The 110909-nt window shown below is 46.6% G+C and overlaps 11 protein-coding genes across 20 annotated transcripts; 2 read left to right on the plus strand and 9 right to left on the minus strand.

Moving 5' to 3' along the window:
- The first annotated feature begins 45727 nt into the window (after positions 1-45727).
- On the plus strand, positions 45728-49659 carry LOC112873982 (probable 2-oxoglutarate-dependent dioxygenase At5g05600). Its single transcript, XM_025937104.1, has 3 exons — positions 45728-46361; positions 46477-46816; positions 49143-49659. Exons 1-3 carry the CDS (start codon positions 45859-45861, stop codon positions 49446-49448), a joined length of 1149 nt encoding a protein of 382 aa, XP_025792889.1. The 5' UTR covers positions 45728-45858; the 3' UTR covers positions 49449-49659.
- Positions 49660-52252: 2593 nt separating this feature from the next.
- LOC112873984 (rhodanese-like domain-containing protein 10) lies at positions 52253-53451 on the minus strand. The gene is made up of 2 exons (XM_025937106.1): positions 52790-53451; positions 52253-52693 (listed from the first exon to the last, which is right to left on the minus strand). Exons 1-2 carry the CDS (start codon positions 53236-53238, stop codon positions 52501-52503), a joined length of 642 nt encoding a protein of 213 aa, XP_025792891.1. The 5' UTR covers positions 53239-53451; the 3' UTR covers positions 52253-52500.
- A 19-nt stretch (positions 53452-53470) lies between these two features.
- On the minus strand, positions 53471-57639 carry LOC112873980 (phosphoinositide phospholipase C 4-like). The gene is given in 10 exon segments (XM_025937103.1): positions 53471-53877; positions 54008-54094; positions 54167-54319; positions 54670-54787; positions 54914-55143; positions 55237-55488; positions 55560-55695; positions 55830-56026; positions 56638-56990; positions 56993-57639. Coding segments are annotated over 10 exon segments (1884 nt in total). The 5' UTR covers positions 57060-57639; the 3' UTR covers positions 53471-53586.
- A 225-nt stretch (positions 57640-57864) lies between these two features.
- On the minus strand, positions 57865-61974 carry LOC112873983 (protein YIPF5 homolog). Its single transcript, XM_025937105.1, has 2 exons — positions 61010-61974; positions 57865-58212 (listed from the first exon to the last, which is right to left on the minus strand). Exon 1 carries the CDS (start codon positions 61801-61803, stop codon positions 61030-61032), a length of 774 nt encoding a protein of 257 aa, XP_025792890.1. The 5' UTR covers positions 61804-61974; the 3' UTR covers positions 57865-58212; positions 61010-61029.
- A 5136-nt stretch (positions 61975-67110) lies between these two features.
- LOC112876232 (serine/threonine protein kinase OSK3) lies at positions 67111-72441 on the minus strand. 3 transcript variants are annotated; one of them, XM_025940295.1, is made up of 12 exons: positions 71543-72161; positions 71259-71445; positions 70850-71040; positions 70518-70702; positions 69867-70049; positions 69642-69773; positions 69366-69551; positions 68846-68935; positions 68691-68774; positions 68434-68574; positions 68136-68360; positions 67111-67609 (listed from the first exon to the last, which is right to left on the minus strand). In XM_025940295.1, the coding sequence occupies exons 3-12, from the start codon at positions 71031-71033 to the stop codon at positions 67496-67498; spliced, it is 1524 nt and encodes a 507-aa protein (XP_025796080.1). In that variant the 5' UTR covers positions 71034-71040; positions 71259-71445; positions 71543-72161; the 3' UTR covers positions 67111-67495. The 3 variants fall into 3 exon arrangements, with proteins under 3 accessions (XP_025796080.1, XP_025796079.1, XP_025796078.1); XM_025940294.1 differs by lacking the exons at positions 71259-71445; positions 71543-72161 and adding an exon at positions 72208-72441; XM_025940293.1 differs by lacking the exons at positions 71259-71445; positions 71543-72161 and adding an exon at positions 72213-72440.
- Positions 72442-78981: 6540 nt separating this feature from the next.
- On the minus strand, positions 78982-82298 carry LOC112876832. Its single transcript, XM_025941014.1, has 6 exons — positions 82174-82298; positions 81943-82090; positions 81219-81846; positions 80195-80993; positions 80070-80119; positions 78982-79468 (listed from the first exon to the last, which is right to left on the minus strand). Exons 1-6 carry the CDS (start codon positions 82199-82201, stop codon positions 79460-79462), a joined length of 1662 nt encoding a protein of 553 aa, XP_025796799.1. The 5' UTR covers positions 82202-82298; the 3' UTR covers positions 78982-79459.
- A 299-nt stretch (positions 82299-82597) lies between these two features.
- Positions 82598-86667, minus strand: LOC112874021 (transmembrane protein 209). The gene is made up of 7 exons (XM_025937162.1): positions 86286-86667; positions 86125-86180; positions 84968-85815; positions 84668-84866; positions 84317-84496; positions 83791-84167; positions 82598-83049 (listed from the first exon to the last, which is right to left on the minus strand). The coding sequence occupies exons 1-7, from the start codon at positions 86456-86458 to the stop codon at positions 82909-82911; spliced, it is 1974 nt and encodes a 657-aa protein (XP_025792947.1). The 5' UTR covers positions 86459-86667; the 3' UTR covers positions 82598-82908.
- Positions 86668-87513: 846 nt separating this feature from the next.
- LOC112874023 (lipid phosphate phosphatase gamma) lies at positions 87514-90641 on the plus strand. The gene is made up of 3 exons (XM_025937167.1): positions 87514-88272; positions 89551-89761; positions 90288-90641. Exons 1-2 carry the CDS (start codon positions 87796-87798, stop codon positions 89755-89757), a joined length of 684 nt encoding a protein of 227 aa, XP_025792952.1. The 5' UTR covers positions 87514-87795; the 3' UTR covers positions 89758-89761; positions 90288-90641.
- A 151-nt stretch (positions 90642-90792) lies between these two features.
- On the minus strand, positions 90793-96207 carry LOC112874022 (RNA pseudouridine synthase 5). Of its 5 annotated transcripts, none has more exons than XR_003224866.1 (15): positions 96011-96207; positions 95868-95937; positions 95740-95767; positions 95455-95528; positions 95213-95303; positions 94496-94670; positions 93687-93774; positions 93509-93590; positions 93298-93373; positions 93069-93136; positions 92804-92902; positions 92590-92674; positions 92400-92493; positions 91702-91789; positions 90793-91106 (listed from the first exon to the last, which is right to left on the minus strand). XR_003224866.1 is itself a non-coding variant. In XM_025937163.1 (15 exons), exons 1-14 carry the CDS (start codon positions 96138-96140, stop codon positions 91706-91708), a joined length of 1215 nt encoding a protein of 404 aa, XP_025792948.1. In that variant the 5' UTR covers positions 96141-96202; the 3' UTR covers positions 90793-91106; positions 91702-91705. The 5 variants fall into 5 exon arrangements, 4 of the variants coding, with proteins under 4 accessions (XP_025792948.1, XP_025792949.1, XP_025792950.1 ...); XM_025937163.1 differs by having other exon boundaries at positions 92833-92902; positions 96011-96202; XM_025937164.1 differs by lacking the exon at positions 90793-91106 and adding an exon at positions 91124-91400 and having other exon boundaries at positions 92833-92902; positions 96011-96202.
- Positions 96208-96608: 401 nt separating this feature from the next.
- Positions 96609-98774, minus strand: LOC112874025. Of its 4 annotated transcripts, none has more exons than XM_025937170.1 (5): positions 98422-98774; positions 97709-97762; positions 97328-97509; positions 97109-97238; positions 96609-97016 (listed from the first exon to the last, which is right to left on the minus strand). In XM_025937170.1, the coding sequence occupies exons 3-5, from the start codon at positions 97495-97497 to the stop codon at positions 96948-96950; spliced, it is 369 nt and encodes a 122-aa protein (XP_025792955.1). In that variant the 5' UTR covers positions 97498-97509; positions 97709-97762; positions 98422-98774; the 3' UTR covers positions 96609-96947. The 4 variants fall into 4 exon arrangements, with proteins under 4 accessions (XP_025792955.1, XP_025792956.1, XP_025792954.1 ...); XM_025937171.1 differs by having other exon boundaries at positions 97328-97505; positions 98422-98773; XM_025937169.1 differs by lacking the exon at positions 97709-97762 and having other exon boundaries at positions 97328-97505; positions 98422-98771.
- Positions 98775-99371: 597 nt separating this feature from the next.
- Positions 99372-103979, minus strand: LOC112875814. The gene is made up of 6 exons (XM_025939796.1): positions 103411-103979; positions 102390-102581; positions 102066-102305; positions 101245-101462; positions 100549-100800; positions 99372-100089 (listed from the first exon to the last, which is right to left on the minus strand). The coding sequence occupies exons 1-6, from the start codon at positions 103826-103828 to the stop codon at positions 99811-99813; spliced, it is 1599 nt and encodes a 532-aa protein (XP_025795581.1). The 5' UTR covers positions 103829-103979; the 3' UTR covers positions 99372-99810.
- Positions 103980-110909: the final 6930 nt, after the last annotated feature.

Genomic DNA, 110909 nt, shown 5'->3' on the forward strand with positions numbered 1-110909 from the left:
GCCGCCTCTTGCACTCCTTCCCGAGCAGCGGCCGCCGTTGCTCGAACGGGGCCAACCAGGATTGGAGTCAGCGGAATGGCGGGGTCGTGGCTCTAGTAGCAGGTAAGGATGTACTCCGTCGTCGCCCGGGCAACCACTCGCCCTTCGGTCTCCGAGCGGTCGAGGACGGCGGACTCCATGTGTCGCAGTCGCTTGGTGGCGGAGTCCAACACCGGGAGGACGGCGCCAAGTGAAGGAGGGGCCTCAGCGACCTGGATGGGACTTAGCCCAATTGCATCCAGGGAGGGGTTTGCTTCACCGACCCACCTTACAACCCGATCGATCCCGGCGCTCCGCTCCATCAGGAGCTCCTCCACCTTGGCCTCCCTCTCCTGGAGCGCCATCTCCCTCTTCTGGAGGGTTGTCTCCCGCTCCTTGGCACGCTTCGCCAGATCTTCCCGGACGGCGGCGAGGCTGGCTTTCTCCTGCGCCACGGCCAGCTCCATTTTTTGGAGGTCGTCATGCTGCTCTTCAATCAGCTTCAGCGCAGCCTTGGCATGGTTGACCTTGTCGTGGGCGGCCTTCAACATCTCCTCCATTGCCAGCTCCCTCTCGATCATCACCTTCTCCCGCTGGGCGGCCGCCTTCTCTCGTCGAGCGACCGCCGCCTCCCGGTCGAGGGTCCTGCGCATCTGCTCCTACAAGTCGTCGCGCTCCTGCTCGTGGTGGGCTTGCTCCTCGGCGTAGCGGGAGGTGACTGTCTCGATGTGCTCCCCCAGGCGGCATTCCCAGTCGGAGAGTCAGAGATGCTCTGCGTCCAACTCCTCCCACTCCTACCGGAGGCCCTCCTCGATCTCCTCCATCACCCGTTGGCCCTTTGTCATGAGGCGGGAGAACGGGACCCTTACTGGCTTCGGGAGGAGGCGCCTCCCGTACACCACTTCTGGCGCGTCCTCCTGTGCGGGCTGCGGGTCGGAGCTCGGGACCTCCTCGACCTCCGAGGGAGCTGCCTCCGCCGTCGCCACAACCTCCTCTACAGCCGGCTCTACAGAAGGGGCCTCCGCCATGGCACCTGGAGCCGCCGCCTCAGTTGGCTCTTCGGCCGTCGCAGCAGGTCGAGCTGCCTCCTCCTGGGGTGCGGCTTCGGCCTCCCGGGGTGTGGCCTCGGGATTCGGACCTCCGGGTCTGGACCCTTCCGGCGTTGGCGGGGACGGTGGCCTTGCTGGTGTTGTCGCCGACTTCCCAGCAGGGGAAGAGGAAGCTGGCTGGGGGCCGGCCGGCCGGTGAATCACCAGCAGGCACGGCAGATGTGTCTGGAAAAAGGGCCCTGGCACACACCAACGGGGTTAGGACCCAGAAATTGAATGGAACAAAGAAAAGCATGAGTAAGCTGCTTACTCGAAGTCAGGCCACACCCAATCTCCCTGGGTGATCGGGGGATCCTTCTTTCCCGCGGAAGACTCCCGGTCGTCTGGTGGGGCCCCACCGCCGAGGGCGCTCTCGGTGGCGAGGGTGGGGCTTGCGGCCCTGGCTGTGGTGATGGTGACGGCATCACCTGGTGCTGCGGCGTTGGCTGTGGCGGTGGAGGTTGTTGCTGCGGTGAAGACCACCGCATTTCCTCCGGCCTCCCCTGCGGCTGCGGGAGCTGCGACGGTGGTGGTGGAGCCTGGCTGCTGCTCTGCCCCTCCGGCTCCGCCGTCTTCTAGCGCTTGGGGGCCAGCACCCCCACGAAGGACCCGTCGCCGCGCTGGAGCCTCCATGACCTGGACTCCTCCGCCTGGCTGCTCCGGGTGGTGGCCGCTCCCTGGGCCTTGTCGTCCTTCCGGGTCGGAGTGGAGCCCATGCTGTGCTTGTGGCGGAGCTCCGGCTCCGGCTCCTTTCCTTTACCCTTCCCGGCGGGGTCCAGACCTCCGTGGCAGGACCCGCCGGGACCCTGGTGGGCGCGTTGCTGGCGGTTGGGTGAGGTGCCGGGGATCTAGATCCCACGATTGGGGTCACCTCCCACCTACCGGACCGCCAGGCCGCCCTCGTCAAGGGTCAGCATCGACACCAGGACCGCCGACCACATTGCCTGGTCCTCGCACAGGGCCTTGATTCATCTCGGGAGCACCAGCGACTTCGAGGTGTATGTCTCGCCGGTCATCACCTGGATTGAAGCCTCCAGCTCCGCGCGGGTCAAATCTATGCTGGGCCCACGCACGATCCTGCAGCAGTCGTTCGACCCCGTGTATATGCAGGCCATCCTGGACCGCTGCTGCAGGGGAGCAATGCGACGCCTCAAGAAATCGCCCAGCACCATCATGGACGTCAGGCCGCCCCTCGCCAGAGTTTTGACCCGGTTCAGGACCGGGTCGAGCTCCTCTGGCAGCGACGGCTTGGCCTTCCAGCTGCTGCGATCGCTGAGGGGCCCTTCCGTCGGCAGCTCCAGACGGTCATTGGCATCGGTCGTGGTGATGACCCAGCCGTCACACCAGTCCTCCCACTTGGCCCTGGAGAAGGTGCTGATGTAGGAGCCTGCCGTCCCTTTCCGGAGCTGGAAGTAGTAGGCGCTGATCTCGCGCTTGCTCCTTCCTGACCCGACCAGGGCATAAAAATGCCTGAAGATGGCAATGCAGGGATGGACCCCCACGAACATCTCCATGAAGTGGGCGAAGATGGCCACGAGGAGGACGGAGTGGGGGGTGAGGTGCTGGAGCTGAAGGCCGAACTCCTCCAGGAGCAGGAGGAAGAAGGAAGAGACCGGTGGCACCAGCCTGCACATGGCATACGAGTTGAAGAGGATGAACTCCCCCGCGACCAGGTCGTTGAGGGGAGTCGAGCCTGCTCGGATCTTCCCGGTGAGCTCCGGCGTGGTCCACCCCAGGAGACGGCGCACCGAGTCAAGCTGGCTCTCGCGCTGGAAGCGGTGGGGGTTGCGAAGCAGAGACATGGCGGTGGTTGCTGCTTTGCGGGGACTCAAATTGAAAGGAGGCGGAGGAGGAAGAAATGCCGAGCGCAAAAAGCAGATTGCAAATGTGCGAGTGGAGATGAAGGGGCGCGGCGGCGTCTGGAGAAGGCAAAAGCGTAAAGGTAGCCGATCTCTGCGGCGCCTAGCTTTAAACAAAGCTGCTCACCTCTTCGAACTCCACGGCGACCGAGGAGAATCCGAAGGGTTAGCTACACCAGGCCCCCGTCTCTCACCCTCTATGATCAGTGGGCCCAGGCCTGCCAGTCAAAGGAGCGGCCGCTCGAGGCGGGGGAAAAGGCGGAATCCGAACTGCCAGGGCCGCGGGACGGGCTCGAATAAGACAAGAACTTGAACCATCTGGCGCGCAGAGCACGGGAGGAGGACGGGCCCCTCGGGGATCCTGCTGAGGGGGAAAGGTCTTTCCTGGCCCTTCTCAACGGGCGCAGGCTGTCCGCCCGGCACAACGCTCGGATATGGCCCCACCTGCGGGTTCATTCCTCACCCGAGGTGGGCCGGGGGCCTCTGTCGGTACATACGGACAGGGGTACCTCTTGCTAGGGTGTCCAGCTCTAGCGTGTGCGCCAAGCACGTCGTGGTGGACGCACGATCCGCCTCTACCATCTCCAAACCCTTACAGCGCCGCTGCCGCCTCACAGGTAAGGGCGCGATGGTGTCCGGCTCTGGCGTGTGCGCCAAGCGCATCGTGGTGGACACGCGCCACCACATGGTCGGCCACCATTCCTCGATCATCGCCAAGGAGCTGCTCAATGACCAAAAGGTCATGGTAGTCCGCTGCGAGGAGATCTGCCTCTCCGCGGGCCTCGTTTGTCAGTAAGTCGTCTGACAGAGTGCCCAACCTGATGGGCGCAAGGTTATCCATGACCACGCCCTTTCCCTTTGGGTGACGAGCCGTACGGCCCGGGCCTGACAGCTAGGACCATGGTCCCCAGACCTTCCCCGTGCTCTTATAGGTCCGGCGCCTCCATGTATCCATAAGGACAGGGTGCTCGGGAATGGCCACCAGGGGCCCGGACCCCGCAGGGGGGTCCGGCGCCGCCACGCATGGGAGCCAAACCCCTGTGGGCCTATCCATCCGAACCAGCCTCGGGGGCCCGGACCTCCTTTTCCCCCAGGAAGGGGTCCGGTGCCACCACGTGCCGCCTCAAGCTGCCAAGGAGGCGACTGCGGGGCCAACCCTGCTACGTGCCCGTGGCAGAAGGCCCTCCGTGGGACGCCAGTCCAACTACCGTATTAAATACGAGCGCGGCAAATGAAGGCCGAAGTCCTAAAAGAAGTCAAGAAAGAAGTCGAAAAGATGTTAGAAGCAGGCTTCATCAGGCCATGCAAGTATGCTCAATGGATTTCCAGTGTTGTGCCTGTACAGAAGAAGGATGGCCGGTGGTGAGTCTGTGTGGATTTCAGAGATCTCAACAGAACTACACCAAAGGATGAGTACCCGATGCCGGTTGCGGAGACATTGATTAATGCAGCTGCTGGTCATAAGATGTTAAGTTTCATGGATGGCAACGTTGGTTATAGCCAAATTTTTATGGCTCCAGAGGATATCCATAAGACCGCATTCAGAGTAGCAGGTGTAGTGGATTATTCGAGTATGTGGTCATGACTTTTGGGCTAAAAAATGCTGGTGCTACATAACAATGGGCCATGAATTATATGTTTCATGACTTGATCAGTAAGCTGGTGGAAATCTACATTAATGACGTGGTGGTGAAATTTGCATCGGCTGAGGGGCATTTGGGAGATCTACGATAAGTTTTGGAATGAACCAGGGAGTTCGGGCTTAGAATGAATCCAAAGAAGTGTGCTTTTGGTGTATCGGCCGGTCAGTTCCTGGGTTTTCTGGTTCATGAACGAGGACTTGAGATCAGCCTAAAAAGTTAAAAAGCTGTAAGAACAATGGTGCCACCTACTACAAAGAAGGAATTCCAACAACTCATTGGCAAGATCAATTTTGTCAGGAGATTTATTTCCAATCTGTGAGAAAGAATCGAGCCATTCATGGAGTTGGTAAAGATCAAAGCCAATGACGAGTTCCGCTAGGGGGCAAAGCAACAACAGGCGTTTGAAGATATCAAAGAGTATTTATCCAAACCGCCCGTGTTAGTCCCACCCTAGCAGGGTAAGCCGTTCCATGTTTATCTGTCAGTAGGTGACACTTCCATTGCTTCGGTCATCGTACAAATGCATGATGGCAAGGAGAGAGTTATTTTTTACCTCAGCAGACGGATGTTAGATGCAGAGACCAGGTACCCCGAAATTGAGAAATTATGCCTTTGTCTATTCTTTACCTATACGAAACTCCACCACATCTTGCTTTTCGCCGAAACGATTATCATCTGCAAATCAAATGTTATCAAGCATATGTTGTCGGTCCCGGTGTTGAAAGCCCGACTCGGTAAGTGGATGTTTGCTTTGTTAGAGTTTGATATCCGGTACCAACCTGCGAAGGCAGTCAAAGGGCAGGCGCTGGCCGACATCATTGTAGAAAGGACCAGCTCAGACATAGCAGCACTTTCCATCCGCGCATAGGCAATGTATTTTGATGGGTCGGTCTGTGGAGATGGTTCTGGCATAGGTATCCTGCTCGTTTCGCCTTGGGGGGCAACATATTCCTTTTCAATCAGATTGCCAACACCTTGCACCAATAATCTAGCCGAGTATGAAGTGGTGCACAAAGGTATGGAATTACTTCTTGAGGCCGGAGCAGAAGCAGTAGAAGTTTTCGAGGATTCGAGACTGGTCATCTCTCAGCTCACGGAAGCGTACCGATGTGAGAGTGAGTTGTTGTTTCCCTTGTGGAGACAAAGCCAGGAGCTAATGGCCCGGTTCAGATATATAAATTTTTATTGGATACCAAGAGTACAAATTCGGAGGCCAATGATCTTGCCCAGATGGCTTCAGGCTATAAGGATACAGCGGATGGAGCTGATTTCCCAATAAACCTGCTGGATCAGGGGGATTGGAGAGCCAATATCTTCAATTACTTGAAGGATCCGGCTCGGGGGGCACCCAAGAAGACACGTTACAAAGCCATGAAGTACGTCCTGATAGGGGACGACTTGTTCTACAGGACTCTGGAAGGGCTACTGCTTAAGTGCTTGGGGCCGATTGAATCCAATCTGACTCTTACATGAAGTCCATGAAGGTACGTGTGGTACTCATCAATCAGCTCACAAGATGAAGTGGTTGATTAGACTCTCGGGATATTATTGGCCTGCTATGCTGGAAGATTGCTTCAAGCATTATAAAGGATGCCAGGCCTGTCAAATGTTTGGAAAAATACAAATAGTACCAGCGTCAGCAATGAATCCTATCATCAAACCTTGGCCGTTCAGAGGCTGGGCATGGACATGATCGGTAAGATTAATCCTCCATCGAGTAAAGGCCATCAGTTTATTTTGGTCGTCACAGATTATTTTACCAAGTGGGTAGAGGCTGTTCCTGTTAAGTCAGTAACATCGAGAGACGTCATCAGTTTCATCAAAGAACACGTATTCATAGGTTCGGGATTCCTCAGACCATTACAACAGATGGAGGGTCGGTGTTTATATCTGATGAATTCAAAACGTTTGCTGCCGACATGGGGATTAAATTGATCAGGTCATCTTCGTACTACACTCAAGCAAACGGACAAGCTGAAGTGTCCAATCAAAGTTTGATCAAGCTAATCAAAAGGAAGATCGGTAAATACCCACGGTGTTGGCATGAAGTATTATCAGAGGCGTTATGGGCTTATCGTGTTTCATGCCACGGGGCAACAAGAACCTCACCATATCATTTGGTGTATGGGCAGGAGGCTGTATTACTATGGGAAATTACGGCCGGTTCGAGACGGATAGAGTTTCAGTATCTCAGGCTTTGGTCGCTGGAAAAGATCAAGGAAAACAAGGCCAAGGTAGCCCGCGCATACAATAAGAAGGTTAAACCGAAGGAATTCCAACTTGGAGATTTAGTATGAGAAGTAGTGCTACCATTGGGGACTAAGGATGCGACATATGGTAAATAGTCTCCAAATTGGCATGGGCCTTATAGAGTTGATCAAGTTCTACCAGGGAATGCGTACATGCTTAAAGAATTACATGGAGTCAAATTTTCGGTAGCTATCAATGGCCAACACCTCAAGAAATTTTCCGAGCATGTGGGAAGACGAGTAATGAAGCTGATGTAATGCATCAGGCTATGGACCAACACAATCAGGGTATTGTGAGGAAAACTGATGTGATACATCGGGCTGCAAGTCGACATGATTGGGTACTTTAAGAGCCGGTGCAGTACATCAGGCTGTAAGGTAGAACGAGATGAACAAGTCAGGTCTGTAAAGAAAAACATATGCAGGTCCGCGCACGGAGCTAAAGATTGAATAGCTGATGCTAAGCCGTCGACTTTAGAAGCAATAATCGAAACATGCAAGTCCCGGGCTTCGATAAGAAGCAAGGAAGTCGATTACAGGTGTCCTATCAAGGTTGGCAGAATGGATTCCACAGCGCAACTCAAACCAGGCAAACTACAGAGGTCTCTTGATCTCGAAAGAAAAGGTTCGACTTCTTTGCGGGTTTTCTTGATAATCATGTTTCTCGAATTGATTTGGGCTCGGGGGGAGGCAAGTAACAACAAGAGTACGTCTGTTTCATTAAAAAGCTGATTTCGAGGAAGAGTCAGACAAGTCGCTTTGGCACATAGCCAGATGGCAAAAGAAAAGCTTGGGGTTGAGTCAGACAATTCAAGCAGGTGGACCGATGCTATGCCATCGGACTTTAGAAGATTGGATTTTAAGACATTGGATTACTGAAATAAAAGAGTACATCTACAAGAAATCATTACAAAAGAAGAAGCTGATCTACCGGCTCTGTACATAATGGCTGATGATCCTATGAACTACCACCAGTAAGTCCCTAAGGACTTGCAACGCTTGTATGGGGGAGACGCGCTGGTGTCATTGTCGCTGCTGTCATTGCCGCCACCGTCATTGCTGCTGTTGTTGCCGCCGTCATCCGCTACTATGACCGGCATTGTTGCTGGCGTCCTCCTCGTCTTCTGAAGTTGACGATCCGCCGCGCAAGAACCCTCCTGCTGCCGAGTCATCGTCGGTTGAAATGTTCTTGGTGTCTTCTTCTGAGGAAAGAAGAAGTCACCATCCTAAGAATCATCGTCGCCTTCATCCAGATCCCCATTAAGGAGAATCTGGAGGTCCTCATCGTCGGTCAGGGACTCGTCGTCCTCTGACAAAATGTTGAAATCCCACTCTTCTGCATCCCAATGCAGAGGAGCGAGAGCTTCGTATGAAGCTACCAATCAAATTCCGGCGTCACCTCCGGGAGGTTTCGGAGTCAGAGAGGTAATGGAGATTATGGAAGAAGTAGAAGAGGAAGAGAAATCGGAGGAGGCAGAGGAAAAGGAAGCCATCGCCGGAGGATGCAGAATACGTTGGTGCAGTTAATGCATAGAGGAAGGAGATGAATAAAAGTAAATCCGCTGATGCCAGTTTATAAGGGCGGAGATGGAAGGCGAAGCGGCGCTATGACGATTTCCGAGGGAGAAGTCGAAGAGTCGCGTTCGGTGGTTCTGGAGGTAGCGCGTGCGTACAGGCCTTGGAAGCCGAGGGTCGCGTCCGATGGAGCGGCATGTGCGTGTACAAGCCTTAGAAGCCGAAGAGGCGATGGTTTTGGAATTATCATTGCCAAACCAGGGTGCATGTGTTATCGCCATAATTTGACTGGACCAGAGGATTGGCTGAGAGCAACATGGGCTGAAGGAGATAATCGTGACGGTTTGCGAATCAGCTTCTATGCGAGCGTATTAAGGGCCAGGATGGCCGTGTGTCTAGTAAGGATATTTTAATATAATAAGTTAGAGATTGTATCATAATCAGATAGGGTTAGTTAAAAAGATCAAGTCTCTGGGCTATAAATATGTATCATGAGATTCAATAATCGATAATTCAATATTCACAACGAACTCTCGGCGCATCGCCACCCCTTCCCTAAGGGTTTCTCCAGGTAATCGACATGCTACTCCGATCATGCTCGGCATGATCGGGCAGCGTTGTATCTTTGTGTTTCTCGTGCTGAAGCATTGTTGATGGCGAGTAACACTAGTTAACTTAAATGATTATGATACTCCATCAGTTCTTGATAGTATATCGATGCTCCGCTTGCTGTTCGTAACGTTTGACGTGGCTGTGTATGCAGGGAAATAACTGATAACGACTTCTACACCTCCCTGATCAGGTATAGGTCAGGTAGCACGCCTAGCATTTCACCAAGCCAGGGCGTGTGCCGGACTTCTGGGCCGTTGACCGAGGGACCGGGACCCACCAGCCATCTCGGAAGCCTCCCGGCTCCTCATGTTGCCTGTCGTTGCTCGCCGGTGGGTTTTGACCGACAACAACCCCCAATCGAGAAGTACTCATGATTCATGTGGACGATGGCTGTGAAGGCCTAGATCAGGTCTAGCTAGATGACTACGACGACTTCCTCCTTGATCCACTCGACGAAGACGTGGACGCAACAATGGATAGTGAATCTTCAAACAGCGTCATGGTAGAAGACGCAGATGACATCCAGAAGGAACTTGTAGGCTCAGCAATACGAAGCGTGCCCAACACAGTCACCGCGCGATCGAGACGAACCAGCAAGGGAGCAGCAACCTCCACGACTCCTCCACAGGCGACCTCCGCACCATCATTAACGCTGGCCAGGATGCCCGCAATGTCATCATTGCCAGGCAGCAGGAGCGCGAAGAAGTGCAAGCCTACAGCCCCACCCACTATCAACTCCCTCTCGACTACCTGGAGACTACTCGGATGCACAAGCCAGAAGCTGGGGAACAATCCACCTGTAGAAGGAAGACTCTCAGTTCGAAGAAACAATTCGAGGAAGCAAGCATCCGAAGAGCAAGCATTCTGCGTTTGAATGTCAAACCCTTCGGAGGGCCCTGGTAGCTCAGCCAAGTCTACGAAGAAAGGCGATGGGATGACCCGAATAATGATTTACTCATAAAACAAGTACCCGATTCAAGGATGATTTCTAAGGCTCTTCTAGATGCCCCATTTGTTTAAACCATTGTTTTGGGATTATATCTCGAAACAAGGTGTTCCGTACTCCTAAAAGTACCCCTTTTTACCACTTAGTCAGGGTCGCTATTTATGTTCATCATTCGGGTTAATGCGGCTTCCTCGCTAAACTCAGGGAACCCTTGTCACAGCCGAATCTGTGAGTGCCAAAAGTGGTTTCCTTGTTTGGCAATGACTAGTGGAACCCATTAATTAGTCAAGTAAAGCACCTACGCGATTGTCTATCAAATACTTCTAGTAACCCCAGATTACTAGTTCCGACTAGTTTTCTATGTTACTGAAGGGGTCTTCCTCCCAAAGTTCCAGTAACACTCCATTTACCAGTTTCGACTAGTTATTACGCGTAGTTTACTGAAGGGGTCTTGCTCCCGTACAACTTCACCAACGGTCTCGGTGGAATTCAATTTTTCGACCAACGCAGCCTGAAGCACCCGTACCACCCGCATGGATGTCAAGAGTGCAATCGACGACTTGATCGACAACCCGGAACCCCTTGAACCGAATACGCCTCGGCCCGCGGTCCAGTAGCACAAGTTCTTCTCTTAGTTAGAGTAGGATTTGGATCATCTACTACAAGTCGGAGGAGGGTTTGGATCGTCTACTACAAGTTGGAGGAGGATCTGTTGAAAGGATCGATGGACCAAGAGGGGGGGTGAATTGGGCCTTTTTTCAATTTCTAAAACAAAATAAAAACAACCTTAACCTATGCAAAACTAGAAAGGCACCAATTCACCAACCGGATAGCTAAACAACCTACACAAGCTAGTTAAGATGAAAAAAGATAAAGCCTAGCAAGGTAGAGCTAACTAGTGATCCCTAAATCAAGCACATGAACAAATTGCATGAAAGATAATGCTTGAAATAAGTAAAGTGGACAAGGGACAACCGGATTTTTTCCCGTGGTATCGATGTGTTGGCACACACCCCTAATCCACGTTGTGACACTCACAAAGAGTATTGTCACCTCCCAAGTCACCAAGACGAGGGCGCTCACTAAGAGTCTCCGTTCACCATCCCGGTGTGGTGGAGATCAAGCCACGTACAAATCTCTTCTCCGGGCTTCCACAATCCTTGGCAAGCTCCGCGAGAATCACCTCGATCACCAGATCGCCTAGGTGATGCCAATCACCAAGAGTAACAAGCTAAGCCTTCACTTGAGCAAGAACCAATCACAAAGAATGGATGCACACAAGCTTCTCTCTACTCAAGTCCTTAACCTTGCTTCTTGAATGATTGAATGAACAAGTGTTTGAAACGTTGAAGCTCAAGGTGGCTCTTGACTATAGTATGAGTGTTTGGATGTTGCCTGGTGTCAAGTGTAGTAGAATGACCCATTGGAGGGTATATATAGGCAGCTCACACGAATAGAGCCGTTGGAGAAAAAGCTGCCAGAAAAACTGCGTAGCGCCGGTTAATCCGACGTCCCTCCAATAGTCATCGTCGGTTTAACCGGTGAATGTAAAACTCCCCTTTTGAAAAACTAGCCGTTACTGTTTGGGAAGATTAACCGTCGTTGCATCGGTTTAACCGGTGAGTGTAATCATCCATTGATCAACAGAAATACCAAGTCACTGGACAACTGCACCGACGTCAAATTTCAAATATCGTCGGTTTAACCGGTGAGTCTATTTGTCCAATGATCAACTGAAAACCGAGTCTCTGGACAACTGCACCGACGTCCAATTTCAAATAACGTCGGTTTAACCGGTGTATTGACTTGTCCAAACCAGCTGACCTCGTTTAACCGACGTATAGAAAACTTGAGGCGTCGGTTAATCCGGTGATAAGGATTTTTCTGGTTTTGTCTTTTCTGACTTGAATCTTGAATGAAATCCAAATATTTTTGAGATATAAGTTGAGAACCACTTATTTGAGCTTCTAGAAACCTGAGTGACCATTGTGTGCATCCATTTTCAAATGACCATGTCCATGCTCAAGTTACTAAGCCTAAACCCCTCTTAATAGAGCGATCACTACAAAACTATAAAACCTATACTAACCTAAGTGTCCTTCTCAACCTTATGACACTTAGGACTAGAAAGATCCTTAGTCTTGACATGTTATAGAGTTGAATGCCGAGATCGCCTTTTTGAATAATGAAAGTTAGGGGTCTCTTTTGACATATAACCAAATGAGCAATAATGATTTATAAAGCTGCACAAACTCATTAGTCACAATAATGGTTGTCATTAATCACCGAAACATACCTTAAGGGCCTAGATGCTTACAATCTCCCCCTTTTTGGTGATTGATGACAACATAAACATAGATATCGAGAGAGCGAGAAAGATAAGGCACGAATAAACACAAGCAAACTCGAAAAGAAAGGAACCAAACGAAATCCATAGATATGTCTCAAAAGCTCAGCATGCTCAAATGACAAATGTACATATCCATGAACTAACATCAAATATAATACAATAAGAAACATCAAAAGTCAGATCGAGCTCTCTCTAAAGCTACCCTCCCCCTGACTCCCTCTCCCCCTTTGGCATCAAAGCACAAAAAGGCTACTGATCGGGGTGCCGCGGGACGGCGAGGAAGCGATCCGGGTCATCGTCGTCGTCGTCGTCGTCGTCAGACGGAGGATCCTCAGTGACTGCCGGTAGCTGCTGGTCTGAAGGGCCTGCTGGTGCTGAGCTGACCGGAGGTGTAGCTGTAGTCGAGGCTGTCGTCGAGGCCCTGGTGCTAGCACTGCCTGGGAGAGGGTCCGTGGACGTAGTAGCTGGCTCAGCAGAAGATGTATCAACATCTGAAGTGGTGAGTGCTGAAGCTGCCGGCTGTGAAGACTGCTGGGCTAAGGACACCTCTCCGCCTCCCCCTGAAGGTAATGACTGTGGTACTGCGGGGAGGCCAACTGACTGCACCGCTGTGGGTGACTCCTGGAAAAGTGAGGTCGCAGGCAGAGGAGAGAAGATAGGACGACCCGCAGACCCGAGAAGTGCTGACAGTGAGAACATGATCTCCGGAGTCGCGGAAGAAGCTGGAGCAGTAGTGGCCGGAGCTGGTGTGACTGCAAGTGGAGGTGCTCCGGTGCCCTGAAGGCCTGACTGTCCTGGCTGCTGAGGGGCGAGTCCGGTGTGAGAATATAACTGTGAAATCATCCCGAACATCGCCATCATGCCCTGCTGCATCTGCTGGAACTGAGCGTCCGTCCTCTGAGAGACTCTATCAATAAGGCCGACGAAACGCTCCTCAGTCGCAGCTCGCTCTCGGGCGGCCTCCCTCTGGATCTGTGCAAGCTGGGCCTCATGGGCTCTCCTGGCCTCCTCCTGAGCACGGCGATCCTCCCTCTGCTGTGTGACCAGCTGCTGTAGTAGTGCGGTGAGCTCAGACGGCTGAGACACCTGAGACTCAGAAACTGTAGCAGTAGCAGCTGTCACTGGAGCTGGCTCTCCTGAACCTCCTGCCTCATGATCATGACTAGCTGGGGCTGGTGCAGGGAAGTACTCCTCATCCTCGGAGGAGTCTGACTCTAGGTCTGACCAGTGAATCTCATCATCTCCTCCGGGAAGCTGTGCCTCAGCAGCAAGCAGTGCCTCGTCCTCCTGGGCCACTCGGGCCTGTACCTCCGGTGACAAACGTGCCATGGCAGCTCTATCAGCCTGCCTGCCTCTCCTCCGGTCCGAAGGTGCTGTCGGTCTGTAGACGGGAACCAGGGAACCTCGTCCTGTCTGTATACGGCACTGACTGGTGATCAGCTGGCACTATCATGGAGCAAATGAAACTGATCCAGTGAGCATATGGGAACTGACGCACGACTCCCATCCCATCAGTGATGACATCCTCAATCTCTGCCAGTATGAAATCAACAATATCGAACGGCTCGTGAGTGAGGATGTGCAGTAGAAGCAGCTGCTGCAGACCTGTGAACCCCTCTGGGTAGCCACTCCTCGGGAGCAAAGTCCTCCGGAGTGCCATGTGAACTGCGTAGGCCTCAGGGGTCAGCAAGCTGGGGACTCTGGCGTAGGAAGCAGGGAATGGCTGACGGAAGCACTGAGAGATCGCCTCGTGAGAAGGTGCAATCCCGCCAATCATAGCCCTGCGTGGTGGATCGGCATCACCGTAGACCATCTCGTGCAGAGAGACATCAACAAGATCAACTCCAAGTATCCCTGCGAGTGTCGCTCTGGACAAACCAAACACCTGCCCCCCAAACATGAAGTGAACAGCTCTGCGCTCTGGGGCTATCCAAGCAGTGGCATAGAAAACTCTGACCCAGTCCTCAATGTATCTGTTCCTCTCAATCGAGAGCAACCTGGGCAGACCTCTGAAGTGCACAAAGTGCTCGCGGACATCTGCTCCCCCTGCTGCTGTCCTCAGTGAAACCCAGTCAAGTACTCTGTGCGGAAATATCCTGTGGCCCCGCCTCTGGTAGGTCTCGTAGAAACTGGCCTGTAGAAGTGTCCAGAATCTGCGATCGACCCTGCTGTCTCGCGTCACGGGGAACCACTCCTCCTCCTGTACACTCCATCTGAGCCTCTTGACCTTCGCCGCATTGGCCTTGGTCAAGTTCTGGAGCAGTACGCCTGGCTCCAGACGCACGACAGTGTCCATACGGAACACTGCGCGCTCGGCCGCTAGGGCCTCGGCTCGTCGAGCTGCTGCTGCTGCTGCTGTGGACCTGCGAGGCTCCTGTGGCTGGTGGCCTCCTCGCGTCCTAGGTCCGGTGCGACGCTCGGTCGCAGGAGAAGTCTCCTCTGGGGACGTCTGCCGGGTGCGGCCAGAACGTCGTAGAGCTGGTGACTGCTGTGTGTCCTGCCCCTGAGACTGCTCTGACTCTGAAGCTGAATCGGACTCGGCCGCTGAAGCTGACTGCCCAGACTCAGACTCTGCTGCTGCTGCTGTCACGGCTCTGGTGGCCCTGGCACCTCGGACTCTGCCCATCCCTCTGCCTCTGCCTCTGGCTCTGCCCCTGGCTGGCGTGTCCCTGATCTCGAACGGACGAGCACGGCCAGACGCCTGCTCCTCGGCGGCCTTAGCCACCATCTCGGCCCTCTCGGCCTCCCTGGCTGCGCGAGTCCGCTTGCGCGCGGGCTCCTCGACCACTATCTCCTTCCCCTTCCTCTTGTCACGACCCATCTCGATCACACGACGCGACGCAACAAACTAGGGCAAGCGAATGGAAGCGCGGCGTGAAAGAGTGAATGCGGTGCAAGGCACGTGGGCTGCGGCACGGTGGAGGTGTGAGGCGTGAATCAGGAAATGCAGGTGCGGGCGCGATGACGTGCGGGCACGGCTGGGATAGCGCGAGCGGCGATGACGCGGAAGTGGCGGCGCGGGGGCGCGCGTGAAGGCACGGGCACGGGCGGACAGCGGCGGCGTGGGCACACGCGGGCTGCAGGCAGCGGCGCGGGTGCAGGCGGCGGCGGCGCGAGGGCGGCGGTGTGGCGGCGGCGCAATGCGGGCGGCGCAAGGCGAGGACGACGGCGGTGGTGGTGCGAACCGAGAGCGGCGGTGGACTGCGACGGCAGCGGACGGCGGCGGCGAGTGGTGGCGTAAGGGCGGCGAGAACGAAGGCGTGCGGGTGACAGAAGGCGAGGGGACTGAGGTCGTGGGCGGCGGTGCGGGAGCAAGAAAGACATATGACATGTGGACCCCGCAATTTTTCTTATCGCCGGTTGATCCGACGCTTAGGTTTTGAGCACCGGTTGATTGCGTCGGTGTAGTTTACCAGAAACCCTGTTAAAACCATATCTGTACGCCGGTTGAACCGATGATCTGAAAAGTGAACGCGTCGGTTGAACGATGCAAATAACAGTTGATTTTCAGGTCAGAATTGTGTTCTGTTCATCGGTTGATCCGATGCTGCAAACTTTGTATACGCCGGTTGAACGCCTGAAATGACTGAGCTGTGGCTGTCACTTAGTAACGTCGGTTTAACCGGTGAACCCAAAAAAACCTTCTCTCAGCTCACTTTTCTATGCTAAGTCCAATGAACTTATAAGATTCAACCAAACTCAAGTTAATGGACTTGCATAGGCGACTTTACCCCTCAAAATAGGATAGCTTAATAACTTAAATAGTTTTTCTTTTCAAAATCAAGGGTAAGTCGCAAGAGAGACAAAGTGTCAATTTAAAATGTATGAGCCATGTCATAGGAATATTGAAGGAGGAAAGCTTCAAACTCGCAATGACCTTGCTCACTAGGCAATAACGCACCTAACACTTTACTCTTTTCACTTCTCATGAATTAAGATCTTGCACGTAAAACGAGTCTCATTTTTATCAAGTGATCTCCTTTGTGACCTTTACGCATGCAATGATAATGCAAATTACAAACACATGCGAAAGAAAGGTAAACATGAGATGCACAACTATATGACAAGAAATGCATAACGAGAATTCAAGATCTACTTGTCAAATTTGATCCCATGGAAAGCTTCATCATGATGAGCCTTTCTACAAGCCTAGAGGAAAACAAGTGGACCACCACCTCTAGCTAAACCCTTGCTCATCACTATCTTGCCATGGTTAGACAAGTGTCCTATATGTATGCATTTTTCTATATGACATGGCAACTTACATGACGTTTGCCGCATCTAACACATTTAGCTCATTTCTTAGCCTAACAAATGTACTCTCGTCTAAAGGTTTTGTGAAAATATCCGCCAATTGCTCCTCGGATCTCACACCTTGAAGGGAAATATCCCCCTTGGCTTCGTGATCACGCAAGAAGTGATGGCGAATATCAATGTGCTTTGTGCGAGAGTGTTGAACCGGATTCTTGGCAATTTTTACGGCACTTTCATTGTCACAAAGGAGTGGAATTCTTCCTAGTTTCACACCAAAGTCCAAAAGGGTTTGCTTCATATATAGAATTTGGGCACAACATGCACCGGCAGCTATATATTCCGCTTCCGCGGTGGACAAAGCCACGGAATTTTGCTTCTTACTCGACCAAGAAACTAGAGAACGCCCAAGCAAGTGGCAACCCCCGGAGGTACTCTTGCGATCCACACGGCTTCCGGCAAAATCCGAATCCGAGTATCCCAAGAGATCTAAACTGGCGCCTTTGGGGTACCACAAGCCTATGCTAGGAGTGTGCTTGAGATACCGAAGGATCCTATTCACAGCAGAAAGATGTGATTCCTTAGGGTTAGCTTGAAAACGGGCACACAAGCACACACTAAACATTATATCGGGCCTAGATGCGGTAAGGTAAAGCAAAGATCCTATCATAGAGCGATAGAGGGATTGGTCAACCGGTTTACCGTCCACATCCAAGTCGAGATGCCCATTGGTTGCCATGGGTGTCTTGATTGGCTTACATTCATCCATCTTGAACTTCTTCAAGATATCTTTAGTATATTTTTCTTGATAAATGAATGTCCCTTCCTTCATTTGTTTGACTTGAAAACCAAGGAAGAAGGTCAATTCGCCAATCATGGACATCTCGAATTCCCTAGACATCATGGTAGCAAACTCATGGCTTAGTAAATCATTAGTTGAGCCAAAGATAATATCGTCAACATATATTTGACAAATGAAAAGATCCCCGTTGACGTCTTTTGTGAACAAGGTGGTGTCCACCCTCCCGATCTTGAAGCCTTGCATGATTAGGAAGTCACGAAGCCTCTCATACCAAGCCCTTGGAGCTTGTTTGAGCCCATAGAGTGCCTTGTGCAACCTATAAACATGATTAGGATTCCTCGGATCTTCAAACCCGGGAGGTTGCTCAACATAAACAAGTTCGTTAATAAAGCCATTTAAGAACGCACTTTTCACATCCATTTGATATAACTTGATATTATGATGTGAAGAGTAAGCAAGAAGGATGCGGATAGCTTCAAGTCTTGCGACCGGAGCAAAAGTTTCACCAAAATCCAAACCTTCGACTTGAGAAAACCCTTTTGCCACAAGTCTTGCTTTGTTGCGTACCACCACCCCATGTTCATCTTGCTTGTTTCGAAAGACCCACTTTGTGCCGATGATGTTCTTGTCTTTCGGAGGAGCTTCGAGGACCCATACTTCATTGCGGGTGAAATTGTTCAACTCTTCTTGCATGGCCATCACCCAATCCGAGTCCTCAAGTGCTTCCTCTATGCTAGTGGGTTCAATACAAGAAACAAACGAGTGATGTTCGCAAAATGAAGCATGCTTAGAACGAGTTCTTACTCCTTTGGAAGGACTACCAATGATTTGACCAATTGGATGATCCTTGGAGATGCGACCATGCTTCACTAGCGGTATTTGCGTGGATGCTTGTTGGGGTGGATCATGAGTGACTTGTGCTTGTGGTGGAACATTTTGGTCTTCTTGTTCTTGGACTTGGGGTGTTGGCGTTGACACATTTTCTTGAGGTAGTGGATCAACTTTATCTTGATCTTCATCCACTAGGGGTGCCGTGGAGGTGCTTGGTGTAGATGAGGAAGGTCCTCCCCCTTGATCATTGCCTTCATGCACCTCTTCCGGCTTGATATCCCCAATGGATATCTTCTTCAGGGCTTCTTCAATCTCTTCATCCCCTACATTCTCATAGCCAACAACCTCCTCTTGGGAGCCATTAGATTCATCAAACTCCACATCACATGTTTCTTCAACTAACCCGGAGGTTTGATTGAATACTCTATATGCTTTGGAGTTTGATGCATAACCAAGAAAGAAACCTTCATCACATCTACTTTCAAACTTACCGAGCCTTTTCTTCTTATAAATGAAGCATTTGCAACCAAAGACCCGAAAGTATGATATATTTGGTTTCTTCCCGGTGATGAGCTCATATGGTTTCTTACCGTGTTGATTGCTTCCGCCCAAAACTTCTCGGACGTGCCATAATCATCCAACATTGCTCTTGCTAGGGTGATGAGTGTCTTATTCTTTCTTTCCACCACACCATTTTGTTGGGGCGTGTAGGTGGCGGAAAACTCATGTTTGACTCCTTCTTCATCGCACCATTCTTCAATCTTCATATTTTTGAACTCGGTGCCGTTGTCACTCCGAATCTTCACGATTGGGGAATTATATTCCCTTTGAGCTTTTCTTGCAAATGTCTTGAAGATTTCCGGAGTTTCACCCTTATCGCCTAGAAACATGACCCAAGTGTAACGTGAAAAATCATCAACGATTACTAGGCAATAGAGGTTACCACCAATGCTCTTGTATGAAGTTGGACCAAAGAGATCCATGTGTAGTAGCTCGAGCGGCTTGGAGGTAGACAACATCGTCTTGATAGGATGATGAGTTGCAACTTGCTTCCCGGCTTGACACGCTTTGCATAGCTTGTTCTTGTCAAAAGTGACGTCCTTTATGCCGGTGATCATCCCTCTCTTGTGGGCTTTCTTGAGGTTGCTCATGCCAATATGAGCAATTCTTCTATGCCAAAGCCACCCAAGAGACGACTTGGTGAAGAGGCAAGTCATGGTGCTTGTTTGCTTTGAAGAGAAATCCACCAAATAAATATTGCCATGCCTAAACCCCGTAAATACCAATGACTTGTCTTTTTCATAAGTCACTACAACACCATTCTTGTCAAAGGTACACGTTAGTCCAAGATCACACAATTGTGCAATAGAAATGAGGTTAAAACTAAGTGCTTCTACAAACAAAACATTTGAAATGGATAAATCTTTTGAGATTGCAATTCTACCCAAACCTAAGACTTTCCCCTTTGAGTTATCACCATAGGTGACATGTTCATGATCGCCGGGGTCTTCTAGTGAGGTGAACATGCTATCATTGCCGGTCATATGTTGAGAGCAACCGCTATCAAGTACCCAATGTTTTCCACCGGCTTTGTAGTTCACCTACACACATGAGAATTTATTTTTGAGTTTTCGGAACCCAAACAAGCTTTGGGCCTTGCACATGTGTGACAAGAGCTTTTGGGACCCAAAGTTGCTTGGGGAGCTTCTTCTTCGACTCCTTAGCAATTTTGCCAATGAACTTGGCCTTCACCTTGCCCTTCACTTTACTCAAGAGAAAATGATTATCTTGAAACATTGATGAGTAATTCTTGGGTAATTTAGGAAGAGGACGTGATGGTAAAGTGCACTCCCTAGTGTGGTGCCCGGTGACTTGGCAATGTTGGCAATATGAACCAACTTCCTTGATGAAGCTTGTCTTGATCTCCGGAGAAAGAGTTGTAGCCATGTTTGGCTCCGGAAATGAACCAAGACCTCTCTTACCATAGTCACGGGCATTGTTGAAGAGAATCTCCTTGTGGATATATTCTCCCCTTGAGAGTTTCTCCACACTACTCTTGAGGCTTGCCACTTGATCCATCAATTCCTTTTCCCTAGAAGAGGCAAGCTTGGGCACAACATTAGTGGCATATGCATCAATGAGTAGGTCATCACATGAGGTAGAAGCATTGACCTTTTCAAGAATAACTTTCTCAAGACTTGGGTCAATTACTTCATAAGCAAATTCAAGTTCTTGATACTTGTGAGCCAACTCCCTATGCTCTTGTTTGAGCTTTTTGTGGCTCTCTTCAACTTGCTTAGCAAGTACAAGTGACTCATTATGCTTTTTGAGCAAGTCATTGTACTTACTAAGTAAGTCGGAGTGGGCAAGCTCTAACTTAGCATGAGTGCTCTCAAGAACTTTAACTTTGCCCTTTTCCCTCTTGATGACGGATGTATACTCATTGATGAGGTTAGTAAATTCATTAGGATCAAGCTCTTCATCACTGTCATCTTCACTATCTACCTCACATACCTTGGTGTTACCTTTTGCCATGAGGCACATAGGAGGCGGAGGTAGAGAAGGTTCTTCATTGGTGAGGGCGATGGTGACAATGTCTTCTTCATCACTTGAGTTTTCGCTTGATGAGACATCGGTCACCCACTCTTGTTTCTCCACCAAAAAACTTTTCTTGGTGTGCCCTTTCTTCTTTGGGAAGAGCTTGGTCTTCTTGTCATGGGTCTTCTTCTTCCCAAATCTCTTGTTTTTGTTCTTCCTCTCCTCTTCTTCATCATCGCTTGAATCATGGCGATGCTTACCCTTGTTATCCTTGCTTCTTTTGTCCGGCTTGGGGCAATTTGGACGGATGTGTCCTTTTTCGCCACAATTGTAGCAAATCTTGTTCTTGACATCCATTGGCCGGAACATTCCCTTCTTGGAGTCAAAGTTGAAGCCCTTCTTATTGATCTTCTCATTCAAGCGTGTGAACTTTCTCATCATGAGAGCAAGTTCTCCATCATCTTCAACATCGGATGAGCTCTCATGGTGATCATCTTCTTCATTGCTTGAGCTTGAGTCTTGTTTGACCATCTTGAGCTTGCGGGATTTGTTTGTCTTGGTCTTTAGAGCAATTGACTTGCTTGATGTTGGCTCTTCGGTCATACCAAGAATGCTCATTTCATGAGCGCGAATTTCGCCCACAAGTTCTCCAACTTCCATTGCGGCGAGATCCTCCTTTTGAAGCATAGCATTGATGATGTTATACTTGGGCTTCGGGAGTAGCATGAGGATCTTGCGGTTGATAGATGCACTGTCAATTTTGGATATTTCAAGTGCATTAATGTCCTTGACAATGACATTCAAGCGAGAATACATATCATTGCAATTTTCATGAGCTAGCATTTTGAAGGAATCATACTTAGCTCTAAACAAGTGATATTTTTGTTCACGAACTTTGGTGGAACCTTCATGTATTTCAATGAGCTCCTTCCAAATATCACTTGCTAGGTCCATGCCATTAACTCTAGCAAAGACCTCCTCACTAATAGCTTCGAAAATTGCATTTCTAGCTCTAGCATTCCATTTTAATTGGTCGGGGGTGGGCTCTCCGGTGAATCCGACTTTAGTTGCCAACCACACTTCGGGGGCAATCGCATCAAGGTATGCGGCCATGCGAACTTTCCAATAGGCAAAGTTCTTGCCCTCGAAGTGAGGCGGCGAACCACCCATCTTGGCCATAGCTCAAGGCGGTGAAGCCTAATGATCCAAATGAGCAACGAGGCTCTGATACCAATTGAAAGGATCGATGGACCAAGAGGGGGGGTGAATTGGGCCTTTTTCAATTTCTAAAACAAAATAAAACAACCTTAACCTATGCAAAACTAGAAAGGCACCAATTCACCAACCGGATAGCTAAACAACCTACACAAGCTAGTTAAGATGAAAAAAGATAAAGCCTAGCAAGGTAGAGCTAACTAGTGATCCCTAAATCAAGCACATGAACAAATTGCATGAAAGATAATGCTTGAAATAAGTAAAGTGGACAAGGGACAACCGAATTTTTTCCCGTGGTATCGATGTGTTGGCACACACCCCTAATCCACGTTGTGACACTCACAAAGAGTATTGTCACCTCCCAAGTCACCAAGACGAGGGCGCTCACTAAGAGTCTCCGTTCACCATCCCGGTGTGGTGGAGATCAAGCCACGTACAAATCTCTTCTCCGGGCTTCCACAATCCTTGGCAAGCTCCGCGAGAATCACCTCGATCACCAAGATCGCCTAGGTGATGCCAATCACCAAGAGTAACAAGCTAAGGCCTTCACTTGAGCAAGAACCAATCACAAAGAATGGATGCACACAAGCTTCTCTCTACTCAAGTCCTTAACCTTGCTTCTTGAATGATTGAATGAACAAGTGTTTGAAACGTTGAAGCTCAAGGTGGCTCTTGACTATAGTATGAGTGTTTGGATGTTGCCTGGTGTCAAGTGTAGTAGAATGACCCATTGGAGGGGTATATATAGGCAGCTCACACGAATAGAGCCGTTGGAGAAAAAGCTGCCAGAAAAACTGCGTAGCGCCGGTTAATCCGACGTCCCTCCAATAGTCATCGTCGGTTTAACCGGTGAATGTAAAACTCCCCTTTTGAAAAACTAGCCGTTACTGTTTGGGAAGATTAACCGTCGTTGCATCGGTTTAACCGGTGAGTGTAATCATCCATTGATCAACAGAAATACCAAGTCACTGGACAACTGCACCGACGTCAAATTTCAAATATCGTCGGTTTAACCGGTGAGTCTATTTGTCCAATGATCAACTGAAAACCGAGTCTCTGGACAACTGCACCGACGTCCAATTTCAAATAACGTCGGTTTAACCGGTGTATTGACTTGTCCAGACCAGCTGACCTCGTTTAACCGACGTATAGAAAACTTGAGGCGTCGGTTAATCCGGTGATAAGGATTTTTCTGGTTTTGTCTTTTCTGACTTGAGTCTTGAATGAAATCCAAATATTTTTGAGATATAAGTTGAGAACCACTTATTTGAGCTTCTAGAAACCTGAGTGACCATTGTGTGCATCCATTTTCAAATGACCATGTCCATGCTCAAGTTACTAAGCCTAAACCCCTCTTAATAGTGCGATCACTACAAAACTATAAAACCTATACTAACCTAAGTGTCCTTCTCAACCTTATGACACTTAGGACTAGAAAGATCCTTAGTCTTGACATGTTATAGAGTTGAATGCCGAGATCGCCTTTTTGAATAATGAAAGTTAGGGGCCTCTTTTGACATATAACCAAATGAGCAATAATGATTTATAAAGCTGCACAAACTCATTAGTCACAATAATGGTTGTCATTAATCACCGAAACATACCTTAAGGGCCTAGATGCTTACATCTGTATCATCTACCATAAGTCGGAGAGGATTTGGATTGTCTACTACAAGTCGGAGGAGGGCTAGCCAGCATCAATCGAAGGGCTCTCGTCCCCGCCGACTACTCGGACTTCATCAACGACGCACTACCCTTATTAAACGGCCACCGGGGCCTGATGGCTCCTCCAACTTGGTCGGGCGGGCCCGGGCATTGGAAGGGCACGAGTCCTCCAAGCTACTCGGCTCATTCCACCTTTCTGCGCATCCAATTTAGTCAGGCGGGCCCGGGCATAGGAAGGACACGAGTCCCCCAAGCTACCCGGCTCAGCCCACCTTTCTACGTTTCCAACTTGGTCAGGCGGGCCCGGGCATTGGAAGGGTACGAGCCTTGCAAGCCCCGGCTCAGCCCACCTTTCTGCGCATCCAATTTGGTCAGGTGGGCCCAGGCATTGGAAGGGCACGAGTCCTGCAAGCTACCCTGCTCAGCTCACCTTTCTACGCATCCAATTTGGTCGGGTGGACCGAGCATTGGAAGGACACGATTCCTCCAAGCTACCCGGCTTAGCCCTCCTTTCTGCGCCTCCAACTTGGTCGAGCGGGCTCGGGCATCGGACGGGCACGGAGTCCTCCAAGCTACCCGGCTCCGCCCACCTTTCTGGGCCATCAACCCCGACAACCTGTTGGGCCTAGAACTGTTCCAGGAAGGCAAGACCCTCGATTCTTTGACGATTACTCCGCCCTCACGAGGGCACTCGGCGACCTGCCAACGACTACTTTGACTATACAACTAGTCAGGAGCAAGACTCACACCACCAGTGACTAGTTAGAATTGATTCCGAGTGTCGAGATCATCAACAAACCGGCGCAGCTTTATCAACAAGCGACACGGCTTCATCGGCAATTATCCAAGAATCAAGATTGATAACTATCCATACTCATCTGGTTTCTACGCTTTAGGGCCGGGTGCAACAAGGCGGCTGCCCACGTGAAGACTGAGACCCGATTCAACGAGGTTTTACATAGATCTTTAGGGACCTTATTTAACCATTGTTTTGAGTTTTATCTCATCGCAACCACTCGGTCAGGGGATTAAGGAGTTTACCCAAAATAGGGCTTGTTCGTTCATCCATATTTCAACACCGTACGAATTGTCTTGGCCCGCCCAAGGAGTTCCTTCGGCTAACCGAGACATATTCGCAAGGCAACATACGACTTGTTTTGGCCCGCCCAAGGAGTTCCTTCGGGCTAACTGAGACATCTTCGCATGTCAACATATGGCTTGTCTTGGTCCGCCCAAAAACCGATCAAGATCAAGTGCGGGACCTTGTCGTCACCTCCTCTGGGCCAACCGAGATATTTTTTGCATGGCAACATATGACTTGTCTTGGCCCACCTAAGGAACTGATCACCCCATGTGAAGGACCTCATCATCCATTCCTTCGAGCCAACCGTGACATTTTCGCAAGTCAACATATGAATTCTCAAGGTCCGCCCAAGGAATTGATTGAAACTACCAGCAATATTTATTTTTCCCCTACTAATTGACTTCCAGTCACCTTCACATACTCCTAGTACAACTCTTTTTACTGGTTCATGACTGGTATCCGTGCAAGTTTATTGAAGGGGCCTCGCTCCCATACTTTCAGTACAACTCCGTTTACTGGTTCACGACCGGTATCCGTGCAAGTTTACTGAACGGGCCTCGCTCCCATAGTTCCAATAACGTTCAGATTACTAGTTTCCGACTAGTATTCTATGTTACTGAAAGGGCTTCGCTCCCATAGATCCAGAAATGCTCAGACACTAGTTTTCGACTAGTATTCCATGTTATTAAACGGGCTTCTCTCCCATATTTCCAGTACAACTCCGTTTATTGGTTCACGACCGGTATCCGCGCAAGTTTACTGAAGGGGCCTCACTCCTGTACTTCCAGTAGCTTTGATTACTAGTTTTCGACTATTATTCTATGTTACTGAGGGGGCTTCGCTCCCATACTTCTAATGCAACTCTGTTTACTGGTTCACGACCGGTATCCGTGCAAGTTTACTGAAGGGGCCTCGCTCCCATAGTTCCAGTAACACTCAGATTACTAGTTTTCGACTGATATTCTCTGTTACTGAAGGGGCTTCGCTCCTATACTTTCAGTACAACTCCGTTTATTAGTTCACAACTGGTATCCATGCAAGTTTACTGAAGGGCCTCGCTCCCATAGTTCCAGTAACATTCAGATTACTATTTTTCGATTAGTATTCTATGTTACTGAAGAGATTTTGTTCCCATACTTCCAGTAACGTTCAAACTACTAGTCTCCGACTAGTACTCTATGTTACTGAAGGGGTCTCGCTCCCATACTTTCAGTATTACTCCGTTTACTCATTTTTGACTAGTTATACATGAAGTTTACTGCAAGGGCATTGCTTCCAACACGGTTTTATGTATATCAGTTACAACATATTTTTATGTCTACCTTGCAGGGGACCTGATCTGGACCGTGCTGCTGGGCGAGTTGGATTCAACTCCGATTAGTTGGCTTCATCAACAATCGCCAACGATTACTCCGACTTCGCGAGAAAGCTCGACACTAGGATTCGACTTTGACTAGTTGGGTTCATCAACAACCGTCAGCGACTACTGGACTTCGCGAGGAATGCACGGCGGCACGCTGGCGACTACTTCGACTAGTCGTTTCGCCTACAAGCTAGTCAGAATCAACTCTGCTCGGTGATACGCTGGCGACTACTTCGACTACTCATCTTGCCTACAAAACTAGTTAGAATCAACTCCGACTAGTCGGCTTCATCTATAGTTCAAGATTCAGTGGCAACTTGGCCAATACCTAGGCTTGGGGGCTGACGCCATAGACTACTAGGCATATACTATGCGACTCATCTAGCTCTCTGGCTCGGGGGCTGGATGCGGCGAGGCACTTAGCGTGCTTTCAGCGACAACTCTCATGCTTTAAGGCTGGATGCTACAAAACTACTCGGAAGATCCCGATTCAAGAGGCTTTTGAAGATTTATCTTGGGAAGATAATTGTTAACCATTATTTTTGGAATTTTATTCCGAAGTAAGAGGTTTTTCAGATTATTACCCAGAGGTCTTACCTAGTCATTGACTCAGGCAACAAGATTTGATTTGAGCGGTAATTTCGGATGTTTTTTGAGAAGTTATTTGCTTAACCATTTTTTCAGGGAATTCATCCTGAAAAAAGCGGTTTTCTAATTTACTGAACCAATTTGCCCATCTTAACCATCAAATCTTTACTATCATATATTGCATGCCACGATTCTTTGGATCATTCATTCCAAATGTTGGGGATTTATATTCAAGGCTCGGGGGCTGCGGAGCACGTGTCATCAGCGACTTATTTTTTAAATCTGTTGGAAGATAAGGACAGAAGACTCAAGATTAAATTGACCCTCAGCCTGATTCTATGAGTCAACCTAAGGCTCGGTGCTACTCCATATGGAGTGCGAGTTTAATCGCACCCCAAATAAAAGAATATTTGACAACTACTCGAGGTATGAACATCTCACAGTCTCGATGCAGTCAAGGAAGTACTCGAGGGACACCTTCAAGATGAAGTTCGGGAGAACTCGAAGATGCCTTCAGAAGTATTCGAACGACTGCAGTACTCGACTACGAAGAGCTCGAGGGCTTGTTAGACTCGGGCCCATGGGACTATGCATATAGCGTACATTTTCTAGGATAAGGGATAGGGCATGGCCCACACCCTATATCTATTATAACTACTCGTAGTGTAGTAGGACTACTCATACAGTAGTAAAGCTAGTCAGACACAGTACAAAACTACCCGAAAAGTACTCGGGTAGGACTCCTAAGCTTGTACCCGACTAGGACTTTCATGTAAACCTGTCCCCCAGACTATATAAGGACGAACAGGGACCCCTCCAAACAGGAGATCACCCGATCACCACCTAAGGCAATACAAACCACACAGGACGTAGGACGTAGGGTATTACGCTCTCGGCGGCTCGAACCTATCTAAACCTTGTGTTCCTTGCACGTTCGAGTTCCTGATCTCGGCGATACCTTACCTACAAATTTACTACCTCGGGGATATCTCTCAGTGGGCGTGACGGTAAAACACCGACAGGTGGAGCTGCAGCTGAGCTAACACTACCTCAATGTGTTGGAGATGAGATTCCCAAGTTGGACTATAAATAAGGATATCATCCAAGAAGACCATAACAAATTTTCTTAAAAATGGCTGCAACACCTTATTCATCACACATTGGAAAGTGGCAGGGGCATTAGTGAGGCCAAAGGGCATGACCTTGAATTGAAAATGTCCATGATGAGTTTTAAATGCAGTCTTATACTCATCTTGAGCACACATCCTAATTTGATGGTAGCCTGCTGTCATGTCCAGTTTAGTGAAATATTGGGTGCTAGCCAACTCATCTAGGATCTCTTCAATGACAGGTAGAGGAAACCTGATCTTAATAGTCAGATCATTTAATTTCCTGTAATCTATGCAGAATCTCCAATTGCCATCTTTTTTTTCACTAGGAGGACAGGTGAGGCAAAAGGACTGGTGCTCTGAGTGATTAAGCCAGCAGCCAAAAGTTCCTGGACTTGTCTCTCAATTTCAAATTTGTGGAGTGGTGAGTATCTGTAATGACGAGAGTTGACAACGAGAGTTGACAGTAGTAGTGTTTGGAAGGAGTGGAATAGTATGGTCATACACTCTAGCAGGAGGCAAGGAAGTTGGTTTAGCAAAGACACCAACATATTTCTGCAAAAGAGCTCCTATCTATGGAGAGGTAGACTGAGAAACAGAGTCCAACTGATGAATAACAGCCAAAGCCCAAATATCATTACCCTTGTACCATTTCACAAAACTATCAGCCGTAACTTCCTACAGCTGTAAAGGTGCAGGTGCAATTTAATACTCTTGTCTTTCTCTTGGAATTCCACAAAATAATTTGCCCAATCACAGACCATAGAACTGTGTTTGCTCAACCAGTCATAGCCTAGCATCATAAGCCCCAAGGTCCAGCACTTGTAGATCAGCACACATGGTGTGTCCTTGACACCACCAATGCAAGTTGTGCATTATCTCATGAGTGACCAATATTTCTCCATTTGCCACTTTAACTTGTTTGGCTGTGACTGAATCCCCACCTCCTGCAAAAAAGAGAAGTTGACAAAAGAGTGGGAACTGCCACTATCCAACAAGAGCAGCATCACCTTGCCTCTCACCAAGGCCTGAAGTTTGAGAACATCTCCACTAGATGTACCTGAGACAACATTGAGAGACAATTGCTCAAATTCTTCACTAATATTATCCTTAATATCTAACTGTCTCAACACTTCCTCTGTCACATGATGGTCCAGATCATTGACTACTATAGTATTTACTTGAGCTGACTGACGCTTAACACAGCTAGTAGCATGAGCTTTGTCAAATTTGTCACCACAATACATACAAAGGCCATTTGCCTTTCGAAAATCCCGAAGTTGCCTTTCCTTCCATAAAGTACTGTTGGCAACAGGAGCCTTAGACTCAGGTTTGGATGAGGAAAAATTGGTTCTTATAGAACTTGGGGGTCTGCTCTGCATGTAATGCCTTGCTGTCAAGTAACTGTTGCTGCACTTTAGCCAACAAGATAGCTTTCTTCATCTTTTTTGGTAGTTGAGACTGGACACCAGCACTTTAGCCAACAAGATAGCCTTCTTCATATTTCTTGGTAGTTGAGACTGGACACCAACTCTCAATTCAGCTTTTAGGCCACTAGTAAACTGTTCCACAAAAAAAAATCTCATCCAGCCTAGTGCTATGCGTGGAAACCTGATATTGCAAATCTGCAAAGGCAGAGATATAATCCTCCAGAGCTCCTTCCTGATGCAGGGCAATCAGCTCACTAATAGCATCTCTGTAATCATAGGAGCTAAAATGATTCTCCACTGCGGCAATAAATTCCTCCCATTTGCCCAAACCATTTTTCAGTTTATATACTTGCAACCACTTAGCTGATTGGCCATCCATATTTATAGAGACAGCAGGAGTCCACAAGGATTCAGGGATATTGAAGATGTGGAAATAATCGAGACACTTATCCTTCCAAATCATAGGGTACTCTAGTAAACTTAGGGAATGACATCTTAGGAAGAGTGTGGCGAGTGTGTGTTGAACTATCTCCACCAGCATGAAAATGGCCTGAATTATCATGCTGCGGAGTATGAGGAGGTGGGGAAGGCGCCTCACGAAATCGACCAGGGTGAGGCTCCGGATCGTGTTGTTGCCTGTTCAGATTGATCTGGGCGACTGCTTGACCCGTGATCTCCATCTGCTTGGCTAACGTCTGCCGATCCCTGAGAACATGGTCCATCAACTGAGCACTGAGTGGTCATCTGCTGCTGCACTCGATCGACATCAGCCACTTTGGCGAATAACAGATTGATACTCTCCATCATAGAATCCCAACGAGCATCTCTCCTCTGATCGGAGGACTCCATGACCTGGAGAAGGATCTGCGTCTGCGGGAAAGGCTTCGAGGGCGCCGTGGTGAATCACGCTGGAAACCGAACTAACATGGATGGGAATTACAGGGCGTGATCCCCACGCGATGTGCGACTGGAATCAAGCAATCCCGAACCCAATCCGTTTGTCAGCTCAAGGTCGACGGGGTAATCGGACTCACCAGGATGAAGCCACAAGTGTCGAGGATTGGGCGCCCGTAGTAGCCGATCCGAAGCTCTGTGCGAAATCCAGTCTACCGTCGCTGTATGCCACCGATCTACCACCACCACACGCCACCAAGAAAACCGAAATCCCCAAATCGATGCGTCACCGCGAAGAATAGCAACGCCGCCGACGAGGGAATGTAGATGAGCCGCACCGCCGAGAATAACTAAGTACCACTGTAAACCCGTTGTTGTCGATAAGGAATCGAGGTGTGAGAATACACAACGAGATCAAGAATTCCAATAGAACGAGGACAGATTATCCTCTTCCGTATTGTATCCGTGTTATGGAAAATAAGTTCATATCTTCCCCGCTTATAGGACTCGGCTTATAGCCACACCAAACATGTTGGCCTCGGGCCCACCTTACACGAGTTCAACTCGACACGATACGTAAAGTAAGTAGGAAAACAAAAAGTGGTCGAAGCCGTCTTCAGGCACCAGCCGTGACAGTGGAGGCAGGCCGGCGCAAAGTGCTCCATGTCGAATCGGAAACGAAGTGCATGTCGACCCGTTTTGGGTGGACACGCATCGCGTGATCCGCGAGACGTGCGCGGGCCCTGCGGGTTCTCGTCAGGGGAGGCGAGCCGTCGGTGCCCGGCGCCGACCCACCCTTGGTCTGGGAACGAACACTATCCGAACATGGAAAGGCGATGCTAGAAGCAGCGATCGACAGCAACTGCCTGTATGTAGTTTTTTTTCTCATTTTTTTCAAGCAGTAGAAATTGAAGAATTCAAAAGGGAAAAGCCTACATCTCACACACATCTATCGCTCAATACCTTTCTTGTCAGCCGCGGAAACCTTTGGTCCTCCTGGGCACCGGGACCTTTCCCCTTTCGCTCCGATTTTGAAAAGGCCATGTCTCCTTCCTGGCTGCCTCTTCCGTTGGCTGTCTCTCTCGTATCTCGTCTTCCTGTGTGACCCGTATCCAAGTTACGTCAGGCCAGACTGAGTCAGAAGTCAGAACCAGGCCTACAGTAATCTTCTCATATTCTTCGTGAGCATTGTGGGTTTCGGACTAGAGTGGGGTGTCCAGGGCACCCAGGCCTGCAGCGACGAAGACAAACACAACACAATCACGTACCCCTGCGGCAGCGCGGCGAGCACTTCCCTTTTGCCTGCTCCTTTGTGTCCTCTCTTTTTTAGAGGAACATGCAACAGCACACAGAACCATGGACCGGGCCGGGAGGCGCGGCTGTCGGCTGGCCGGCCTGGCCTGCTAGTGCTAGCTACCCCTCGCAAGGTAACACCGCCGCAGGTGCGCCGCGCCTCGCTTCCCCGATAGGTGGCGGCCGTCTCACGATGCAGCCGCTAGCCAGCCTCCTGTAGGTGGCGCGACACCGACACGGCAGCTGGTTGAGCCTACGAGACGGGGGAGTGGCGAGCCGCGAGCGGAGCGGAGCGGAGGCAGCGGGCCGAGTGGGCGGCGATCAAGTCTCGTATCGTTTGTTTAGTTTCGGGACTGGCCAAAAGCCCAGTTCGTACGTTTCATTTGGGCTTCCCTTAATCTTTGAGCGGGCTAAAAGAAGCCCGTGTACTGTTTGAGCCAACCATTGCAACTAGTCGGAATAGGCCTGTTTCGTTATTTTCTTAGTTATCAACCCATCATCTGGGTCCAAAAGGGCCCAATAACTCTACCTCCAGTAACTTCTTCGATGCTGCAAATGGCCATCTTCTTGGACCAAAAGATTGATTGGACTGACCTATACAGCCACAGGGTCTTTCTAAAAGGTCCGAAAACAACCCCTCAGGGGAAAAAAGAAGAAGAATATCATTAAAGGAAAAAAAGGAGGAAAATTGACTCGTGAGCATTCGGTATGTGCCCATCTACCTCCAGATGCGTTTCCCATGTGCAATCTAAAGTTACAAACCTGCCATTGTCTCGACAGGGGCGAAAAGGAGCACGCAAACGCATGGCGTCCCTGTCCTGCAATTGCGAGCCGGGGGCAAAACGGACCTCGAGACCTCTTCATGTCGGCGGGCGAGCACCGTACGTAGCCGCGCAACGCTGACAGCCTATGCCCTAGGTGTCGTAGCGCCCCCACGACATTCCTAGTCACGCACCGGCACGTTTCGGCGCTGCAGCACGCGCGCGGAACCGGATCGGAGCTACCGCCGACGGATCGAGACGTGGCGTGTGTGACCAATCGAAGGGAAAAAAAAAATCTCGGCCGCCGGGGAAACGTTGTGGTCGCAGCAGGGTCGGCTGCCGCCCCCGCGCGCGCCGCGAGCGGGGCGAGTGGCCCGCGGCCGCGCCAGCGGCGCGCGGGTCGCGTTCGCGTCGCGTCACCGACTGGCGTCGCGGTCCGGGCGGGTCGACATGTTAATCACACGCGCCCGGCGCGCACGTTGCCTACCCGATCGCGCCGTTCCCGGCCTGCGCTGCTCCGTCGTGTGGCTCCGCGCGCTCGAGCCGTCCGCGGGCGTTGCTCTCGCGCGCTGGTCCAGGAAAGAGAGATACTGTACTGCATACTGTGGTGATGCACTGGAGTTGGACGGCAGGCCGCGCGAGTCGCTCCGCGAGGCGCCGTGCGGACAGTGCGCGGGCCGGGCGGGGCGCGCCGCGCGCTGGCCGTGGGCGCGGGCAGAGGGCGTCATGGGGAGGCGCGCGCGGCGCGGCACCACCAGCTAGCCCCGCGCGCGCGATCGAGAGAGCGGCGTAAGGCGTGCGTCAGCGCCAAGCTAGACGCCTAGCTACGAGCAACACTGTAACAGCTAGTAGTAGCTAGCTAGGGCACTCTGGGATGCGTGGACGGTGCGGTGCGTGCTTGCCAGAAGTGGGCTTGCCCCGGCCGCGTGCACGAGAGCTAGGGAAAGGGAATGGAAGGACAGGGAATATCCGTTGCTGTACGTAACGTGCGTCGAGTGTGCGCGCACTGTGGCACGAACGGGGGACACCCGTAGCGTGCATTGGACAGGGGGGCAGATGCACTGGCGGCCGTGGCAAATTCCATCTGTTATTACGTGTTATGAAAAGACATTGTTGCTCACTTTGCTTGCGCACGCAAAAATGTGCTAGTGCTGAAGGCCTGTAATAATATATCTAATACTGTATGGATTGTTTGGTATGGAGCGTCAGGAATTGCTCGCCACCAAATAATCCATACTGCTCGTCAACTTCATGACCTAGTTTTACTTACAAGCTTTATACTCCCTCCGTTTTAAAAAATAGATCCTTTTAATTTTTCTAAATTTATAAGTTTTACTATACATCTCGACATATATTATATCTAGATACATAGCAAATACAATAAATCTAAAAATCCTAAAACGACCTACATTTTGGTAGGGAGGGAGTATATATTGTGCTACACGTCATCTAACTCATTGTCTGAGGTTTTGGGATAAATAGGAAAATAAATCGTTCTCAACTCAACTCCATTATTACCACCTATGATCAGTTATAACCATTAACAAATGCATAAAACTGAACATGCTCATGCAAAATAGAAAGCCAGAATAAAAACCCCAATTCTCAACCATGCCAATCACTCATCACATATATATTATCGAATGATGCCACTGCACAATTAATGGTACATGTCATTATGGTTTCTCAAAGAGGCTTAAGGAGCTATGACTATGCCACTTATTACCTGCTAATCTGCTATGCGTGCCCTACATCAGCAGCGTGGTTTAATGATGAATATAAATGAGAAAGGAAGAAGATGCATGGCTAGCTCATCATCTTTTACCAAGCAAGCAAGGACGACGATTAATCATGGTCACTGTTGTAAAAGGCAAACCGTACGAGCATCGCATCAGAAGGACGATACCATGAATGATTGTGTCCAGCAGTCCAGCTATTTTGCTGGGGCGGCGCTGTCAGTGGTGTCAAGATCGGAGATCATCTGGCTGGAGTCAAAAGAGGCCCAATTGGGCTGCGAGCACAGGCGTTGAGTTGGCCAGATTAGGACGCGCGCGGGAGGAGAGATCACCTAGCTACCTTTGAAATTTTTTCTTTTCGCCCAGCCAAGTCTGAAACATGTGCGTGACAGCAACCCTATCGTTTGATATGTTTGCCAGCCGCGCTAGCTCTCCCAGAGTGCCGTGTGACTTGCGTCCCGATCGATCCTCATCATTGAATCTACCACCTGGCCTGGTGACACACGTTTTCCGTCTACTTTTTATTACTACCAAGTTACGTTCATCTGACATGTCTCTTCGTTCAGCTAGCGGCAGTTGTTGTGTTCAGAACTACTAGCTACTCCGCTTCAAACAAACCATCAAGTAGGTGGCAGCGTGAGCTGGGGCGGCTTTGAATTTTCCGCGAACGAGAAGGTTAAAGCGAAGCTGTGTCGCAAATTCTTCCGTGCAGGATCTCGTCAAGATTACTGCAAATTGTTTAAGCCGTTCGGCATAAAATGTCACCGATATCATGTCAGAAAGAAGCTCAAATTAAAGTTAGCTCCTCTCCGGCCATCCTATAGGTTATTGGTGGCCTGCTTATTGCGCGCCCACTTGCGAGGGGCCAATTGGACGAGCGAGGTAGTACATATTACCCACTTGATCCACATATGCAGTGTTTAAGCTTTTTTGATTTGTTTCAGATAACCTAGACCATATGAGCCCGTGACCTAATAAATAAAGGGCTAAACTAGCTAATAGTTGCCCTATAGATCGTGCAAATTGTATTGTCCCTGTCGTATATTTGCAGTCATTTCAGAACCCCGTGATACCTGAAAAACAGTCCTCCAGTACGTGATGCCCTGGGCGCTAGGCGGATTATTGGGGCATATATACCTGATGATCGGTTAACTGCAAAATGTAATCTTAATTAGTGCATAAATTAAGGATTGTCTTATGGCATGGTTTATGCATACAATTAGTTGGATGATAGTATCAGTACTACACTCTAATAATAACAAGGTTAACCATGATGCATGCATGGGAACCCCTTCAATTATATTAACTTTTGTATGAATCAGGGACAGCGGATGCATGTCAGCAAAAGTGCACGCATATGATAGTATCTGTGATACATGATGTTGTGCGACGGCAACCAGTATTTCTGATCTCCACATATATGCATTCATGGTCTGTATATGTATGAGACATCACGAACCACTAGTGAGATCATGGACTGAATTAAGGAGAAGGGAAAAAAAGGCTTTAGTACGTATGTAGTACGTACTACTACTGTTAACAAAGAGAAAGACCAGAAATCGAGCTGTTGCTTATGGCTTATGACGACGCGTTTGCTAGGAGTTGCATCCATAGCTGCAAACCAAAATCATGTGTCGGCCACATATTTCCAGCGTCTCATCATTCGACCTCGTCATCTACAATTAATGGATTGCTCATGTTTAATGTTCACCGTCGTTATATATAAATAGCGCCACAGATCTATTGACACTACAAATAAAGATGCTATAGATTGACAAGAAATGATGTTCTGTACATTAATTAATGATATGCATATTAGCTATATATATATATATATACACTGAGCTTTTGGGGAAAAAATTGATGCAATATTTGATATGTGGCATGCCAACTTTTTATGTAATCTATTTATCCTTTTCAAACAAAAGGTCATTTATTTCTAATTATCTCATGACCTGAACCTTAATGCCATGATTACTCAAAACACGTGAATTGAGCATCATACACAGCTAGCTAGCAGCAGCCTGGTTGGCATGCGTGGATGGGAGTAGTTCAAGTAATGAGTCATGCCTACTGAATTCTTAACACTGTCAGGGTAGAAAACTGCTAGTCAATTATCAAGGCGTGCAACATAAGAAGATGAGCAGCAGCATACATGCATGTATGCTTAAACGTGATTTAAAAGGCAGCTAGCCTGGGATGAGGACAGCGTTTGTGGGGTCGTTGGTTGTTGCCCAAAGCAGGTCCTTTTAGGTCTAGCTTTTCTTTATTTGTCGCCTCATGTTAACCGTGCTTTCACACGGTAAATCAATATGTTTCTTGTCTCCGTTATTGTTTATTCATCGAGGGAAAAGGAAACGTTTAGGTTTCCAATTTGAAGGATTGTATATTGCTCTGAGTCTGGCCTTTTTCCAGTAGGAGTACCAGTTCAGCCCTCCTAGCTAGCTCTTCAGCGTCTCATATGACTCACATGTATGTACAACTAACACACAGGACATGCACCCCTGTTTGATTTGTCAATCAAATTGATGGAAACTAAATGATGTAACAGGCTGCAATTTAATAAATTAAATTCCTTTTTAAAGAGAGCAGCGCCTGGATCTTCTAGAGAAAGAAACTTGACAATTCATGTGAAGATTTTGTGGAGAGAGGTGCGGAAACTAAAATGTTGCATCGATTATTGCACTATATATATTACGAAATGAAAGAAAGATTGCTCAAACTAGAGCAGGTAGCTAGGGAAAGACATCCGTGATCATGACGACACTTAATTGTAGAATAATATACATACTCTGTAGAAAGTCATATCTTAAGTAAGGTGAACCTTTCAACTTTGTGTCCTCATCAAAGTCTAATTTAAATATCTATCGTCTATTATTAACATAAAGTTGTGTAGTTTGTCTAGTTTTATTTATGACCGTCTTGCGTGTCTCTCGTGGTTTGAGAGCATAGATGTGACATTTCAGGTATTTAGGAGCTAGGCACACTAATTTCTAGTATGAAGTTATGCTTGTTAGTGTGAAGTTTGTATTTGCTTTGATGAATGACTTTAAAACTTAAAATACATGTTAAAAGGTATTTCTGTAATATTGGGAAAAATTAGGGTTCTTTTTGTAAATTGTGTAATGGGAGATAATTTCAAAAATGTATGAAGCGTTGATTTCCAAACGTAAGTTTTTACTCTTTAACCATTGTAAGAAGTGTAAATACTCCAAGGCTTAATTGAAGAGGTAAAATTTATTTTGGATTTATTTGAAATTAAATGATTTGTTGGCTTTTAAAAATAATTTCAAAACCCTAACTCTTTTGAAGTTGGACCCTAAAGCAAAGTGGTAGATCTTTTTAAGCTCTACACTTTTGATTTTGGGCATATTTTCATTAGAGCTATAATTTGGAAGAAAATTTTACTTTACAGTGAACTCCTTGAACTTTTGCAAAATTTACGAACAGATCCTCGTCTTCTTCCTCCTGCTTCCCCTATCTGTTTCTCTGCAGCGCCGCCCGCCGCCCATCGTCGGCATTTCTACCAGCCACCAGCTGCCCCCTCGCCGCTCTTCCTACGCCACCTGGCCCCCAGCTCACCCGCCCACCGCTCGCCCAACCCTGCTGGCTCCTCCTCGCGCGGACACGTCGCGCCGCTGCCCGCCCGAGCCCACGCGCGCCGTCGACCACCAGCAGCTGCTTGCCGCCCGCCCACACGCCTCTTTTTGGCTTTGGAACGCGCCCAATGAACTTCATCCTTCTTTTATTCCCTCGCGCGCACCCGCATTCCTGTTCTCTTCTTCGCTCGACTACTTCGCCGGAGCTTCTCTATCCACTGCCGTCAGCCGCCTCCGCCGCTCTTCCTCTCCAACTTCATGCTCCACCAGCACCGCCGCATCTCATTGCCCCTTCCTGACCCGTTTTTCTTCCTCCTCCCGCGCGCGCACAGCCCAGAATGCCACGCCGGTGATCTCACTCCCCGCCACCGTCTTGTTTCTAGTCGAACCGAAGTTCCACCCCTTCTCCTTTCTTGCCAAGAGCACCATCAGCACTACATCTCCACGCCGAAGCTCCCTGACCAATTCCCCTTTGCTTCAAATCATTGCATATCCATTTGAATGTATTCTTGTTGGATTGCAATTTTATTGTGAAAACCAAATATTAAGATGATAACCATTTGCTTCAAATCATTGCATATCATGTAGATTTGACGACACTCGCCGACGGTACCTACGAGCCAATCCCGGAACCCGACGAGGGTATTTCTGAAACTCAAGTGAACGACGCCGAGGATCTTTCCAAAGCCCCAAACCAAGGTTCGGAAGATACTGACATCACTGACCCCAGCCTCACCAGTGAAGGCAAGCCCCGGTGCATAACCCAGTATTTTAAATTATGCACTTATATTGTTATATATCTATATTGTGCATTAAGTTCTAGGAATTGTTATGAAGCCCTAGTTGCATGAAACCTAGGAATCTATGTAATGTTTTCGAGTACTTATCGAGTAGATACTCTGCTAATAGGACCAGAAGAATTCGAGTGATTTCCTGTCACTCGCGCGATATAGGAGTTGATTGTTTACTTTTCTACAATCACTATAAGGATTACGGACGGGGTTATGTGCAGTATCATGGATTGGAATGGTACCCCATCTGTGTTGATCAATTTGATAAGGCCACAGTGTATGGTAGTGGTGGTCAAGCGTTTGAAAGTACTAGCCACATACAGTAAATATGGTACGCGGTAAGCCTAGTACCTGATTGGCCCGGCAAGTGGACATATCCCCCACCACTCGAATTTTGGTTTATGTTCACACGCACCGACATGTGGGAATACGTTCTGCATAGCAGACGGGAGTACGGTCATACAGTCCCGCTGTAGACATACGTCCTGCACATTGGATGTGCGTATGGTCCTGCAGTCGCTTATGGTGGCGCTGATCCACAACCCGGTATATGAGGGGAATGGTTGCTGTCGGTGTTTTTACCGTCGGCCTACCTAGGGATACCCTAAGGTAGGTGATTATTAGGTGAGGGATCGCCGGATCTGGAACTTGAAAGTGAACACAAGGATACAAGACACAAATTTAGACAGGTTCAGGCCGTTAGAGTAGTGTAATACCTTACGTCCTGTTTTGGGTTGTTGTATATTGCGTCCTATGCTTGGGTGGCGAGTTGCCTGTTAGTTGCTCTCTGTTGGTTCTCTACCTATCTAGGTATCCCTGCACTTCTTTATATATCCTAGGGGATGGGGTTCCTAGTAGGATTATGAGGTAGGAGTCCTAGTAAGATTATAAGGTATAAGTCCTAATAGGATTGCAGTGGAATCCTAGTAGGAATCAGACTTCTTTTTTCCTCATGGGTAGCTTCCTTGCGGTACCCAGGGGATCTATCCCTGACAAGCCCCCGAGCTCTTCATAGCCGAGTACTGCAGGCATTTCGAGTACTTCTGAAGTACTCTTTGGCTTCTTCTAAAACTCAGTCTTGAAGGCCTTCTTCGAGTACTTCCTTGGTTGCATCGAGGCTATGAGGTGCTCATGCCCCGAATAGCTTCAAGTCTTCTTTTGTATGGGGTGCGATGGAAAATCGCACTCCATATGGAGTAGCCCCCAAGTCTTAGATTGAATCGAAGAATCAAGCTAAGGGTCAAATTAGTCTAGAATCTTCTTTTCTTACCCTTCGAGTACATTCGAAAAATAAGTAGTCAATGACACATATCCTGCAGCCCCCGAGTCTTGAATATAAAACCCTTAGGTTCGGAAAAAGGATCCAAGAATCGTGGTATTGGTGTTACTCTGAAATCCCGAGAAAAACTCTTCGCCTTCTGCATAGTGAAATTGAGCCTCCCGCTGGTTTATTTAACTGCGCGGTGATTTAGGGTTTCCTCTACACTCTCACTCTCCATATGAATCATCTTCGAGTAGTTTTGCGGCGTCCAGCCCCCGAGCTTACGAGCCAGGAGAGCCGAAAGAGCCATGTCGAGTAGTGTACATCGCCCAGCCCCCAAGTCTGGGAACTAGTGGAACTGTGATGGCACGCCGTGCTGCCTGGAGAGTTGTTGCCGAAGCTTGATATGAAAAAAGACAATGCATACATTATGTAGCATAATGCGAAGATACCGAGTAGTACTTAGTAATAATGTGAAGACACCAAAATTTATTCGGTGTAAAAATTGCTGTGTCGAGCTCTTTTTTAGGCCATTTAAATCTCCCGAATAGTCCACCCTTTACTTTAACCCGGTCCCAGTTTAGCCTTCTCCCATAGCATGTACGAGTCTCTAAGGTCTCTAGCCTTCGCGCATACAGGACGAGTCGCTTAGGTCATGACTGGAGACTCGAGGTTTCACGGATTAAGGTATTTGCTACTTGAGTAGATTAGCGACCGTTAAGAGGAGACAACAAGCAGAAAGTAGTCGTCATGCGACAAAGAGGATGCGCAGTGCGCAAAAGGTAGTCGACGAAGTGTAGCTCTGGAGGGTTTCAATGCCCATCGAGAGTCGTATACGGATAAGTAGTCGGCGAAGTGTAACTCTGGAGGGTTTCATGCCCATCGAGAGATATACACGGATAAGTAGTCGGCGAAGTGTAGCTCTGGAGGGTTTCAATGCCCGTCGAGAGACGTACACGGATAAGTAGTTGGCGAAGTGTAGCTCTGGAGGGTTTCAATGCCCGTCGAGAGACATACACAGATAGGTAGTCGAACATGGTATAGCCCCCGAGGGTTTCATGCCCGTCGAGAGGCGTACCCAAAAAGGTAGCCGATCTTGTGAAGAACAAGTCGGAAAAGGTATAAGTCATTTAGCTTGATTCGTGGACGAATGTCGACGAAGCTGTGGAGCTCATTGATGGAGCTGCGACGGTTTGTTGATGAAGCTCGACTAGCCGGAGTCGATTCCGACTAGTTTTCAAGTCAAGACGAGTAGTTGATGTAGTCGTTGCTGTGAGGCTTGCCCTTGACTAGTTTCTAGTCGAGACGAGTATTCGAAATAGTCCTCGGCGGGCCTCCGATCATTCTCGCGAAGTCGAAGTGATCGCCGGCTGGCCGCCGAGCCTTCTCACGAAGTCGAAGTAGTCACTGGCGGGCCGCCGAGCCTCCTCGCGAAGTTTTCGAACTCGTCGCTGCTGCGCGCGGACATTGCGGCACAAGCCGAAGTTGAACCGGGTTGTCGAGGTCGGCGGCCGCGGTGCATCGACATTGCAGCGCGAGGTGAAATCGAGCCGAGTAGTCGAGGTTGATGTAGCCGTTCGCCGAAGGATCTGATCTCGAACTCGATGAATCGATCCGCCGATGCATATGTACGAAGTAGCAATCCGCCACCTTGAGTGGATTGATGTTGATAAATAGATCCTTCAAATTCACCCAATGATCGCTACGATCAGCCCCACGGTGGGCGCCAGCTGTCGGTATTTTACCGCCTGCCCATCGAGGGGTATATTTTAGGTAGGGTGACGCCGAGATCAGGAACTCGAAGGTGCAAGCAACACAAGGTTTAGACAAGTTCGGGCCACTAGAGTAGCGTAATACCCTACGTCCTGTTTTGGGGTGTTGTATATTGCGCCCTGCGCTTGGGTGGCGAGTTGCCTGTTGGCTGCTCTCTGTTGGTTCTCTGCCTATCTAGGTATCCCTGCCCTCCTTTATATATCCTAGGGGATGGGGTTCCTAGTAGGATTACAAGGTAGAAGTCCTAGTAAGATTATAAGGTATGAGTCCTAATAGGATTGCAGTGGAATCCTAGTAGGAATCAGACTTCTTTTTCCTCACGGGTAGCTTTCTTGCGGTACCTAGAGGATCTATCCCTGACCAGTTGCCCAGAAAGGAAAGTTTCCGAGCGTGTGAGTTAGGATCCCTTGCAAGATTATGAAATTCGATTCAGGAATCGTCCGTTTCTCGCGGTGATTGAGACTATTTGATACTTCTGCCACATAGAGTAACGAGAGCAATAGTTGATGGAACAATATTGATGTATGCTTTACTACCTTGCTTGTCTAGCATAGATGCTCACTTAGAATGGTTAATTGAACTAGAATCTGAAACCTAAAATATAGAAATAAGGACATACTCTTTGTTGTTTTTCAGCAAAAGAAATCTAGAGCCTTTCAACCTCTCATGGTCTAGTTATGGGCTAAGTATATCCAATTGACGGGTAAGTCTTGCTGAGTATTAGTATACTCAGTCTTGCTAGTAATGTGGTTTTCAGGTATGTCATTTGAGGACTCAGTTGCTAGTTTCCCTTAGCCCTGCACTTTACCGTCTGGCTGGTCCGTGGAATAGGATCCGTCCTCGGCTGGCAATGACCCTTCAAAATGACGCCATGCTTTGGACTAAGTATCATGCCTGCTTTTGCGATGTGTAGTCATGCTGTTATTTTCTTTCCGCTAAAACTTGAAGTTTTCGAGCAATGCATGTATAAATTTATTTTAGTTAGGTTTGCAGTACTTTATCAGAACCCAGTTTGTAATAACTACTTATGTCTATGTTGTAAAAATGTGACGGTGATTGTATTTCTGGACTCGCCTTCGTGCGAGGTACGCTTGATCAATCCGGAATCCGGTGGTTTCATCGGGACGTTACCCGACAGACCATTGGGTTGTTCCGTTTGAAGTGCGTTCAGGTCATGTCGCCTGTATAGCGATGGTCTGCACACTTGAGCCGGAATAATTCAAGCGGTTCTGCCACAATAGAACTCTCATCTACTCAAACCCGGCTTCGAGGATCAGACCCAACTTAATGATCAACACCGGGGAACTTAATGATCAACTACTCTTTCCCATCGCGTGTTATCGTTTTTCTTGATTGCTAGCTAGATCGGTATATTAACTATGAAAAAGTCTAAATTACTCCCCTCAATTATAGCCAAAGTCTAGATAACCTCCTAAACTATCATTTGGTTTATTGTACCCCAAACTATGCCCTTTGGTTCAAACTACCCCATAATACAATTTATCTTTTCCATTTCTCCATGCATAGGTGGAGTTTTAAGTTGAAATTTTACAAGATGATAGTGCATATCATAACACATGTTAGAAAAAATACATCATAATTTTTTATCATTATTTTGATAAGTTAGGATAGTTAATAATAAATTAATCATTAGAGTTCAAAATTGTATGAAAAATAACGAAGAAAAAATTATAACAATTTTTTAATATTCGTTGTGATGTCCACTACTACCCTGCAAAATTTGAAATTAAAATTCAACTTGTGTACGGAGAAAAAAAGATAAATTGTATTATAGGATAAAATGAACTAAATAGCATAGTTTAGGGGTAAATGAATCAAGTTATAGTTTAGAGGGTTATTCAGACTTAGGCTATACTTGAAGAGAGTAAATTGAACTTTTTCCTATTAATAACTAAGGTTCCGTATATTTGCCCTAGAGCTAGCTAGCTAGATTCAAAGGATCCTTATTTATCCCACGTGCATATGTGGCTCAAAGAGATAGAGAAGTCTAACCAAACAGGCTAGCAATGCAACTATACAGGCAAGGAAAGAAACCAACCAATCAGAGAGGAACAAGGAGGCAGCAACCCCACGCACGCACTATTGATGGTGCTGTGCTCCTTTTTTTTTCAATTACAGATAGATGGAGCACACTTACACACAACGTCACTGCCACACACACGAATACCATATTCACACACTCATGAGTGCATACTCTTCGTAATAACCTCACTAAGAGCTGTGCAACCTCGAACACGCCTAAAACCACACTAAGAGCCGATGCTCTGTGCTGCGCCCATTCAATTTGAATTTAACAATGGTTCTTCGTTTGTCTACGTTTGTTCATAACCTCAGGTAATAATATATTCCATAATCTTTGTCCATTAAAGATACCAAAATATAGCTATATGTTGTAATAATGCTTTTACTTTGTACTATCTTGCTATTACTGATTGGAGGATTCTTTTGAAGCCTCCACGTGAAGCCATCTAGGATCCTGAACACGTGAAGCCACCTAGGCTCCTTTCGAAGCGTCCACGTGAATCCACCTAGGATCCTAAGTGGAGGTTCTAAAAAATAGAAAAATCCTAGAAATTCTCATAAAAGACAAAAATATTCAGCAATCAATCTGACAACTCTAATCATAATAGCCATTGGATCTTTTATTTTTTCTAATAAATTACCCACCTCTGTCATTATAAAAATAGGGTAAAGTAAACACCTAAACATGTATCTAAATTACCCACCTCTACCATTAAAAAAATAATCTAACCCCCTAATCTTCATGCAAGTTACCCACATATGCTATTATAAAAATAATATCAAATAATCATCTAAATTTGTATATAATTTATCTAATTATGTTTTCAGAATCTAAGTTATATAATTATAATAAAATTTTAAAGTGCACCAATATAAAATTCTAAATTACTATGTCTATCATTAATATATTATTTATATTATTGTTTATATAAAAATACTACTCATGGTGCGTATCATGTATGGGGAAGATATAAGAATACCAATTTTTATGTTGTTCACATAGCTTAAACAGATGGTTCAATTAAATACATATCAAATACATATGGAGGTGTGATATAAAGTGAAAAATATTGTTACTAACTAAACATATTACAACTAGATAATGATGAGTATATATCTTTAGAGTATTGCACGTTAGAATATTTAGTAGATGAAAGAGAGCATGTGATAGATAATTATAATTATTAGATATAAATTTTATTTTTATATTAATTCTAGTTAGCCCGTGCAGGAGCACGGTACCTCTGATTAATGCTTTGAAAGAAGGGAAAGGTGTATGATTCTAGTATCATGTTATTTGATAGAAGTATGGGTGGTAATTATATATATCAATTTTTAACTTGTATTTCTGGATTAGTGTGCACTGTTTATTATGAGAAAACGTAGAATATATGCAAGCTATAGCTAAATATGCCAGAACTAATTCTTCTATGCTAGCTAGCTATAAACCGCCAGAAATAAAATATTTTAGATACATATGGAAGTTGTAAATAAATTTCAAAGTTTGAGTTCTTAACGAAATGATATGTATATTTCTAACCTAGGATAGGACCTGCCGTCCAAAAAGAAGGCAGAACTTTTCACTCCACGTCACAATTAAGTATGCGTTGTCGTCGTGTTGCAAAAAAGGCGCTGTTGTTCGGCCCAATGTGTGACCTAGAATCATACTCTACTTCTTGCTTTATGTGCATATTGTGCTCTTAAAAGTCGCGAGTGAGAGCGCTATAGCACGCTAGTAACACTCACCCTGTTGCCGTGCTGAAAATAATCTTGCATATGGTGCAAGAGAACGCAAAACATGCATGCTTTCCTTTTTGCTCTCAAATTAACGTCAATGTGAAACTAACTAAAGATTTTCGGCGCTTTTTGTTGGCTGAGCAGATGATGAAATTAAATCAAAAATTAAAGCACCTGACGTATTTTGTAGATGGACATGAATTATACTTCCATTGGTCACTAATTAAATTCATTTGGATACTATCGATGGGGTCACTTCGATTTAAAATATTCTACCTAAAATAAAATTTATATATATATTGAAACTATTTTTCATGATGAATCCAAGAGATCTAGTCTATATGAAATTTTAAATGCTGATGGTCAAAGCTGCCAAAAAGTCCTAATTACATTTATAGTTGTATAATTAGATGAAGTACATAAACACATTGTGACACGCCAAGAATTAAACATGATGGCAGAGGTAGCTCTGTCCACAAGATCCTAGCATATAATTACTATTCTAGCTAATCCTTTTCATGTTGTACCACTATTATTTTTTGAGCACGTGCTTTTATCTTCCCTATGCGCATGTTGCTTTCAAGCCCACTAGCTGCGATTTTATATTCCACACTCCAATGATGATCGCAAAGGCGCTGTCTCTCCCTTATCCTTTATAAAAAGGGGGTAAAATATGGTATTACCATTCATCTCAGGACCATATATGTTCAACTGCAACTACTATATATCATCACATGCCATGCGTGTGTAAGCTACTTCAGTTGCAGGCAGGGGGTCTTTCGAGTCGTCTTAAACCAGCAGCTAGCTAGCTCCGATGACTAGCTGCTTCAACGGCAGCGCCGGCTGGCCGGAGCCCGTGGTGCGCGTGCAGGCCGTGTCGGACACCTGCGGCGACACGATCCCGGAGCGTTACGTCAAACCCCTGTCGGAGCGGCCGTCGCTCTCGCCAGCCGCCGCCGATGCCGCCGGGGACGGCCCGAACATCCCGGTCGTAGACCTGTCAATGCCGGACGCGGACGCGACGTCCGAAGCGGTGGCGGCGGCGTGCCGGGAGTGGGGCTTTTTCCAGGCGGTGAACCACGGCGTGCGCCCGGAGCTGCTGCGCAGCGCGCGCGCGGCGTGGCGCGGTTTCTTCCGGCAGCCCGCGGAGGTGCGCGAGCGCTACGCGAACTCGCCGGCGACGTACGAGGGCTACGGCAGCCGCCTCGGCACCGCCAAGGGCGGCCCCCTCGATTGGGGCGACTACTACTTCCTACACCTCCTGCCGCCGTCCCTCAAGAGCCACGACAAGTGGCCGTCCCTCCCTGCCTCGCTACGGTACGGTACACGCAATATCTATCTAATCTAGCTAGCTCGATCTGTCGAAGCACATCGGCCGATGGTGGCGGCACAAGTTGATGTGGGACACGGGCCATGGTGGTGGCTGTTGCAGGGAGACGACGGAGGAGTACGGCGAGGAGGTGGTGCAGCTGTGCCGGAGGGTGATGCGGCTGCTGTCGACGGGGCTGGGGCTGGAGGCCGGGAGGCTGCAGGCGGCGTTCGGCGGGGAGGGCGGCGAGGGGGCGTGCATGCGCGTCAACTTCTACCCGCGGTGCCCGCAGCCGGAGCTCACGCTCGGCGTGGCGGCGCACTCCGACCCCGGCGGCATGACCATGCTGCTGGTCGATGACCACGTCAGGGGCCTGCAGGTGAGGAGCCCCGGCGACGGCAAGTGGATCACCGTCGACCCCGTCCCCGACGCCTTCATCGTCAACATCGGCGACCAGATCCAGGTACGACGTTCCTACACGTCGATACGCAGGTACCTGCACGTGGTACAAATTCCGACAACTGCTGCTCACGCTGGCATTTTATATATTTCTCTTATATATACTGGTAGTAAAAGAAAAAAAAAGAAGCATATGTGGTTTAGCGACAAAGAATCAAACGGAATACAAAAAGGTTAGAGTCGATAGCAACACAGTGATCTGACTAGAAATTGCGATACGTGCAACCACGTTGCACCTATCCATCCAAGTGCAAGACGGAAAGAAATAAAAACAAAGCACTGTGTGACAAAAACAAGAGAAATATAAATATGCAAGGCGCAAGGCTGTGCCGGGCGTCGACACGTGTCCCTGGACCAGCACCCACTGGATAGAACAAGATACCAAACGAAGGGTCGCCGAATCTGGTTGATCGTGTCAGGACTCAAGGGACTCGCGCCAAAAGGACGAATCTCCATGAGAGATAGGGTAGTCTTTTTATTGCATGAAACCTCTCATGCATATCCCAGTGCAAATATTTCCAAAAAATGTTGGACCAGGATAATTTCTCTTTCAAAGAAAAAAAATTCTTATAGCCGATAGAGGACCCGTGCTTATCTAGCTAGTATAAGTTAGTATCCATGCTCTTACAAAATATTAAAAGTATGGGCCTTATACATGCCCTTTGTACTCCAATCCAATCATCTTAAAAGTATAGTTGTAGCATCCCTTAAGACATTGTGAACTTCGCTGCTCCCTCTATCTAAAGTAAATAAATAAATATATAGAGTTGTATTAAGTCAAATTATTCTAGGTTTGACCAATTTTACAGAGAAAAGTACCAACATCTATCACACCAAAACACCTGACCATCATTTATACATCACTTTTCCAATATAAATGATGATTCATACTTTAATACATTTAAACACCATAGAAAAATCATATTATTACAAAACCAATAAATGTGCCCATACATTTTTCAAATATTCAATCATAGCAATGTGTATTTAAGCATCATCTGATATATTGACTATACATAACCAAAAATGCCACCTCTTTCCACAATAGAGATCATAGTGTAAGAGTTTGTGGTACAAAAGAAGGGCTTTTATCATCCTTGAATGGGTACCACCATTTATGACTTCATTTTTTGTACCCATGTATCGGAAATTGATACCTCATGTACCTCCGTAACATGTACTCCTAAGAGGTATGGAGAGTTTTAGTTTCAAAATGTAAAAAAATATTAACATGTACGATACCAAATAAATACAGTATTCAAAACATATTTCATGGTGGAATAATAGACTAATTTGATGTTATAGATGTTGGTGCTTTTGTTTTTCCTATAAACGTGATCAAAATCAGATAAGTTTAACTTAGGAGAAACTAAACCTTCTACATTTTGAAATGAAGGGATTAACTTTTTACAAACTATCTAAAAGATAAATCTCATTCTTTTTCTTGGAAAAAACATCTTGATGAACCCAAGACAGCAAAGGCAGGGACTTCTCGGTCCTTTAATTTATGAAATTAAACTAACAGGAAACCATCATGATGATCCGCGATACACGTGCCTCATCATGTTCTCGTAATCCTTGATTTACATCGGGCTTATTCTTTTGCTATACTCATAGCTAATGGACCATACTACTGTGTCATGGAGATTCAGCAGTCTCTGTGAACACTGCGCACAGCATGTACACCCATGGTCCATGGATAAAGGTGGGAGTGGGAGTGAGACACCTACTTGGCTACTTTGTCTCCTAGCTTGAGCCAAGTTAGTGTGCACTGGCCAGAGACGTACAGTATCTACTGGATGGATGTGTGGCTGCTTGGATTTGCATCGTCCGATCGAGTGCCGTTGCTATCATTGATCAGGTAGCTGATCGATGAGCGAGGCCCTGAGCCATTCGCTTACAAAAATGCAGGTCCGTGCACGTGGGACTAGCTAGTGGACTACCAGCAGCCACGATTGCTCGACCCATCATCCATCTGAAGATCGAGCTATCTGAATTATTTTGCTTGGCTGACTAGTCTGATAGATGATCGACTCTCTTGTCGCTTATATACGAATCGCAGTTAGCGGCCTAATAATAACTCTGTCGGTGTATTTATGTAATTGAAGTCCTAATCAATATTAATCCATCCATCATATGCGCTAATAATTCTTTAAGTATTATATTAGCTTAATTTAAATATAAGTATATGCAAAGCACCCATGTACATACTCAGATGCTAAGCAATATAGTAGGTAATTAATATTGCTGTTACGTTGCACATATTGTCTGCCAAGCCAGTTGCAGGTGGCACTAATTAAAATATATACGCATGCTGCATATGGCTGCAGGTGCTGAGCAATGCGGCGTACAAGAGCGTGGAGCACCGGGTGTCGGTGAGCGCGGCGGAGGATCGGCTGTCGATGGCCTTCTTCTACAACCCGCGGAGCGACCTGCCCATCGCGCCGATGCCGGAGCTGGTGGCGCCCGGCCGCCCGGCGCTGTACCCGGAGATGACGTTCGACGAGTACCGCGTCTTCATCCGGCAGCGCGGCCTGGCCGGCAAGGCGCAGCTCCAGTCCCTGCAGGCAAAGGCCGCCGCCGCCGCCGCTCCTGCCGACGACCCAGCTGCCGGCGGCTCGCCGTCCTCTAGCTAGCACACAGCTTAAATAATTTGATGTTTCAGCTAGCTGCGCTGTGCTGTGTATACCGTCGTCGTCGGATCGTTCTCGGTGAATAATTTGATGTTTAATTTCTGCGGAGCTGAATTAGTGTCCCATGCAACTGAAATTAAATGTCGTGATGATGAGCGGTAAATTAAATGTACGTACATACATATACATATACATATACAGAGATTGAGCTCTTGATGCCACTTGCTTGGTGTTGAGTTCACTGACAAAAGAAGTGTAAAAACCAGGATCATGATCCAAACTAGTAGTATATGCTAAAGAATAAAGATGATCCATTGTTTAGCTGCACGATTTTGAAGCCGCTTCCACCAATTACCACCGGCAATGACAGAGTGTACGTGCGTACCTGCGAATCGAAATCCACAGCTCTACAGTATCAATGCGACTCCAAATTCGACTCGATCCGCCGACATGTACACGCACATCAAGTGCATGCGTGCACATCAAAGTGTAGTCGTAACTGTGTGCTTTCCAAAGTTGGAAATAAAGGAGACATCATGCTGGTTACAGAGACAGTGCGGCCATTGGTGCCGTGCAGGCTCCATCGTCGTGGGGACTCCGCCGGAATCTTGATCCAACTGCCGGCGTTGATTGAGTGCAAGCATGGTATAATAATCTCCCCGAGAAATTAATGAGTCATTTGAGCTTTCTTTAATTAAGCTGGTGGTAGAGGCCAAATAAATGAGACCGACCGGCAACTAACCTTCCATCCATGTGGCAGTGTATGCGTCGTTTTCGGCGGATGCCTGAGCAGAGTGCGTGTCACGGCTCTTGACGGCGATCTTTTGGTGCAGGCGAAACGCGCGCTTGATGGGCGACAGGCAGCTCCCCGTTCTTTTTCTAAGATCTTGTGTGTTGGCGCGAGCACGGAAAAGTCTCCCAAGGGTCGTCCAACCAAAGCTCTTATTAATTAAAGTGGCGCTTAGCAAACAAAAATGTGCTTTTTCTTGTCATATATGGTTAACCTCACCTGGGAAAAGGTATGAGACAGTGTTTATGGTGGGACAAACTATATAAAGAGCAACAAGCAGCTAGACTGAGATGAATATGTAGTAGCCCCTTTGAAGAAGCAACTGATTGGGAAGCGTTGAACCCTGGTTTGGGACCGTACTTTTGTTAATAAAAGTAGGGAACAGTCACTGTGTAGAGTACAAGAATGGAATGTGTCACTGTGTAGAGTACAAGAATGGAATGTAAGAAGCAGCCAATCTGAAACTTATCTGATACCGTCAGCGAAAGAAGCTAGGCACACAGTACACCAAATTTAAAAGGGCATCAAAATTGCACGAATAAAAAGGATAAAGGAACATTGAATGTTGATGAACCAACAACAGAAAAGAGAAGCAAAATTATGCGACCACCTTATCCCATGCTTTGGAAGAGAAATTTGGATCGGAAAAGGCTAGGCTCCCTACATGTGTGCAAAATAGTCTTGGTCGGTTGCCGCATATTGCAGTTGAGTGGTAAGAATAAGAGTGATCCACATATAGATGGTCCGTGCATATGTCCACGCTTTTGAGTGGGTGCAAAGATGGCACCACCTTTGATTTCGTCAGTCGTATCAACGCATGTTTCAATCTCTGTGGTCCATATCATATATATACATGGTTTACCTTGATCAATTCGTAGTAGGATAGGTTAGAGCCGAGGACACGTACAAGGGGGAACTGTGTTCTCTAGTCACAATTCTAATGCTACACCTTTCTCTAGCGGCGGTACAGCCAAGGAATGGGTATGCCAGATCAACCCACTGCAACATAAGTAACTTCTTATGCCAGAAGAACTCGGGTCCTTACGTATCGCTAGCTGACGTATATATGCATGGATGAACATCAGGACATGGCACATGTCTTGGCCAGAAGGGTTCACATCCTATAAGGTCTACCTTGATCAACTTGTAACGAAATAGTGGAGTTATGTTGAGAATGCCGTGCATTCGCTAATCACTGTTGTTGTGTGGTCTATGAAAGAACACTGATGGGCAAGGTTGCTAGCCTAGTAGGGTTTGCCCACCCCCAAGGGGATTAAAATTCCGTATGTAGCCCGGAACAAACCGAAAAAATAAATTCCCAGTGCATGTGCCCTTATGTGATTCAACGCCGGATCTGCATTAGATTTGTGCATCGCAAGATTTTGCATGAGAATCCCCCCAACCCCCCTCTAGTCTGCATAAATCTAAAAGGATTGGCACCGCGAGAGCATATGCCTTTAAGGGCAAACAAATTTACGGGTATGGAATATGGAAACAAAGGAAAAGGGCCACCTGCCCTGCACATATATGCAGGCAAGCAACAGTAACCTATGCATGTGCTTGAAAACACAAAGCCACACGGCGACAGGATATGACAGGGCACCTGCACAGATGAGCGTAGCGGCACCGTCGAGTCGAGCCCCACTGATCCTTCCAGAATTGAGATCCAGCTACTGTTGCCTGCAGCTGCATTGCCCTTTCCGTGGAAGAAACAAGCACAACTTGCGCGATGCTATGCTGTTCCTCGAATCGAAGCCGCCAAGCTTGTGGTTGTAGGGTGGGGCTGACCGGCCGGCTGGGTCGATCGGCTGCCCAGCAAGCTGGCGTTGCCGTCGGATGGATAAGGTCCTGTGTCAAGCGGAGCCGACGCCACCCCGGTCCCCTCCGTGGCGGGCTGGCGGCGACGGCGTAGCCATTGCCTGCAGCCGCGCCGGAGAGTGTGGATGCAAAGGCTACGGTGGGCCTGCGGCGGTCCTGACCATGTTTTAGGCCATGGGCCTATGCACACATTAGCCCGGTACTGAGGCCGCAATGGCCGGTTGTCTTGGCCCATTAGGAATAAAGGGCAAAGACACATTCTTCGCCGCGACAAACTCCGTAGCTGCAATCTACTAGTATTCCGTATCCTACAAACAGATTCCAAGTACATTGATTGATACTGCTAGCAAAAACCGAAGCAAAGGGGATCGGATCAAAAGACCAAGGGAGATGAGATCATGAGATGCGCGGCGTGCCACTGTGCAGGCTGCTCGTCACTCTCGTGGATCATTTCACGACCCCCAGCAGCAGCAGGATCTGGAGGAAGATGTAGGACACGCCCCCGATGGTGGCGTACTGCAGCTTGCTCTCCCCCTCCACGTCCGGGAAGTCGCCGTCCGCGCACTTGGTGAACCCGCCGGCGAGCCACGCAAGGTTCCTGTACCCGTCGTCGTGCAGCATCCTCACCGCGATCAACGACCTTCAGGCCCACGCAACAAACAGGGTAGCTTTGTTACCACAAGGCACGATCGAGGCCAGCAAATTCGCACGCTTGTTGCACAATGATCTTATTTACCTGAGGCCTTCGCCGCAGGCGACGAGGAGCTTGGCGTCCTTGCCGCCGTCGCCGGCCACGGCGGCGGCGACGTCGTCGACGAAGCGGTCGTTCATCTTAGTGAAGGCCTGGCCCGTCCAGAGCCCTATGTAGCCGAAGTGGACCCACTTCTTGAGCAGCGTCACGGGGCCCATGTCGTCGTCCCCCACGAACAGCGGCACGTGCGCCGAGCCCCGCACGCCGGCGCGGGCGCGCTCCCAGGGCGGCCGCACGTCCAGCAGCCTGAACCCCTCACCGCCCAGCGCCTCCGCCGCGTCCTTGGGCCGCACGGCCTTCACCGCGCCCGACCGCACCAGCGCCTCGGCGCCGCCGGCCCACGACGTCGACTGCGCCCTGACGCGCGAGCGAGGCGGGACAGGGGAGGCGCACTTGATGCCGGCGGATGCCGCCGCAGCAACAATCATCGCCATGGCCACCGGCTGATTGGTCGCTGCCTGTCAGTTCAGGCCTGAGTCCTCACTCCTCACTCGCAGCATACGTGGCCAGGTCACACTTATCCACACGATGTTCTAGGTCCAATCCGCGCCGTTGGCGCTCGGGTCACCACAGCTCCTGGCCGCACGATTCATCCAAACAGATGAGGCGGAGTGGTGACGAGATCTCCGGCGCGTTTGATGTATCCCCCCATCGACAGGCTAAACATGAGGTAGCACAAACATGGATCCTAATTAATAAAGTTAAAAAAAGAATTCGATTCCTAATGCAAAAAAGCATCGGCCAATAGACATGGCAGCATGACCGTTCTGTGCTACGGGGCGCTAGGTGAACTCGAAGCGCATGAGGAGCTTGACGCTCTTGAACTTGTGCCCCTTGTGGTCGAACAGCGAGACAGCGCGGATCCCCGGCCGCAGCTCCTCTACCGGCAGCGCCGTCTGCCCGCCGAAGTCGTCCTCGCTCACATCCTGCTCGTGCACCTCCACGCGGAGCACCGCGATCTCGGGGACAGTCAGCGGGAAGGCGAACTCCTCCTCCCACACGGGGACCCAGTTGTCCTCCACGGCTTTCGTCTTCCTCATCACCGAGTCTAATGGAACTCCGGCGATGCCAACCTGTTGGTGAACCACAACTAGCAGGTTAGCAGTGCGTCCTCAAGTTTTAGGCCGGTGCAACTGTCTTTCGGATGATCAATATTCGTGGCGAGCTTTCAAACGTTGGCATGAGCTCAGGGAGTGGTCAGACCTTTACGTAGAAATCTGGAGGTGAGTATGAGTCGAAGTGTGTCTGCTTGAAGTCCTTGTGCCAACCTTCGCCCATGTATATCTTGACCTGCAAACCAGTACCAGATCAACCCATTTCTTAAACTCAAAGAGAGCGAAAAAGAAGAAACATGCCATCTACCTTCAATGTTGCCTTGACCGGTAAATCTGCCTTGGGATCAAACACCTTTCCATCTGGACATGTTTGCATCAAGAAATCAGGTTTCTTCACATAACCGCAGCCCCCATTGGCTTTGTAAAAACCATACATTAACCAAAGTGCTCTTCCATGTCCCTGGAGAAAAAAACAGAGGTCTTCATTAACATTAGGCAGCGTGTACACTATTTTTTTACTAACACAGCTAATCCACGCATTCTACTTACGTTATAGAACCAAAATAATTAATCAGGGTTCCTTTGAATGATTTGCTAAAAGGAAAGCACACGATAAAGCCAACTGAGCAACCAATACACTTAAGTTCAAAAAAAAAAGCAACCAATACATGACAACGGTGGTAAATTGAAGCTTAATTAAAAACATGACCATGGTGAAAATGTGGCAAAGTGAATCTTGATCGAAATCATGTAATAGGAAAATTGGGAGCTCAATCAGACCGGAATATATTGCTCAGATTACAATCAGACCTGCATATTGAATGCCACCATTTGAGCACCATGCACCCAGCCAAGAAATGGATTATAGTTGGATGAATTGAAGCGGGTTCCCTTTGGGTATATTCTCAGCATATTTCTGTGTGTGAAGCTGCTTGGAACAGACAGAAAGAGCTCTTAAGTAAGAGAAGAGTAAGCAATTAAGGAATGACAACACTATTATCTCGTCTCTTCTCCATCATTTGCTGGACAATTAAAATCTACTTAATCAACAAACCTCACAATGTTGGGACCATTACGTGCTGCCACTTTTGCAAGTTCTTGCTCACTCAAACTGAGGCGCCTAACTTTGTCCGGATCATTCTTTAAGGCATCCACGAGAGCGCCCTTTGGCTTTCCAGCCTTGATAGTAATGAGGTGTTTATACTCTGGTGCCACATGCTTGCATGCTTTCTGTGACTTGTTATCATCCAGACCTCTTTCATGATATAATATATCATCGTCGCTCTGCTAGAGCACCATTAGTAAAATACTGATGGGCAGAAATTTTGTTGACTAAGAAAACAAAAGGTAAACTGTAGCAGAATTTAAGACCCATACCCTGTCGGCTACTTGCATCTCATCCTGAATATCTGGAACTTCTACTCCCCAAGCTGCTTCTTCCCTTTCTCCCTTTTTAAACTGGGGTTCAATTTCTCTGTCCTTCATGGTACCGCCCTTTGCTTCGAGGTACTCCTTTGGGGGTTTTGTTGAGAGCAAGACACGCCCCTTTAAAGCTTCAGGTGAAGGAAATTCTTGAAGATGTTTCGATTCAGGGTAATATAGGATGTCTCCAAACACTTCAAGGACCATCTATACAAAATTTCAGAAGTAGCAACACTAGAATCACCTGCCATATATTAATCATTCAGAGACACAGTTACCTTAGCTACTTTCGCCTGAAGATCAGGTGTAAGGTGGTCTTCTAATGTTATAATAACAGGATAGGGAGATGCAACAAAAGCATATTCTTTGATGGATCTCAAGCATTTGATAAGTGATACCGGGGCAGTCAGCGTCCTATCAAGAGTGACAGCATAAATGAAGTCACAGCACATCTCATGGCAGCTTCAGTTTCATTATAGAAATAATGTTCAACAAGATGGTGTGCAAAAATCTCCATGAAAGGAATGCACAACGTTGCAGATATATACCTTCCATGGAGAACATCAATGTCATCTTTAGAAGAATTTGGCCATATGTCCAATTCAATTACACGAACACCTATTTGCAGTGCCTTGATGATGGGAGTATCACTGCAGTCACTGCTTAGTTGATTACCAGTCAGATATGAGTTGTGTCCAGTGTATATAAAATAGTGCGATAGTGGTGCGTTCATGTCCTGATGGACCTGAAAAGGAAGGTATTTAATGTCAAACAATTCGTAAAGTGCATACCAGATCACTAAAAGTGCAGATCAGTAATGGAGCTTCACGTGCTAGCCACAGAAGATAATGGCCAACAGAACTTTTCTTTGACCGTGAATGGCAGCTAAGGATCCATTTAATCTACAATATAGAGCTCTTATGGATCAATCAAGTCAAAGCAGTGTATCACCATTCAGCTACCAGCTTGCTAAGAATGATGCGTCATGACACAACAATAGAAGCACTAATTCATGGGTAGAAAAGTCACTGCGACACACAACGTCAAGCCTATGAAGGTACCACGCTAAGAAAAAGAAAAACAATCTGATTACCAGTGGCCCAAATGTTGAAATGACAAGCGCGTTATACAAGGAGCATTTCCCATTCGCAAGTCACCTTTGTGATCCACAAAAATGTTGAAGTGGCGGCTAATCCCCCACCTGATTAGCAAACGCAACTAATCTCACCACATTGTGCGATCCGTCCCTGAATGCCTATGCAGCCTCCCAACCGGCAATAGCAGCAATACACGCAGGAGACATTGAATCAGAGCCGCATTTGGGTTGGGGCTCGAGCAGCTTCCGGGTGGGTTTACCTTGGAGTGGCGGAGGGGCGGGTTGAGGTCCTCGGAGAAGAGGAAATGCATGAAGTCGTCGACGGTGAGCGCCGGCCTCCCGAAGCGCGGGGTGCGGCTGCGGTCCTGCAGGACCCGGTCGACGACCTGCTCCGCGACCTCGCCGTCGGCCCCTCCCCAGGCGGCGAGATAGCGGCGGAGGTCGTCGGCGCCCATGTAGGGCGACCCGCCGGCGAAGCGGGAAAAGAGCACGCGCACGTCCTCCGGCGTGGTGGTGTCGCCCAGCGCGAACCGGCGCGTGAAGAAGATGCAGCACTTGTACGTCCCCATCTCCGCCGCGGACGCCCCCGCCTCGTCTACCCCCTCGGCCTCGCTTCCGTCCCCGGCGGAGGTGTGTGGGGTGGGGAGGCGCGCGGAGGAGCTCCTTTGTCTCGTTTGGGCATTTTCGCGCCGCGAGGTTTCAGGGAGGGGGATTCGGAGGGTGGACGGACGTGCGGAGGGGAGGGGCGAGGGCGAGGAACTGCCGGCTGGTTAAGTACTCAGCCCCGCCCGTTGATGCTTCTCTAAATGCGGCGGGTGTGCATATGTGCTGTGCTCCTGAGCCCGAGCAGGTGGCTTTCACGTTCCCTTTTCTTCCGCCATTGCCGCCGTTTGAGCGACGAGATGCCCCAAAGCCCAAAGGGGCACCACGGCTTCGTGGGGAAACGGGGACGCGGCGTGGAGAAGCGATGGAACGCGTGCACTCCCGCGTCAGCGTCAGGGCTCTCGTTTGGTCGGTCGTCGCACTGCACGTCCAGGCGGCGTGCTGTTCGTGTGATCGTGCCGTATGCTGGGCGTTCCAACTTGTCTGCTGCGCGCTCTCCATGCAGCTGCGGCGTCGTTGACTGAGCCTGTGATTACGTATTTGCCAAGCAGCACAACCCTCCGTGATCGCATTTCAAAGTTCACGCTCAAATAATAATGAGATAGCACGAATGCAAAACTGTATCATTGCCTAGTTCGCTCTCAAATAAAAAACCGCGAATAAAATATTTTCACATAATCATGCGATAGCACAAAAGCAAGTAGCATATAGAAGTTATAACTACCCAACAAAACAAACTCAAAGGGTCGACTTGTCCAAAAAAAAAAGATAAAGTCGACATTTCCTAAAGAAGTGAAGCTAACCTTCCTTTGATTTTAGAACCAGTAAATAGCACAACACCTAAGGATTGGACAATTATCTCTTATAAATTGCAACGCTGAAAATTGAACAGTGAAATATAAAGGAAACTACGCATGGTGATCCTAAAATAAACCAGTCGTGGTAAGTAATCACAATGGACAAATTTGCACAGACCACGACAACACCCTTTAGAAAGTCGGATCTCCACCAATACTTCGAAAAAACCTAATTACTTCCTTTCTTTACCAAGATCTACACTGAGCACCCACCATGCCCACTGGAACCAAAGGTTCAAAAGTGACAGATCATTACAGGACAATTCCCCACTGGCCACCATATCATAAGTAGTTCTGCAAGGTCCCAGCAGAAACACTCCAGTGACTGGTTAAAAGGCAGTCCACTCCATCCGCCAAACAAATTCCGAACATAATCTGCACAGGAAGGAGACAAACACAGTTTACAACCCTGTACAATTGTATACTTGAAACTTACAAAGTAATTAGGAAAATAGTAGAGTGATATAAAGTTTTATAACAATTGCAACACAAGTACACAAATAGAAGAGAATTCCTTATTAAAGGATAATTTGACTTGTACAGTGTAACATTTGATGTAAGAGAATAAAGCTTTCAATTATCATAGACAAAATAGAAGACAAATAAGCCACTGAAAACAAATTCTGGAGCTCAAGTAGGTTGAAGTTATGTTGGCTTCACAAATCCATTACAAGGAATGTTTTGTCCGAAAGAACAGCTTATGTTAAAATGAGTTTATCTGACGTATATCATTACCAAAAACCTATCTAATTGCAATTAACAAGCACGTACAACCTATAATGGACGAAGCAAGCACAGATTCCTTTAGTAAAAGCATGAACAGGGAGAAAGGGATCAAAACACATTATATGTATTTAAGGAAACTGAGAAACGATCTGTGTTTTCAGAGAATATCTTGAACAGGTATGGACAAGGTCTGGAGCAGGTTAGCAACGATACTGAGAAGATGGAGAATCCTGTGCCCAGAGACAATGGAGGAGCTGAAAAAAGAGAGAGAAAGAACTCCACAGGAGGTAGACCTCTGCCTGGGCTTTGTTCTAAGGAGCTGGACAATTTTTATTGGGAAGTTAACAGTGTAAACCCAATCAAACACTAAGGCTAAAACAATCAGTAAAGGAAGAACTGTGACATGGAGTGGCGAAGGAGCAGAAGATGGCAGGAACTACTGGGAAAGAAGGTCAGAGAGAGTATCTGCAAGATTGAAACTAGATGAGCCAATTAAATTGGAAGAAAAACATTGCTGCTGAGAGAAGTGCTTCAGAGTCGTGGTGCTTTTTCCAGAGGCAGTAGTCTAATCCTGGTGCTTTTTTCCAGGAAAGACCTGTGTTTGAAGATGCTTATCTAGAGGGAAACCAAGAGCTTGAACTTTGTAAACTTTTGGTCCATTCATAATGAATGAAGCCAGAGCTGCGCCTCTTGAACTCTAGCATATAGTAACCAAATTGTTTAGCAGCATACAGATCCTAAGTATCTTCACCATCGAGATACTGTATTGATAAAATGAAAGGACATCTAAAGAATTATGCTGAAGGCTCTCCATGCTAAAGCCACCTCTAACAACAGAATCAAAAGGGCTTTGACATCTATAGACAATGCCCCAGAGGGCTTTAATAAAAAGAAGCTTTCACGCACTACACCTATTTTTCTAAAGAAGTGAATGGCCCCTAGTTGGCTAGTCTGATCAATTGGCAGGCTCAGCCTCAACATCATGTTCTGATATAGAAAGAAAGAACCTAACTCCTGGAGGGTGAAAGAAGAATCTCAAGTGGATATTAAATCAAGGGATCTGTCCACAACTGATGCTTCACATGCCTTAGAGCCGGAGGTTTTTGCCTTTTTATCAAAAAGGGGAATTAGGTAAAGCAAATTCCTGCCTTGGACGAGCACGGGGTCAAGTAAAACAGGGTCGCGCTGCTTGATGCTCCGATCAAAAACAAATCAGACCATGCCGGGACAACGGAATATGCATTGGAAAGGCCTCTCCCCAGCCGGCCTATAGAACAACAATGTTGTGTCGTGTAGCGGAGCTTAGAACGAGGGGACTTGGAGCCCAAGGAAGGTGACTCGCGCTGACAGCTGACTCCTCTTCAATAGAAAGGAATAGCCAAACCTACCCAGCCAACTCAGCTAAGGATCTTCAATTTGTCATTCAATTTAACACCACTTGGTTCATTTATCAACAATTTGACAATTTCCAGATCTAAATGATACTTGCAGATATACAGCAACTAGAACATTAAAATTATCACCTATATCATGTGAACATTAGCACAAAACACAACTATTGGTTTGGTTCAAATGACCCTTTTTAAGTCATAGAGTTATCACACTATGGGTATGCCTTTGATGCTGCACAGCCTGTAAGACTAGAAAACTGGACCAACACTCCAATAGCATGTGAAGTGTTCTCAACTTCTGCAGGAAATATCTTCAGCCAACCTACAACATTTCCTAGTTCCAGTAGCTACATAAGCTTGCCTCATTAACATTTATCTCTAGATGAATTACATCAGCCATACTGATGGAAAGAATAAACTACCTTGTATATCTATGGGCAACCAAAAAAATGGTCTACAACTACAATTCAGAGCCCCATCTTGTAATTGTAAGGCATGTGTCTGCAGGTCTCTTATCAATTATCAGTCAGATATATAGCTGCATTCGCATTTTGGTCTCACATGCACAATGCCATCAAGGAAATTTCCAAGCACCCACTAATCAATTACAGAAAGTAAGCAGAAGATGCAGATCTTCCAAATATAAAATTAAATATGTTCAACATTATAAGAAGTGAAGGGTGATGCCTATGAGTAATGACAAACTTATGGATACTGCAAAGAGTAGGCAAGGCTGCATTATTCATGGTACCGCATAATCACTTTTCAGTTATAATCATGGCAGAAATGACACCAATACCATGGTGAGAAGATAGAACTAGTTAAGTCAAATGAGATAGACACAGTAAACATCCATCCAGCTCGGCCTTCTATGAGCCTCCAAGTAGACAAAAATCATCAACTAACTCATCTTTACGTAGGAATTTTAGGAATGTAGCTTTAAGAACTCAATTTGTTAAATCAAGATTGTAGGGCTAAATATTTCAATACATTAGTGCTTAGCAACAATGATCAAATTAAATATTAACATGGTCTAGCAAAGTTGTCAAGCATACCTTCCGTATAATAATGGGTATTAGAAGATGACGAGCAGCGAGAAGAGCATGTAGACGAGCCAGCACGCATAGGCGATGAGGCCCCTGTGCTCGTCGCCGCTGGATGCAAGCTCTGCTAGCAGCCTGGTGCAGACCCTGGTGGACCATAGCACGAACGCCATCCCCACTCCAAATATGAGCCCGCCGCCCCGCGGCAGGAAGAGGGAGACCGCGGAGAAGATGACCATGGGCAGCATGCAGTATCCGACGAGGCTGACGCACCTGTAGAGATCGAGGTCCCCGCGGCGGCCGCCCGACAGCATGGAGAAGACGAAGTAGAGGAAGAGGGACGCGACGGTGACCCAGCCGAGCACGATCCCGAAGTGGAACTTCCCCGCAAGGAGCTGGAAGAGTCCAAAGGAGAGGAGGAAGAGGAACGGGCCCGAGAGGTCGGCGTCGGCGTGGAGCGAGGGATCCGCCGTGCGGAGCGGGTGGAGGATGGAGATCGTCTTCCGCCAGATCTGGCGCGTGTTGATGCCGAGCTCCTCGAGGAGAGGCGGCTCGTCCTCGAAGGATGCGCCGGAGCCGCCGATGCCGATGGGACCCGTGTAGAGGGGCGGCGCGGAGGAGGAGGCCGCGGCGGCGGAGACGTCGAACGACATGAAAGGGAGCGGGTTGGCGGCGGACGAGGTGGAGGGGCGCGGCGGCGCGAACGCAGGCGGAGAAGAGGCCCCCACGCCCGGGGCAGGATGGCGGCGGTGCGTCGGGGTGGACGGCGTGAAGACAACCGGCGGCAAGGGGAACTCCTTCGCCATGGCCGCGGCGATCGGGGAGAAAGCGGCGGCGGGCGGCGGTGGCGAGGGTTAGAGATCTGGGAGGTTGCGGGAGATCGAGGAGTTGGGTTTTGGCCTAGGCGAGGAGGGAGGGGATCTGGGGGGAGGAGTCGCCGAATCGGGCCGTCCAACTGCAAGATGCGAATGGTTAGCGCTGTCTTTCCTTCGGCTTTCGGGTTTTCTTTTCCGTGCTTTTTTTTTTGCGCGTTCCGTGATTAAGCAAAGGCCAAACGGGTAAATGCGTAGGTTGCTTTGGGGGATTTCTAGAGGTTTTTAGTCCACTGACTTGTAAGAGGCCACCAACCAGCGTTTAATTTCCACGAAGATATCTGGATCTACCCGTATTCCGAGATAAGTTAAGTTGCGGTAGAAATAGCATATAAAAGGTTAGCGTGCACAGTTTAGAAGATATCAGTATCAATTACATCGCACAACCAAGTCGCTAAGTACCTGGATGGTCCCGACACCTTGGACCGCCGATGCAGATTTCGTGATGAATGTAAAACGTTGAGAATTTTGTCATCTGGACATAGGATCATGCTAGATTTTTTTTACGGCTGCAGAATTACAGGCCTCACCTTAAATAACCTAAATTGGAAAAAGTTGGCCCCTATAGTTTTTTTAAAAAAATTCACTTATCATTGCCACAAAACAGCATTTGTATCGCTGAAATCTTGCGATTCCGACGAAGATGTCTGGATCCACCCGTGTTACGAGACGAGTTGATTGCGGCAGGATTAGCACATAGGAAATTAGCGTGCACAGTTTAGAAGATGTAAGTATCGATTACATCATGCAACTAAGACGCTAAGGTACCTTGATGCCCCCGACACCATGGACTACCGATGCAGATTTCCTCACGAAGGTAAAATCTTGAGAATTTTACATCTGGATATGGGATCGTGCTAGATTTTTCTCACTGCTGCAGAACTACAGGTCTCACTCTAGAGAACCTGAATTGAAAAAAGTAGGCCCTGTGGATTTATACAAAATTCACTTATCATAGGCCGCATAGCACCGTTTGAATCGCTGAAATCTTGCAATTCCGACAAAAATGTCTGGACCCACCTATGTTCCGAGATGAGTTGGTTGCGACAGGAATGCACATAGAAAGTTAGCATGGAAAGTTTAGAATATGTCAGTATACATTATATCGCGCAACCAAGGCGCTAAGGTATCTTGATGGCCCCGACACCGTGGACTGCCGATGCAGATTCTGTGGTGAATGTAAAACCTTGAGAACTTTGCCATCTGGATATGGAATCATGCTAGGTTTTTTTTCACGGCCGCAGAATTACAGCCCTCACCCTAGAGAATTTGAATTGGAAAAAGTGGACCCTTATGGATTTTTATAAAATTTACTTATCATAGCCATAAAACAACGTTTGTATCGCCGAAATCTGACGATTCCGATGAAGATGTCTGGACCCACCCGTGTTCCAAGACGAGTTGGTTGCGACAGGATTGGCACATAGCAAGTTAGCGTGCATAGTTTAGAAGATGTCAGTATGAATTACATCGCGCAACCAAGGCGCTAAGGTACCTTTGTGGCCCCGACATCATGGAGTGCCGATGCAGATTTCGTGACGAATGTAAAACCCTGAGAACTTTGCCATCTAGACATGGGTTCATGCTAGATTTTTTTCACGGTTGCAGGATTACAGGCCTCACCCTAGAGAATCTGAATTGGAAAAAAATGGGCCGTGGATTTTAAAAAATTCACTTATAATAGGCCGCAAAGCAGCATTTGTATCGTTGAAATCTTGCAATTCCGACGAAGATGTCTGGACCCACCCGTGTTCCGATACGAGTTGGTTGTGGTAGGATTAGCACATAGAAAGTTAGCGTGCACAGTTTAGATGATGTCAGTTCACGCAACTAAGGCGCTAAGGTACCTTGGTGGCTCCGACATCGTGGATTGTCGATCCAGATTTTGTGGCGAATGTAAAACCTAAAGAATTTTGTCATCTGGATATGAGATCATGCTAGGATTTTTTTCATGACTACAAAATTAGAGGCCTCACCCTACAGAATCTGAATCAGAAAAGGTGGACCCCTGTGGATTTTTATAAAATTCACTTATCATAGCCACAAAACAGCGTTTGTATCGCTCAAATCTTTCAATTCCGACGAAGATGTCTGGACTCACCCGTGCATCGAGACGAGTTGATTGCGCCAGGATTGGCACATAGTAAGTTAGCGTGCATAGTTTAGAAATATCAATGTCAATTATATCGTGCAACTAATGCGCTAAGGTACCTTGGCGGCCCCGACACCGTGGACTGCCGATGCAGATTTTATGGCAAATGTAAAACCTTGAGAACTTTGCCATGTGGATATGATATCATGCTAGTTTTTTTTCGTAGCTGCACAATTACAGGGTTCACCCTAGAGAACCTGAATTCAAAAAACTAGGCCCGTGTGGATTTAAAAAAATTCACTTTTCATAGGCCACAAAGATGAAATCTTGCAATTCCGACGAAGATGTCTGGACCGACCCATGTTATGAGATGAGTTGGTTGCGGCAGGAATGGTACATATGAAGTTGGCGCGCATAATTTAGAAGATGTCAGTATCAATTACATCACACATCGCGCAACCAAGGCGCTAAGGTATCTTGGTGGTCGCGACACCGTGCACTGCCGATGCAGATTTCATATTTGGCAGATTTCATATCAAATATAGAACCTTGAGAATATTGCCATCTGCACATGAGATCATGCTAGTATTTTTTTCACGGCTGCAGAATTACAGACCTCGTCCTGAAGAACTTGAATGGGAATAATTGGCCCCTGTGGATTTTTACAAAATTCACTTATCATAGGCCGCATAGCAGCGTTTGTATCGCTGAAATCTTACGATTCCGATGAAGATGTCTGGAACCACCCGTACTCCGAGATGAGTTGGTTGCAGCAGGAATGGCACAAAGAAAATTAACATGCACAGTTTAGAAGATGCCAGTATCAATTATACCATGCAACCAAGGCGCTAAGGTACCTTGACGGCCCGACATCGCGGACATGGGATCATGCTAGGTTTTTTTCATGACTGCAGAATTATAGACCTCATCCTAGAGAATTTGAGTTGGAAAAAGTGGGCCCCTGAGGATTTTTATAAAATTTACTTATCATAGGCCACAAAGCATTGTTTGTGTCGCTGAAATCTTGCAATTCCGATGAAGATGTCTGGACCCACCTGTGTTCCGAGACGAGTTGGTTGCGCAAGGAATTGCACATAGAAAGTTAGTGTGCATAGTTTAAAAGGCGTCAGTATCAATTACATCGCGCAACCAAGGCGCTAAGGTATCTTGGTGGCCCCGACACCGTGGACTGCCGATGCAGATTTCCTGACGAATGTAAAACCTTAATAATTTTGTCATCTGGATATGGGATCATGCTAGATTTTTTTCACTACTGCAAAATTACAGGCCTCAGCCTAGAGAATCTGAATTGGAATAGGTAGGCCCTATGGATCTTTTAAAAAATTCACTTATCATATGCCACGAAGCAGCGTTTTTATCACTGAAATCTTTCAATTCTGACGAAGATATCTGGACCCACCCGTGTTCCGAGATGAGTTGGTTGCTACAGGAATGGCACATAGGAAGTTAGCATGCACATTTTAGAAGATGTCAGTATCAATTATATCGCACAACCAAGGCGCAAAGGTACCTTGGTAGCCCCGACACCGTGGACTGCCAATGCAGATTTCGTGGCGAATGTAAAACCTTGAGAACTTTGCCATCTGGATATAGGATCATGCTAGATTTTTTTTCAAGACTGTAGAATTAGAGACCTCGTCCTAGAAAATCTGAATTGGAAAAAGTGGGGCCCTTTTGATTTTTATAAAATTCACTCTTATCATAGGCCATAAAGTAGCGTTTGTATTGCTAAAATCTTGTAATTCCGACAAAAATGTCTTGGCCCACCCGTATTCCGAGACGAGTTGGTTGCGGCAGGATTGGCATATAGGAAGTTAGCGTGCACTCTCCTTTCTACAGGAAGAGGACATAGATAAACTCTCACCGTGTTGTGCTTTAAAGCAGCGAATATACAAAATAAGGAGGATGAGGCAAATGTTTGTGTTATTTCAGTAATATATGAAATGTGACTGTTATTTCCCTTCAAAAAAAATGTGATTGTTATGATGATTATGAACGGTTCAAGATTTTTCGAGAAATTATTTATATCAGTAAAATAAGATCTTCGTGGCATTCTGCAGACAAAGAGGGTCAAGTTTACCAACTTATTCTTTTTCTAATGAGATTGATTCCATTAAACCTAATGAGTAATGAGCCGCTAAAATATTAGCAAGTAAAGCATACAATATACAATCCGGTATATATAGAAAGAAAAATTGAAAAGGTTATTATGAACATCATATATTTAAAAATAATTAGAATGGCGCGTCACAAAAAATATTCAATAGCCATAAGTATTTTAGCGGGTCCAACCCGTGAATTATTTTCAATTATCCTTGTTGGAGGCGTCATATACATAATCAACTCTAATTTTGTATGATGATGGTGTTCATAACATTGCCGCATTTACCAATTCAGAATCTCTAATATCTAGCAGGATCCATGCTGATCTTTTAGTTCAGCGTGAGGCCAGTGAATATGGCAGTGTTTTCATTTGGTGGTCCTAACTTAAATTCAACCAACTGATACGTGTTGGATTTGGTTCATGTTAGGTTCCATTTTTATGTGAGTCGAGGCGAAATTTGTTCATTTGGAGTTGACATTGCGAAACAAGCCGTGAAAGGTTGAAGATTTTGATTTACTTCCTGTTCTTTTTGTTTGTTATTTTTATTTGTTCTAGTTTGCATTAGTGCTTTATGATATCTTGGCTATACATTTCTTAAAACATGGGTCTACTACCTATAACAAACGTAGTCTGATAGATCAACGAAAAAAATTCAAAGAAAAACTAGGTCATCGAAAAAGAATGTCTAAAGCTTAAAATATATCCATTATCTAAAAAAAGTATTTCGATATCACACATAACTGATATTATTGCATCATTGTCAGGAGTATTCACATGTATATTTAGTTACAAAAGTTAAGTCACAGTACTCGTTTGTAAAATATGAAGGTTATGACAAGCTAACTAGTTTAAGTAGATTAATTGGCTTATCATAAACATAAAAAAGACGGAGGGCATAGCATGTGACTGTGGTTAAGGAATTATTAGCAATTGCAAAATTTTCAAGTGCAACTCAGTTTCATATATCTATTTAGCTACAAAAGGAGTCAATAAGCATGATATTTTTGCATATGTGTCCCAGTGGTTGTCATGAAAAAATATTTGCAACTGCAAAATTTTACAGTACATCGCAGGATAGATATGTAGTAAGTTGAAAACAAGCTGGATCTTGCATTTTTCGCAAGTGTTTGCACTGCAGAATTGCCATCTGCGTTGCCACAGCTTGCTTAAACAGAAATGCCCCCCAGACAGTTATACTAAACCTACGTATATCTATAACAAGTTAACAGCCAACCTTTGGGCGAAACACAAGACCGGTCACTCAAACAACACGTTTTGCTGTCCAAAGACAAGAAAAAGGTGCAAAGGTTCCTATTTACATGTTGTTGTTTATTCATCACTACAGTGAAAAACCTCACACCGTAGAGCCCTATGTTTAGTTATTCGCCACTCTGAACATAGACACAGCACTATAGAACCCTAAGCTTGGTAAGGAAGTCCGCACAAAAGTCCAGGAAGAGGAGCTGAGGTCCAGTAACTCTCTGCATATCGAGGAGGTATTTTTCATCCCTCGTCTTGTAAAGCTGACGAAGAAGAAAACAATGTCAGCGAATGCATCGCCAAAGAGCATATATAATACGAGAGAAAAAAATGTGGCATTTGAAGTGCATTAGTAGACTACGACTCAAAGAAAGTATTGAGAAAAAAAAAATGAAAGTCTGCGTGGTCAAAATGACACCAGATAGTACTTGTTAGAAATAGCAGAAGCATGTGCCGAACATTTACATGCTGGAAACACAACAATATGTATTATGAATTCCCTTTTTAGAAAAAATAAGAAAGAGATAAGGTGGCTTGACTAAAAAAATGATTCAAAACACATGATTGAACAATTCGACAATAATGGGTTAAAATCCACACAATTTATTACATGGTGAAAAAAGTCCAGTTAGTGTAACAAGCTACTACATACCTGGATTTCAAATTACTTGTTGCTAAAAAAATGATTCAAAACACATGATTGAACAATTCGACAATAATGGGTTAAAAATCCACACAATTTATTACATGGTGAAAAAAGTCCAGTTAGTGTAACAAGCTACTACATACCTGGATTTCAAATTTGATCACAGCAGGTAGCTTTCCATTTGCATCATCATTATGCATGATGATAGAGTCAAAGCTGTTGCTGGCATCTAACATATCATGGGCTTCAGAAAACCCAGGACACCATCTGCATTTCATGTTGTAGTGTCCATTCTTCTTCCAGCTCACATTTAATTCTTGAAGTGCTTTCAGGACCTCGATCATTATTTCACGAGGGTGGGCCCGAGACTGTTGGTTAAATGAGACATTAATACAAGTGCTAGGTGGTACAAGGCAAAGCAAAATGAACAGTATGCAAGACCTGAAGTCCGAGCGCCCATTTTCTTTCAACAGGATAATGTGTCCGCAAACCGCTGCTATGTGGATCACTGCTTCCTGGAACATAATTCCTTGTACCAGAACTAGCTGATTCGGATGACGCCAGCTGATTTAAATTCCTATCCTGGAGAAGCAACCATTCAGGTATTCAGAAATTCAACAGTGCTAAAATCATCAATAAATCAAATAACTTCCCCACTGCTTATCTTGTTTAAAGGCCCGAATGTAAAGTGTACTGACCATTGAATCTTGATAATCTGCCCCGAGATAGCCACTGGTTGCTCTAAACCGATTGTCCAATAGTAAATAATACGCAACAGTAGCCTGGAATATTTGCCAAATATCAGTAGCCAAGTCACTAAAAGGAACACAAGGCTCATATTGCATGTCCATACCTCATTTTGAAGTCGGCTGCACAGTGATTCACACACATCGTCCTTGTTAAATCCCATTTTAACAACATCTCGAAGTGTATCCTCATCAATCTTCCGGAAATGGCCATTGTAGGAAATGTTATAACATTGTCAGAGAAGAATGAGAGGGCTGGTCATTGTAAAATCAATCTAACAGAAATACCTTAATACCCCTCAAAATGTGACACTGCAAAAAAAATTAGTGCACCACTTATGCATTCTATCAGATATACCTGTTGGTGGCTTGGTGCTACAATACAAACTAGCAGTATGGAATAATACGAGATATAATTTTTTTAATATTGATTTCTACAATATTATATTCACAAGATAGTACAGAAATATGCTTATAAAAGTATTTTACATGTAAAAATATATAATTAATGATTCTAATATGAACAGTCTAAATACTTTTTCTTACATATTAGTGGACAAAAATAGAAAAAGTTGAAAACAATCATACAATAGCGGCATAACCACTCAAATACAAGAGAGGATATACCATTTTGGCTTGTTGTGCCGTGTCTGGTGGAGGCACTGCCAAGTAACGAGGAAGACGATTCTGGAACCATTGATGCTCTCGAATTTCACGAATTGTGATTCTCTTCATAGGCTCGACAACAAGCATTCTTGGGATTAAATCCCTGGCCAAAGCAGATAAATGACTCGGAAGAGTGTAGATACCTCCCTGAAACACAAAACCAGGGGGAGGGCGATCAAATCCCTCCCAAAAAAAAATGTTGCATGGTAGAAGTAGTCCACGCAAGTTCTTTCTCACCTTGATCTTTTTGAACAGGTTGGGAATATTCTCATCATCAAATGGAAGAGTTCCACAAAGAAGTGCATAAAGGATCACTCCACAACTCCATACATCAACCTCAGGTCCAGCATATAATCTACCAGATATTACCTGCAAAGGAACACCCACATGTATCAAGAAACATGGTGTGTAAGAAAAAGCAGGAAAATAGATCAACAAATCTCTGTAACAGGCATAAAATACCTCTGGAGCAGCATAATTTGGACTCCCACAGCTAGTCTTCAAAAAATGACCATCATGCATTACATTGCTTAAGCCAAAGTCCGCAAGTTTTACATTATACTTCGAATCAAGTAACAGGTTTTCTGGCTTTAGGTCACGATGGACAACCATGTTTCTGTGGCAGTATTCAACACCAGATATGATCTGTTCATTGCACATGAAAAAAAAAAACTAATAAGACACCTTGAATATACAAAAAAAAATCAGAACATTTTAACTAGCATATCCTCCCATGGAAAGATGTAATGTTTCAATCATGATTCAAAATTCTGAGACTAAGATAATCAAGACTTCATAAAGAGGCTTTAACTGATTGAATAGATTGCATCGCTAAAGACAAAGCAATTACCTCATCAGGCTTGCAAGTCAGCATGGTTACATGTCAGAAGCTAAAAACAAGGCAACGCAAAACTAATCCAAATAGGCAAATACTTAATGTGACCCACATTAAACACAGCAGAAAAATAATGAGGAACATGGATGGAATGTCCATAAGTATTAAATTTTCACTGATGCAAAACAACAAGGGAGAAACCTTTTATTGATAAATACTTATTGTGACAAAAAAAAACATGTCACTACAAGCAAATAAATGAGCAAAAGAACAAATACCTGCTGGAAGATTCGCCGAGCTTCATCTTCCTGTAATCTGCCTTTCTCAACAATGTAATCAAACAGCTCACCATACTTACAATATTCCATCACAACATATATATCCATAGGTGTGTAAATGACCTCATAAAGCCGGATGATATGGGGGTGAATGAACAACTTCAATATCTTGATTTCTCTCTTTGCTGGAAACAGGAAACAGGGGGGCGATCTTAATAGAAGCAAATCAACTCCGAGTCTTAATTTCAAAGCACTATCAAAAGTTAAACTTGCTCCTTGTCAAAATATATCAAGCGAAATAATGTCCAATCCAACTGTATAAGGCAGCATACCTTTCTCTTCCATTTCCATATTTCTCATTTGGCGGCAGTTAATGATCTTTATAGCAACTCTATGTCCTGTAAGCTTATGCTCTGCAATCTTCACTTTTCCAAATGTACCAATACCTAATGTTCTTCCCAGGGTGTAGTTTCTTAATGCATCAGAATGCCCACCCCCTCTAGTGCTTCCATCCATTTTCACTCTGCCATTAATGAAAGAAGAGATATTATGTTTGTTATATATCAATTATGGCAACTATAAGTTGCATTGAATACAATTGCTTGCATGGTTGAAATACAAATCACACTCGGTGCAGTCCATGTTTCTAATGGTCCCCACAACATAAACTATTTTACTTCCTTAGGAACATAAAACTATGTAAACGCTATAAAGCATTACATTTAAGGGTAAAACAAATACCATCATGCAGCCGCACCATCCTATCATGTATCATCCCCTTAACCAAACCCTAACCATAAGCTATCTCCAAAGTATTTGAAGGCCTTTGGCCTCCCCAAAGTGCTGTAAGCCATCTTCCCCGTAATGGAATCCCAGATTACTGCACAGCCTTTACAGTGTCTGCACACTGGATCTTGTCCATAGATTACTACAAATAAATGAGCAACCAATGGAACTTATAGTGGTTTAATTGCTTAAAGAACACCCTAAACGTCACAACTAATGAATGAGCACAGGAATCATACCTAGTTCACCTCATAGAAAAATTGATGGCTGAATGGCAGCACCTAATTGGCATGGCTAACTAGTGTCAAGATACTGAGCATAGAATCCGCACACAGAACACAGGCCAGTAACCAATCAGCTACCACACGCAACACAGGCAGCCCGTGCAACGGTCCCATACTCCCATCCATACAAAAAAAATAGACGGCACATAAATCGGAATCTCTTGCCCAGCGAGATCTTTCAGCTCAGAAGCTGAACCAAGGAAAGTGAGATCGACTGATAGATCAACCGATAGACAAGCTACCCAAGCAATCGGTCGAGGTTGACCTCGTAGCAAGCGGCGAGAGATTAGCCCGGAAGGATCTGAGGCAACGAAACTGGAGTAGACGACGTCCTTTGGGGAAGCCAGAGGCGTTGCTTCCAAGGAGACCGCCGCCGCCTCGCTCAAACACCCCGTCAAATCGCCAAAGCCACGAGCGCCGCTCAATTCCCCCCACCTCATCTACTCTTCCGAGACCGCGAGACCTCCCCGCCCTCCCCAAGGAAATGCGACAGCAAGCCCCCCTTGATCCGCAGCTCAAAACCACCCAGTGGTCACCCAGTCCCCGAACCCGAAGAAGAATCGAAGCAGGAGAGCTTGCAGACACCAGCAGGAATTCCACGAGCACAGCAGCGCGGCTACCTTACCTTGCCGGCCTCGCCGGTGGCCGACGGGGGTCAACCTTCCTGCGCGCGGGGGAGTGCGGGAGGAGAGAGACGGGGAGCACCCACGAGCGGAGAGCGGAGAGCGGGGAGAGGTTTTGGGGGTTGGGGGTCTGTGCCGGCCCTCGGTTCGGTCCGATTCCGGGGGGCGGAGGCTGTAACCCGGCGTTTAGCTTAGTTTAATCGCCCGCCTCCTCGGCCGGGTTAGGGCGAGGCGACATCCGTGTGGAGGGGGGCGGCGTTACCGGGGGGGCCGTCGATGTCGCCGTCGCGCTGACGTGGCGGCCCGCTCGCTCGGTCGCGCCCCCGTTGGGCTGCTTGTGTCTTCCTTCCCCCCGTCTCGTCTCCTTCTGGCTGCCCTCGAATATATACTAGTATTTTTTCTCTCGTGCGCGTGCGTCCGTTTGGTGGCGGATGGCGTGGGACGACGGACGGACGGACGGCTGGGGTGCTGGGCGCGATTTGCCGGAGGCGCTTTTGGCCGCCGGTGGGGTGGGGGGAGCTGACACGGCGCTGATGCGGCGCGGCGTCGGAGGGGGATGGTTGTTTCCGACGAGGACGACGGCGTGTTGGATGGGTTGCGCCTGCGCCGTTCGCGTGCTGGTGCCTGGTGGCCGCCTCCGACCTCCGGTTGTTTGTTTGCTAACCCGAATATTATTATTAGTAACAAGCGTTGCCTTGCGCGGGCGCGCTTGCCCTGCTAGCTGCCTGCGCAAGCGGTTGGGCGGTTGGCCGTTTGGCCCTCGCGGCCGCCGGAGGAGACGTGGGGGTTATCAAACTATTTTTTTCGCCCGCGTCAGTGACGTGCCATTGGCTAGACTATTAGATGGGCTCATTCTGTGGCCGCGTCAAGTCGCTGACAGGCTTAAATAATCGGGAGAAGCGATGCGAGTGTTCCAAGCTGGGAGACGACTGCTCTGGAAGGGATTAGATACATGGAGCATTGTTTGACTCTGAAGTAGTGCTAGACTACTAGTATATGGCTGTAGGCTGCTCCATTCTTGTAGTTCATTGGTAGTAGTATTTACGAAACAATTCTGTTGCAAGTGGGGATGTGGCACGAGTTTTGTAGGTGCAAGTACAACCGAGGGTGGTATTTTTCTTTTCTGAAGTTCAACCTCAGCGAGTTTTTTATTTCTTTCTTCGCTCGACACGGCAGAAGCTCCTTTCATTGGAAAAAAAAACTCCACAAAAAGCTAGCTGGTAGTAATTCTGTTTAGCAAAAGGGAAAAAACAGCGGTAACATCTGTAACCCTGGTAGCGAATTTGACGCGCCAATCAGAACCGCTGGACGGTTAGACAAAAGAGCAGTGAACGAGACGTCTGGCCGTTAGTCAAAAGCTGATGATTTGGTTGGCGACGGAAGAAACGCAACGCATCGAGCTGGATGCCTCCCGGCCGGTCCGTCGCTGTCAGTCGTTTTCGCCCGCGATCCGCCATCTACCTGCTCCGCGTGCCGCCCGGCTCCTCCGATCCGCCGTCGTGCCGGCGACGCCTTCGAGGCCATGCACCCGCACACGTGCCTGATAAGCTAGCTAGCTCCCTTTGTCTTCACATGGCGACATTCCCCGTACGAGATGCGGCGCTGCCACGAGCCCACGCTCTCCCTCGTGTTCTTCGTGTGCAAGAGGGGGCTCGCCTGCGCTCGTCTCGGCCCCGGCCGGGCTCCTCCTGTGCTAGGCTGGCGTACGGCCGGCCGTGACGCGACGTGGCCGGATGCGCCCGTAACTTCGGCCGCACGTCCACGGCTGCCGGGCTCTCCCGCTCGCGCGTGCGCGCCAGGAAACGAGCGGATTGGGCAGGCGCCCGGACGCGAGCCGGCACCCGAGCACGCGCCGCGCCGCGACACGCTGGCCCGGCGCCCGCGCGCGGGTGTGTCGCGGAGCGTGCCAGGCGCGCACTGCACGCCCGACCCCGGCGCACGGCCACGCGTGGGCGCGTTGCATGCGCGCGCGGGGCGGGCGGGGGCTGCAGTCTATTTGGTCCTTCGTGCTCGCCGTCCCGCAGTTTAAACCACCTACGGACCTACCTTGGACCGCAGTCTCTTCAGAGTCTTCTGCTGAAGATTCTTCTGTGGCTCCATATAGAACTTCTGTACAGCTCGGTGCATTTTCTTTCGTTGTCGAGCATGCATGACAAGACGAAGGGTGTCTTTGGTTTAGCTGTGAGCCGTGAAAAAGCTGCTGTGAACTGTCTGCTGTATAATTGTGAGCTGATAGCTGTGAGAAAAAGCTGGAAGTCGTTTGGTTCACGCTGCTTTGAGAAAGCTGCTGTAATACCTGATATACTATATTTATACTTAAAATAATCGCAGTACATAGATTGTTCAAGTCAGTGACTAATTTGAAGTTCAAATAAAATAACTAAAACATGAGACATACCTCTATGCTACTTATTGACTAACCAAACCATTAGCTATCATCTCACAGATACTGTTCATGGTTACCTCGTTATGTCCCTCTACCTCATCACCTTGTTGTGCTGCTGCTGCTGCTGTTGTTGCATGTGCCGCTCGAGGCATGTACTCCTCATTTGCATCACATCTATCAAACTCTTTATCGCTTAAATGGCTATCACGAATGAAATTGTGCAATGCAATACAAGCTATGATAATTTTTGCTTGTTTTCGAGTTGAGAAATGTGGCATAGCTTTTAATATACGTCATTTTTGCTTTAGAACTCCAAATGATCGCTCAATTACATTACGAAGGGACGAGTGCAAGTAGTTGAATATCTCGTACTTTCCTTGCGGTGGACGATCATGACGATGATGAAATTCCGGTAGATGGTATGTGCTCCCCTTGAAAGGAGCAAGATATCCAATTTTGTTGGGATAGCCAGAGTCCACAAGATAATACTTATCTGTAAAAAAATATAATTAGTATTAATATAGAAAGTGTTATCTATAGAAGAAAATTTTCTCATATTTGTACCTTTTGGTGGGACAGGAAAGGAACTAAAATTTGACAATACATGATTAAGGATTCTTGTGTCATGTACTGAACCCGGCCATCCCGCAATCGCAAATGTGAATCTCATATTAAAGTCATATATTGCAAGTATGTTCTGTGATGTATATCCATATCGACATATGTGGTTAACCACCTCATCATTAGGAACTACGACCTGGACATCTATAGCACCACTAGCACCTTTGAAATGAGACCAAAAACGATCTTCTCTAAGCTTTTCATGTTCAGTGCTAAATGTTGGATCCTTAGGTTTGATATTTTCTTTTCCCAACTTACACAAACATTTGAGAACCTCATTAAACTTCATATGTACGGTCTATGTTGATTGTACAAACTTGTTCTCAGCTTGTGAAAATGATTGGGGACCTCCAACAATCCATAGAAACATTGCCAATGACTCTATTAATGTAACATTATGTGTGGATTTCAGATCATATGAAGAGACCAATAAATCATGAAGTGCCATAAAAACATCAGGGCTCATCCGAAATATCTTATAAAAATATCTTGGACGATTGAAGCACCTCATAACCTATTGATATCCAGTTTCTGGAGCATTTTTATCTCTGTATTCACCTTTGTGCAAATATTGCTCATGGTACAGACTGCCCAAATTTCCAAGAACTGCAGCATGATGTGATAGTTCAGATAGTTGAGATACAGATGGTAGAGACTGCTGCTCTTTTTTTTGCTAAGTCTTCCATGCTTACATCCATCTAAACAGAAGACATATATTGTTACATATGATATTGATGGTTTAAAGAAAATAGTGGTTTAAAGCAAATAGTGGTACAGAACCTGATGGTTCAAATCAACTAATGGTTCAAAGCAAAGAATAGCTCACAACATAATTATTAAAAGAAAATAATAGTTCAGATGCCTTCATGCAGCCTTCTTCATCTCCTTCTCGTGCTCTCTCTCAATAAAATCATATCTGCCTTCATTCGTTTCAAGTAAGAAAAGGATTTGCCTAAATTCCGGCTTCATGATCAACAACGCAGTTGTGTGCATCATAGAAGTTTTTTCTTGCACACCATACTCCTTGACCAACTTCATAACATCTGCAATAGTAGAGACAAGGCTGGATGGAGGAGCTGATGATGCTTCAACACTTGAGCTGATCTTGTTAGCTACACCATCAATTTTCAGGCACGTGTTCTTATACATTCTAAAAAATAGACTTTTCTCCTCCTTGTCTTCAGCTGCTCCGCATGTTTGTTTGCGCTTCTTTCCGGCTGCTTTTGGTTTCTTCAAAGCAGACAGCTTGATTGCAGAACTATCATCATTTTTTTGTGCAACCTCTAACACATCGTCACTTGAGGAATCACCAGAGGAAATATCTCCTGGACAGAACGCGGTAGCTCCAGTGACATGCACCTTATCAAACAAGAAATGCAAATCATCAAGGTATTTTGGACCACGTTTTCGAAATCTCACACGATTGCACTTCACACCTCTCTCACTGTTGTTGCATCTCTTAAAAAATGCAAGGTTCAGTCAAATATATTATGAGTGCATTTTGTATTATACTGAAATAACATCTTATCTTACCTAAAGGTGTTCATTCCACCGTATGTCCGAGCAATCAACCGTTTGATTTGCCTCATTCCATCCAAGACCAGTGGCAGCATTCTTCAATTCCATGAACTGTGTGTAATCTTTTTTTTAAAATTGTCCAATTTGTTCTTCAATTGTGTCTTTACTAATTTCACTCCACACCTTGCTAAAAACTTTTCCTCCACATTCTTCCAACCATTTCTAGTGAAACAACCTCTAGGCCTATTCCCAGCTAAAATCTCCTCCTTATAGATATCAATCAAGTGCTTCACATTTGCATTGTCCCAAACTGCCTTCTCAGCCATACTTTAGTAAAGATAAACAATAGTTGCATTAGAAGGTACAAATATTATTTTTCTAGCTTCATCGGTACACTATATAACTCTATCCAAACCTATATGTATAATTACATAGTTATCATTATATGTATAATTACATGGTTATCATTTTATAGTCTATGTAATCTAAGAAGAATTTGTGATCACATGTAAACAAGCAAAGGAATCAATAACTGGGCCACCAGTCACTACCAATAGCATACAGTAAAGAACTTCCATATGGGAGGTCCCATTATCTGACCTTGACAAATATACAAAACTCAAGCATTTGTAATGTTAAGGCTGTTGTAAATTGCAAGCATATACCCGATATACAATGAAGAATAGGGGAGTGCATTACAAGTTTCAAGATAACACACTTCAGCATTACATTATTTGGAGACAGAAAAATAGAGTTCATCATCCAGGCATTAGCAGACAAACAGATGACATGGACAATTTTCGGAAAATTTAAGAACAAACACTGGGAATCATATATTGGCGCATGCTACGCTACTATATATTTTATGAAAAAAAGATCACGTCTTTGTTTCTATCACATAAATAGAAAATTTCATGCACCATTTAAATATCAGAACCTGAGAATTTTCAGTATTGAAACTATCTATTTAAGATACAAAACTTAGTTTTATAAGTCTTTAACCCAACATCACTAGACGATGACGAGCATTTGTGTTGCTTCTGTGCTTGTTCTGCTTTTAGGATGTTTCCATATTCTGGAACCTTGTCCAAATTATCAGAGAATAACATATTGTACCTCAATCTCATTAGTATTGTGGTCTTACTAGTGGTCAAATCAATGGAAGCATATCATTTCTGATCGGCGAGGCAAAGAGAAAAAGAAACAGGAATTGACGGAGAGGGAAGATAAAGAAGACATGAACCTTGCTAAATCCGTCGAGGATCTAGTCGTCGACGGCGGAGGATGAGAGGAGACCGCCGGGGGGAGGGGCCGCGTCGGGGGGAGGGGCTGCGCCGGGGGAGGGCCGCGCGGGGGGGAGGGGCGGCTCCGGGGGGCGTGGCCGCGCCGGGGGGAGGGGCGGGGCCGCGGGGCGTGGCCGCGCCGGGGGGAGGGGCGGAGCCGGGGGGGGGGGGCGCCGCCGTGGGGAGGGCGGCACCGGGGGGGAGTGGCGGCGCCGGGGGGAGCTTCTGGTCGTGCGTGAGGTGGAGAAGGGGAAAAGAAAAGAAACGAATCGGTACTTTCATAACGAGTGGCAGTGGGTAATTTTTGTGACTTTTCTGATCGCCCTAACGCAGCAAAAGCAGCTGCCCGGCTGCTGTGCGATTTGCAACGGTGGAAGCAGCCTGCGGTGGGAAAAGCAGCTACACTTTCGACGTGTTTGGTTTTGATTCTAATTTTTCATAGCAGAAGCAGCCTACGGAAGCAGAACCAAACACAGCCGAAAGCATACCTGCTACTGCTAATGTTATGCCGAGCAACAATATTTTCATGGGTGTTAATTTGCACGAAGAAGAGAAGCAAGCAAGGAGCACATAGTTCAGATTGGGTCCATGGCAGTCGGAGTGACAATCTGAATTATATAATCAGCAATGTTCTTTTATCTGTTGGCGGACTTTTTTAGCAATATTTTGTTAGATCTCTAATGCTTCTCATAGCGTCACGCCATGGCGACCGCAAGTGCTACACTCTCAATGATACTTGTCGGAGCTTTTTTTCTTATTTATAGCTTGGCTAACGAAAATTGATACCTTTTTCCAACACTATTGGATGCCGAATATCTCCGTAATGCCCAGCACATTAATTTCAACGCTAAGAAAACGAGACTGGATGCAGTTGAAGTAATCTCTCCGGAACAGAGATTCGCTCCATGTACCTTCTCCAAGTTTCTTAAGGCGGTTCGATCAAATAGCCACAAGAGTCATTAGTTAGCGCTTAGTGACAAGTGACAACGTTCTATACATTGTAGCACGTTTCAAATGATAATGACGTGCATATTACATCAAAGTCCACACCTGAAGGTTTCAATGGTTCCCACATTGCCGATTCAAAAAAAAATCCCACATTAAAGTTAAACAGAGGGAGACCACAACTGTGCTATGCTAAGCAAGCATACAAACATAACCGGAAGGGGGAAACCCCACAGAGGTCATCTGAGCATGACGACCTTTGTTCACCATGCACATCATGTTCTTGGACTGGTTAAAGAAAACCATACGCGGTGGCAAGCGCACAGATGATCCTATTCCCAGACCGAAGCAAGCAAAGCAAGCTCCAGACTAAAAATGGACTGCATGTACAAGCACACACTGCATGCCTACCACACCAATCACTCTAACAAGTAACTCCGAAGTTTATTAGCAGCCATATTGCTGTTACAGCGAGTGTTGACCCCAGCTCCAGTTGCTATTGCATCTGAAAAGAATGCGACATTAGTTCCAAGTTGACACACTGATAGAGAATGCTATTCACATTATACTAGTATCAGCTGCTCTTTTGATTCCATAATGATTAATTGGTGAGCATCTACCCCAAATTGCACATATTTCTTAAAAAGAACCTATAATTATATTGTCGAGGGATAAATGCATCGCCCATAACATAGAAGAAGTTTGTAAGATCAGTAGATAAGTACAACAGCTACTGACATGCTTGATGTCCTAGCATATTGATGTCAAAATTGTAGGTCAGGTTATAGCTACTTATGCTCATAAAATTGACACTTTATTTTATCACTTTTTTTTTCTTTGAAAGATACATTTCCATCCTTACAAAAAGGTCCTTTTAAAAAAGTTGCATGTATGGGCAGTTGGGCACAGCAGTGTTAAAGCTATATCTAGATCCAGTAATTCTTTTTTTTTTGTGAAAAAAAACAAATTGTACCCTCAAGTATCATAAAAGTTACACACCTCAATTGTGAAACAGACATACCAACACCAGCAGCAATAAAAACTGGTGCCAGGAATCCATCAACAGTAGCTTTTCTATGACCCTAAAAAGAAGCAGCAGAACACACCTCATTACTGGCAGCAGCATCCACAGGTCCTTTGGACTGAAGCTGATCATCTGCAAGGTGCTCTCTCCATCAGAATGTATTTTAATGACAATGTGAAATGAAAAGTTCTGGACATGTTAACTTACGTAAAGCAGGATACTCCGATGCCACGTCTTGAGTCACTTTGCTCTCATGATCACCAGCTTCAGCAATAGCATTGTGCTTCGCATCATAATGGCTACCAGATGGCATCTGCTCTGAAGACAGGTTTGTAGTGAAAGTAGACTTTTTATAAGAAGGGCAACTGGATGTTAGCCTCTTCGACGACAATGGAGACTTCTTGTCAAAAGAGCTACCAGAAGATAAGCGCTTTGAGGATGAACTCCCCATGCTGGGATACAATTTATCTGAAGGGTTATCCAATGAGAGGCGTCCAGAAGCAGAATCCATTGCTGCTATAGATCCTCTCGGACTTAATTTTTCAGTGGAGGATCTGAATGCTGACTGGATTATTTCATTGCTGCAAGGAACTTCAATCTCGGTGTTCTTCAGTAGATCAAAGTTTGCTTCATCTAACTGGCCCACGATCACAGCCTCAGAGTCATCAAACTCAAAACTCTCGTTCAGTTTCCTCTGAAAGCTTGCTAGGCCCATGACATCGTCATCATGCTTGTCAACAATGATAGCACCCACATCAACAAGATCGTCACCAGAGTCACACTCCAGGCACTCATCTACTTTAAGTTTGGCCGTGTCAATGTTGTTGTCTACGGCATTGATTGCTATAGGTGTATCCATCTTCTCACAACCATCAGTATCAAACTTCGGTTGGTTCACTAGCCTGCCATGGGCAGTGAGAAGCTCATCAAATAAAGGGGTCAAAGTGCCAGCACTCTCATGGCGCACAGTGTAACTCCTGAGCTCACTTTGGATCCTGTGAATTGGCTGTCCACAAAAGGCAGCTTATTATTCAAAGGAGCAGTATTGACATCAGGATTAGTACTTAACTATAACATTATCCACAGGTTTCAAGCTTCTATCAACTGGCTATACAAGCACAAACCAACAAAAATAAAACGATACAGTAGAAAAGTGGTAGTATTTAACATGCGTACGCAACCATCTCTTAGAATTGCACCTAGAATTGGAATCACATAGTTTATCTCTTACCTGAGCTTGGCACTCAAAGGCAATGCGAAAGAATGCCGCAGCAACCCAGTGTTTCCCAACAGACTCAGCCAGACGGATCTGGGCTAGCCAGTATGTAGCCGACTCAAGCTGATCAAGCGTGCAACTGCTGCAATTCTGCGCGCTAAAGAAGGGCGTCTCTGCAGCCAAAACCTTTGCTGGCTTCTCTCCGGCTCTCATAGCCACCATTGGCGTATGCCCAGCCGCGTCGTCAGCATAAGCTTTCGCCTTCTCTCCACTCGAAGCCGCCGCCCCCACAGCAGCCTCTTGGAAGCTCACTCGCTGGCTCCTCTTCTTGGTCTTCGCCTTCTCTCCACTCGGGGCGACTTTCTTCAGGGGCTTTGCTGCAAGTCTGGACGTCTTCGTCACCCTGACCGGATTCGGCGGCGAAAGCTTCGAAGGCTTCTGTATTGCTGCAGGCGGCAGCTTAGAAGGCTTCTGCATTGCTGGTGGCGACATCTTACAAGGCTTCGGCAACGGCGGCGGCGATAGCTTAGAAGGCTTCTTCAGCGGCTGCGGCGACACCTTCGAAGCCTTCTGCAGCGGCGGAGGTGGCTTCTCGACCAAGGCATTGCTGCTCCTGGTGGTGCCAAAAGCGCGCCGTAGCGGCCTAGGAAACAAAAACCAACCTAATCTCAGCAGCTAAACAAACTGGAGAGCACACAACAACTAATCTAGAGTCAATAGAGTGGCAACGAATCCTTACCGTGGTTGCGGGGCGGCGTCGGCGTTTCCCGTCGGCGACCTCTTGGCCATCCTCGCCGCGCGCGTCGTGGCAATGGACTTGGGCTTGGGCACCGCCGCCTTCAGCGCCGGGGGCGCGGGCGCGGGCGCGGCAACCGGCCGGCGCTTCCCTGCGCGTCTCGCGAAAGTTATTCACCACCGCATCGAACAGAGAGGTAGGGACTGTGACGCCGGAGAGAGACCTGCAGCTTACCTGGGAAGGGGGTGGGCTGGGGATCCATGGCCCCTGCGACTGCTAGCGTGGTTGGAGCGATCGAGGGAGGAGGGGTTGATGAAACAGCGGCGTCGCGGAGACGTGGGGATGGACTTGCGAAAGTGGGGAGATGGGGAATTGCCGTTGGGGACCTCGGGTCGGTGGATTTGAAATTTTTTGAACCGCCCGCTCCGAGGAGGGGAGGGAACGGGAACGCCGAGTCCACAAGGGGGCGCGTTGTCCGAATCTTTACCTGATTGGGCCGCGTAAAGGTAGATCGGCCCATTTGATTTGCTGATGATAAGATGCCATTTTACAGTTAACCAGCCGATCAAACAACCTGGAAAGGTAGCACCACAACCAAACAATCGATGAAACTGATGAACAAATCAAAGTGATACTGCAGTAAGTAATTGCTCGAGAATGACTACTAAATGGTACCAGTTCACGAGAGATTCAAATTCCAAAACACAGAACCACGGTCCACGGGGTTAAGGGTTAAGCAAATCGGTTTGCCAGAAATTGAAGGTACAACTTGGGCATAACATTCAGATGCCCCTCCACCAGGGCATATCACACCTACTAATACTACGTCAGTTCCAAACACATGCCAGTGTCAATTACAACTTAACACCAGCAAACTAGCTGGTCACAGTTTCTCGTCATCAGACTACAGAACCAGCTTTGCAGGGCTCCTGCTGACAAAGCCAGAATGTGGCCTACCATGCCTCACATTCAGGTTTCCGCATCTGAATCAATAACTGACAGGAGGTTCAAGGCAGACGAACCAATATGGATCCCTCTAACCACACCACCATATCCAATTTTTATTTGGTGGCAAAGAAGTAGAATGGCATCCCACAGAGCTGTTCTTCCCTGAAAGTGAAAATACAGATGTACAGCTTCAGCACGTGTCACGAAAGGTTTAGTGTTAAAGCTTATAATAGTCAATGAGTACAAATATGGCATGAACAAATTCAATTGGGTGATGAGTCAACAGTTCCCAGAGGTAACCTAGTAGCAACAGAAATGAAGAGCTTATCAAGAGAAAAAATATATTTGGTTTAGTTCATGTTTAGCAGTTTAGTTAGCGCAAGCACATACTTGCCAGATGTGTCTCATAAGTCATAAACCGCTCAAGTTTTCATACTCATAAATCATCATGTGCATAGCAAATGACGGGTAAGCCAGAGCCTCTGACAATATGCTATTTATTCTCAACCACTTTCGACTAGGGGTGGTAATGGATCATGGCACTAATGCCCCCTTCACAGTCCAACTCAGCCCTTAATTATTTTTAGCTCAAAATTATATAAAATATGAGCCAGACCCTTAAATTATCTAGTCTAAATTTTTAGGTCCTATACCACCCCTATTTTTTGAGTTCATAACTAAATGAAGTTTAATTCAAATCCTGCCTCAAACATACAAAAGTACTCATTTGCTACCTTTCTTCCGGGTTTGTTTCTCTCATCTACATTAACTTCCTACAGTTTGCATCCTATTAAAAAAAACACCTCCTCAACTTAACAAAAATCCATGCAGAAATACATGACTGAAAGGAGGGAGGATAGTAGCAACCATGATTATAGAATAATAAATTCACTAACAGATCACCTGAAGAGAAAATTGCATCTTCTTGTCCCAGTATAAAGCAAAAACTGGAGGACTCTTCTTGCTCACAGCCAGTATAAGAGCCCCTGGGTGAATAATTGCTGGAACACCTGATATCAGAGCAACATATTTTTCCGGAAACCTCTCTTTTGGTGGAAGAACTCCCAGAAATAAGGGATTTTTGCTAGACTGGGCACCAGAGTAGGAGGTAGGATCAACATGAAGCATCCATTTTGGATGCTCAAGGAAAGCAGCAAACAGGTACAGTACAAGGTGCGAGTCAGTAGGTAGCTCGCTGCTCCACTTTTTCTCTGATTTACCACAGCCATTTCCATGACCCATGTAATCATAGTTCTTCAAACATGTTCCTTCAGCAAGTTCTGCATCGAGATAGAATCATACAAGTTATGTCAGTACTAATTCCAACACCCTAAGTATTCGATCTTATTATTGCAGGTCACGAAATTTAATTCAACTAAAGGCTCTGCACTCAGCTACTTTGAGAAAAAAGTAAATGCGAGACATTCACCTTGAACTCTCTGGACAGTGTAATCAGCACGGACGCTGCTCTGTGGCAGCAAGCCTTTTATCAACTCTCCCTTCATCAGAGTGTTGAGCCTCTGATGCTCTGTAATTGCATCGATACATGCTTGAATAGCTGGAAGAAGGGGGTTCTGTTGTGGCTGTTGTGGACTGCCAAAAGTTTGCGCTGCACAGAGAAAAATAATGACTAACAGGTAAAGAAATTCCATGCTAGACTTAAGAGTAAGTCGACTTCACCCACAGCACAAAGCCATTGTTACACATATCGACAGAAACACATGAACATGCAAAAACCACAGCAGAAAATGTCAAACCAGAAACCACATCAGGAACTCACCAACTGGAGCATCTCGAGAATGTAGGAGTGTGGAGCGCAATTGGTTAAGAATGCCATCTTCATCAACTGTGACAGTCGGTTGCCAATCTTTAGTCCCACCAAGAGGGGATAAGGCGCCTGGTGTAGTTGTGCTTGGCAGATCGCTTCCAACTTGGCTAACAGTAACTGAAGCCCCAACAGTAGTTGTTGTTTGCTTAACCTGCAACAGAGTCAAAAATAAGAAAATAGAAAATGGGAAAGAAGCAATGAAAATGGAGTGGAGATACAGGGCCATGCAAAAGCAGTCCCAAAAATGTGCACCTGAGTATGGCTTGTTTTGATCTTTTGTACAAGTGGATTCATCACAACTGAAGAGAACCACTGCCTGAGACAATCTCGCCATTGCTCAATCTCAGGATACACACCCAAATTCTCAAAGGCCTCCACTGTTTGCTCTAAGGACATTGGAGGTGGAAGTTCACCCTCACCCTTTTTTGGTGGTGTGCTGTACTTCTGATGGGAGCCAGGAGACATTCTCACAGGCCTCAAAGGTGTACTCCTTGCAGCACCAGAAGGGGTGGTTGATGTCGTGAGTGAAACAGGAGTAGCAACACCAAAGCTTGTAATGGTTGCTGGAGGAGTTGCAGTTTTAGTCTCTGAATCCGTGATCTTGTCAATATTTTCATCCAAGCTAGCCAAGAAGTGATCCAACATTGCCTCTGTCTGTATGCCCTTTGCGCTGCCTGAGCTTTTCCTTGACCATGGAGTTGAAGGGGAAGAGACAGACTTCTGCAATGGGGTGGAAGGTGACATTTGCACTGCCGTGGTCAGTCTCTCACCACCAGGGCTCAAATGGCTGGAACCAATCCTCGATTGCCCTAAAAGCCGAGATGGTGTGTAGCTGAACGAAGAGCTCCTGATAGGCACAATCGGCTCCGAGGGTGTTGACGGCTTCGTCTTGGGAGGCCTTTTCGCTTGCTCACCCATGCCAACTCCAGAACCTGCCGTCTTTAACCCAAGAAGCCCCAGTTGGCGTTCAGACAAGACAACCTTTTCATCCTTAGCCAGTGTCTTCTTCCCATTGTATAATATCAGTGCCCTGAAGAACGCCAGCAGTGTGAAAAGCGCAACAAGACCCAGCACTGCCTCCACCATCTTAAAGACAAAAACTGAAAGACCAAAACAGGTTAATGTTTGCAGATGCACTACTAGCACAACAAAAATTCACAGTCCATCATTTATAATTATAAACAACCAGACCCTGTTAAATGAATCTAAACATGTGGATTTCAGATTTCTACAGCCATTAATGCGTAGCAAACTATGGCATTTCTACAATCACCTGCTGTGCAATGAAACCAAAAGACGCATTCTTTGCCGTTGGCATTTTCACAAACACCTCATGTGCCAGCACGGTGCCGCGAGCCATGCTCGGATTTCCCCGACCGCCCAACCCAGTAGGAGATGGGAGAACTTACCAGCAACGGGGACAGAGATACCCGCTCGGCCGGCGAACTTGGCGAGCTGATCCTCCCTGGAACAGCACCGAGACACGAGTACCCAGGCATCGTTATGACATGGGGTTTAGGGTTTAGATGCAGAGTGAGAAGGAGTGGGTATCAGGACTGCTTGGGCTTACCGGGAGGAGAGGGCGAGGAGGGAGGCGGCGGAGGCGACCGGTAAGACCGCGAGGACGATGAGGACCGGGACGGAGGGGCGGGCGCTGCGGGAGTCAAGCGCGCGAGTGAGGGACGGATTCTGGTACACGGAGAACTTGTCCCGCGCCTTGCCGCCGCCGTGCTGGGACCCCATCGCCGCCGCCGCCGCCGTGACCTGCCTGCGTGAGGCGATGCGCAGCGCAGCCAGGCTGAGGCGTGCGGGCAGCGAGCAAGCTATTTGAAATCGGGAAGCAGCGGAGTTCGAACAGGGGTGGCAGGACGGGCAGCGGAGTTCGTGCCTTTTGCTTGGCCCTACTTATTTTAGATTCGAATTCCCGCTAGCATCGGTGATTGCAAATTTGTAAAAGAAGAGGTGGTCGGCAGATAACACTGATCTCAAAATGAGTCAAGAGTATTTCAAACCAGTTAAAATCGTGTGCACTAATGCTAAGGTATGAGCAGAAATCTTGACCGTGCTGATGCTCAATTGAACCACCAACAAATGCAAGCTGGGCAGCAGATAATTACGATTGCCCACTTTTAGTAAACAAACACCTGGTCAGCAGATGAGCATAACCATTTTTTTAGACGAACGGTAAGAGAGACTTCTACCCATAGTTAAAAAGGGTGTAACATTATGAACTCATGTCAATAATACCATGATATTATCATGTGTATTATACCACTGGATATAATCGTTGAAGCTACACTTCAAGGCTCAAGATGATCATAGCATCAAAATGCTTGCCCCACGAATAGTCGTTGAAGCTGCACTTCAGGGGTCTAGATAAATCATAGCATTAAAATGCTTGCCCCTCGAAACGTAGTTCACGCAATTTTAACCTATACATTTGAAAATAAATTCACATCGTTTGGTGCAATCATGTAACCAGCATGGCATACATCAAGGGCAAGGTAAACAATATTAGCCCGACTATTTTTTAGTCAAGTGTACGATGCAATAGTACAAAACAACAAACTGAATTTAAAAGTCTTTATACCGAAACTTATAAATTTCGATGTATGAGTATGACGCAAAAACTACAGGCTTAAGCACAATAATGCAAACTACGGATCTAGTATATCAAATATGGCAAAACTTGGTACTGTAGCAAAGATAGTATGTAGTTTACGGTATAATCGCAAACTACTTACTTAAATTTTGAATTCTCTGTTGATCCCTTGGTCAATATGAACTTCTGAACCATCCGATTCATCCGTTCTGTGCTCGCTCTAGCATTTTCCTTCTTCCCCACGCGGCGTCGTCTCCCTTCGCTTCTGGCACGTCCGTCCCGCTCCACGACGCGTTCCGTCCCCCACCCAGCAACACAACACGCGGCGGGCTCAAATCCTTGCGACCCCCACGCCAATCGGAGCAGGGAGCCGGCGCCGATCGAATCGACCACCGGACCCCAATCCCGAACCCCCGCCGGGAAATCAGGTCCTCCTCCAATCCTTCGCGACGCCGGCCGGGGAGGCGAGAGCGCGACGATGTCGGGGGCCGGGGACTATCAGGAGATGGCGGCGTCGGTGCCGCCGTCGCTGAAGGCCATCACGCTGACGCACGTCCGGTACCGCCCGGGCGACCCGCTGGGCCTCTTCCTCGCGTGGGTCTCCCTCATCCCGGTCTTCATCAGCCTCGGCGGGTTCGTCTCCCACTTCCTCTTCCGCCGGGAGCTCCAGGGTCTCTGCTTCGCCGCGGGGCTCCTCGTCTCGCAGGCCCTCAACGAGCTCATCAAGCACTCCGTCGCGCAGTCCCGCCCGGCGTACTGCGAGCTCCTCGAGGCCTGCGACTCCCACGGGTGGCCGTCCAGCCACTCGCAATACACGTTCTTCTTCGCCACCTACCTCTCGCTGCTCTCGCTCCGCCGGTCGCGCGCGCGCCGGGTGATCGCCGCCGTGCCGTGGCCGCTAGCCTTCCTCACCATGGTGTCCAGGGTGTACCTAGGGTATCACACCGTCGCGCAGGTGAGAGTCCTTTAATTTTGGATCCGATCTGACTATATGTGATTTTCCATCAAATCGTGCATTTCACGCTTAAGGCCGGTGCCACTGATCATTTCGCGGTTCTCCTGTTTCGCTTCTAAAAGCCTGAGAATTGTGCCCTTGCTATGATTCCCCTATGATAAGCGAAGTATTCCAAATGTTTATGTATTTCTATTGAAATTTTGGTTGGCTCTTTAATGCTTGGAAGTAAATATCACATCTTTATATGCATAATTAGTTTCATATGTACTCCATACATCATCGATACTGTGGTTTCCAGTGAAAAGTTTGCTAAGATTTACCATGAGGAAACTTTGCATGTCTGTTTTCTGTGGAAGGTAGGACAGAAGCAACTAAATCAGCAACACAACAATTTCAGGTTTTTTTTTCCGAAGAAACCTCTTCCAAGAGGGCAGGGAGTTCCTGCTATACAATTTCATGTTTTGCAACGGAAGATTGCAAAAGATTGGTTGTTATTTAACATGAGTGAGACCATGGCAGCTTACAACAACAAAGCCTTTTAGTCCAAACCCCGTTGTAGTAGGTTAGAGATGAAACCCAACAAGAGTCACAAAAGACCATGACAATTTCCATAACTATGTTCTTGTCCTAACCTTATTAAAAGGGGGAAACAAAAACAATTTCAACGAAAGCTGCAGAAAAGTTAGCAATTTTTTGAAGTAAAAGTGTAAAACTGAGGTGAAACAATAGTTTCCAACTTTAGTAAATTCGTTGTTTAGTTAGGATCATTAACTGGTACCCTGTCCTTCTGAATACTATCGTGGTATTGTTAAGAGTATCCAACTTTAGTAAATTTGTTGTTTAGTTAGGATCATGAACTGGTACCCTGTCTTTCTGAATACTATCGTGTTATTGTTCATTTTTGTACCTGATGACATGCACTTTTCTGAGAAAGAATTCTTATTTGTACTTCTGTTAAAAGGCTATGTGGCATTTGCTTTTGTGGATGTTTAATAATGCTTTCATTTGTATGAATCTATTTAGCATTGGTCTGTTCAGTAAACCAATTGCGTGTTTTGTCCATTTGTCCGTAGAAGTTTGGCGCATAGTAGAATTGTTAGCTATCATTTAGTGCAATCTGGATCACATGATGCTCCTTTACATTGGTTACATGTGTCCTTTACATTGGTTACCAAAAGCGATTTGATTTGATTATTATTATTATTATTATTTTAGGGAAAATATGACTATATTGCATCTTGAAAACTGAAAGGAGTTTCGATTTGATAAATTCATCAGGTTTTCGCGGGAGCAGTAGTTGGCCTTGTCTTTGGTGCTATCTGGTACTGGTTCATCAACACCATGCTTGTTGATTACTTCCCGATGATTGAGGAGAGCGCGATTGGGAGGTGGCTGTACATCAAGGATACGTCTCATATTCCAGATGTGCTTAAGTTTGAGTATGATAATGCAAGGGCAGCAAGGAAGAAAGTTGCTACTGATTGAGCTTGTAAGTTGCAGTATATCTAATTTCGATTTGCTAGTTAAGCAGATGCTGCTCAGATATGAAGTGCTGAACCTGAAAATTGCAATTATATTTTTTTTCTAATTGATCGAAAAATCACAATTAGTGGTCCAGCAATCTTTCTTTCTCTGGGAATTCTGAATGTTTTATTATTGCCGATATAGTTATGAACATGCTTTCTCCATATTCTTGGCATTGTTGAAATTAACCTTGATACATGAGAAGCTATTGTTGGCCCGTACCAACTCCAAAAGCTACCATTGCATATCAACCTTCACCTCACTTTATCAACATTGATTTTACAATATACAAATTAGACCCTTTTACGAATTGGGAGAGTATCACAGTCTAAACTTGATCTACCTTATAGCATTTTTATGACCTTCACATGATAGTCCCTACTTTCAGTGTTCCGATCAAATTGGCTGATTGGCTCTACCTTTATCCATGTGATAAAATTAATTGTCCCCATCTGCCGAACTGGTCCTCATATTTTCTTATGTCAATGCAGGTTGTGTCCCCAGATTTCATTTTGCTCACAGTGATTATAAGAATGTGTGCGGCATGTTATTTGCTTCAGTTGCTGCACACAGACACATGTAGAAGAAATGTCTATTACAGCTTGGCATTTTGCTTTTCTTGGGCATATGTTAATCACTGCTCAGTCATTTTGTTTCTCGTAATGGCAGTTTGATCATGACTTGACAATTGCTTACATTTAGAAAATGACATGTGAACAATACGTGAATTCATTTCCAGCGTCCAGATAATCTTTCGTTGTGGTTATCTGTATGTGTAAGATAACTGCAATGTGTTGCATTCTATGCTGTTGAAACATGAATACATGTATGATGTATGCCAATTACATGTTGCGTCCTGTGTAGCAATGTTTTAGCATTTTTTTGTACACTGTACCAAGTTTAGTATGATTAACAATCTCGTGTCACAGTACATAGAAGGGGTTAGTAAAATGCTGCTTTTAAGGTCCTGTCTCTCTAGATCCAGAAAACTTGTGGATCCCTTAGAGCTAGGTAAGTGGGTAGTTCCAAGAAATCCAGATCGGGAGCTGGAGGTATGTCATGAGCATTTAGATAAATAATTTTAATTGTAGTTTGTACTAAATATGAATATTTAGACTACCTTAAGTCTACAAACTACATATCCAACCTGGATCTCGGATCTAGAGTTGTGCTGAAAAAGGTCCAAAATTTCATTCACCAGCAAAGTGCACTGTAAATTGGGATATTTTTCCTGCCAAGGTGCTCAATGAAATGGAGGGAATGTAATAGGCTACATTAATGCCATATTACTTCTTTATGAAATATCCATCCTGCAGTGTCAAAAATAAGTCAAAATGTTACCTTAAAGTGATTATCAAGCAAGCAAGCAAACTAACTATTTCTTCTTCAGGGGCGTACATCTCATTAGACACTGAACTCAAACAATCTCCTAGAAGTATACCAGGTTGCCAGCTCTCAAATTCTGATGCCAGCAGATATAACTTCTCAGAAAACCACTAAGAAAAGGTATCACAAACAGGGCCTTGGGCGTTTGGCCTTTTGGGCAGGAATATTACGCATAACGCGAAGGTCGCCTCGTGCTCCCATAAGGTAGTAAACGTACACTGCATTGCGCGATTCATTAATTGTGCTGTGCTTATTTATCCACCCCCCCCCCCCCCTCCATTTCAAACCACCAATGCATACTTTGTGCCCCCAAAAGCATTTGTTTTAGCAACTTGAAATTCGAATAAACTGAATAAATTCAAAAATAGAGCCAAATACTGGACATACAGTACACGAAACACAGCATTTGGATATTCCCATAATAATAGGTGTTCGTTGGATGTGTAGCGCCTGTGAGAACCTGCCGATTGCTTAGTTCAAATAAGATGCATGCAAAGCATTCTCAGAAATGAAGCTCACAGGTTCAACCACTGATTCGCTCGGCGGTGGCACGGCGTTCCTCTCGAGTCTGTAGAATTTGCGGCAGAGGAGCGGTGATTTTTACTATCTGCAAAGTCGGCCATGGTAAGTGCAGAGTAAAAACAACATCAAAAGATACTTTCAATTTCTGTATTCTCTCTCTCTTTTTCAAAAGAAAAAAAAGGAGCTAGAACTATAGTGAAAAATATTATATCCATTGCTTTCTAAAATTCCTTCTTTTTAGGTCTACCCTAAACCCTAAATAGCATCTCCTCTACGACCTCCGACATAATACTGAAAGCAGGAGTAAACCTTACTTTTTGCCTTTTTTTTCTTAGAGAGATACTCCTTTTTTAAACATATGATGTTTAGATAGGCTAATTAAAGTTCTTTTTTAACTAATTAGATTGTCCTAAACATCATATATTTAAAAACCAAGGGAATATTATTCTTCAGCAATAAAAAATTCAGGTTTTTGTCTTTGTGATTGACATCCTATTATCACCTTTCTCAGCCTTCTATTAGTATAACATAACAGCGCAATATTATCTTATTGGCAACAATAGCGCAGACTATGTAATAAATTCATATCCGATCCAAATTTCAACATATCTTCTTGAGGTTGTAATCTACCCTACTGCGCAAGTCAGGTAGATAACACTGCCCAAGATGAGATCATGGTAGATATATTTAATCACCTTATTTGTAGTTGGATGGCAAAGAACCAGCCAATGTGCATGTAGGTGATAGCCACAGTCTCCAGGAACAGGTTGTAAAGGTCTCTCGTAACCTCTGATAAGAGCAAGAAAAGCAAGAAAAGTCAGTGTAACAAAATACAAGAACCATCCAAAGAGGTATCTCAGTGGAAACATGAGATGAAAGAATTACCCATCATATGCAAAAGAACTATCTGTGCCAGTAGATTCTGGCTCAACAAATTTGGGGTGCCCACCAATACCATACAGAGGATCATCTGTTTGCACAAACAGAAAAATATACATGAGATGTAATGACAGCTGAAATATTTTGTGCCTGGATGGGGAGATGAGATTTCATGTACTTTGACAACTGCATTAATCAAATGACTGAAGAAATGGCATACTTTTAAATGGCAGTGAGCAAGGAACTTGCCTACAAGAGGGTGACCAATGTATGCAAGGTGTATCCGTATTTGGTGGGGTCGTCCTGAATGAATTTCAACCTAAATCAATCAAGAAGAAATATCACGGATTAAAATGCTCAAGGCAGCAAAAGAAAACTTGACATTATATGTATTCTCAATTTAAAAGCAGATGATGCTATGCACATTTGTGAGCATGCAAGAGCAGGAGAGAACACGTATTTTGTTTACAGTCCACACATTCTACCTGGACAAGTGTATGATTTTGGTGTGCAAGTCTCTCAAGAACACATACGTTGCTCATTGCTGGCTTTCCTGAAAATTGAGGGTGCAGATAAAATAAATACTAAATCAAACGAGGAGAGTTGATGAACAAGCATTGCTCAATACAAATTACATCATGAACAGTACTGTGATCACTCGATATTTGAGGACCTTCACCAATTCCAAGTTACACAAGTGAAATTGTAATACACCTGAGGAACATGCTGCATAAAGTCCCTCTGCAACTCCAGGATAATGAACTAGCCCTATGGGTTGGGTAACCACAACCTGCATGTGTGATGGAAAAAGATTATAGCGTGCATACTTGTTTGCGAGAGATCATGCATTCAAATTATAGACAAGTACGCAAGATCTAAGAGATCAGAACAGTGTATTAAATAAATAAGGAGAGGGGTATATTACTTCATCATTATCAAGTATGCCAGTCACTAAGGCTCGATAAAATTTTGAAATTTTCCGCTCCTCGCCGAATTCTGATTTATCCCTATAAATTATTTTAGTCACTAGAACTGTATCCATTGCATGATGTGAATACATGCAAAAAAAATCTTTCCAAATAAGGAAGGAGAAATTTTGACACCTTTTGTTTCCAGCATTTATAGCTCCTTCAGCAAAATAAGATGCAAGTCGAACTTTGGCGACCTTTGTCTTGGCACAGAGCAGGAGGCCTAGCAACAGAACGAGCAGGTCATCATCAGCTAGCAAGAACAGACATTATAAATTAAAATCAAAACAACAAGCAAAGAAAATTCCAGGAGATTATACTGAATGCCACCTGTGGTCAAACTATCTTTTTGGCAAGGCACATTTATTTCTGAAAAACAGTTTGTTACCACTGGGACATTTTTGATATGCAGCCCTTCTCTGAGTAATGTATCGACTGTAAGCTCATGTTATAGTGGAAACATGGAAACAAGGATACTAGATCATCTAACCGAGGCTCATGCCTCCAGATTCAGGAAATTGCCCCTAACCTCACTCTTAGGAAGCTTTTGTTCCCCCACCCACCACACATGCAGGCAGACACAGGCAGCTCTTGAACCAGTGTGATTGTGTGACCTGAGCATCTGCATCAGGTCGCATTTGGATTCCCACAGTAAACCATGGCTATTATCACTCCTCTCTCCACCTTGCTCCTGTGAGACATCATAGCTACTTAAAAAGAGGTCTCTGCACCATGTTCATGGCTTCCTAATTCTCCTTCATCGTGCCATGACTTGAACGTCCCATTACTTATTGCTGGTTTGAGCATTAACTTTTCAGTAACTATTGTATCTTTCTCCTAGATTCCTATGTTCATACACAAGTTACAAAAATTTACATCTGCCTCAAGTGAGTGTCAGTAAATCAGAGTTTCTGAGTAGGTGAACTGCAAATAAAGGAACGAACCTGATGTTCCCCTTCCTAAGCGATGAACAGGAACTGGATGTGACTGCACATGTTTTCTCTTGGAGTAGAATGATGTCATCTTCCAGTCTTTCAATTGAAGCTGTGCTAGAACAGTGCGCTGCTGGAAGAGTCCTTTAGGCAGAACTTGCAAGCCAGAAGGCTTATTAAGGGCAACCTGACAAAACATTCTTGGGCTAAGATAATAGTTCTATGTAAATTGGAAGCTAGCTTCATGTATTAGTACTGATTTGCCTGATTTAGCAAACATGCACAATAATAGGAAAAACAAACCTCACACCTTACTGAACCTTGCTGAAATGGATACAATATTTGCAAGTTCAAGCTAGTTGGGTGTTCATAAGTAAAAAATGATGATAACAACAACAGCAAAGTGTTGTAGTCCCATAAGTTGGGGTAAGCTAGAGATGAAACCCAACATGAACCACCAACAAAAATGGAAAACTTATACAAAGACATTAATAACAGTAATATTCGTATTTGCTAAGGGATCTAAAGCCTAATTCATGGTTCATGCACATGGATATCTATAGGTCAATAAAGTTAAAAACTTAAGTCTATATCTTCCGGTCCTCAGATAAACAAACATAGAGCAAACTTAGATGGGACTTGAAAGCTGAACCTTGTCAACCAGCTAGGGGTTTATAATGCGAAAGCTAGGTCAATTTACAGAAAATGCCACCGAGCTTATCTGCATACCATGTCATCATCCTCGTAAAGCACTTCCAGAAAATATGGCGCAAATGGCTCCTGCCAAGGGAGACGATGATATACCAACTTACAACCATCCCTGCAAAACGAAGTTAAATTAGGTACCTGTTATATTATAATGAACTTTTTTTCAACCATATGTATAGAACCAAGGGAAACAATGGAATACAATTAAAGATTGGAAGGCAGAAAACAATTAAAACACTTGATGCAAATAGAAATAAAGCTACCTCAAAATCATATCCGGATCGGTGACAACTTCACCATCAACAGTTATCTGCAAAGAAAATGAAGCCTTCATTCGCTTCCAAGTAAATGTGCCAGAAAAGTCAGAACCTCTTTCATTTTCCAAAATGCATGTTACAGTTTTTTGTTGAAAAATAGAAGGCAACGCATAAGTTTTGATAAATGCATGCCCCCTTCTAAAAATACACGAATCACCACAGCTCAGTGTACAGCACGATACAGACAGCCCAAAATAGAGAAGATGACTAATGTTTCACTAGATGCCCTACCTGCCCGCTACGAATCCTCTTGACCCACCTGCGGAGGGCACCACGACCTCATCATTAATCAAATTAACAAAATAAACCATCAATTGGCCACGGAGATCAGGAATTAAGCGTGGCCGTTAGGCACTTACCCTGGCAATGGCGCGGAGCTCTTGTAGTTAGTGGCGTAGAACTCAATCAAGGTGGTGGCGGCGTCCGCATCTGCTTGCAAGTGTGGTAATCAGAACAAGCACCAAACCACAACCACGGAGAGCGAGAGGGAGGGAGGAGGAACCAGCGCATCGGAACGTGTCGCTGTAGGAGAGGCCTTGGTTGAGCTCCGGCCACGGCGTCCCGAAGGAGTAGAGCGCCTCTGGCGGCGGAGCCCCATCGGCCACCGGCGTTTCTCCCTCGGCGGCGGACATCACGTTGGGGAAGAGGTTTAAGAGTACATTTGCAGATTAGTCCACCATGTTTTTGTCTCCTTTCACAGACCACCTATAGGCTGCAACTGGAGTGGAATGGAAGGGCCTCGTCTTCGTCTCCTCGAGGTCGGCAACAGAAACGGAGTGGGCCACCGACAGAATTCTGTAAGATCAAGAAGTGGGCTGCAAGCCTGCAACTCCAAGGAAACGAAAAGATTACACCATCCTCTCCTCGCCGATCAGTAAATAAAGAAGAAAACTCTCAGCTAGATGATCGACGTCCACACGTGATGACTGCTAATGTAAATCCGAGCAGAGTTCAAACTCCTCGCCGATCAGTAGAGAAGGGGGGGAACTCAACTAGATGATCAACGCGCACATGTGATGACTGCTAATGTAAAAAAACTATAGCAGAGTTCTGTAAAAAACTATAGCAGAGTTCAAACTATCTTCCAAGGAGAAATCTCATACACGAAAAGTGATATTTCACTTGTCAGAATCGTATGTCTGTTCACAACTTATTCACTCATGTCTGTATCAGAGCATCTCAGAAATCTCAGAAGAGTAACAATACAGATAATTCCATCAAGTAGGCTCGCTGTAATTCTCTACAAGACTACAACTGGTGGCTAATGGAGCACAAATATAAAGTTCTGATGATACATGATGCTGAAGCAACCCTCTTCTAATCTCAAACTTTGGTCAGCACCGTGCACTCATACAGAACTTTTGAAACAACAACAAGAAGAAACTATCAAAAAAACTTCCACCCCTGATGCTGGTAAACGATGCTATGCTATACTTCACTTATTTTTCATTGGGTTTTGGGATCGGCTTGTAGTCGTAGCTGTTTATGTCAACCTTTTGCTGCAAAGCCTATAAACACGGAAGCTCATTAGTCAAACCAGTTGTGGCAGATGGCTAACTTCGAAGCAGACATGCATTTTCTACATATGAATGCAGTATACCTTCAGTTCATCCTCTAGAGAGAGCTTCTTGGGCTTATAAGCCCCTTCCACTGGCCCTGTTCGGCTTAAAGCTTTTGTTGTTTCTACAACCTCCCATTCGATATCCTCCTTTTCCTTTGTTACTTCTTTGCTGCAAAATACAAAATAAGCCAGCACCGTCTGACAGTGAACCAAAGGAATCCCCAAAACACAGACTAGTTAGAGGCTCGAATGATTTACCTGCCCTGTATAAGATGCGCCAGCCCAACTGCTCCAAACACTGTCAAGGAAATGAGTGGTAACCCATATCGAACAAATGGATGTTTTCGCCCCCATCTTTTGAACTGTGAGGCTTGTTTGAAAACCTTAGCAGATGGTTCCACCGGATCAACTTTCTGAGTAGTATTCATGATCGGCTCTGACTAGTAAAGAAGGAAGCCAATGAAAGGGAGCCAACAAAAATGATATAGTGGATAGTGCAGAAGGAGGACATCTTGTTGCATGGTAAGCTTCCCTGTTGTAGAGAACTCCACATGCATTCATACTGTCATATACTACAACATAGAAGCTAGCTCATATCACTTAAACAAACAAAAATGCATGCTGAAACTTAGCACTTACAAGCAGCAACAAGCACACCAGCTTATATGCTGAAGTATATTTTATCGTTTAGACCTGAGAAGAACATCATAACAGGATAGGAGGAAAAGAATTTAATGCAGCAAACACAAAACAGGACTTTTCACATTCTCAGTCCAAATTAACAACAATAATTCAATAACTCTGAAATGTAAAGCATCTCAGATTTAGACGCAGAATGAGCCAAGCAAATTTGTACATTGCATTTTCTGCTGGCATGTGTAGTTCCGGAGTCACTTTTAAGCTGGCTACCAGAATGTGCTGACCTATTGAGAATTTGCCTGTCAGTTTGAACCATCCTAATAGCAAGATTTTCAAGGTCCTGGCAAATTGCACAACTAGGATCATTTCTCACCTCACAATGAATATAACAATTTGATCTCTAAGGCACAAAAGATCATACTGGCAGAAGTCAGCATCATAATTCTCAGCCAGTTCTATAATTCGGGTTCTTCTACTACTGATAGCACTACAGTACAGAAACAGAATGGTTAATTTGCTTATATAATTGGCGAAGGAGCAGGAGAAAACAATCTGCTTGCTAGTTGTCACTTGCTACCAAATTTAAGCATAAAAACCAAGTAAAACGACCTGCTTGCTAGTAGCTTATTGAAACAAAATTTGACACAAACTCGCAAAGCCACGATCCATAAACAAATAAACAATGGGGCCATCGGGTGGGGGATTGGAATAACCTGCTGGCTCTGGCTGGCTCAGCAGCCTGCCCCGTGCGCACTGCGTAGGAGCGGCAGTCCCTGGCCCTGGCCGGCGCCCGCGCCACCGTGCCGCTGCCCCCCTCTCCTCGATTTGGCCGCGCCCGCTTGCGCAGGAGCTGCTCACCGCGCCGCCGCCGCCACCCGCCTGTCGCCCGCCACTCCACCACGTCTGCGATTCACCGGCTCCGGTGCGCCGCCACGGGCCACGGGCTCACGCGACGAGTCGAGATGGGGGGCCACTCACGAGGAGATCCGAGAGAGACCGCCGGGTCTTCTTTTCCTGGGCCGGTTCCCCGGTCTGCGAAGGAGGTGGAGAGGACTAGAGAGCCACTATGGATTGGGCCGAAGAATTAGAGAAGCTGGGAGGTTAAGGGTGAGAAAATATTGAAACGTGTATTAGGTGAGAGAAGAGCCAAGTGAATGATGAACCTGAACGAGTGATTCTCCTTAATTTGGTTCCACGTTAAGGGAGTATTTGGTTTGGAGAGATTTAATCATAAGCCTCTTATACGAAGAGACTTATTATAAGCCTAAAGTGTTGTTTGGTTATTGCGCCCTATAAGTGAGGAAGATGAGGGTGGTAGAAGAAAAGAGGGGATATTTTGGTGGAATTCACAGAAAATAAGCCCTATAAACATCTTTTGGAGGGACTTATGGGCATAGCCTCATCTATAAGCTTTCATGTTTGGATAAAAAGAGATTTATTAGAAGCTTATTGGTGGGGCTTATAATAAGCCCCTCCAAACCAAACACCCCCTAAAAGTGGAACTATTACGTTCAAAATATTGACATTAGATAATGGTGGGATTGTTTCGAGGTAGAAGAACTTAGGATAACTGGATGGCTGCTCCGAATATGGATAGGAAGCCCATCCAGCCGGAAAATACCCCGGCTGCTATAGGCTCCACAGACAGTATATTCTTTTAAGATAATGCAACCGGTGAATATATTACTTTTTTAGATAGTGATATCATAATTGTAGTTCAGGGAACAATATTCAGCCGAGAGCGCAGTTCAACCATTTTGCATACCAGAGTAAGCAAATATGCAAAAAGTGTATAACGGTGTCACATTATGACAGGTTAACCGTATTTTAACACCGACTATACTAAGAGCGCACCAAGCAGGTGCCGTGCGCATTCGGGATGAGCATTTGTACATCGAAGTGAAACCACATAATCGGGCGCCAGCACCTCCCATCCAATGCTTTGCCTGATTCTTGCGCAAGAGGACAAGCTCAGTCCACCTGACGTAGGCCTTGTCCCATGGGCAGCAAAGAAAAGCCCGTCTATCTGTGAGGTATTGTGTCAAGTAGTAGTAGTAGTAAGGTCTTGTATCTATACTGCTGATCCTGAAAACTGATCTTGATCAGGCCAGGCTTGATTTTCCTTGTTCCTCCTCTGTAAGATTGCCCGGTGCTGTTGTTTCTTCGGCAAGCTCTGAAGCCACATCGCTGGGTAGTGGCGCAGGGTCGATAGGGCCCTGGGGGATGCCGAAGAGGGTGGAGAATATCTGCCTGTGGCACTCATCGCAGAAGCAGAAGTATGAGAAGTGGCCTTCATCAAGAAGCTTGTGCACCGTAGCTCCTGGAACCACCCGCCGGACAAATTCAGCCACTGACGGCGAGACCACTCGGTCATCCATTCCCTGTTGAGATATGAAAAGGTTAGTGCTTCAGGAAGATCTAGGCTGCTTCAGTGTGCAAGGAACATAATCTGAGAAGAAGATTTAAAAAGAACTACTCCATTTCCCAGCTATGCCATTTGGTTGTTGCTATTTGCCTATTTCTTCTCAGTGCATACAGAATCAATTCCAGTACTATCTACACTTAGTATAGATTATCAAGCAAAACCAAGACTATTCCAGCTACAATTAACAACTGATGGAACCTTTTTACTTGTGCTATTAAAGCTTTTTTGAAGCCTCTAATGGGTTAACCACAGCATGCATAGTCACATAGACTCCACGTGCTAGGCAGCTACGGAACATCCTCTAAATAGCATCCTTGCTACTAAGCTATGGTTGAAATAGCTGGAGTGGGTTTTCTTTAGTTTCTAATAATTGCTGACATGCCTCCAAATCACTTTCAGCAAACAGAGTACAAACCTGCCAGATATGTATTGGCCCCAGAAATCCAACCCACTCTCGTTCAACTTGATTGAACAGAGACTTGATGAGTTCAAAAAAGCTTCGATCCTCTTTCTTCTGCATTTGAATGTCAGACAAGCTGAAACCCCAGTCAGATACTTGCAACACAGCTTCCTCTACAAATGGCCGTGCATCTCCCTGGCGCACAGACTCCGCAACATTCCTTTCCCAGAATGCATTGAACTCAGGACCTTCCAGTAAAGTTTTGTCCTGATTAACACGCAGAATATTAGTACTTTGCATCAGAAAGGGCCACTGTTCACACTTAACCAAAGGAGTGAACACTAAGATTTCTTAAATAAGCATCAATCAGGCATGGGCGAATCAATTACTAATGTTTCATGCAGCACAACAATGTTGATGTTGCTTTCCTATGTGGAAAGATGCTGCATGTATAGTAGTAAGTGGAAAACAAACACAGATGCTCGAAATTTTCATTTGAGTTAAGAAAAATGTAATTTTGTAACTAAAATCCCGTGCCACTTCTAGTATAATTATCTCAGGTACAAGGTACCACCCATATTGCATCTGACGTACCTATGGCTTGAAATAAATAGGAATGGTAAAGCAAATAATCATATGCCACTCCCATATTGCTCTGCAACAGCATCCCAAGTTTGCACTGGGATGTACATAAAAATGATATTAGCATACCTTCTTCCCCAATGACAGTGACAACCAACTCTCTGGCTGTCCTTGCTTGCCAGAAAGGAAGCTTCGGCGATAGAAGAGGGGCAGTAGTGATGGAAACCTCCGAGCTAAAATGTGCATTAGTTTCCGTTTTGTTGACCATCTATCCCATGTTTTATATCTCTCATCTTTGGTCATCTTGGAGTCATATGGATTTGCCATAGGTGCAAACATTGCTGCACCTGGATTCAGGACAAGAAATCATATATCAGCAGATCAACAGTAATATTTATGTATTCAATAAGCATGTAAGGATTATGTTCTTTGAAAACACAAGCAAACAAAGCTTTTGATTGAAATAGCCATTTCTTTAGATGCCACGGTAGTTATGTCCTGTCCAAATCAAAATTACAGATAAGGAATAGGCATATTGTGCATTAGTGCTTTCATTTAGAAGCATAACGGAAGTACCATTACAAATTTGGATAGTGCTGAATAATCCAATTGAATAGACCACTTGCATTTCATTATCATCAAGGCAAAGATAACAATGAGCATTAAGTATCTGAAAATACTACATATCCTCATAAGTGATGTAGTAACAAAATAAAAAAAATGTAAAGTACGGCTATCATTAGGTTTAAGTCAAGCATTTCCAGAATTAGGTCTGCTCAAGTTCAATAAGTATAAGCAAGGTATGTCACTGCACACCACAAGATGATAAAAAGGGTGCTCTGCCGTGATAGTGTCAAAACACTTGCAACTAAAGGGGCATCCATGTAGAACTAGACAAAACTATAATTTATGAATTCAGAAGAATATAGAAAATCATCTGAGGTAGGTACCAGCAACTCTATCAGGAATGTAACGAAGAGCACTCCAAGCATGCATGCCACCACCAGAATAACCCACAACCCAGAACTTGTCCGGAATATCAAGAGCATCAGCCAGATGGAGCATGTCCAGGGCAGAAGAATTGAGATTTCGGCCTGGGTGTGGATCACTTTCACCAAAACCAGGAAGATCATAGGTCACAAGTCGTGCCCCAAATTCTTCCAGAAGGGATGCACTGATTCCAGGGATTCCTGCATGGGAAGGAACAATGATCAAATTGTACAAAGCCAGAAGTGCCAATACTGTCCAGAAAATGATGTAAAACTCAACCCTACCTGCCAGCCTTGATGAAAGAAAAGAATGAGGAGCAATCAGTGAAAATCTTGCCCTATCAGCTGAGACTCCTTGTTCTTCATAAGCTAGATGGCGTCCATCAGGAAGTTGGATTCTATTCGCGCTTGGGGGGCTGATGATAAGTTTCTTTGGAAGCTCAAACGGAGTTTCATCACCACCCCCAACACCTAAAACTGCATGGAAAACATTTTCATTAATTAAGCAGTTAAAGTGGTGCACTGATAAACTGATACACAAATCAACTGACCACAATGCACTGACAAAATGGTTGTCCAATCTGGTATGAACATTTCAAGTGGCACTGCTGGATAAATGTTGCCATAGCTTTATAACATGACGAAAATAATGAAATTTGCATAAATTCGTGATATTACATGAAAAAATTACAAAGCAACAAGTTACAATTCTCAAGTACGAAGCATTGGCTCACAATGAAACCAAACTAGTCACAAAATGTCAATAAACGATAAGAAATCAGTGACAGAGTCAATCTGACCAAATGGCTGACTCAATAGTAGAACATTGACTGCTTCAGCGGCAAATTTAGCCATCATGCTGATTCAGCGCAGAATACATATCAAACAGTAGTTAACGGTGTGCCTTTTTCTTTCTTATCAACACAATGTTGTCCAAGCAGACCAGGCATGGATCCCACAGTCTGTCAAATTATGGTCGCAAATGCCACATTTTTCAACAATTTCGACACCGGAACATACAGAAAAAAGAAACATGGTCGCCTATGAGAGAGGCTGAATCCGAAGTTCAAGTAGAACACTCAATAAAAACTGAAACACGCATCCATTCAGAATTCTCCAGTCAGTTAGATCCATCCCCTCAAATGAACAAATACGAGACAAAGGACGAAACGCGCATAGTATGATGCGGGACGCCGCAAACCACCGTTGCACGCCCAGTTGGAGGCAGAGAGCCGGACACACGCAAGCACGGGAGGTGCAGACTGCTGATGCAGAGAAGAGCGGTGCACGCGAGATCAGCGGTTACCTAGGAGCGTGACGAATGCGACTGCGGCGACGATGAGCCAACACCTCACGGGGTCGCGCTCCTCGGGGAGGTACTCGTTCATGAAGCTGAGGCGCTTCCCCGTGGCCGCCGCGCGCTTCCTGAGCCGCCGCGCGACCTCGCTGTCCTCGGCGCCGGCGAGGCTCTGCGCGGCGACGTCCCACAGCCCCCGGCCCAGCTCCCGCAGCATCTCGGCCGTCGACTCCGCGAACCCCTTCGCCTGCTGCGCCCACCCCTCCTCCGCCCTCCCCTCTTCCTCCTCGCCGTACCACCCGGCCCCCGCCGCCGCGACATTCGCCGCCGCCGGCGCCTCCCCTCCGGCGCCGTGGAGGCTGACGCCAGTGTCCCCCACGAGGGTGGCCAGGTCCTCGTGCCACGTCATCGTCGACGCCGCCGACATCTCGCCGCCGCGGCGCCGATCGCTTCCGCTCCGCGTGTACGTGCTCCCGTGCAGGAGAGGTTTGGAAATTGGAAAGCGAGGAGGGGGGAGGGGGAGGAGTGGGAGAGGAGACTGGGGAGTTGGAAGCGGAGGCGATGGCGAGCTCGAGACGTTTGGCTGACTTGTGGGCCCCGCTAGGCTGTGTGGGTAGGAGTTTCGGTGGGTCTCGCTCTAGTTTTGGTCGTTCCGGGGTTGCTTTCTTTCTTCTTCCCCACGAGGCACGAGCGTCCAGGGATCTAGGCCGTAGGAAATGTGAAGGGGAGGTACGGCGGCTCGCAACCGCCGTTAATGGACGGTCAGATTGACAGAGATGCTCTCTGCGTACCACTGAATTTGTACCAACGACGCAGTACTGTGTGTGCAGTTGAAGTGATCACAAGGATTCAAAAAGTGGCCCCATTTGTTGCTGCGTTCACTGACGAGAAAACTTAAGGGGGTGCTCTCCGGAAATGTCAGGATCAAGTTGTTCCCAGATTTTTGAACGTTGTCCGGAACAGTATTTTTTTTGCCCCCACGCATTTGCGCTTTCTTGTGTTTACTGTAAAGATAAAAGCAAAAGGGAAAGGGTTGTTTCACGATGGCACTGTTTAGGTTTCTTTCAATGTTGCAGAGTAGCAAATGGTTGTAGATAGATGAAGGCAGACAACAGTTTCTAGTGTTTGGTATCGCTTGAAGATATCATAAAGCTATAAAACGACATTAAGTAGCGTGGTCTCTTTTCTTACGATCCCTAGCTTTTCTCTGAATCGTTTTGCTATAGATAAATCGCGTACACGTCTACTAATTTCTTTTTTGTGTGTGTTGCATTTGCGCGGAGCATTTGCTTGCAATTGCAAAGTATGTTTGTGATATTCTCTTCATTTTTAACACTTCACCGACCTTTTTTTTCCATGCGGAGACCCGATTGATTTCGATTAGAACATGATAGAGAAGTGATATCGTATGAAGTTAGTTATCACTACGACATGGTGATGCACTAAAGAATGTTGAAACATGATAGAAAAGTGATCTCATATGACGACGGAAGGATATAATAATGCATTGAGACACCAATTTCTAGTTTTACTTCCTCCATTCTGAAATGTAAGATACTTTGATTTATCCCAAGTTAAATTATTCTAAATTTGACCAAATTTATAGAAAAGAGTAATAATATTTTGAATATCAAATGAGAATAATTAGATCCATTATGAAATATATTTTTATAATTTACTTATTTGATGTGTTAGATGTTAATATTCTTCTCTATAAATTTGATCAAATTTAGACTGCTTTGATTTATAATAAAATAAAATACCTTATATTTTAGTATGGAGGGAGTATAACCCAGTACTAGCAGGTAAAGATATGCACATTGAGAATTTGATGGCAAGCTTTTAACATAATTTAATTACGCCATTTTTAATACGATAGTTTTTTTACAAGTGAAAACGTCCTTCGGATAATAAGGCACGCAACATTCAACTACAAACTGCCATTAGCGTTTGCAAGGTCGTGCCCTTCCCTATCTGTTGCGTGGTGTTGGTGCCCTCGCGTTGCTCTAGCAGAAACAAGACGGCGGCGCATCCCGACGAGCAGAGCGGACGGCGGCGACGGGTGGACCGGCTGGCGGAGACCGACCGGCGACCGCCCCTGCTGGCCCCGCCCGACCCCGCCCATCTGCCGCCGCCTGGCCTCGAAACCCAAGGACACGCCACCTGCCGCTGCCCCCGGGCCACCAGCCCACCACGATGCGGCCGGCGGCAAACAGCACGGGCCACAGCTGCCGCCGCCGTACGGGGGATCCGAGCCACGCGCGCGTACCGGTTACGCTTCGGGCAGGTGGGGTGGGCCCCACGGGGTGCGGCTGGATCCCTTGCTCCGGCCCGCGCAGCGAGCCGGTGGGTGGCCCCGCGCCACGCGGCGCGTCGGCGGGACGCGACGAGATTGGACGGTGGGGTCTGTGCCGATGGATGCATCGCGCAATTTGCGGTTATCTGGGGTGCTGTGTGGCCGTGTGGGCAGTAGGAGGAGCGGCTTTAACTTTGGGTAGGAATGAAACAGAGACCGGGCCAATGGGCGCCCGGCACGTGGCGGGTTAGCGACGATTTGGCGCCGCGCGGCTGCGTGATCCACTCACTGCTTTGCCCAGCGTGGCAGGGCCGTGGAGCCAGCGGGATTGGAATTGGATCGGCTGGTTCTGTGTGTTTATCTTCCCTGTAGTACGGCAGACGAGTCATGTACCGCATCCTTTAAGCCTAGCATCCTTCACGACGCAAACCGCGTCGCGAGGGACAAGGCTGCATGCCTCTGCGACGTGCCTGGTATCAGTGAAAGAAATGAACCGTTAATCATTGCCACGTGCTTCAATAGAGCGCCGGTCCGCCAGCCTATTCGAGCGAGATTCCAAGAGGGGCAGTCGTCATGGGGGTATCCGCTCCGGCCGGCAACGCCAATGGGATCGCGATGCCGAGCTGGAATTCGGATGACAACGGCCTAGTGTACGAGCAGCAAAAGCAGAGGGAAATACTAGAAGAATGGCCATCAACTTGAACATCTTTTACTCGCGTCCCGTAGGAACCTTTGCCTTCGAGAACCAAGAGGTGAGCTGTCCGAGACAAGCGGAGGGGTCGAGAGCGGGCGCGTCCATCCAAGGATCTTGAGGCGCGCATCATCGTGGGGCCCCTGATGAGTCATGGCACGATCATGAGCCCGCTGGCGCCTTCGATTTCGCGGGGAAAAGGACGGATCAGATAAGATGGCCGCCCATCCAACGGAGCGTCATCACCGGCCGGGATAGAGATGGCATGCGAAGAAGACTTTTAGTAATAGCTAACCCAACGCGGCCGGCGAACCGGCGGCGCGGAACGTGGCCGTGCGTTGGACGGTTGACAAAAGGAACAAACAGCCGGTGCGAAAGCAGGGCGGCGCGTGGTGGGAGTGGAATCGAGCATGGGCATGTGCTGGGTTGGGTTGGGTCGGGTAGGGTACCCCCCAACGGCTTTGATTCTCCCGTGATCTTCTGAACTCGGGTGCGAGGATTTCGGCGGTGGTCACTTGCGCACTTGCTGCGCCCGCGCAGCCAGGGACCGTGTTATTGCTGCTGCCGGATGGGATGGTCCTCTCTCCGCTACATGCTCTCCTGCAATGGGATTATGGGAAGGACTGAATGCTGAAGTCTGGAGACTGGAGCAATGCCGATCAGGGGGCTGGTAAGCTAGGCAGTGAGCGACGGAGCAATGCCAGTACGGAGTACCACTATAGCAGAGAAGGCACTAGCCAGTGAGCGTTGTCTGCTAGTCGCCCAGACTGCTGGCCATTTTTTTCTTACAAAAAACAACTCCGGCTGACGCAGCTTTTCTTTCCATGCTCTCCTTTTTGCCCCCATCTCTCCAAAAAAGAAAAAGGAAAGTCGGTGCATACGAGTGCCGATTGTTTCGTTGTGGGCTGTGGCTGACGGAGGGGAATATGCCCCTGCGGCTCTGCTCGCCCGGTCGCTGGTAGACTGGCACCGGCCGGGAATCGAGGCCCTGAGGTGCCTGCCTCCCCTGGCATAGGATAGGATCTCGTGAAGGAACAGCAGCAGGTTTTATTTCCGCCCGCCTAGGAAAACGGAACCGGGATCAATTTTGATCGGAGTGGATACAGATACAGCGGGAGACGCATCAAGCACACAGACAACACGTGTTCTGAACTTCTGATGAGAATTGGGCTGAGTCACGAACACACGGTGGAGGCCCATAAGTCTACATGATAAGGCCGCACACCGATCGGCTCACGAAGCCCAATAAATACGGGCTAATAATTGGTAAATCAAAGGCTTTTTTTAAAAAAAGGTTAAAAAGAAATTAAAATTTGAAAAAGGGTGCCGGTTTGGAATATTTCGAAAAATGGGGGCCTCCCGCCCAATGAAAGGGCGGGATGAGAGATGCCGCCCACCCAACGGGCGGGGGGCGGGGGGGGAGGAAAACCTCTTCGCAGGGGCCTCTTCGCGAAAATAGCCAACATCCCGCCGTTCCAACGGGCGGGGGGTCTTCCGAGGGACCTCCCGTCCGCCCAACGGGCGGGACGTTCTGGGCCTCCAGCCGTTGCAACGGGCGGGAGGTCCCCCGAGGGACATCCCGCCCGCCCAGCGGGCGGGACGTTCTGGCGAGGGGCATCCCGCCCCCCCAACGGGCGGGAGGTCGTCGGGAGGGGCAACCCGCCCTTCCAACGGGCGGGATGTCTCCCCACCACCTATTTAAGCCCCCCCACCCCCTAATTCTCATAAAATTCATCAAAAATCAACAAAAAAGAAAAGGAGGGCGGCTCCGCCACTTGGTCGGAGCTGGTGGGCGGCGGCGCCGGCCCTGACATCATTGGTCCATCCCAGACGTATGACGCTCCAGGTGCACAGTCCCAGGATGACCCGTTCACGCCAGCACCTCCTCCACCTCGTCCTCACCGTGCTCCAGATGCATTTACGTACTCGGAGGACCACATACGCCGACGGCCTAGGACTAGGGGCGGGAGGGCCAAGAGAGCGCGAGGTCCGGGACATGCGGAGTAGATACTCCTGATTTGGTGAACTTTTTATATTTGAACTGTTTTTTATGATACTATTTTCTTTTTAATCGGTTGATCTATCGTACTGTCGTAATATTCGGATTCTACGTTGCAAAACGTTATCGTTTAACCATCTTCATACGAATTTTAGATAGAGCAATCTTCTTCGTAAAATTGAATTAAAATTTTATATGTATACAAAAGAGTATGGCGAATCAATATTGCATTTGAAAACAGTCTGAATTTCAAATAGATTGTAAATCATAAATTCCAAAGGAAAATAACAAAAAAATGGCTCTCAACATCCCGCCCACTGGCCGGGCGGGATGCCTCCCGCCCTCTGGCCGGACGGGATGCTGCCTCAGGGACCCCTTCGCGAATAAGAAACTTTCTTATTCGCGAAGTGGCCCTCGGGAGGGGCCTGCAAAAAACTTTTGGAGCATCCCGCATTCTGGTTGGGCGGGATGTCCCCGGCCCCACGCCTCCCGCCCGATGATCGGGCGGGAGGCACCCATTTTTCAAATTTTTCCCAACTGCCACCCCTTTTTCGAATTTTAATTTTTTTTAAACCCTTTTTTTTAAAAATTCTAAATCAAATGTATCCGAACCTGAGTATGATGTTATTGAAACATAAAATAAAACTTGTTTGAGTTGCGTTTATGTGATTCATTAAATATTCACTTCGCACGTGTGATTTTGGCATGTTATCCTATCAAGCATGAATCAAATCTGAAAGGACGCAAGACACGGCAGCTAAATCCGTCGTCAGTCTGATTGTCTAATTTCAATCTGGTGGTCGGTCCTCTGTGACGAGGGACATCATTCCTCTTCGATGTGAATTCCATTTCCCTAGTCACAAAAGAAGCAGTACACTTGAAGCTCAAAGCATGGGTGCTCGGCGCTGTACAATTACACGGCAAGCAGCGGCAGTAGCAGCAGCACAAGTGCACAACTAACCCGAACACTGATACATTACCGGTTCATTGGCCTGTCAAGCCTTCCTCAGCCAGTAAGCCCATGCCATTGCTGATGGTACCGTCCAAAGAGCGGAAGCAGTAGCTGCAAAACCATGCCTGCCAGAACAAAAGACCCTGGTAAATGATGCTTAGGAGTGCATAATAGTCAATCAATCTGCTAGAAACCATAAGTTGATGTTTGTTTTGGTGAAACTGGCAAACAAACTTTGAACCTCCACACAAATTGCAGCGGTTTGTACCCTGCCAACCTCCTAGGGCTGGAAAAATAGCTCGGAGCTCGCGAGCCGGCTCGAGCTCGAAGCAGCTCGGCTCGGTTCGGAGTGGCTCGCGAGCTTGGGGCGAGCCGAGCCGAGCCAGGTATTTTAGCTCGCTGGAGCAACGAGCCGAGCCGAGCCAGCTCGCTTTGGCTCGCGAGCGGCTCGCGAGCTTGGCCCAGTATGGCCCAACAGGCGGCCCACAGCGGCACAGCTCTACAACCACGCGCCCATGCGGCCATGCCCACCACACCTCAGAACCCTAGCGTGATTCTCCCGATCCAGATTAGCTGCAGCGGTGGCGCGGCGCCGCCAGGCACCAGCTCGCAAGTCGCAACCGCAAGTCTGCTACTCATCGGTGGAGAACTGGAGATCCCGATCTCAGCGTCAACCGGCGAGGACGCGCAGTCACGAATCCACGATAGCCGATAGGTAGACATTTGCTTCTCCACGTCTGAGTTTCCAATGCTTTCTCAGTTTCTCCTCAGCTTTCAACAGTTCAACACTAATGCACTCACATCTTGGCTCGTGGGCATGGCCGCATGGGGCATGGGCTCTTGCCTCTTGGTGCAGGCCTGCAGGGGACGAACTGACAAAGCTTGACGGCCGGTCGGCGCCTCGGCGGGTCACAGGCCAGGTGGAACCAGAGGCAGAGTGTCAGTCTGCTAGACGCCCAGCCCAGACAGCCAGACGACATCCGCGTCCGCGTGCGGCAAGCAGTAGCAGTACTAATCTTCCCGTGAGATCTCAAATCAAATCGCATTTTGATTTTGTACTAGTCTTCAGCGGCTATGATGAATGAATATTTAATTTTTCAATTGGAATCTTCTGCATTGTAGCATACTCTCCTTTGAACGGGTACTCTGGTACCTTAGATATTTTAATGTATTCGATCCTTAACTTGGACTGCTCAAAGCTTGTGGTCATTTTAAAACTTTTCTTGGTCTGTAATATTTTAACTTCCTAACTGTTTTCCCTCCGTGCTCTTTTTGTTGAAGTTATATTAATATATGATTGGCTTCTATTACTGAGGGAGGGCACTAAAATTTAGTTTCTTTTTATTGATTGCTTATTGCTAGGTGATGGAATCCGCGGTGCAAGCAGGAACAGGGAGGAGTAAAAATAATGAGACTGATTCAGAAAGCAATTCATTTGATAAGAATGATGACATGTCTGAGGATGATTTGACAGTGCTAGGTGGGAAAGGTGCTGACCTTCCCACGATGGATGGATCTGAGGATGATGACGGTCAAAAAAGTGGCAAGAAAAGACGTAGAGGGGTGAAGA

Source organism: Panicum hallii, chromosome 9, assembly GCF_002211085.1.
Source record: "Panicum hallii strain FIL2 chromosome 9, PHallii_v3.1, whole genome shotgun sequence".
In the NCBI taxonomy this organism is placed as follows: domain Eukaryota; kingdom Viridiplantae; phylum Streptophyta; class Magnoliopsida; order Poales; family Poaceae; genus Panicum; species Panicum hallii.

What these genes read in the sequence shown, in the direction of transcription:
- LOC112873982 (XM_025937104.1), top strand. Translation starts at nt 45,859, where the DNA reads ATGACTAGCTGCTTCAACGGCAGCGCCGGCTGGCCGGAGCCCGTGGTG. An exon ending in TCCCTCCCTGCCTCGCTACG is followed by an intron (nt 46,362 to 46,476) that starts GTACGGTACACG and finishes TGGCTGTTGCAG; the next exon opens with GGAGACGACGGAGGAGTACG. An exon ending in ACATCGGCGACCAGATCCAG is followed by an intron (nt 46,817 to 49,142) that starts GTACGACGTTCC and finishes ATATGGCTGCAG; the next exon opens with GTGCTGAGCAATGCGGCGTA.
- LOC112873984 (XM_025937106.1), bottom strand. Translation starts at nt 53,238, where the DNA reads ATGGCGATGATTGTTGCTGCGGCGGCATCCGCCGGCATCAAGTGCGCC. An exon ending in GCCTGCGGCGAAGGCCTCAG is followed by an intron (nt 52,694 to 52,789) that starts GTAAATAAGATC and finishes GTGGGCCTGAAG; the next exon opens with GTCGTTGATCGCGGTGAGGA.
- LOC112873983 (XM_025937105.1), bottom strand. Translation starts at nt 61,803, where the DNA reads ATGGCGAAGGAGTTCCCCTTGCCGCCGGTTGTCTTCACGCCGTCCACC.
- LOC112876232 (XM_025940294.1), bottom strand. Translation starts at nt 71,033, where the DNA reads ATGGATGGAAGCACTAGAGGGGGTGGGCATTCTGATGCATTAAGAAAC. An exon ending in CTCGGCGAATCTTCCAGCAG is followed by an intron (nt 70,050 to 70,517) that starts GTATTTGTTCTT and finishes TGCAATGAACAG; the next exon opens with ATCATATCTGGTGTTGAATA. An exon ending in GCAGCCGACTTCAAAATGAG is followed by an intron (nt 68,775 to 68,845) that starts GTATGGACATGC and finishes CAAATATTCCAG; the next exon opens with GCTACTGTTGCGTATTATTT.
- LOC112876832 (XM_025941014.1), bottom strand. Translation starts at nt 82,201, where the DNA reads ATGGATCCCCAGCCCACCCCCTTCCCAG. An exon ending in CCAGCCCACCCCCTTCCCAG is followed by an intron (nt 82,091 to 82,173) that starts GTAAGCTGCAGG and finishes CGAGACGCGCAG; the next exon opens with GGAAGCGCCGGCCGGTTGCC. An exon ending in CCTTTGAGTGCCAAGCTCAG is followed by an intron (nt 80,994 to 81,218) that starts GTAAGAGATAAA and finishes TTTTGTGGACAG; the next exon opens with CCAATTCACAGGATCCAAAG.
- LOC112874021 (XM_025937162.1), bottom strand. Translation starts at nt 86,458, where the DNA reads ATGGGGTCCCAGCACGGCGGCGGCAAGGCGCGGGACAAGTTCTCCGTG. An exon ending in CACTGTCCAGAGAGTTCAAG is followed by an intron (nt 84,168 to 84,316) that starts GTGAATGTCTCG and finishes ATCTCGATGCAG; the next exon opens with AACTTGCTGAAGGAACATGT. An exon ending in AGATGCAATTTTCTCTTCAG is followed by an intron (nt 83,050 to 83,790) that starts GTGATCTGTTAG and finishes TTTCACTTTCAG; the next exon opens with GGAAGAACAGCTCTGTGGGA.
- LOC112874023 (XM_025937167.1), top strand. Translation starts at nt 87,796, where the DNA reads ATGTCGGGGGCCGGGGACTATCAGGAGATGGCGGCGTCGGTGCCGCCG. An exon ending in GGTATCACACCGTCGCGCAG is followed by an intron (nt 88,273 to 89,550) that starts GTGAGAGTCCTT and finishes TAAATTCATCAG; the next exon opens with GTTTTCGCGGGAGCAGTAGT.
- LOC112874022 (XM_025937163.1), bottom strand. Translation starts at nt 96,140, where the DNA reads ATGTCCGCCGCCGAGGGAGAAACGCCGGTGGCCGATGGGGCTCCGCCG. An exon ending in AGCTCCGCGCCATTGCCAGG is followed by an intron (nt 95,768 to 95,867) that starts GTAAGTGCCTAA and finishes TGCCCTCCGCAG; the next exon opens with GTGGGTCAAGAGGATTCGTA. An exon ending in AGTTCTTTTGCATATGATGG is followed by an intron (nt 92,494 to 92,589) that starts GTAATTCTTTCA and finishes TGCTCTTATCAG; the next exon opens with AGGTTACGAGAGACCTTTAC.
- LOC112874025 (XM_025937170.1), bottom strand. Translation starts at nt 97,497, where the DNA reads ATGAATACTACTCAGAAAGTTGATCCGGTGGAACCATCTGCTAAGGTT. An exon ending in GCGCATCTTATACAGGGCAG is followed by an intron (nt 97,239 to 97,327) that starts GTAAATCATTCG and finishes TGTATTTTGCAG; the next exon opens with CAAAGAAGTAACAAAGGAAA. An exon ending in CTCTAGAGGATGAACTGAAG is followed by an intron (nt 97,017 to 97,108) that starts GTATACTGCATT and finishes CCGTGTTTATAG; the next exon opens with GCTTTGCAGCAAAAGGTTGA.
- LOC112875814 (XM_025939796.1), bottom strand. Translation starts at nt 103,828, where the DNA reads ATGTCGGCGGCGTCGACGATGACGTGGCACGAGGACCTGGCCACCCTC. An exon ending in CATTCCTGATAGAGTTGCTG is followed by an intron (nt 101,463 to 102,065) that starts GTACCTACCTCA and finishes TCCTGAATCCAG; the next exon opens with GTGCAGCAATGTTTGCACCT. An exon ending in GGCCAATACATATCTGGCAG is followed by an intron (nt 100,090 to 100,548) that starts GTTTGTACTCTG and finishes ATATCTCAACAG; the next exon opens with GGAATGGATGACCGAGTGGT.